Source organism: Populus trichocarpa, chromosome 9 (assembly GCF_000002775.5).
Source record: "Populus trichocarpa isolate Nisqually-1 chromosome 9, P.trichocarpa_v4.1, whole genome shotgun sequence".
NCBI lineage: Eukaryota > Viridiplantae > Streptophyta > Magnoliopsida > Malpighiales > Salicaceae > Populus > Populus trichocarpa.
In genome coordinates this window covers 12,804,944-12,941,238 of record NC_037293.2, presented here as the reverse complement: position 1 = coordinate 12,941,238, position 136,295 = coordinate 12,804,944, and the positions used below count along the sequence as shown (strand labels likewise).

The following is a 136,295-nucleotide window of genomic DNA, read 5'->3' as shown; positions in this document are numbered from 1 at the left end:
TTTTATTTTATTTTATTTTATTTTAAATAATGATTTTTAATTTGAATTTTTTCTAGCGCATTACTAATTTAAACTCATTAGCTTGCAATCTAAATGGGGTTTATCAAGACTTATTGTGATGGGAACAATCAGATTGTCACTAGGTTTATGTGTGCTTCCTACCTTTCAGTGATTCCTCTATATTGAGAAATTTTGTTCTAAGAATTTTTATTTCTCAATGTCATTAATTTATTGATTCATACTATCTATTCTCTCATTTTATTTAGATCACTCATTAATTATAATATTGTTGACTTATTTTATCAAATTTTAATATAATTTAATTTCTTAACTAGAATTATCAATATATAATTAATTAAAAAAATTATTTATGATTTTACAATTCGAATTTATATTATATTTTTTATCTCGTGTAAAAAAAAAAAAAATTTTGACAACCTTGGTCTGGGTAAGAGAAGGGGCATGGGAAATTTCATGACTGGACTTTAGTCCTTGGGAGGCATGGAGCACCTCAAACTGATTCACCAAATTATTTGTCTTTTTATTTAGTCCTTTTGTCCCGTGAATTCAGCACTTTGAAATTCAATAAATTTCTTCAATTTCACCCATTTCAATTTAGTTCAGAATTGTTACAAAAAGGCAATATATGCCAAGGGCACAAATAGCAGTTGGCAAAATGCACGAAATACATGTATATTGTTTGAAGATGGCAATTTACATGTGGCATTTCGCAAAGCAGAGATTTTAAAAAACAATTGTTGATGTTCTCACTGTAATGAAGAGCCAAATCGAAGTCAGAAATCTCCTAACAATTCTTCAAGATGACCTACAGGTACAACTTCTTAAATCCTACCCAATGCCTCCTGAAGTGACTATATCATAATATTATAAGAGAATCTTAGCCAAGCCAATGGAACCACAATAGCCTTTAACATGACAACTGCTGATCAAATACATTCATCAACACATGAGTAGCAAATATCCAGTAACTGAAGAAAGCATAAAATATTTACAAGCATCAGAGATGAGATTCCATTTATGAAGATGACAGTTGAGACAAGTTTGCTGTTAAGCTTAAGAGGGAGCCAAAGAAACAGAGTGGAGGAAGAAAATTAAAAAAATAAAATAAAAAAGAAAAGAAAACTTACGAAGCATCATCAGAGATGTTATTAAAATCATCTGTTTGGGGCTGTGAGGTTGTTGGAGGCGGATGAGATGGTTGGGGACGGCGGGGATTGTTAGCGTTATAGTTAGGTTCTCCTCCTCCTCCTCTTCCACCACCACCTCCTCTATTGCTATAGTTATTATTGAAGTTAGGTCTCTCGCCTCTTAAAGGCCTGTTTGGTATGGGATCCGGTGGTTTCTGATTCTGATTCTGGATCTGCGTCTTCCTTTCTTCTTCATCATTGAAATTGAAACCAGCAGCAGCAGCAACACCAGTAGAAGTAGTAGCTCGTCCTTTAACAGAGCTGCTGAAACGGCGCAGTATTTGAAAAAGCGAGGTAAGCGAGAGAGAATGGAGCTTCAAGATCCGAAATTGAGATGATGATGCCATTGCCACTGCCCGGAGTGATTGACTGATTAAATCAGCATTTGATTTTGAAGAAAGAAAGGGAAAAGGGGGTTTTAGTTTTAGGGTTTTTGAAAAATGAAAACAGATGACACAGGCAAACGGACATTTTCAAAATGAATAGGATAGAGAAAGAAACGCCAAGGAGACGAGGCCAACATGGTCTTTTTGGTTAGAAACAGTAAGGGCAATTGTGGTAAATAATGTCGGCTAGAATGGAATAGAATACAAATACAACAGAACAGTTACAGAAGAAGAAGAAGAAGAAGATAAGGCAAGCGCAAAGTAGCAAACTGAGAGAGAGAGAGAGAGAGAGAGAGAGAGAGAGACGAGATGAATTGAATATAAATTACTCAAATAAAAATCAGTAGTGCTAAGCTTCTCTTCTCATGGTCAGACCTTTCTCTCACTATCTTCTTCTTCTTCTTATAATTCTCTTTATATATATATATATATATATATATATATATATATATATATATATATATATATATATATATATATATATATATATATTGTTCATATGTAGTGCTGCGAGATTCGTTATTATTTATTTATTTCATCATCCTTGCTTGTAATTATTCATATACAAGTTGAAGTTATTTACGGTGATGGTTTCTTCTCCATTACTCGATAGAAAGAGCTGCATGGCATTTATTTATTCTTATGGGTTACTTGCTATTCAAATATGAAGTTATTCCATTACGCTTACATTTACAGCACCATCGCTTTTGACATCCCTTTCTTTTGTTTCAATTCATTTTCAATTGTAATGTAATGGAAAGTAGTTTGTAAAAAGCAAAAGATAGTCTTGCTATACAATCAATACACCATTCTCATATGATTAAAGTCACCAACTAATTACTTACCCTGTTTGTTGCAATGCTTAAAACTCCTAATCCAAAATCTTTAGTCAATCTTCAACCTTCTTCATTAATATCCTTTGCTCATTTCACCAAATGTTATCTTCATTCCTTCATTTTCTATTTCATCTCCCCTTTCCCTCTCTCTTTCGCCCCACTCGTACAACCATTACATTTGCTTCTTTTCTTCTCAGCCCATATGGAAATGGCAAGCACTCAAAAATGGTAATAGCAGCATCCTGTGGTTCTTCAGGGATAGAGGTTTTGATGACAACGCCGTCCATGAAATGTTCCGAAAGTGCAAATGCCTACAAGGCACCCAGGGGGATAGAGCATCTGGAAACTGGGCTTACCTCAAAACCATTGGCATTCAAGAGAGAAAGCTCCCTTCAATTATTTCAAAGTGTCCCAAAGTCCTCACTCTCGGTCTCAATGAGAAGCTCATCCCCATGGTTGAGTGCCTTGCTACCCTTGGTTCTAAACCCCGTGAAATTGCTTCCGCCATAACCAGGTTCCCTCACATACTGTCTCATAGCGTTGAAGAGAAGCTCTGCCCCCTTTTGGCTTTTTTTCAGGCACTTGGGGTCCCTGAAAAGCAACTCGGCAAGATTTTATTGCTCAACCCAAGGCTCATCAGCTACAGCATTGATTCCAAGCTCACACAAATTGTTGACTTTCTTGCTGCTCTTGGCCTTACCAAAGATGGGATGATTGGTAAAGTTTTGGTGAAACACCCCTTTATAATGGGGTATAGCGTTGACAAGAGACTACGCCCCACTTCAGAGTTTCTCAAGTCAGTTGGACTGACAGAGCTGGATCTTCAAACGGTGGTCATGAACTTCCCCGAAGTTCTTTGTAGAGATGTCAACAAGATTCTGAAACCCAATTTTGCATATCTAAGGAGATGTGGATTCAATGATAGACAAATAGCAGCTTTGGTGACTGGTTATCCCCCTATTTTGATCAAGAGTATCAGGAATTCTCTGGAACCTCGGATCAAGTTCTTGGTGGAAGTAATGGGAAGACAAATAGATGAAGTTGTTGATTACCCAAACTTCTTTCAGCATGGTTTGAAGAAGACTTTGGAGTCAAGGCACAAACTTTTGAAACAGAGGAAACTAGATTGTAGCTTGAGTGAGATGCTGGGTTGTAACCAAAAGAAGTTCCTAATGAAGTATGCCTTGCTTAAGGATCCGCCTGAGATATTTGTTCGTTCTTTCATGACTCTAGGTGATCTTTATCTTTATACTGAACTCAACTCGTGTGAGGATGCGATCAATGGGAACTCGAGTTTTGTGATTCCATTTGTTTTGAAATTTACTGAAATGGGGCATAAATTTGTTAATGATCTGATCGATCCAGCATTATCGATGTTGATCAGTTCTGGCACACTGGCTAAAAGATGCTTGCAAAAAGATATGGATGTGATGTACCACAATTTTATTGTTTTCCTTACAATAGTGTTTGAAATGGCGACAATTGAACTAACAAACAAGAAATCCTGGAAATCGTGCACTTAATTACAGTATTTTGATCCCTAATTAGCTTCCGTACAAGTATAGCTCTAGATCTAAAAGTCTGCAGGGGTGGTTGTTAGAAAATGAAGATACAACAAGATGTATGATCTCTACACATGCAGAGTAAGTTTGACAGCATACAAAAACAACGCCATAGAGGAAACTAGAAGGATGACATGCAGAAACTTTGTAGCTTTTCTAGTAACATGGCTCCAAAACTACAGAAGCTCAAGGATGTAAACCGGGAGTCTTGATGGAGTCCTCTGCAATTTTGTTACAATTTGTGTTCTTGCATAATTTTGAGAAGATGATGTTACGCTGGAGAGTGAACCAGTTGTACTGTCAATGGAGCTTATGGAAGGCCACGTGACGACAGACGTAAATGGAGGTACGCGAGGCAGTGGCAAAGTCCGAAAAAAGAAACCCTAAATTCTTTAGGTTCAAGCAATAAAAATTATGATTGAACAAAATTCAATACATAAATAAGATCAAATCAAAATAATATCTAATAAGATTTAATTTATTGATGAAAAAGAAGAAGAATAGAAAGGAAAAAAAATCCTTCGCAACCGTTATTTTACTGGAATAAAAAAGAAGAGTAAAAGGAATTATATGAAAAGAAGAGAAAAGAGGTCAATTAGAATGGTACTTACCCTTGGAGAAAACTAGGGTCTGGCCATGATTTGTTCCAGGCTTCCATCACCTTGGGGCACAAGTGTAACTATGAGACGATATTTTAACCTCTTAACTAGGGTTTTGTTTGGTTTAACTGGAGTAATATTTATATTTCATCAATCTTCCACCATTTCACATCAATTTACTGCCGGGTTGATTATTTATGTAAGCTTCATTTCAGCACACAATTTAATTCAATCTGTAGATCACCCGTGGAAGCAGAAAAACCGAAGAATGATTCTTGTTTGAGGTGCTCGAGGCTTATATAGTCTCATTTAGGGCTCGTTTGGGAACGCGGCTGCGGCTGCGTTCTCAAAAAATTTGAATTTTTTTTTTTGCTAAAATTTAATATGGTTTGTATGTTTTGGATCGTTTTGATTTGCTGATGTCAAAAATGATTTTTAAAAAATGAAAAAACATCATTGACATGTATTTTGACACGAAAAGTTATTTGAAAAGCACCCGCAACCACACTGCCAAACACGCTCTTAATAGAGGCTCTTTCGGCATAGGATTTCTTTTTTTCACCATGTACACCTCCATCACCTTGGAGGTGTTAGTAATATTTAGGATGAAAAGAAATAGGAGTTAGCTTAGAGGTATAAAAATATTATCTTTAAGGTGTTTATTTGTCCCACATAAAATTTCATATTTAAAAATATTAGGAGGGAGTGACTTTTTAATGTAGGATAAACATTTTTTCAATACTTATTTACAAACTACACCATCATCAGAAGGTGCCGTCCGGTGGATCAGGAGAGAGTGTGATATTATATTTGTTAAAAAGAGACATTTTTTGATCGAATTAATGCTGTTGATATTGAACCCGATATGGTTGTCATCTGGATCATCGATGCCATCTTGCTTTTCCGCGTCAAACTCTATAGCCACAAAGTGGTTTGCACTAGTGTTACCATCAGTAGAGGCATTGGTCAGGCCAATCCATTGCCCATAACTTGCTTTGGGTGTGCTAACATTTGGAGCTATAAGAAAATCCAAGCCATGACCAGCCTCCCAATCTTTCTCTCTGTTAATGACAAAAGTGGGGTTGAAGGAGGATAATCTGCCATCTCCATTATCACCTTTGCCATCATCCATCCAGGTACGTGACAGGTTTATGATACATGATGCGGCCAGATGCTTTTTTCTGTTTCGAAGTATGAGCATCATGGGAGTTTCAGGAGCAAGTTAAAGTGCTTATGGATGAATTGCCACTGAGAGTCAGTAACTTCTCGTGATCTTCATCAACAAATCTCTCAAATGTCAATGATACGTCAGTGAAAGCTAGAGATGTGCAAGGTTGAACAGCACAATAACGAGGACGACAGTCATGATCTAATTTGGATTCTGGGCATGCACCTATATGTTTCAGCTGTACGTAGTATTGAGTAGAAAGAAAGACGAGGAGATCATGCAGAATATGGGAGCAGGGGGTTCAAATGAGAGTTTTACTATCTTCTCTCCCTCATATATATATATATATATATATATATATATATATACAAGCCAGATTTAGAAATGAATATAGAGAAAACACTAGGAAATTATGATGGGGAATTTTTTTGCTGTAACTTGTCGTTAAAACCTGGCCTATTACGTGTTTTTTATTTATCTATCTCCCATTTAGGTATAGAGAACCACAATAATAACCTTTTAAAGGTATTCAGTACTTGGAAGAAAAGAAATTTTATTTTTATTATTTGGACCAAGGGCACTGCACTTTTCAAGAGATTTTTTGGTAATAACTTTTCAAGAGATTTCACACACAAAATGAATGGATTTCCCATATCATAAATATCTTTCAAGTAATGACACACACATAATAATACATGTAATTAAGGGTAACAAATCAAACACGGTAAAGTATAAATTATAGTGCTATTATAACAAGGAACATTGATTAATATCAAGTATAAACCACTAGCTAGTCATTAGCAATACTACTTTCATATATATATATATATATATATATATATATATATGGATATCAATTATTACTTGGATATGAAACCCCCAACGACTGCAGCAATTATAGATGTAGGATCTCCCAGGATAGCTGAGACAATAAGGCGAATGGCACCACCAGCCATCTGACAGCACCTCGTAACCTTTCCACCTCTAATTCCCCCGTGATGGTTTGCCAATGTCCCCTTGAGGCTAGGAATCCTGCTCTGCATCTCCCTCACCTTGTTTTCATCCACTTTGAGATACATGGCTTCCCAGCTTTCCACTAATAACTCCTTGACACATGACAAATGAAGATTATACGTTTTGCAGCGAGACCTGTAAGACCAACCGTGTCCTTTCCCCCCACATCGATGACATGCCCCAGAGAGCTTGCGACACAGGTAAAGTTGTGCTCACCATCGTCTAGAACTTGAGGGAGGTTTGCACAACAAGGATGAAGATCAAATCCACATCGCTTGCAGTGGTAGACAAAGCCTAGCTAGAACCGATCATTTCTACATGCATCGCATATCCTCTTCTCTTCACCTGGAGGGTGATGGTGAAATTCGAAATTGCAGTTTCTGTAAAAGGGAATATTGACGATAGGAGGTGGCACAGCACATGCCTTGTGCAGGTCAAACTGACCAGCGCAACATTTCTGGTGGCAACTGTACTTGAGACCTATGCCAGCTTCCTTACAACCATCACAAGCGAATATGGGATCTCAGTGTATTCAAGTTTTATCTTGTGATGTGGGTGGATGGGATGAGTGATTTCTTTGTAACTGATCTTCATGGATTTCTTTATTTAATCTTATGCCCTCTTCTTCATGTTTTCTGTTAGGGAGTAACTTATGACAGTTTGTTTATATATAAAGCTAATTGATTAATTACAAGGGTACAGGCTTCCTTCCTGTTTTCAACTTTAAAAAAGATGATAAAATTGATATCTAGATAGATCACAGGCTGATACTTTGCTTAAGTTTCACAAGTAGAGAATAACTTGGGGTGTAGTTGATACAGCAAATTAAGCTGTTGACGAGGAGGGTTCAAATTAGAGAGAGAGAGAGAGAGAGAGAGAGAGAGAGAGAGAGAGAGATTTGTTTTATAAAATGGTTTTTATTTAGAAATATATTAAAATAATATTTTTTTATCTTTTAAAAATTATTTTTGATATTAACGTATCAAAATGATTTAAAAACACTAAAAATATATTAATTTGAAGCAAATAAAAAAATAAAAAAATTTAATTCTTTTTAAAATATTTTTTAAACACAAAAATAAACAATATTAAATTAAATCGAAGCTAATGCCAAATATTATCTTAAAAAGGGTATGGTTATTTAACGCCTTTTCATATATTGTGGAAAGAAATGAATTTAACATTCTTGGCTGTGAAGTTGTTCAGGATCATTATGCGCATTTGCCAATATTAATAAATTCATAATATTTAATTAACCACGTTTGAATGAATGAAAAATTAGTTCTTGGTGATAAATATGGATTTAAAAGATCTTAACAAATAAATCAATTTGATGAGAAATTCAGAAACGTGATGATCTAATTTAGGACCACTTTCAAAAATTAGTTGTTCCTATGCAAGAAATATTATTTTTTAAAATATGGTATTTCTAATTTTATATATATGTGTGTGTGTTAAAAAATAAATAAATAAAAACATACATATTCAGAATAAAACTTTAAAAAAAAAAGTTCGTACATTTTCTTATATATTTTTCTCAATACTTAAAATACAAGACACATAATATATTTATAAGAGAAGAAAATAAGAACATTAAAGGATACTAGAAAACTTTAGTGTTATGGAAAACCAAGAGACTAAACATTATGAAGTCTAAGAGATTTTAATGAACATTCAATATATATAATTATAGATTTTATAACATTTTTTCTTAAATGACTATGTACTAAAAATGTGTCTCATTAAAACATTGCAAATGAAAACCTAATAGGAAAAAAAAAACCTAAGCAAAGGAAAAAGAGTATAATATTCTTGTGTGATTTCTAAATACTTCAGGATTCAATAAAAGGTTTTATATAGATACTTCAAAATCCATATACTCTAGGATCCATAATTTGCACCGACTTCATCTAAAAAATACATGTTTTATGATAAATCTTTAAGATGATGCATTCCAATATTATGGATAAGGCTTTTGAAAGTTAAGGTCACTACCACAATCTTTAGATTTATAGACGGAATTTTCCGTCGGTATTTGCACTATCATTCCGTTGGTAATTAATTTACCAACGAAATCACAGACGAAAATGATTCGTCGGTGAATCTTGTGTCGGTAATTTTTTGTCCGTCGGTAAGTCTGTTGGTAATAAAAAAATATTATTACCGATGGATTTACTGACGGAAAAAGCGAGCAAAAAAAAATTACCCGCTTCATTCCCTCGGTATTTCCCTCAGCAAAATACCGTATGTACGTAATTCCGTTGGTAATTATTTAAAAATATTAAAAAAAATCTATTTTACAAAACTATAAAATAATTAAATTAATATAAATCAACACACTATAATACTCAAAATGCTTGGAAAAAAGAAGAAGAAAATCAACTCAAACAAATTTGCAACAAATAAATTTAACTAAAAAAATTCATATGAAATTTTTTTAAAAATCCTATAAATAAATCAACTAAAAATTGATCTCATATGAAAAACAAATCCTACAACAACATTCATACAATTATTAAGAACAAAAACAATTAAAAATAAAATAAAAAACAAATATAGTGAAAAAAACACGAAAAAAAAAAGAAAAAAAAATCTTACCTTAATGTAGTTGCAAGTGAAGCTAAGAAGAGAAAAAAAATTCATAAAGTATACTAATTAAAAAAAATTGAGAAGAAAAAAGAAGAAAGGAGAATAAGACATACATGAGCATGGAGGAGAAGAGAAGGAGTTGAGGAGAGGAGAGAAGAAAAAAAAAATGGATATTGATGTTTTTTACATATGGGGGAAAAGAAAAAGAAGAAGAAAGGAGACGGGTCTGTTGTGAAATTAGGGATTCTAGGCTTTTTATTGGAGTGTTTTACAGATAGTTTTACCGATGGATAATTAAATATTGATATTTTTAATCATTCTGTCGGTAATTCCGTTGGTAAAATTATCACGTCATCATTTTTTTACTTTGTTTTAATTATTTTATTTCCTACTATAATTTCCTCGATATATACCGAGAGAATATTGCCGTCGGTAAAATCCATCGGTATATTTTCGACGGAAATCCTTTTGATATTTCCGTATCAATTTTCTAGTAGTGGGTTGTTAAAGACTTTGTAAATAATTCTGTTAAATTATCATTTGACCTGATTTGCTTGATATCAATTTTTTCTTTCTGTTGAAGCTTATGAGTATAAAAAAACTTTGATAAGATATGATTTGTTTTGTATCCTTTTTAATGTGGCCTCCTCTAATTTGAGTGATACAGAAAACATTATCTTCAAACAGTATTATGGGACTATTTTTAATGGTTGATAATCCATATTTTTTTTATGTACTGAATAATTGATCTTAGCCATATACATTCTTGACTTGCTTCATGGATTGCAATAATTTCTGAATGATTTGATGAAGTAGCCACTAATGTTTATTTGACAGATCTTTAAGAAATTACAATACCTCCATATGTAAACATATAACTTGTTTGTGATCTCTCTTTGTGGGGATCAGAGAGATAACCTGAATCTGCATATCCAATTAATTATAAATTTGATCTATTATAAAATAACCTCATTTTAGTTGTTTTGCGGAGATAGCGAAGTATATGTTTGACCACATTCCAACATTTTTTTTATGGGAGTGGAACTATATTTTGCCAATAAATTGACTACAAAAGCTATATCTGGTCTTGTATAATTTGCAAAATACATGAGTGCTCCAATAACACTAAAATATGGTACTTCTTGACCAAGAATCTCTTCTAACAGCCATAAAAAATCTTTATTCACATCAAGTGATCGAACAACCATAGATGTACTCAAAGGATGAACATTGTCCATATTAAAGTGCTTCAAGATCTTTTCTGTATATGTCGATTGATGGATAAATTTTCTAATTGAAATATGTTCAATTTGTAAACCAAGACAAAATTTTGTTTTTTCAAGATCTTTTATCTCAAATTCATCTTTCAAATAGGTTGCAGTTTTTGTGAGCTCTTCATGAGTACCAATAAGATATAAATCATCAACTTATACTATAACAATAACAAATCTAGATATTGTTTTCTTAATAAAAATACATGGGCAAATCTCATTATTCTCAAACTCTTTTTCTAGAAGGTATTCATTAAGATGATTATATCACATTCGACCAGATTACTTTAACCCATATAAAGATTTTTATAGCTTAATAGAATAAACACTTCTGGGTTTATCATAAAAGGCTTCATGCATTTTGAATCATTTAGAGATTTTCATATGGATATCTTTATCTAATGATCCATAGAGATATGTTGTAACTACATTCATTAAACGCATATTTAGAGTTTATGAGACTACTAATCGAATTAAAAATCTAAAAGTGATTGCATCCATAGCTGGAGAATAAGTTTCCTCATAATCAATGCCAGGTCTTTGTGAGAAACCTTGTACAACAAACCGTGCCTTGTATCATACCTCTTGAAATTACATTCTCTATATTGTTGTTACAGGACAAAATTTGAGGCATGAAAAATAGAGGATGTTTTCTCTAACATTTGTTTTCCTGTGGAATTTTCACCATATAATTTCAACTATGATGCAATTTTAAAAAGAGTAGAATTATATTCACTAACTGATTTCAAATCTTGCAACTTCAGGTGCAACCAATTATAACGAGCTTGGAGGATATAATAAATTTTTGGTGGTCATAGCTTTCCTTTATATTTTGCCACAGAACAAGAGGATCTTTTGTTGTGAGATATTCAACTTTTAATTCTTCATGGAGATGGTGGCGAATGAAAATCATTGATTTTGCACAATTCTGCAAAGATGCGTTAGTTTCTTCTTTGATGGTCTCTCTAAGATTCATAGCTTTCAGATAAATCTCAACGTCAAGGATCCATGACAAAAAAGTTATTATCAAATATATCAAGAGCAGTAAATTCAAATGTCGCCAGATTCAACATTATCTATATAAAAAAAGAAAACAACTTATTAAATAAAATCATGAATATAAAAGAAAAAAATCAGTCTTTGAAGACTGTTATTCAATTCTTTAGAAATATTAGTTCTTCGAGAATTATATTTAATTTATTTAATTCTTCAGAAACTTACAATACTAGTTGTTCAAGAACTTTAAATCTTAATGAATAAAAAGGAAAGAAAATTTATCAAAATAAGTTACAAAGCCAAATATATTTAATAAAATATGAACAATAATGAAAAGAGAAAAAATATTGAAATTGATACAAGCCATATAACATAAGAGTTTATGTGTATCAAGATTTCTATATAAATTAAGTTGGGTAATCGTGCTAATAACGTGTTAAAAAATTAAGACCAAGTAAGAATATGTATATTTAGAATAAAATTTAAAAGAGAAGTTTATTTATTTTCTTGTATATTTTTTTTAATATTTATAATACAAGACAAGTAATTTATTTATAAGGGGAAGAAACATTAAAAGATATTAAAAAATTAAATGTTATGAAAAATCTAAACTAAATTAAGAGATTCAAAATATATATATCTTTTTCACGCACAGTACATGAATGGAAAGGAAAAGAAAAAAAGGTTGTCGAAGGTAGATTATATTCCAAGGAAAAGTGTACTTGCTAGTCGGTACCGAGGGCCCCAACCCCAGGAGGAGGAGGAGGAGGAGGAGGAGGGGAGAGGACCACGTAGACAGGATTTCTCCATGACACTTAAATTTCTTTTCCTCTTTTATTTCCCTTTTGACCGTTGAATTGATTGCCTCCTCAAGACATAGATATCAAAAGGAAATTAAACAATCGTAAGTAGCAAGACAGACGAGATCCCTCGAGCATCTTCGCTTTCTAATTCTAATTTCAAGGAGAGGAAGATTTACAAGAAGCCCATGCCCAGCAGAGCCTGTACCTTTAGAAGGCCCAAAGTGATATTTCGCTTTGATCGGCTTACTTCCACTTATATCTGGCTGGAGTGGACTCAACCTCTCAAACTACATCTTGGGCCGGCTCTAATATTTCTAAAGCCCATACTCTCACATGGGCCACCGTTCTGAAGAAGCGAGTGCGACTCTGACCCGCTCTGCTTCTTCTACGTTTGTGTTTGAAAATTGCAGTCTAAGTGAAAATCTATCACTTGCAGGCCGCATCACTCTTTGCAAATCCGTGCTCATGTCTGTTCCACTTTATCCGATGCAATCCATTTTACTGCCAAAATCCATCTTCCATGAGATTGAGAAGATATGTCGTCGATTCATTTGGGCAGATTATGAAGGCAGTAAAAAGGTTCACTTGATTAAGTGGAAGAAAATATGTCAGCCGAGATTGGAGGGGGGGTAGGAATGCGAGATATGCATTGCATGAATAAGGCTTCTGTCATGAAACTAGGGTGGAGCATTATGAATGACATGAATGGTCTTTGGACTTGTGTTCTTCGATGCATGTATGGCTGGTCACAGGAATGTACATCTGATCCCAAGGCTAAGGGCAAAGATTCCCCTTTGTGGAAAGCAATCTATAAGGTCTGGTCGCAGGTGAGGGCAGGAACAATGTGGTCTGTAGGGAATGGAAGGAAAGTCCTCTTTTGGAATTGAAAGACGTGTGGCTTGATGGTTATGGGGCTCTAAGTCATCATACAACTCACGAACTGTCAGAAGCAGAGGGGAATGCGACCGTAGCGGACATGGTAAATGAGAGAAATCATTGGAAGTGGGAGCTTTTTGCTCATCTTCTCCCGGTGCAAGTAGTTTTGGTTTTAGCAAGCCATTCACCTCCTAGTAATGAACTGGAGGGAGATGCATCGTATTGGAGACACTCTTCTAGTGGACAATTCACAACCAAATCTGTTTATTTGTTTCAGGTGAGGGATGCTAACTCCCTATGGAACCGATATGGAGGCTGATTTGGCGTTGGAAAGGGCCTGAGAGAATCAGAAACTTCTTGTGGCTGGTGGCTCATAACAAATTGCTGACTAATGATCAAAGAGTAGCTAGGCATCTGACTGATAATGCTTGCTGCCATCTTTGCCCTTCAGTTAGGGAGGACACCATGCATGTGTTGAGAGATTGCTTTGTAGCACGTAGCACATGGACTTCACTCCTAAAGCCACAGTACAGGAGGGGGTTTTTTTTAATTCAGAGATTGATCTGTTAATTTTTCTGTGATTGTGTATGCATAAAGCAGTATTCCGAAAGAAGCCGGACAGAGTGAACAGGCATGCAGTGTTGTAAATAAAGACACTAAAAACCAATGAACGATGCACTTCAGAGAGGGCAAAGATCGATCCTGCATGTATTTCATGGTGCAGCTGAGAGATACTGGGAAAACAAATTCTCTAAATATATTACACAACTTTTGGCCATGCATCTGCCTAAAATTGAAGAAATCATTGCTTCCTCGTATAGATCTAAAGACAATAAGTGCACTGTACAAGAGAAGATAAATTGAAAGCTTTCACAATCTCTAAAGCACTGGAAAAGGTCAAAATCAACCTCATCCACAGAGCACCATTGAAGTAGTTGGACTTTCAATTGATTGGGAGGAGAAAGAAAAAAAAGGAAGAGATTACAAACGAAACTACATGGTAAAGTTCTATTGCACCTTCAGATGCTGTCTTTCATACTAATCTTTATGCTTTGTACTTTAATTGACAACTGTAGCTTATGATCCTCAATATCTTTTAAAACTGAAAGGAGGTTAGCTCGGTATACCTCACACTTTCGATTTGCATGCTCCAGTTCATCTCTAAGTTCTTGGATTTTCTTGTCCATATCCTTCTGCAAAATAGCAACAATAAGAAGACAGTTGAAAACAGGCCTAAGATCATCATAATACAGATATCTTGTTGCACTGCCATATAAGAAATGCGAGCACTAACTGACATGCAGAGGATCTCAAAAGAAAACCTACAATGCATCTGAAAAACAGTATAAGATTTCACTCTTACAAAAGAAACGAAGAAAACATTCCACGCCCAAATTTGCATAGGACTTGTGCTGGTTAAGAAGCCTTCTTAGTGAAAAGCCAAACTTTCAGGTTGAGTTACAAATTATATGTGCCTTTCTCCTTGTATTTTCCAAAACGTCTACTTATAATTCCATAAAGGGAAGTAATTTTTTTTAGGATTTCATAATGAAGTCACCACAATCAAGAGACTTAGATTTCCCTGACGTATGGATTTGACCTTTGTTTTTCTTTCAGAACATCTACTCAGGGCAATAACTCAATACGGGTCTTCAGGAGGTCATGAGATCTAAAATTCCAAAATTTAGGATGCAATCAGTTAATGATTCTAGTGAAATTTCCATGAATTAAATGACCACGACCATATCTATGTTTTAACATTACTAACATAGAAATATAAAGAATATCAAGGGCTCTTAAGCAACTAACCCTACCAAAAACCACAGATAGGGAAAGAATGCCAGTAGGCCAACATGTTTGCAAGGGTTTCAAAAGCTTGAGTGTACATGCATGGACAAAGGCCTGCGATTATCACTTTTTTAGAGATTGTCATAAGGAGGATGAGGTTCTGAAAGTGGTCATAAACTCAGATGCCATTGGATCGCTAAATAGAAGCTAGTCATGATAATTTTTACATCAAAATTTTGGGTCATCAAGATGGAGAGAAAAGTTCAACATTTAGCAGAAAACCAATTTGATAAGGAGCTAAAAAAACAGAAAATGAACGTAGATTGTAGAAAAATGGTATATACATGTAGGTCTGTGGAGAAATAAAGCAGTAGACAGTAATAAATGAAATCAATTGACATCATGTGATTGCAAGAAAATGGATGAAACATGAAGCGTGGTAAATGGAAAATGATTCTAACCTCCGACAAAATTTGGCCAGAGCTCCCCAGATGATTCCCACTGGTATAATTAGCCCTAATCCCATTGCTTGCCATGTCCCCTCTATTCCGGCTATTCACAACACTAGTTCTCCCCTCATTCTTTGTTGCCAGTGCAACTCTTGTTGTGGCCTCTTGCAGAGCAACCATCGCCACATTGTAAGTGTCTAGGGACTTGGATCCTTCATCTACAAATTTGAAAGCCTCATGGCGTAGGGTGTTATATCGAACAGTATGAGATTCGAGATAGCCATTATATACATCAGAGGGGTGTTCTTCCAATATGACATTGCTCTTGGCATTTCTTGTCCATCGTTTCAAAATGTAATGTGATGGGAGGGTAAGCACATTGGTGACTCTAAAGACTGCCAACACATGTCTGCATAGAAGGCCAGAGAACTCAAACATCTGGCAGCTACATCTCGCCTTCATCTCCAAAACATTGAATTTAACATAGTAAGCTTTATGATCTTCCCCAAACTTGGCAACTTGGTACATAATGCTCTCCCCATCATCTTCTGCTTTGGATGCCATGAAAGTTAGCGTCCCAACTAGCTCCTCTTGAAATCTTGCAAACAATTTTCTAGTGTAATGCCCGGATGCTTGTTTCTCCATTGGAGATGGGGTCTTCAAAACTGGGTTTGTGTTCATCGTATCATAATCTGCTTTTACTTCTTTTTCATTTCGACTCTCTATAGCTTTCTCATACAGCTTAAAGAAATGGCTCAGATTGGTTGAAGCATTCACGTAACCATCAAAGTATGAGTTCATGCTATCACTTCGCTGAGTTATAGACATCTCTGCAAAAAAAGCATCCCGCAGATACACAGGGACCCACTGCCTGCGATCAGAATATATCGTTTGAAGCCACTCATGATGCCGGAGTTCATATCTATCAACAAGCGACAACCAGCAGGATTCAAATTCCTCAATCGACTCGGTGAGGTTAACACATTTATGAAAATCTGCCTCAAAACTTGGATGTTTGAGTAACACATGGGACAACTTCTCCTGGCATTTCTTGAAGATATGCCATTTGCAAAAGCGATGTCGAGTCTTGGGGAAGACCTGCATGATGGCTGAACTTATTACTGCATCATGATCGGTGGTGATCGACACTGGATGATGGCCTGACATTGCCGTGAGCCACGTCTGAAACAGCCAAATAAATGACGCTTCGGTCTCATTCAATAAGAAAGCACAACCAAACAAAACAGGCTGTCCATGATGGTTAACACCAGTTAAGGGCGCAAAGGGCAAGCGATACCTGTTGGACCTGTAGGTGGTGTCAAACGTAACAGTGTCTCCAAAATAACTGTAGTTTGCCCTAGCTCTTGGATCAGACCAGAACACATTGCCCGTGAACTGGTCATCACCCCCCTGGAGAGCATAAAAGAAATTGGGGTTCTCCGTGTGCATTTGCCTCAAATAATCCAAAAGGAGCTGGATGTCTCCTTCCATGCTCTTCTGACGATTGTTCCTCATGTAGTTCCTGCAATCAACCTCTGTAAATCCAACTTTGCTAATTCCACCATACTCCTTAATCAAGGCAGACATAATCCTACGAGGGCCCATTCCCGCAGCCTGCAATGTATCGACCAAAGTCTTAGCAGGGCCAGATATTTGCCTGTGTGAACGGAGGCAATGCACCTGATCAAGAGGGACCAACTCATGATTATGTCCCCTAACAAAACCGGAGACAACCCATTTGCCAGAATCCTGCATTTTGACAGACAAAGAAGCTTTGCAACCAACTCGAGTAATAACACGGGGACGCTTGATCTCTCTATCCTTAGTACGCTTCTCATTCAAATTCCTAAAACCCTCTTTGGCACACACAAATTGTCTCTGAATAATAGCTCCATCACGCCTAGAACGGCGGGACGAGCTGACACGGGTACTAAAGCCAACTCGCCTAGCATAAGAATTGTAAAAGGCCTTGGCAGCCTCTTCAGACTCGAATTCCATGCTCTCATAAGGCTCAAGATCCAAAAGATCACCCTCAGGAAGGTAAATTTGAGTAGGAGGAGTGGAGGTGGAGCTGGGAAGAGGAAGAGGAAGGGGAGGAGTGGAAGGCAAGTCGTCATCAATATCAATGTCAACAGCATCATCATCAGCACCACTTCCTAAACCTATATCGAATTCAAGCACCTCATTTTCCATCTCCAATTCAATTCAATTATTTTTTTAATGTAATAAAAATTAAACTGACATGTACATATATCAGTCTGCTCCACTTAATAAAAAAAGAAATGAAGTAGTGGCAGTAGAATATAAGGAAATCAGAAACAAGTGGTAAAAAAGGAAACAACTGACCCTCACATAGAAACTGCTATTGATACTGATACTGATACTGATACGGATACAGAAACAGAAACAGCTCCAACTTTATTTCTTTTCTTCTGTTTTGAATGGGAAATACAGGGAGGGACGGAGGGAGGGGGAGTTTTCTAGGGTTTCGGAAACCCTAGAAGAAGGAAAGAGTTGTGAACCTTTTTTATTATATTGTTATTGATAATTGGTAATTAGGAAATTGTTATTGCTGTCGTTTAGGGTAAGTATGATGAAAAAAAAAAAAAACAGAGTAGCAGAAGAAAGAAAAGGAGGAGAGAAATGGTGGTTTATTGAGGGATTAATTAATTAGGAGGGAGGGAGGGAGACGGAGGGATGTGCTATTCTACTGCGCTATCCAGTTTTATAGCTTGAACCTTGAACAAGGGCTGTTCGATGATGAGTAGAGATTTATTATTTAGTTTTGATCAAATGCAAGGGTGATGATGGGCCTTTTAATTACTCAGGACGGATGGAATGCGTCTAGGCCTAAACCCTAAACCCAAAAAACAATTATCAAATTAATGGAATGAAATACTCCATAAAATAACTTCACGGGGGCCAGTTTGCCAGACAGTGCCATCAGCCAACGATCTGCGCTGCCTTTTTTTTACCTTAACAAAACAAATTACAAGTCAGTTGAGCAGTCACTCTCCTCCTCTTCTCTTCTCTCCTCCGCTACCGCCACCACCAAAGTCTGGATAGGAGGTGACTTGAGCCATCAGATCAGTAGAATTCGGATTTGCTGTCACTTGAGCACACAGGGAAGAGATTTCCATGTCATCTTGCTCCCAAGATATGAAAGAAAGTTCTTAGGATCATGTCAAAACTCTGATTTTGTAGTGTAATTTGTTAAGTCACATTCACAGTTGCGCTTAGAGATCTAAATGGACAAGTTTATTTACGCTTGCTTTATTCTGCAATTAAGTAGCATAAATCATCACAATTGCATCATGCAAAGGGATGGATTCATTCACATGGGGACAGAGTTATGGAGGATTAGAAAACTACGCTTTTTTTTTCTACTGAATTCTCGCGAAAATATTTCTGGGATTATCATCAATATTTGACCTTAAGTTTACAGATTTTTCAGCATCCATCCATTCCTTCGTTACAGGTTACCTATGACCTTCCTAGTTGACAAGTCTTTTAGGAAATTACATGAAGAAAATACAAAAGGTGCAAAATCTCGTTCTATCTCAAACCTTTTAGTTTCTTGAACCGACTTGGATCTTGCAAGTGGTACAGTTCAGTAATCTAAGATTCTTGCATCTGGTGTTCACTCAACCTGAGGCGCTCAAGGGAACTGAAACCCTCCCCCAACTCCGTCAGCTGTTGCATTTGGCTTTTGTGGGCTAATGGCAATCCATAGCAAAGAGATTATTATGGCAATGAGACCAGACCAAACGAACACAATGGTTGGGGTCTTCCCTCTCCTCCCCATCAAGCCCTTGGCAAAAGGATACAAATGAGCCAACACCCAGAAACTAAAGAAAGCTCCACCAACAAACTTACTCCACTGCGGAACTGTGCTATAAATCGTCCTTATAAAAGCAAAGGCCATGGCAATTATGTTTGTCATGGCAATAACAATGGGCATAATCATCAAAGATGTCCACTTTACAAGATACAAGTCTGCATAGATATCGTCAACTTCATCTCCTGCAGACTTGGAAGTCAATGTGAAAGATATCTCAATTCCTGCAATCACCTTGAGAAGGCCTTGCATGACAGCAGCAAAGTGGGCACTGGTTCCAGAGATAAGCCAGAACTGTTCGTTCCTCCACCACTCTTCCAACTCTATACCAGACCATTTCACCTCTAGAATAGCCAGAACGACGAGGCAAATAGTTATGAGTAGCAAGTAGATTAAAAATGCAACGTCCAGAGTTTGGACAATGAAGTATCCGGAAAAAAGTGAGAGTGCAGGGAGAAAGCAATAGACGATCAAGAAAATCGAGGTGAATGGGTAGATGCCAACATTAAGATAAGCAAAGCGCTGGAGGAGTTTGAGACGCCTACTGGCCAAAAAGGCATTGTTTCTGGAGAAGAAAATCTCAACAGAGCCAGTTGCCCAACGAAGCACCTGGTGAAGACGGTCAGTAAGGTTAATTGGAGCTGAGCCACGAAATGCATCGCGCTTGGTTATGCAATAGACAGAGCGCCAGCCACGGTTGTGCATTCTATAGCCTGTCACAACATCTTCCGTGACTGAACCATAAATCCAACCCACTCTGTCCCCCCATTCAGTCTTGTCCTCATACCTAATATACACCAGCAAATAATAATAAGATAGAAGGTGAATATCTTGTAATCTATATATATCTCTTGTTGTTGAGAACCAAATAAACAGTCACAGGCACAGATAATGTTGTAATCGATAGCTAGAGTTGATTGATCATTGATGAAATGAAAAGTTTATGATACCAGCAAGAAATGACAGACACAGCTTCAGCAACTGTAGTGGCATCAAGTGGTTCACGAGGGACCCTCAAAGCACCAGGAGGACGGCCATACTTGACAGCAGGATGATCAGCTAGCGGCCGGCCTTGGAACTCGGCAATAGGAATAGATTCAGCCAGCAATGTAGAATTCCCAAACCGCTTGGGTAGCAGATTGAAATCAAGATCAGGATCAAATTCGGAAGTTGCTAAGGGAAGCGTCTCTGAATCTTTCTTTTGCTCCGTCTTGTTTGTATTGGGTGGATCAAATCCGTATAAAGCAAATCTTCTAAACATGCAACCCGTTCCAACATAAACCGGGCCCTGTAATGCATAGACTCATGTAAGATCAATCCATCCCTGTTACTATGTGTTTTCTAGTGATTAAAAATGGCAATAATTATATATATTAGTCTTAATTATTTCGTTAATTCTCAAGTACCTGAACACCATCAAGGGCACGCATGTTTCCATCAAAAAACACAGTATTGCGATTAGCATATCTATCATTAGGATCAATGCCTTCAAATCTCTGAGGGAACTGTATATAGCAGATATTTTCACCTCCTCTGTCCATCATGAAGCACATTCCTTCCCTGATTGCTTTGCAGTTGTAGATGTAGTGATCGCAATCTAAGTTGAGAATGAATGGACCATTGGATAGAACGGCAGATGCTCTTACAAGAGCATTCATGGCACCAGCTTTTTTGTTATGGTCATAACCTGGCCTCTTTTCTCGTGAGACGTACACAAACATAGGTAGACGTATATCCACATCTGTGAAGTCTATCATCTTATCATCCGTTCCTCCCATCAGTGGGTCAGGGCTAGGAGGCTTCAACATCACCTGCATCCACATGATCACAAATTAACATTATATACATATATATTATTGTCAAATTATTTAGAAGACAGGTTTTTGATCGAGGAAATACAAAATGATCACGAAGTAGTTTAGTACCTGAAGAATTCCAGCATGGTCACCTTTGGAATGTTCGGCAGCTGGGGACGCCCAAGTTCCAGGCCAATGGGTGCCATCAGCCATCCATGTAGCTTTCGGGACCTTTATTGGCTCCAAAGGATCACCTCCACTCTCCCTTATGTGCTTCAACATCTTCATTTCCTCCCTTGCATTGAAAGCATCCGATCTCCTCCTTATAGAATCTGGAAGCCCATTGATCCTCACCTTGAATTCATCGTACTCCCTTTTCATCTTCCTTCTATCTTTGACAAAATCAGGCCTGCTCTTGTTCTTAGTTGGATCAACTTTTAGGTTGAAGTAGGTTTCAGGATTCCTTGGCTCAATATTATGTTTTCGACAGAATGGAACCCACAAATCAGCAAAGCTTGCTGCCTCGGCCATTGCCTCAAAAGTGAGGAGCGCACCTCCATCATCTGAGATATAGCATGCCACCTTCTCTACAGGATAATCCACAGAGAGAATGGAAAGGATAGTGTTGGCTGTGACAAGTGGTGGCTCTTTATCAGGATCAGCAGTGGACACAAAGAGGTCAACACCAGGGAGATCAGATCGGCCACTGGGATTGGAAGGCGATGGCATGTCAAACTTGTCACGGAGGACCTCAAGATCAGTGGACCGGTTCATAGGATGAAGTTTGGGAATTATATCCAGGATCCACGAGAAAGCAAACCACACTTCACAAACCACTGACATACCCCACAACCATCTTGCATCATCATTTGGATTCACTATTCGCCAATGCAAGAAGAAAGCCAGCACCACCATTCGAATTAAAATCAGCAACCTGCAAATGTATATATATATACATATATATATACATGAGGAGATGTTGTACTAGCCTACCATTTTATCATTTTCATTTGTATTTGTATAATTCAGAAATGTTATGGAAAATGCCAAGATTTATGGATTATTTCCCGTGTGTTTAGTCTAACTACTCCATATCCTAATATATAGTTCTCCAGCTGCCACCACGGATGACAGCTTTATTTGGGCCTCGGAAAGCTGGATGGTACCCTTCGGAAGCAATTTAGTATGGGATCATAACTATGGGATTGCACTTGCATTACAAACTCAGTAAGAAACCACAGAACAGCACTTGCCCCGGCCGTTTCTATAATAACTCCTTTTTATAGCAGTTCATACTAGTTTCCTCTAAATTAACTGGGACATTTTAGTCTTCAATTAATATTGCAATTATTAATTATAAGAGCATGCAGTTTATAGTGAATTTATCCAAAATCAAGACAAAGATAGATGTAAGTTACCTGTAAGGGCTGATAACGGCTTGGGAGATTGGCTGTTCGCGACTGAGGGGCTTCCAAGGCTTATCCATATTTTCTAGGACGCCGCCTGGAAACTCTTCCTCGCCATCATCACCATACATGTCGTCTTGGGGCCAAAAGGCATTCCCATAGCCGTAAGTACCTTGTGTCTCAAACAACCACCTGTTGTGATCGAAATCTCCATTTTGGTTTCTCTTCATCACTGTCATGTTATTGTGATCACCACCTTTACCTGGAGGTGGCAATGGCAGCGCTCCACTGGAAAAATTTGGTATTTCATCATCGTAATCACCCACCTTGTACTGTTCCTTGCAACCTGGACACAAACCGGTTTCTTTTTGGGCGTCCATGTAGCAATCCCTGCAAATTTTGAGCCTGCAAAGCAAAATTAATTAATTAAATATGTTTCTGTAATTATGTCAAAACATGCATGCATGCTTGATGATTAATTATACCTGCATTCACAAGGTATGATATCATTTCCTCTCTCATCCTTCATGATCATGCCATCACAAGCAGGCATTGCACACGAAGAGCCCTTGGATCCAGCCATCTGAGGATGAGACACCTCCGATTCTATCACCTTGTCCATGAGATGGGCACGCGTAACGTTATTGAACCCGCCTGTAAAAAGAGAATTGGAAACGTATTGCTCTTCGGTCTTGACTGCCACGGACGTGTCCATTGGCTGATTGTCGGGTGTGAGAGGAATCTGCACCGTATAGTTCATGTAATCCAAACCGGATAATTCTCCAGAAATATCAATGTCATCTCTTGATAGACTAACATAGCGACCGCTTGAAGTTCGTCTAGCGAACTTGACAGTTTGGCTGTTGGAACCACGATTTCCCTGCTGGGAGCTGCTGTTGTTAGTGCTTACTGGGCTCCGTATGGCCTTCTTAGATGGTTGGGAAGATAGAGATGCCATTAAAACCAATTAAATAATATGAGGCTGCTGCTGCTGCTGCTTGCTTGTTTAATGTTTCTTGACTAATAACCTAATCGATGACACAATAAAAACGCACCAAAACAACATTTGCGCCTCATCATCATCATGAATTTCTTGTATGAATGTACGTAATCATAGAAAAACTCACCAGAGAAATGAAAAGCCAAAGAGAAGAAGAAATTAAACTCTTGGATTGGAGAGAATATATTGGTTTGAAAGAGGATATATACATATTTATATACTTTATAATTGCGTGCTAACAACTTATACGTACCTACTTAATTAGTGTGCGATGAGTTGAAGGGAATTAAGACAGAAAAGAAAGATATGAGATGAGAGTAAAGGAATTGAAGGTGGAATTATTAGGTTGAACAAGGATTAATGCATGGTTAAAGGTGGGTGGGAGGCACGTCGGAGTGATGAATATGCATGATAAGAAAATAATCGGAAGCTAGAGGAGGTGGAGGTGGGATTTATTGTCAGCGACAAAGTCTAAATATTATATTAAAATACTATGGATGAAGGAATAGGAAGCGATAGCAAGCAAGTAGTAGTGCAGGCACGCTTCAGCACACCCCCCCTCCCCTCTCTCCTCCACGTTCATTTATATAATTACTACTACATATGTATTTATTTTATCGTAAATTAGGGTTTTGTTTACAAGGTCATATATGTGTATCATTAATTATGACAAGCCATTTGGTTTGGTGAAGGATTTATTAATTATATGCCTCAGTGATTCATTTTTAATCCAAATTCCAAGAAACAAGCCTATATAAATCTCTCACAAGCACACTCTAGAATTAATTAATTAATTTTCAGTGTCTCGTATACATAGACAAGATTTCCTTTTAAATTTTTATATTTATGTGAATATAAATTTACATACAAATTTTTTCACCTATATAAACAATACAAAGTTCTACGCAGTATAATAACATAACTAGACATAAAAAAAATATTAATCACAACAAAAAAACAAGTTCTGAAAATCCAATAAAAATGACCTATTAACAAGCTATGAGCTTTAAAAAAAATAATGAGATGGTGAATTCAACAACTCAATGACTTGATAACATTCAATATATACACACGAGATAAGACAACAATGAGAAATACACACACACGCACGTACGCACACACGCACAAATATGACTTTAGGTTCTTACATGAAAGTTTCTCAAATAGGTTATAACAAGAATAACATAAGGTATAGGTCATAACAAGAATATCATAAGGTAAGGCTCGTCAAAAAATCAAAATGCAATGAGCATGACGCTCTGTACAATGAGATGATCAGTCATCATAGGTTGGTGACTCCCCCGACCAACTAGGATTCAGATAAAATGTGCACAAAGACTAACATTGCCCTATTAGTATGGGTATTCTGACTGGCATACCATAGATTCATATCATAATCAAACAAACAGATTCATATCTCAATGCTGAACTCATGACATCAATCAAATAAGAAGCAATCAATTCAGAAGTATATAAGGGTTCATATTAAAGATTTAGTTTCAATAAGTGATCATGCTTAATCATAAATAATAAATAAATAACAATATAAGAATTACCAAGAAGCACTATCAATTCCATATTAATAATTCAAGTATTTATATTAATCCTTTAGCAAATAAAAAATTATTCACTCATCTGACTCAAAAGTAGAAATAACACGGAAGCAAATACCGAAGGCAATCCTACTAATGTCTCACATGTAGAATATCAAGATTATTTAAACACAAAATGAGACATACTAAAAATGACTCAAAAATAATATACAATCTATTTAATACACTTAACTTAAGGTCTAACTCATAACTCTATATGTTTATGAACCAAACCGACCATTTTTTCTTAAAAACTCAAAAATCAAACGATTTCCTCGAAATCTAATTCAGAATAAAAAACAATCATAAAACTTGATAATAATTCACCAAATAAATCTCAATTATTCATCAAACCAATCTGAAAAAATAAAATTCCAGGTAGGGACCATTCTGCAATTTTCTCAGATTTTTAGAAGGTAAATTATAATTTTATCAAATTGAAAGACCAAACAGCAAATGTCATAAATTCATAACTATACTGAAATTTTGCCTATTGTTCATCCTCAAATCTGTCCATAATCTTGAATTATGCTCCAAGGATCAATTTGCTATATATCCAAAGCTCAAAGACTAAACTGTAAATTTTTAAAATTGAGGGACCAAACTAAAATTTTATCATCTTCAACCTCAAGACCATACTATCCAGATTTCCAACAAGAATGTTTCATGGTTTCTCAACACTCTTACTCTTACACCCAACACATCAATTAAACCAATTAATCTTAAAATTATTATTCATAACAAAATCATTTAAAATTCAACAATAACAATTAATCCATAACATTTTAATCAACTCATCAATTAAACCCGAAGCATAATCTTTGAAACCCTAATCTTCAACAAATTCAAAATCTTAACTAATAACAACTCTTATGCATATTAAAGCATAAAAATTACATTAACAACTTATTTCTTTTAATTTTATTCTTTTTTATGTTCCTTCTTCTCCTTTATTTTCTCTCCTCCTGGTTCTCTCTTTCTCTCTCTCTCTCTATCTTTAATTTCATATCTCTTTTTCTATTTTTTTTCTATTTATATTTATCAACTCATATGCAATTATCTCAATTCCCCTTATTTTATTATACTTAATAACTATCCCTTTAAGGGCATTGTTACCTTTTCCTATCAATTCTTTCTCTTTTATATTAAAATATTACAATCTCCTCACCTTATAAAAGTTTTATCCTCAAAACTTGACAAAAAGCTAACATTTACCGAGACTATAAAAAAGATGAAGATACTCCTCGCGCATCTTATCCTTGAGCTCTCATGTCACTTCCTCACGTGAATGGCCTTTCCACTTCATCTTCACTGAAGCTATATCCTCCGATCTAAGCTTCCTTACTTGTTGGTCCACTATAGTTTCTAGTTGCACCTCATAGGTCATATCATCTTTAAACTCAATTAGTTGAACCTTTAACACATGAGATGGATCCGACATATACTTCTGTAGCATAGAAATATGAAATATCAGATGTATAGCAGACAAGTTCGGTGGCAGTGCTAACCTATAGGCAACTGTTACAACCCTCTCTAGAATATCATACGGTCCAATAAATCAATGACTTTACTTGTCTTTCTTCCCAAACCTAAACATTTTCTTGGTCAATGATACCTTTAAAAATACACAATCACCCACAGAAAACTCTAAGCCATGCCTCTTCTTATTCGCGTAACTCTTTTGTACTCTAAGCTGTCTGAAGTTTCTTCCTGATCACTTTTATATTCTCTGAAGTAATCTGAATCAATTATGGTCTCATAAGCCTTTTCTCACCAACCTCAAACCAACAGACCGGCAATCTACACTTTCAACCATACAAAGTCTTATAAGGCATCATTTATATCCTAACCTAATAACTATTGTTGTAAGCAAATCTCACTAATGGTAGGAACTTACTTCAAGATTTGAATAGTCCTCTCAGACTGACCATTTGTCTAACGGTGAAAAGTTGTACTCAACTGTACTTTAGTACCCATAGCTTCTTGAAACTTCATCCAAAATCGCAATGTAAACTGCAGACCTCTATCCGAAACTATTGAGATTGGCACTTCATACAATCACACAATCTCGCTAATAAACATTTCGATCAACTTTGCATATTGTAATCTTAACTGGTAGAAAATTGGTTAATTTTGTCAACATGTCGACAATCACTCATATCAAATCAGAACCTTCTGACTCCTAGGCAATCCTATCACAATGCCCATAATGATTCTTACTTTCATTCTGAAATCAATAATAGTTGTAGCTGAGTAAATTATGGTGTACTAGAAATCCAATGAAAAGAGACAATTGGGTTATTTAGGACCCACCGTTAGAGTTGTTTTTTTATCTTATATCATGTTCTTATTGGATCCACTCTTTCTTATTTAATATAGTTTTTTTTTTGTGTTTAGCCTGATTTTTACCCCCAAAAATGAATTTAATTAGTATTGTGTGCAGCAATAATAATACACAAAAATTGAATATACCAGTGCATCCTATTTTCATTGAGTATTTATTATTTTCCCACTTTCTTCAATCTTAATTATACTAAAGATCTCTTTAATTACGCGCGGGATGGAGTTTCTTAATTTCCATGGGTTGTAATAATGGATATATATGAACATAAAAATAATCTTGACCCTTGACCACCATTCTTGTGCATGCATATGTATATATATATATATATATATATCTGTGTTTGTGTGTGTGTGTGTGTGTGTGTGTGTGTGTGTGTGTGGATGATTTAACAAATTATAACCAATATCGATTCTGTTTCGTGAAGCAAATTATATAATGGATCGATTATCAAGAACAGAATTCTGTAGCTGTGTTTGCGTGGATGCAAGTACTTAGGGTTTATTTTATTTGACCATTAAACGTTAAGAGAAGATCAGAATCCGACGTGACACATGAGATCAAAGACTAGAAATCCATGAAGAAGGAGCAGAAGACGACCGAATATATATATATATATCATCATTCCACTCAGTCCACGCACAGGCACAATAATAATAATAATAATAATAGAGATGATGCCTTGCACAATCAAATGAAATGAAATCATAGATGATGGGCTACCACTATCTATACCCAGATATCCCAGAATGTAAAGTAATTGCCTTTTAGAGCTCCTTGATTAATTGATTGCTTAGTGCATCGTTCGTTTGCGTTCTTCTTCGGGTAGACACATACAAGCTGAGGCCCACGAAACGGAGCATGAACTGAGACATTAAAGCCCATCACCAAAGGCCTCACCAATGCAGATAAGGCCCAATTTTATTCGGCTCAAACATAGATTCAAACAAGCGACGTGGAGGCCCTCCACAAGCCCAGCCCAGCAAGATATTTAGATTTAGGGTTTAGAGTATATATATATATATATAGCAGGGAGATGATGATAATCAGGGATCCAATAATAGATTATTCCGCACGAAGTGCCTTTAACTGTCTCTTCTTCTTTCTTGTTTTTACCGGGAAGAATGGCGAGTGGTCCAGGTCAAATGATTCCTCGCTTTTGATCAAGTCAACTTCACAGCCTGCTGCCAAGATTGACAAATATTCTAGCGTCCTGGGATTATATGTTTTTAAAATGTTTTTTTATTTAAAAATATATTAAAATAATATTTTTTATTTTTTAAAAATTATTTTTAGCATTAACACGTATAAAAAATAATCTAATAATACTAAAAAATATTAAAAATTAAATTAAATAAAAATATTTTTAAAACGAAAAAACAAACGAACGGGTATATCTATCTTATCTTTGCTATCGTTGTTTCTGTACTCATTTTTCCAATCCCTTTTCTTTCCTTTATGTTTCCACTCACACACTTATATATTTCTTGTCCTAATTCAATGGTTTTACTGTGTCTTTCCTCTTTGTGTGTGACCTTTTACCAAACTGCTTTGTAGTGTTGTAATAAATTGACTTCAATCATAATGACTCTGACCTCAGCCCCTAACAAGAACAGGGGGATACCCCTCCACTTGCCAAACTTCACGTCATATATAGGAAACCATCTCTATCCTATTATTATATATAAATGTAAATAAGATATCAAAAATATCGAGAATTTTCCATATTCTTATTAAATTAATCTAGGTTAATTTTGAACCGTCTGAGAGCTCGCTTCATTTAAATTAATTTATTTTATAGATTTAAATACAAACTTAATAATCAATAAAGGTATGATTTAGTTTTTAAAAAATTTCAAGATGATAATTTTAAAAAAATATTGAGACAGTGATAGATTTGATCGATGTCGAGCCCCCTCACAACCCGAGTCATAGCTTCTATTAGGTTTAATAACTTTTTTATAAATTTATTTATTTAATTATATGATAAAAACATATACTTACAAAATTAAACACCAACCTAAAATATAGATACTTGTTTGAGACAATTATCCCTAGAAAACAAACAAAAATCAATAAAGCAGTCTATTTCCCAACCAAGTCAATATTAAATAATGAAATTAAAAAAAAAATTTAAAAAAAAAACATATCCTATTGGTGGGTAAACTCATTAAACTTGTGAATTGGATAAGTTAGGCTAGTACGCCTAACCTGTGAACTAAGTTATGGAATTCATTGGGATTATAATTTGTTTCTTTTTTCAAAACTATTTTTTATTTAACTATATGATAAAAAAAATAGATGATTACAAAATCAAACACCAACCTAAAACCGAGATTTTTTTTAGATCACGATAACCTTAAAAAGGCAAAACAAAACCAATTATGAAACTGAATTCTCAATTAACCCAGTATCTTAGGATGAAAAAAAAATAATTTAAAAAAGTTAAACTTGCTAGACCAACAAACCAAGTCAACCACCCAAACATGTGAATAGGTTCAAGGACTTTATAAAATCTAATAACATAACTTTTTTTCTGAAACTATTTTTTTAACTATAAAAGAGAAAAATAAATGATAAAAAAAATTAAATCCAATTAAAATAAACAAACACCCCCACCAAACTCGTAAATCATGGCAACCTGGGTTACCCTGGCAAAATATGCTAGCCTTATAGAAAGGTAAAATAAAAAGAAACAAATTATGAAGTCAAATTCTATACGATCCCAATATTAAAAGATGAAATCAACAAAAAACAATTTGAAAAAACATTCATATCAAAAATTTTAAAACAAAAAAGCAAAAAAGAAAGAAAGCAAAACACTGTTGATTACTATTGTCATTCACAGTACAATGTGTGTGGGTTAACAGTGGTTTCCTCATACCCTTTAATTTTTGTTACTTTATAAAATTTAATAACATGATTTTTTTTCTAAAACTATTTTTTTTAACTATATGAGAAAAAATAGACAATAAAAAGTCAAGTTCGATTAAAAAAAGAAAGACAACCCACCAAACTCGTAAACCAGGACAACTTGGGTTACCTTGGCAAACCCGTAATCCATGTTAACCTTATATAAAGACAAAAAAAAAAAAAAGCAAATTGCGAAGCTAAATTTTCAACAATCTCAATTTTAAAAGATGAAATCGACAAAAATAGATTTGAAAAAAAAATCATAACAAAAATTCAAAAAGAAAAAAAAAGAAAAGAAAAACACCGTGGATTACAAATTTTTGTTGGGTGAATAGTGGTTTTCCCCACTTTCTTTAATTTTTGTTACTTCATAAAGTCTAATAACATGATTTTTCTCTAAAACTATTTTTTTAAAAAAAACCTACCAAATCCATAAATTGAAATAATCTGGGTTACCTCGACAAACCTGCAAACCACGCTAATCTCATTGAAAGAAAAAAAAAATTACAAAGTTAAATTATCAACCATCTCAATATTAAAAAAATAAAATCGATAAAAATAATTTTAAAAAAAATCATAACAAAAAAAAAATAAAAAGGAAAGGAAAAGGAAAGGAAAAAAGTGGTTCAAGAAAAAAAAACAATATAGAAAAATACTCTAACAACCCACAATATTTTATAAGAAAAGATGTAGTGTTTTCCCCACATGTTTTACCTTTTCTTTTATATATATATATATATATATATAGAAGTCATCATTGAAATTGGATAAAAAGTTTAGATAGAGTCAATAAACACTAAAGAACACAATAAAAGGAAAAATTAATTAGACAAAAGGATATAAAATAAAAATTAAAAATTAAAAGAATGAAGATAAAAATTAAAATAAAAAAATAGAACTAAATTGTTTGGATTAGAAGGTTAAATTAAAATGAAAAATAACTCAAACAAAAAAATAAAAAATTTAGGATAAAATTAAAAGAACAACACTCTATAAACTTAGATTATTAAAAATTAATAAAACTTTTATAAAATAGTTAAAGAAAAATCACTTGGTTGTGGGTGGCAGATGCAAACCTAAAAGAAGGTTGTTGTTATGTATTCTGTGATGTGGATATCAAATCACGAAGAATATACAGTGTATGGACAAAAGAAACAGGAGATGAGAATATTCAAGTATTTAACGGGCTGTAGAATCTTTCATGAACAAGAAGAAAATCGCTTTAAATGTTTGGATAATTTTACACAATTTTCAGAACATATTTCTTAAAAGAAAAAAATAACAACAGAAAGAAAGAACGAAAGAGAATACACATTAACATTTTCTATGCTGATATCCATTTATTCTGTTTCCTTTCCTATCCTCTCTCTTTCTCTCTGTCTTCTGAACTGCCTAATCGACAGTTCATCATATGACTCGTCTTATGGATCTCTGCACCGTCCCAGGGCATTCTTGCCTCAATTTTACGAAGAAACCTTGGAAACATCTTTCTTTGACCGGTTAAACTTCATGTGGCTACTGACAAGTTGTCCAGCTGCAATAGCGGACATGAGGGAGAGCTCTGCAGCGAGAACAGAACCAGCTACAATGGAGGCCAGAAGCCTTGCGTTTGCTCCCGGTGTCTCTTTGCTAGCACCCTTCACCCCGAGCAGGTTCAAGCATGCTGACTGGGATGCGAGCTGGGTACCTCCTCCAACTGTACCAACCTGAAATGATACGTTATATAAGCAAATTAGATACCAACCACAACATCCGACAACCATATAACAATTTCAATTGCCATGTCTGATTTAAAGAGCACAAGCGAGTAAGATAGGAATTATCAATGTGAATTACCTCAATGGAAGGCATAGTCACTGAGACATGAAGATCCTCTCCGCCATTAAGAGGTTCCATCATGGTAATGCAGTGAGAACTCTCTACGTTCTGCGCAGGATCTTGGCCAGTGGCAATATAAATAGCAGAGACAATGTTACTAGCTTGAGCGTTGAAGCCGCCGAGAGCTCCAGCCATGGCAGAACCAGTAAGGTTCTTGAGCATATTAAGCTCTACCAAGGCCCCCACGTTAGTCTTCAACACCTTCCTCACTACATCACCCTTGATGATTGCCTCGCACACTACTGACTTGCCTCTTCCTTCAATCCAGTTGACAGCGGAAGGCTTCTTATCAGAACAGTAGTTTCCTGATAAAGAGCATCATATATATATAGACATCAGTTTCAATACAAATAACAACTGAACAAAACATGATCATAGAATCAAGCAAAGAAGCTAGCTTACCAGAGATGCCAAGAACGTCCATATCAGGGAAATCTTTCTGGAGAAAGTCCAAAACATTCTGAACACCTTTAGAAACCATGTTCATGCCCATAGCATCACCAGTGCTGCAGGAGAATCTCATGTAGAGATTCTTGCCAGCAAGAGCACACTTAATGTTCTGAAGTCTACCAAATCTGCTAGATTTGTTAAAAGCCGTGGACACAACCTCAAAATTGGCAGGATCCTCCAAGTAGAACTTCAATTGAGCAGCTCTTTTAGCAGTTCCAAACCTCACAACAGGTGCTCTAGTCATGGCATCTCTCAACAACACACTTGTAGCACCACCAGATAAATGAATCGCTTTACAACCCCTATTCGTACTAGCCACCAAGCAGCCTTCAGTTGTGGCCATTGGAACGGAGTACTCCTTGTCATCAAGCAACAAAGGCCCAGCAATTCCTACAGGAATCTGCACATACCCTACTGGCATCTCACAGCACTGCCCCAAAATAGACTCGTAATCAAAACCCTCCAAGGGCAATCCAGATAAAGACTTGCAAGTAATCCTCTGCAAAGCCTCACGCCTTATTGCTGCAGCACGCTTGCAATCACCCAATTTAGACTCGAGTGAATATGACGGGGTTTTTCCAGCCACCACAGAGTTGATAATCTCCTCATCTTCTTCATTTAAAGTGGTTGGAAATGGGATTTCATCGACAACCTTAGGCTTGAGGGGAGGAGAAGGAACCACGGCGAGTTTTTGTGGTGGTGCAGTGCAATCAAGAGCCTGTCCGCAGCGAACTTTGCGGGCATCTTCTTTGAGAAGATCTTCTTCATCTTCGTCGTCGTCTTCGGCAGCCCAGACATCAGGAGAAGGACGGAGGATAAGGGACTGAACGAAGTCGATGCCGAAGAAACCAAGCATATAAATGAAAGAAGCAACAAAGGCAAAAATAGCAACGATGTCGGAGAGAGTGACAAGATGAAGAGGAGTAGAATTGCGAATCTTCTCACGCCAACGAGTAAGCAAGAAATAAACAACGGAGAAGAAAACGGTGAAGAAGAGAGCGTTGGTTATATATAAAGGAAGGGGTAATGCATCGGATGCTTTTGGGCCAGTCAATGCACTACTTTCATCGTGATCAGTTAATTTACGAAAGGGTTTGGTGGTGGTGGTCGATCGCCGACGAGTCCCCTCCATTATGGCGGCGGCGGTGGTGAATAGAGGAGGGAAGAACCGAGCGGCGGATCGAGAAATGAGAAAGGCAGAGAATAGAGGGAGTTTGTTAGTGTTGTGTGTTGGGTCTGGATGGATGGTGAAGCGATGGAGTAGAAGCGGGCATATATATACAACTACTGGTGGTGACTTTTGGATTAATATCTATCCTAACGCATCACGCTGATAAAAAAAAAGACAACATGCAGTAAAGTAATTAAGAAGGGAATTTGCATGTGGCAAAGGAGGACAAGACAAGGTCCCAATATTCCATTGCATGAGTCAAAGCTAGCTAGCTAACTAGGTAATATCCTAGCTAGCGAAGTGGGTGCTTGTTTCTTGTATGTTTCGCAGCTGCTTCTTGATTTTATGGGACAGTACCGTTTGTGGGCTGCCGTTGCCTTACCAGTTACCACTCTCTTGGACCAAACCTCTCCCTTCTTGTCTTTATTCATCCATCTTCTCTCTATTCATAAATATCGGAGGGGCACTCCACGATATTCTTCAACGCTCGTGTTTTGTTAATTTTAACCATGGATGGATAGAGGGAGGTTGGTGGTACAATTAAAGATGCCAAATTTTGTTTTCTTCCTGGAATCTTTATATATACATATTCATTCAACACACGAAACAGATAATTAAAAGCCGGGTCTAAGTACGTGCGTCCATGCAACGGAATTTTAGAGATCAAATTAGCCCTAGTTAGTTTAATTTGCTGCTGGCTGTTACTTGAGACGTCCTGATATATTACAGCTTGCATTTTATCCAACAAAACAGGACCGATGGGGAGGGATTAAGCATTCTCGCAAAGGATTGGTAATTTCCCATGGAAAAAACATTGAGGAATCATTAAAACGTACGTGCTCCCCTCCGAATGAATGCTTGTTAGTGACCCATCTTTTCTCTGTAGACTATTCTTCAAGGCCACACCATGCATGCTAGCTAGGAAATTAAGGGTGAGCATGTTATGTTGCTCGTGATGTAGTGGTACGTACTGATCCCAAACGGATTCTCTCTATTAATTATTGCCTTCTTATTCGTGATGAGGTAAGTAGTAGGAGAAAGTTCAACGGAGAAAAAACAATTATTTAATGCCTTTAGACTTGGTAGATATTATTATTAAAAACACTAGCTAGATTCATAGACGTCTGGGTGTTAAATTCTAAAATTTAGATCAATTTATTTAATATATTATTATATTGATATCTAAAAATAATATTAATTTAATACTTTGACACACACACCAATTCAGATCACCTAATTCAATGGTGAAAAATAGACATCGTCAAAGCTCTTCGCATCACATTATGCATGTAACTTTTGCTGCTATGATCGTGAGCTCTATCCAGGTTATGATCAGTACTTGCGAGGGTCAATTCGTCTGAGCTCTTACTGGATGCCATAATATTGAGCACTCAATTCTTCATCAATCGGGTACGTGGATCTATATGCTCTGGGGTGTAATTAACAGAGTCTGGTCATTAAGCACAGTGGAAAAACAGGATTGCTTGTTCCTAACAACTAGCAATCAAATGATATTAACCCCAAGACGGCAAATGAGAACAAATCGCAGATTGCAGATTCGATGAGGAATAAAACCCTGAAGAAGTCTGCCACCACCCTACAAATTGCACAACCCCATGTCATGTATTTCGCAAATTAATTAGAGAGGTTGGATCCATGCATGTATCCAAGTTGATTATATTATTACAAAATGCGACCATGACCACTACATTCTAGTGATTAAGCTCTTTCCAGTTGACGGTAATAATCAGTGGTGCTTGATGGAAAATGATCTCTCCTACCGTGATTTCACTCTTGCTCCTTCTTTCCATCACTGGCTGGCTCCTCATGATCGACGACCATAATCCTCCCACAAATTAAGTCCATGATATAGATCATGCATGCATGCCCTTCTCTCTTGTAAAGTCGAAGGAATTAAAACATAAAATGCATGCAATCCCCGCGGCATCCCCAATATCTTAATTCCTATGTATACATCTCTTTCGATTTAATTAAGCATGCTCAAATCCATTGATTGATTAAGATCGATTGTGTAGTATTTCCTCGTATACATGCCACATCCTAGCTAGGTGCTTGATATTCTGCATGCTCTTATAATAACTAAGCATATGGGAGGCGCCATGTTAATTGATTGTTCTGTAAGTCTTCTCATCATCCGTTTTCTTGCCGTGAGACTTGGATATGGGAGGCGGTTGATGCATGCATTGCACGCAGCGCTATCCCATGGACTCGGTACGTATTTGTTTTTTCATGGTCTTGGATACCGGAAGTATACGATCTTTTTTAGAATAAATAAATAAATCCAAATGACAAGATGGAGGAATTGTTCCGTTGTTTATATATATAGAAAAAAAAGGGTGGACAAATGCGTATAGTACTGCAGTGGAGGATGAAGACCGGCATTTCAGTGGCGATGAGATAACTACGGATAATCGTGTTAAATAATGGCGGCCATTGATTTGTTCGATAGTCATAGTAGTTACATCCATACATACTGCACCGATAAAATTAATAATATCAATTTGACATGCCAGGAACAAAACATGTCTAAACCATGAATGAATAAATAAAAGTAAAAACAGGACCTAAACTATTTGATACTGTTAATAATTAGAAAAGAGCAGTTGGTTTTTTAATTTGCAACTCTGGTCTGGTACATGAGATTGGGAATGAAGATGGTAGAACTCCGTGTTTGAATCTGACCTAGCTAGCTTGCTGCATACATGATCCACGGTTAAAATGTCCATTATTTTTTTGATTGATATGGGTGTTTAGACCGGCTTATGTATACCTCGACTAATTTTACGGGTCCTAAAAGTAACGATCATGTAAGTCTCCAGTGGTCCTGAGATCTATAAGACTCGAACTAGTGATTTCTAAAGAACAAATTTAAAACCTGACCAATTAAATTATAATCGTATTAATTTCTCCATGTATATATATTACCACGTCTAGCTAGACGCGTTGTTCTCTTCTTGTAGCACTTACTATACAATAAGAAAGTAAGTAGGTCAATAATGACTTGAATATATATATTATATACATGGAGACCAATGACCATCGATTAAAGTTCCTGCTAGCTTTTCTAGTCAATTTGTTTGAATACCAAATTAAAGCCATTCCCACCACCTCAACTCAAGCAGGCAGGCAATTACTCGTTAACTACTGACTTGACCCTCCCCGCTTCATTCTTCGACCACTTCTAAGTTCTATCGTCCTCACATCACGTGTTTCGGAATAGTGTGTTAATTTCCTATTCTTCTTCTAGGGTTTTTCATTTATTTATCTTGCTTCAAAAGACATTAAAACATTATTTATTTATTAATCACTCCTTACATCATCATTACAAAAATGAATCTTGATCAAGATTGCAATCCCAAAAATAGCTAGATTACAGGGCCCACAGTGATCACATTTTTCATTCCCTAATTCTATTTATTTATTTATTTTGGAACTCGGACGTCGATCTGGACAATAATAATAATAATTTAATCCGCTCGCCGAATCTGTCAAACCACCCTTGCACTTGTTGTATTCAGTGACACCAGAGCATTCAAACACGCAAGAGAAGCGCACAGTAAGGATTGTGGGGCTGGGAAAATAGAGGAACAAGATCTTATGAGCAACTTGTTAAGCCGATCGGGTTGACAATGCCCGTTTTCTGTCCTTCAGTTATTTTTAAAATAATTCTTTAAGAAAAATACAACAGCTCATCAAATCCTCCATGCAACACTAAAAAAAAATTAATTTAATATTAATCCACTAAAACCAGAACAAAAAAATTATATATAGAAGAAAAAAAAAAGAATATCATTATAGATTTGTTAGAGAGATCAAAACTGTGATTTGATGACGACGGCATACATCAGCGTGCAAGCACCATAATGATTCGTCATCACATTATAATGGTGCCTATACATGATAGGAAAATATTGCTTAGAATACGCTGAACTTCTCCTGAGTTATGCTCACACCGTACAAGATCTACCAACAAAGGAAAGAATTGTCGGGCATGGCCCCTAAAGGAATCCCTTTCTAAATCATTCAGTACCCGCAAAGCTGACAAAAGCAAACTCGTCCTTGCTGCCACCTCTTCCTTCTTGGCCGAACCTAAAGGAAGATTCCAGTGCATCACCGTCTTGTTTTGCTGCACAGCCTCCGACCCAGCAGTACAGTTCAGATAAATCTGCAATATCTCTTCACACACCGCTGCGAGTTGCTCTTCTATGCTCAACGCCTCGGACATGGATGGATTATCCTTGAGCAAATCTTGGAGGAAGTCAAGGTAATTCTCGTAGGACTCATTCTCAAAATGCACCATTGGAGGATCAGAGATCCCCGCTATAGAGCATCCTTTCTGCAGTTTCTTCAGCAGGTTTGTCTCGGAATTCAGTTGGTGGGCATGTGATGCTATTGAGGTAAATATATCAACAAGGATTCTGACATTGGCTGCTGACAAGAATTGCCGGTTCGCTTTGTATAAATCACTTACAACCTGATATGATAAAAAATAAAAATAAAATTAATATAACCGATGGTCTATTGTGATCTTTGTGCATGAAAAACAGTCCACGGGTCAGGCTACCAGTCTACCACACTGTTGGTGAAATCTAAATGGCAGTGACTGCGAAGGGCTGTTTGCAAAATAATGGCAAGTAAAATGCCACCAAAGCAAAAAAAATAATAAATGTCAGACAATACTGAGTTTTAGAAAGAAGACAGGATACAATAGGGAATCTTGTGAAGAAGTTGTAAAATTCCCATCTTTCGGTACTTCTACAAGATATGATATAGCTAGGGGTGTTCAAAAAAACTAACCAAGAAAACCGGGAAAAAATAACCGAAAAAACCAAACCAAAATAAAAAACCAAAGAAACCAATTTAAAAACAGAAAAAATCACTCGGTCCGGTTCAGTTTTGGTTTCACAAAGCTGAAACCAATTGAACGGGTTCAACCGAATTTGACCCAACTAAAAATAAAAGGGGTATAAATAGAAACTTAACTGAACCTAAGACACTTTTTTTTCCTTTTTTAATTTTTGTTTCAGCCGCCACCCCCTACCCTCTTTCTCTCTCTCTCTCTCTCTCCCCTTCCTGTGATTTACCTAATTATTTCATGTAAGGCTCAACCAATGGGGGAAGAGAAGATGACCGGAAGTCCAAGAGGGGTGAGTCAACTTGGTTCGGTTTGAACCGGTTTTCAGTTTGGTATGGGGTGTAATTTTTCAAAAATAACAACTACCGGTTCAGTTGGTTTTTTGGGCCAAAACCGGACCATGAACATCCCTAGTTAAGCCCTGGACGAACAAAGCATGCAGTTTATACCAAAACATCTAAAATAATAACATTAACAGAAAAAAGAGAAAAAAAAGTAAACAAAATGGAAATTTCTACCAGAGCCAGTAAAATTCATGAAGATTAAAGTTGCATGCTGATCATTGGCATCTTTCAGAAAATTGGGTAACTACGTCTCTCTTTCCACACACACACACACACACACACACACACACACAAAAATATGCATCGTGTATTTTTAACCTTTTGACGTGAGATATATATTTTTTGCAATGCGTACATGGATGCATGGACATCAAATGTAGAGTGCAAAAGCATAATTTGTACGCAGGCAAGTTTTTTGTCTGTGTGTGTAAGAGAGCGAGAGTGAGAGAGAGAGAGAACCTGCACAATAAGTAGCTGCACAGCAATATGACTCTTCACTCTTGAGATCACATATGCTGCAGTTTGCAGATTGTCATCCGGAAGATCATCATTTGTGAAGCCATGATCAGAAGGCGCATCCACATCCGCATAAAGGTTAGGGCTTTCGGGCATCTCAATGTCATCCATGATTCTTAAGACCTTCATGAAACCTGGTAACAATGATGCAGCAGCCTCTTTCAGCGCTAGAAAAATCTCTCTCCATTCATCTTCTGAAATCCTGCTGCCCAGTTCACCTGCTAAACGCAACAGTGAAGCAACCCCAGTGCTAGCAGGACCCTTAACAGGACTCCTAACAAATCCCATCAATATAGATACTATGCTTTGTAGTTGAGACCTAATCACATTGAAAAAGCTGACAAATAGGTCTACCAGACACTGGACAGCAACAGCAGAAGTTTCAGAATCCCATGTACTTCTTTCTGTATGAGGCGATGCTGAAGTTGACGAATCCTGATCTTTAACATCTTTCTTGTCACTGACACCACTGAATATGGGGAAAATAACAGAATTGAAAACAGTGATCCAAAATGAGCGTGAAAAAAGATGGCCGTGGTCATTGAGAATGTTAAATAAGACTTCTAGAGCACTCTTTCGAACAGCTGATCTGGGATCAGATGCTAATTTTGATAACCCTGCAACCGTAATGACGAGACATTTAGAACTTACAACAGAAGAGGCCTGCAATTCTTCATAAAATGAGTTATGCGTCCAAACAACAGATTCATGTATCTATTCATGCACAAACAAGATAGCTGCCCTCCCATCTTCTGCTTGATGGTTATAAATAAGATCAGCTTATTCCCATTTCCCTACATGTAATGAGGAGCAATTGAAAGGGTATGTCGCATAATTCATTTTCATATGATCTGTACCTAGGGTGCTTAAAAACTTATCAATACATGCATGAATTGTCACATGGGGTTGAAAGAACACAACACAATGGCAGGAAAAAAAATAAAGAATACAATTCCTGGATGTACATCCAACAACAGTAACTTCTAAATTTCATGGATGCTTTTTTTGTTGTGGTGGTGGGGGTGGGATAACTTCAAAGCATAATAAGGTGCAGGTGTTCTGTGAACATGGCTGGCTATATAATATAATTTAATTATACGCATGGGAGCCAAAAATGAATGTTGAGCTCAGCCATTCACATTTTCATGACATTATTGGCATGCAGAAGTGTCAAGCAGCATATGGCAAGTCTTTCCTTGAAAGAAGGTTACCTGTTAGCAAAGGAATCCAAAAGGACGCGTGATCATCTTTGTTGCTATGATTTTCTACATCTAAAGCAACCTCATCTACTATTGGGATGGATAGATCATCAACCCTGCTCTTTACATTGCAAATAAGTCCTCCATCTGCAAGTTTCAGAGCACAGAATCGGAGAAATGCAATTGCATTGAGGCTCACATCACTATTAAACCTGCTATTTGTGAAGGTGGTGAGGCATCTAACACAGTCAGTGAAAGTTGTCCTCTCTGTCTCAGTTATATAAGGAAAATATTCCCGGACTATTTTTTCCATTGTCTCAAAAGCCAACAGGACAACATTCTTACGCTCGTCAGATGCAGCAACAGTAAAAACCTGAGAAAAGAATATCATGGCATCAATGGAACAATTAGAAAAAAGAATTGCCCTCCGATCAAGCATTTTAAAAGTTAAAAGAATTAGACAATTTAGAAAATAAAAACAAATGCTACCATACCATAAAAACACTTTTCCACCCAGATTTCACATTACTGACACGACTAAGGACCATCTGCGAAATACACCTAACTATTAATTCCCTGATCTCTGTAGAGCTGCTTTTCTGCATAACAATCACAAATGGCCTCAAAAATTCATTCTGGAAGTTGTAATTTGCCAACTCCTCACGCTCTAAAAATTTCATAGCAAGTTGTCTAAGAGAATCCATCACAAAAATTGCAACAGAGAGATTTTCTGACAAGCCAACTGATACAAAAAAATCAGAAAGAACATTCCATATGCGGGACCAAACTAATCTGATGCGGTTCATATTATAATGCCTGCAAAAGGAAAAAAACATAATGTCTTTCATACAGATCCTCATGGAACTTCACGTGGCAATAAAATACTCAAAAGGAAAGGGAGAAAGTTCTTACGCAATTTCTACGATTTTTGTGAGGCTAAACACACGAGGATCTGTTGGAGACTGCAACTCAGATATTGAAACTTTGCAAAGAGCTTTCACAAAAGCTACTATTGCTTCACTGTTCAACCTTTGGCTATTAGCAAACACATGGTTCAATTCAAAATTCCCAATCTGGTCGAGCAAATTCAAATTTGAAATGAGGTTAATAATTTGCCCTGGAGTTACAAGTCCTGGAGAATTGGCTCCAACAGTGGTGCTATCATATGAACCCCCTCTAACAACAGCCATTACGGCTGGATTCTGGAGAGTTCCCTTTTTCTTTAGAGAAGGATAACCCATTGACTTCAGTGCTTTTTCATCTGTTTCACCATTAGATGGAGTCAAATAAGAGGCATCAGGTGGTGCACCTTCTCCAAGCAGTTGCAGATGCTCAACACGGGAGAGGCAAGTTAAGATATGCTCCCAAGCATCCTGAAGATTGTTGCCATCTTCAATGGCAATTGATATTATTGCCTGCATGCAATAAAAGATAATGCATAAAAAAGTAGAAAATGTAAATGACTTCATACAGAAATTGACATCAAATACATGAAGCCTGATGAATATACAGCGCAGCTTTTTGACTTGTACTGAAGTAACTAGATCAATCCAATCCATTTAAGGCATCACTCTTTCTGTATGACCAGTTATATGCAGTTATGAAAAAAATTTCTTCAGGGTTGTGCGTGTGTGTGGTGGTGGTTCTGGTTCGGGAATCCAGCTCTTGATAATGATCTGGAGATCACATTAAAAATGCTCACCTTCACAGCATCTACATTTTTTAGCTTCATATCTGCAGCACAGTGGAGGTAGGTAAACTTCGCCACAGATGTAACAAAAGCATCTCTCTGGGTCTGCATACCCATGACTGCAGTAACATGCACAGCACATTGAAACCCCTGTAAGCACTGAGAAGTAGCAAGCCTATCATCACTCTGATCAAGAGTCACGCTAAATGCAGCAAGCATGGGACCCCAGCAGACCTCAACCATAAACCTCAGAATTGCTGCATCTGTTACAACATGATAAATAGACCTGCAACATGAGAATCAAACTATTATTTTTTTATACAAGGACTGCAATGTAACTAACATGTCTTTTATAATTTGTGACAGCTCAGGTAAGATTGACACAGCCCAAATTGGAAAAAAGAACGCAGCCAGATGAAGAAAACTGTCCCTTCAGAGTAAGGTATATGATAATCATTCTCTGTTTATTACCATATCATAGATATTAGTTTACATAAGAAATTTACCGTGCCCTCTGTTGGCTAATTCCATCACAGTTAACTAATTTACCCAAGATTTAGCAAGCGCAAGCACGAGAGAAGGAGAAGGTCAAAATTATCCAAATCAGGCAAAGATTAAACCATCCTCCAGTCCCACAAACCCCTCACCATAATTCGAGCCTGGTTAATGGATCCTCTGCATTACTACTAGCCGCCATTACCCTTCAAACCGTTTGTCTCCCATTGAGAGTAAAAACACTTTGGTTTTCTTGAAAACCCCACTATCTTGTTTTTTCTCTAAGATTTTAGATTGCCAAGTGGCCCATCGGGGATTAAAAAATAACAAGAGATGTTTTAATGAAACAAAGGTCACCAAGAGTCATGGGACTAAGGTATAGGTTTTCAAACATTAAGTATTAGCCTATAATCACATTCAAAAACCCCAGGAATAAGTAATTTACTCTAGAAACAATCAACCATGAAACACGTTGTAACATAGCTTACCCTGATTTTCCTGACTTTGCTTTAAACTGCTCTTGGATACGCCTGATAAGAAGCCCATTTGCACCCAATGCCTTTTCCTCAGTCTGCTTCCCAGTAACTAGATTGAGTATACCATCCAAACCTAATAGCTTATTTAAGCTGTTTGCCTGCTTGCTTTGAGGAACTGAAGAATCAGCACTCATCTTAATTTCATTTTTCACAATTTGATCATAGAGAGTGCCCAGATACTCTTCAGGCAAATCCTTGCCATCATCAATTCCTCTGTTGTTCCGAATAAAATCAGCCTTGCTCATCTGGATGGCACCAGTTTCAGAACAGAAGTTAGAAGATAGTCAAAATCAAATCTACATTCATTTATGCATAATTGACAATACAATGCCCTGCTGTAGACAATTTTTTAACATGTGCTTTATATTTTACTAGAATTTGTTATTATGTGCTTTATATTTCTCCATTTGCATTTTTAATAATTTTCAAAGTCACAAAAAAATGACAAGGAAATTAACTGTGAAGATGATTTACCATTACAAAAAAGGTAATGTTATTACACACATCCTGAATTATTTATCATCAAGTCTAATCTACTGATTCAACAAACCAAAACGTTGAAAATTGTCTGAAAATCATCCTGGAGTGTGGAATAACTATCAGGACCGAAGCCAAAGCACAACTTTTATCAACTTATCATAAAAAGGAGGTTGAAAAGCAAAATTCACTAGTCATGACAGTGGCCAGAGATAAAAGGGAAGGGGTTTTGCAAGCAAACCTTATCCTTCACCATGCTGTTATGTGCATCAGTGTTGAGCATTATCACAGAGTACGCAAGAACATAAGCAGTATCTGCACTGGTAAATGAATTTGGATTGCATTTACAATAGCGCTCAGCAAACTTTTCCATGATACGATCAATCTTCTGTGCCTCTCCAGGTAACCTGAAGCCCCGTAAGAAAAACCTTATTGCTTCACCAAAATCCATTTCTTTAAAGTTGAATGAGTCTACATAAGCATGCATAACTCTCAAACAAAACTCATCCCTCTCGCCCAAATAGTCACCAATCACAGTTTCATTCAAGCCAGTAGTGTTTTTCAGGAAGGTGGCAACTTCTTCAGGAGAACCGCCAACTTTTTTGGCATTTATCAGAAACTCGATGCCCTTGGAAGGTTTCCTATTGAATATGGAGATACCTTTCTGCATTTAACACGGTAAATTTGTCACCAAAGGGTTAGGCAGGCCCATTTCTTATAAAGTGTGACAAGGCAGGAAAAAAAATGGTGGCACAAGAAGTATACCTATATGATACTAATAAAAGAGCAACCAGTTAAATATCAGTACCCTATACCACATATGGCCATCCCTTGCAAAAGGATAAAAAAATGCCAACCTGGAGTTCAATTTTATATGCCCGTCGTTGTTCAAGGGTAGCAGCATCAGACATTTCAGAGTTCACTTCTGAATGCAAATCATAATCAGAGGCACCTGCATCTTCTCCATTCAGAGTTGAATGATTCTCGGTTGAAGTAGAACTTTCAGAGCTCTTAGGCAGATAAGAATCTCCAGTTCTCAACTTTTGATCCATCCAAGCACCCATTGACCTGATGATGCTAACCAAGCATTTCACAGATTCATGCCTAAAAGTAATATCCTGAACCGAGGACAAAGTTGTTGTTGAACCAGGAGGTGGTCCTAGAGCAGTTTTCAGAAGACCATTGACAATCCTGTAAATATCTGATGGAATTATAAGTGTTTTAATACATTTTTTAAGAATACATGACATAAAGAAATGACAATAGAGATAATAGCCAAAATAAAAGACATGGTTTGTCTACAAACAAGAGAGAGAATCCACCAAATGAGGCTTTCCAATATCAATTAAAGAGATCTCATAAAATTATAGGCCCATCATAGCATAAGATGACTGATTCATATACAAACTACACTATCCTTGTCTTCTGAAAATTTACAAGCATTTAACCATTCAAGTTTCACAACTACCTGAACAGATGCATATAAATTGCAACTAAGACATGAGTAATAACAGATGCATATGTAATACCTTTCGTATAGGTTTGGAGCATCCACATCGCAGTCATAGTTTATGAAAATATCAACAATGATCTGGGAATCCTGGCTGATTTTGTCCACAAAATTCAGGACAGTCATTTTCTGTAAGAAGCTAGGCTGGTTAACATTCTCAAGTACTCGAAGGACAAGCATGGGAAAGAATATCCCAATTTCTTCCTTCAATCCAGATCTGAATTTAACTAACAACATCATAAAAATGGAGCACTGAAGCTGGAAAATAGCCATAACTGACAATGCAGTGTTCTTTATTAGTGACAAGCATAGGAATTGCTTAATAGTGTTGAGAAACCTGTACCAAATAGAAGAAAATGTTATACTCTTCACCAAAGAAAAAAGAACATGAAAATGGTGCCAAAAAATAGTTCATTTACAGCTCATGATGGAAAAATCGGAGCAATATATTCAAAATATTCATAGAAAAACCATATAGAATTTGTAAGACAGGAATTAAAAATTAAAATAAAATGAACCAAAATAGAAAACAGCAAGGGCTTTCTACATTGAAATAAAATTTCATAGCTATCAGTAGACAATAATGATATATGCGTTATGGCTGGAGTTCAAAAAACTGTGAAAGAATGTATTCGTGACTTGCCTTTCATTACTTCGCCAAATTGGACCTCCATTGTCCATGATCACCTTAAGCAACTCAAGAGATAAAATCTTCCCTCTCAAAAGAATTTGATCATCTGGGGTCTCCTGAGATGAGAACTTCATTGACAATTTGCAAATATTCCTAAAGAGAAGAAACCCATCTTCCCTAATCTTACTCCCCCCAACTTCACCACCGCCACTAACACCCACACCAATATCCGTATCAGCTTCACCGTTTGCTTCCTTAATGCTTAATTCACTTTTATGATCCCCTTCAGCTATTTTATCATCATCATCGCCAGCACCGGCACTACCATTTCGGAGTTCATCAGACGGTTGATTGTGCAGCAACAACTTATCATCAGGAACCCCTTCACTCGCTGCCATGACCTCATTAACAAAATTCTGACAGAAATGAATAGAACTCCCTTCATTCAAATTCTTATCAGTAAACTGTAACAATTCACCAACAGAAACCGTTTTAACATTAACATCCATAGAATCCTCCTCCACTCTAGTAAAAACAACAAGCAAAATCTGTGCAAGTACCGATTTGGCACAGATCTGATTGGTCCCATTCAACCCACCAAGATAAACATTATAACAAGTTCTAACAATATGCACTAAACATTCACCGCGAATCAAAACACAAGGAGATCGAACAGCAGCTAGCAAAACTCTGAGCACAGAAAGCTCAACAGCTTCGTCGCCAATACCACAAACCTTACAAACACTCTCAATTATCTTCAAAATGATGAGACTCGAGGGGGTATGATTGATCTCACCTCGGATAAGGCCAGAGGAAAACAATTTGAAAAGGCATTCGAGTGCGGGATCGACGACCTTGGGGTAAGCAGAGTCTAAGGCTAGAAGAATGGGATTGAGAACGAGATTGGCATCGGAAGGGGAGAGGGAGAAGAGAGGAGAGTGTGAACTAGAAATAGAAATAGAAATAGAATCGGCGGGGAGTGATTCGAGCTTGTCGAGGACAGATTTGCAGGAGGAAACGAGGTGGGAGTGCTTCCTCCAGGCGGCGTTTTTAACGATCTTGTCGAGACAAGGGCCCAAGGCACGACCGCAGCTAGAAGGACCGCCTAGGTTTTGTGAAGCTGACATTTTGGTGATAAAAAGTGATGACGAAGTGCTTTATTTATTCATTTGAGAGATGCAGATCTAGAAGTAATACTACTACCACTACATGTTTTCGTTGTAGGGAGAGAGATATTTGAATTGAAATGAATTTGGGTGAAGAAGAGAAGACGGTGGGATGGAGGAGGAGGAGGAGGAGGAGCTGATTGATTAATTACGGATTTGATGAAGGGCCGAGCCGAGAAATTGGGAAATTAAAATCTGTCTATAAATTAAAATCGTATTCATAAAAACACGTGTGACGTGCCCACTAAGTTAAATATTTGTTGTTGTGGGTTTATCACGTGCCCACGAAGTTAAATATAGTAAGCATTCGTCGCTGTTGTTTATTAGAAGAGGGAACCACCGAAGTAATCCATGGCATGCCAATCATTTTTCCTTCCATCATTTTGTCATCAAGTAGCCTCTCTCCAATGCATGCTGACGACAAGTGCACGGTGCTTGTCGTGACTGGTGCAGGGACACCCGGAACTACTGCCCTCCTCCTACCTTCGTATCAAAATTACACGTTTATGCACCCTGCTTACTTCTTATTGATATTGAGCTCGGTAACTGCGTGTCCATCCTCCTCTGTTCATCAGCATTCCTTTACCGCCAACTGGGATTCCACAGACCTGGATTCGGACACCTTGACTGAGGATTACTATTACTCCTGGCAGTCATAGGTGGTGCTGCTGCAGCTATTGTTGGCAGATTGTGCATTAGCGAGCACATCTTTTCGTAATCATGGCAAAAGAATTGGGATCTCTAATGAATGAACGCTCGTGAGCATTATTGGATCATTAAGGCCCTGTTTGTTTCTGCGTTTCAAAAGCGCTTTTGACAAAATTTGAAAATTTTTTATTTTTTTATTAACTTGAAATTAATATGTTTTTAGTGTTTTCAAATCATTTTGATGTGCTGATGTCAAAAATGATTTTTAAAAAATAAAAAAAATCATTGACATGCATTTTGGCACGAAAAGTTATTTGAAAAGCAACCGCAACCACACTGCCAAACAAACCCTAACAAATGGATGTTCGTTTCTCAATTAAACACACAGATTTCTTCTCGTCGCACTCATTTTCAATACACATCGTTCACTCAAACATGGTAAGGTTTTTAAGCATCTAAAGAATTGAGTTCAAAATTCGCAGATCAAAACTGGGGATTCTCAATTTGCTGCTATAGCTGCGGGTTCCAAAGGAGGTTGATCCTTGTTCAGTGCTTCCCAGTCTATTTCCCTCAGTACTCCAAACCTCTCCTTCAATGTCACAAACTCAGCTTGGGAAGAAACCATATCCCCAGTTCCAGCTTGATGGAGCAGGATTATGCTAGAGCCCATGTCAGGACCGTGGAGTTTTCCAGTTAGCAACACTCGGAGAGGCATGAAAAGAGATTTCCCCTAACATAAAGATGGGAAACAAATAGTGTTTATCTTCAGAGACATAATTACATAAAATAACAGGTAAGATGAAAGCTGAATATTCAATTAGAGCACACCTTCAGCTTCATTGTTTTTCCAAAATTCTTTACCCACTTCTGCCAACCAGAATGGCCTTCTTCCAGGGCATTAAGGAGTTCGCCACTGTCATATGCAGCTAACAACCCGGATGAGACCTCAGAAAGCTTATTTTGTATCATAACTTTACCTTCAGGACTGCAGACAACGCAAATAAAGTTAGTTAACTATTACTACAATGATACCATATAAGAAATCAACGCCAGCTAATAATCCCATGATGAACTTGATGAAATCATCAACCAAAAAACTTATCAACCAACTCCTGTTCCACACTTGGATGCAACTCAAAAGCTACCATGATGGATTTTAGGACATTCATCCTTACCTCGAGTGAGCCCAGACATGAGTGCAACCAAATTTTTTTAAAAGCTTTTGTTGAAACATACAAATAATCCTGTCCCGATTTACTTATGAGATACCATCAATCTACAGGTCACCACATATGTTCATGAACACCTTTCATGAACTTACAGAGCAACAAAGAGTTACTTAGCCCAGTTGCCCAAATATAATACAATCTCAAAAGCCTTTTCAAGACCTACAGTTGACAATATCTCCAGTCTCTGTCCTTCGGGAGAATGATGATGCATAAAAGTAAGTTGATGAGACCAGCAAGCCACGCGCCCAATTACAAAAAAAATTCAGACCAGAAAGTTATGACTATTGGCAAATAGAATGATAAATGTGTAATGTTTAAGAGTGGGAAGTTCGAGAATCACCTTGATAAAGTAGCATGTAAGGGATATGATAGCAAATTTGAGAGCACTTTGTCTGAATCAGTTACCAGCTCAATCCCATCCTTGAGAAGCAGAACTGCCTCCTGCATGCACAAAATTATGCCATTACTATCATACACTTTCCTATACATGACTAAAATGCAGAGTCGTCATAAGGGGAAGTTCATGTGAGGAGTGGGAAACTTGAGCATGGCGAAACAGCTCTACAGATTTAGAAAAATAGTATCCCGTTCATATCTCATTTTATAACATACTTAATTTGTGACAGCATCTTTCATTTGTATGGCAATTCAGCTAATACATTTTGCTTAAATTCCATGCTGTGACTGCAACAATTGATCAATGACAGATATTTCCAGGTAACACTGAAGTTGAAGAGAAGTGCCACTTAAACCAATCTTCATAAGACCAGCATTCAGCTAACACAGGCTATAAATGTTTATGGGAATTTATTTATAGCAGTAGAACGCATGTCTTACTTCTATAAATGGTCCTTCTGACTCTACGAGAATGCCACTGCTTTTCCAGCGTTCACCAACAAGTTTGTTCAGTTTATCTGATGGAAGTGCTCTTAAATGCTGGCCATTCATCCACCTTTAGTTTATAGAGATATACAGGGTTAGCTTGCTTGCTTAACATTTCACTGCTTCACAAAAGGGCTATATTTCTAACTGCTCTGCAATTCATCAATCTTCCCAGGGGGGAAAAAAAGACATGGAACAGACAGTATCCAAAGTGAAACCTGGAAATCAAAATTATTCCAGAATCCAAAGGGAAATACAACAACATGCACGCAATTTAGAAGCCACTTCCAAGGGCATGCAACATAATCAGGGCATCCTAGCCAAAGTAGAGAAGTACATGCTCTAGTTTTATAGCAACTGAAGTGACATGCTTACCTCAACTTGGTAGAATCAAAAACAGCGCCGCTTTTGTTAACACGACCAATTGAGAATTTTTCAACTGTTAATTGAAGTTCAAGTAAGATACTGTTATGAAATACACCAAAAAAAACTACATGCAAGACAGTTTCATAGAATGATATGTGATGAAATCACTGACCAAGTTGCTCAAGGGTAAAAAATTCATTTTCTGTTCCATCACCCCAACCTAAAAGTGCCAAGTAATTCACCATTGCCCGGGGCAGATAACCCATCTCCCTATACTGTTAAAGGTAATTGTTTCAGATAAACAAAAAAAAAAAAAAAAACAATGAGCCCATGAGATCGAAGAATTAATGTCCACATATTATACCCAAGCAATAACCAAAGAAACGAAGATAAGCAGCAGTGACCAATAGATACCTGACCCACTGAAGTTGCACCATGTCGTTTTGATAATTTACTTCTATCAGGTGCAAGAATTAAAGAAACATGTGCAAAGTGAGGCATGGGGAATCCAAGGGCCTGTGACAAAATTCAATAGATAGGCCCCACATTATTCAAAGAAGATGGGTTGCCTTAAGGCAATGAAAGAATCATTTCTGTACATTCAAGATGGTACACAATGATACCTTGTATATTAGTGCTTGCCTGAGAGTATTTGGTAAATGCTCTTCAGCTCTGAAATTCAAGAGTTAACAGTAAGATGACAAAATATGCCAGACAGAACCCACAAACAAAACATTGGGGCCCGGAATGCAGTAAGCTAGACAAATATAAGCACATATATAATTATATTATCTTCAAAAATTTTGATCAGCTAAAATAATCACCTGATAACATGTGAGATAGCCATGGTAGCATCATCAACAGTGACACAAAAGTTGTACACAGGTTGTCCATTGCTCCTCATGATCACAAAATCTCCAAGTGTGTCATAATTCCAACTAACCTTCAAGACACTATCAAATAAAGTTAGAAGCCCATAAAACTAAGAATTTCATTAAAAAAAGGAATTGGCAATCTTGAATGATGCTAGGCATGCCCAATTTGTCAATCCAGCAATAAAAACTCGAGTGGTAACCTCAACCTTCCACCCCTTTCTCTTTATTGCTAAGTCATGCAGACACAAAAATGCAATTATAATCATTCTCAGGTACATATATAAATTAGATGGCAATGGTAAGACCATCAAAATAGAAGATTGATTAAACTTACCTCGCCCCGAATAAGATCATTAATTGTCAAACGCCCTTCCTTAGGCACACGAAATCTATAAGTGTATGGAGTTCCCTTTGCCAGCTCTTCCTGTACTTCATCATCCATTGCATTAGCCCACTTTCCTGTGTATACTGGAGGCAGTTGCTTCAATTTTGCAATCTCCTTCATTTGCTCAAGTTCCTGGCGAGAAATTATAGCACAAATCTATTAGTTGAGCACATATTGTGTCAAACCATCAAAAGATCATAGCTTTTTGTCTTTGGCCTTACTATTTTTTAATCACCATCCCAAGAACAGATCAGATGAGACTTAATTGCATCAGATCTCTAACTTTTTATTAAAGTTTATTACACGAGATCTTTCCATTCCATGCTCCATTTTATGAGCAAATAGTAATACTCGAGACTAGATAAGCATTGACAAGGAGAAAAGCACTACAAAATACAGATTCTCACAGATAAGGAACAATAGCTACCTCATTAGAGCAGAAGCAGCGATAAACATGACCAGATTCTACAAGTTTCTCAGCATGCTGCTTATAGAGAGAATTCCTCTCTGATTGCCGATATGGACCATAGTCTCCACCAACCCCAGGACCTATGAAACAATTACAGGATAAGAGTTCTGAGAATTTAATCAGATGTTCCACAATTGACAGGTGCCATAGAATGAAAAAGAAAAACACAAGTGGCAACGTAAGACTACCAATTAAAACATGGATGCTTAGGCAAATGAGATTCATTTGAAAAAAAAAAACCACAGTTACAGGTATAATTGCATCAATTACCTTCATCCCAGTCAAGACCAAGCCAAGAAAGATCCCGAAGCACTGCCTCCTCGGATTCTTTAGTCGACCTCTCCAAGTCAGTATCCTCAATCCTCAACACAAATTTCCCACCTTTAGACCTAAAACCAAAAAAAAAAAGTGATAACCCATTTCATCCACTCAACTTGCAAACAAACAAATAATTAAATTAAATAAAAAAGAAGAAAAGGGAAGGAAGCCAGTTCACCTAGCAAAGAGATAATTAAAGAGAGCAGTTCTAGCACCACCAACATGGAGGTTTCCAGTAGGCGAGGGAGCAAAACGGACTCTAACCTGTTCTTTTTCAGTACTAGCAATGGCAGAGACTGAAAATCGTCTTCTAGTTGGAAAAAGGAAAGAGACTTTGTGGTTGTAAAGGGAGGATGAAGAACGTAGAATGGGAAACGAAATTTCAGGGATAACCCTGATTCTCATCCATGGCGTCCCTGCTATGATACTATTCGCCATTACTTTTTAGTCCTTCTGCTGATGATGGATTGATGATCCACGGAACACGAGATAACAGAGAGGACATCTCCTTCCGGCTGCTTATGTACCGCTTTTACCCTCAGCTATTTCTTTTTTCTTGTTATTATTAATTTGTTTTTAGAATAATGATATTTTTATTATTATTATTAACATATGCTAAAACAACTGTCACTTAAAAAATTTCAGGAGATAAAATTTGTTTACCCTCAGCTATTTTTTATGTACCACTTTTACCCTCAGCTATTTCTTCTTTTTTTTATATATGACAAAGAAAAATTAAATTAATGAATTTTGACAATAATTTTTTTTATTTGAAGTTAGATTGAATTGATTTTTTTTTTTTCTTAGTATTGAGTCTTGTTGTCACCAGGACCTAAAGGCATTGAGTTAGACCCAAATGCTATTGGGTTTGGCTGCAAAGCTAGACCGCAGCAATATTTTATACCTAAAAAATAGCAAAGGCAACGCCTTCTAATACTACAATGTTGTCCATAATACAATAATCTATGTTTATAGTAAATACATAGTGTTTTTCCTACACCTTTTAAAGTATAGTATAATATTTAATATAATTATAGAAAACTCTAAAAGTCTTTTGAATTGCCGTAGAGAATTGTATCATAGCCTCTCACATTTTACAGTGGATCAATTTTATTTTATTTTCATTGTAATTCTCAATTTTTTTTTTCTTATGGGTTCACTATCTTGTGGCTAAATTAAAGGACAATTACTTTAAATTTATTGAGAAATAACAAGATTAAAAAAATCAAAGTGAAAAAAACATGGAAATATAGGTGATGGTTTTAAAATTGGGTAAAAAAAACACATTAATATTAATTCTTTTGATATTATAAATTTTATCTCGACTACGAAAATATCGATTTTAATGTTAATGGATTTCATTCGATGATAATTTTTTTATGTGTTCTTTGCCTCACACCCTTCATGATATAACATTTATGAGCTTGATAAATGTTTTTGTTCTGGGTTAATTTTGGTTTATTTGATGGATTTATGGGCTATTTAAGCTTATATAAAAATTTATCAAGATATTTAGGATATTTTTACAAGTATTTGGTGTAAAAAATGAATTGAAATATTCTATGTAAAAAAACCACCGACGTTGATTTTTTAACCACTACCATAAACAAAATATAGGGAAAAGCTAGTGAGGCGTCACCTGACATTATTTTTCTTTCAAATTTTTTATGGAGCAGACAACATTACAAGGTTAAAAAAACAAAGGCCCTCTCAAATGAACATGTCTTTATAGATCAACGCGCTTATACTTTCTAAATTGGTCAAACATGCTGGCCTGATTTGCTAGCCTCATCAAAACTTAATCTTTTTTTATTTTAATTTTTATGCATATTTTTAATATGTATTTTTTTAAATGATTTTTTTTATTTTCTATTTAAATCAATACTCATCCTCTCTCTATTTTGTTTTATAGATTGTTCATCTAGCATCTTTCTAATAGTGATTATTTTTTAATTATTATATATATATAATTATTTTCTTGAATAAATTATTATAATTCAATTTTTTTATGTTTTATATAAATAAACTTTATTTTTAAAAATAAAAATATTTATCTTTGGATAATATTTTTAAAATGTGCAATCTTGCATAATATTTTTTTTATTTTTTATTTTATTCAATTAATTTAACGTGTGTGTTTATTTTTATTATCATATAATTAAATAAAAATTAATTTTAATAAATAATATCATTAAATATAACCAGGTAAATTGTCTTTATTGTGAGATCAAATATCTTGATTTAAATCAATCTCTTGATTTATTTAGTTTTGTCTTTAGTTATCGTTAATTTTTTTCATCAATTGATATGGTTACTTATTGATTTATTTAATTAAATGCATGTATAAAATTTTCTATTTACGCTTATGATTTTTTTATATTAAAAAACACGTTGAAAAAATATTTATATTTTTTTATTAAAAAATATAAAATCCTATATCAAATAACTAGTATAACTTGAGTAGTCTTAAACATTTATTTTATTACATGCTGTTTCGGATTTTTCGAATAAAATTCAATACTTCTTATTTTTAAAGATTACTTTTAAAATATTTTAGGCACCCCCTCACCATTCTCAAAAAAGAAGAGAAAAGAAAGAAGTGAAGCCGAAACGACGACGTTCAATCTTGAAATACTAGCAGCATTCATACCAAGGTTGTTAATTCCATTCTGTTTCGTCCGGAATGACTGAAACATTCCATACCAATTCAAAAAACAGAACAAAACGGAACAAATTTCATCTCATTTTAAATCTCGGTCCGTTCCGGATTTTTCGGCTAAATTCCGCCCGGAACGTTTCGGTTTCATTCCACATGTTCCGTTCCATTCTTGAAAAGCCATTGAATCAAATTGAACCTTGTTCAATTTAATTAATTAAACCATCCAATTATAAAAAAAAACTCTTTTTCATTACTATTTTCAATAACAATGATATTAATTTTTTAAAATTAGATTTATCACTAATATATATGGTTTATATTCATGTTGTTTTTTTCATGTTTATACTTTGTAGGAATTTGAGTAAAACAAGGAATGCTTTAGATTCTATTAGCCTTGATAACATTAACCTAACTTTATATTTAAAATATTTGTGTTAAAACATTTTATTTTCATAATATTTTGATATTTTATTTAAGTTAAATTACTTTAAGTTAAAAACCTATTTAATCTTGACTATTTATGAATATTTTAAAATTTAAAATTATATTTATTTGGCATTATGTTTGTATTGTATAATTTATAATTAATTTATCTTAAATTTAAATTATATTTATTTTATATATATATATATATATATATATATATATATATATATATATATATATATATATATAAACAGTATAATCTCGAAACAGTATGTAAAAACAATTCAAAACTAAAACATTTTATTGCAATTGAAAAACAGAACACTTATCAAAAACGAAAATGATAACCTTATTCATACACCATTCCGATGGAGTAGCGAATAATTAATTACTCTCATCATCATCATCTTCGTGCAGGAAGAGGAAGAGGATTAACTCGAAAGACGGCGATGACGACGACGACACAAACTATTAGTAGTTTCCATTTCCTTAAAAACCCATGGACACCAACAACAACACAAACAATTCTTCGTCCAATGAATAGAACAATAAGAGCTGCTGCTAGTGTTAGAAGCCTAAATCGAAAGCCGCTCCAGAAAGGTAGAAACCTCAGCATCGAAGCCATCCAAACAATACAAGCCTTAAAACTAGCTTACAACAACGACAAGTCGCTGCTTGACCAAGTCTTCCGTTCTAAATTCAGCCGATTGTTGAAGTTCGACATGACTGCAGTTCTTCGCGAACTCCTCCGCCAGAACCACTGCCTCTTGGCTCTCAAGGTCAAATATCACAATTATTAGTTTTATTTACAATATAATTATATCCTGATTTTATTTTATTTATTTTATTTCAGGTTTTTGAGGATATTCGAGTGGAGCACTGGTACAAGCCAAAGGTGTTGTTGTATAATGACATGATTCAAGTAATGGCTAGCAATGGATTCATTGAAGAGGTTCAACTTCTTTTTAGGTACCTGGAGAGTGAAATTACAGGTGATTTACAGTTTAAAACAGATGAATTTAATCAACTGTTGGCAACTCTGATCAGTTTTAAGCTGGGTGGACTTGTTATGGAGTGCTATGAATGGATGAAGTCTGTTGTAGTAGGGTGTGAACCTGATAGGTCCACGTTTAAATTACTTGTGAAAGGTTTAGAGTCGATTGGCGAATTCGAGCTTTCGGTTGTTGTAAGGCAGGATGCTTACAAGTTTTATGGTGAATCCCTCGATTTTGAGGCGGAGGAGGAAGGGATAGCAAGTTGAGATAGATCAAACATTCAGGTTTTGAACTGGTTGATTCATCAGCAGTACAGTACCCTGGAATGGAATGCGTGTTCAACTTCATTTTGCTAACACCAGTTTTGCCATGCCAACTGCCAAGATGGTATATTGTTTCTTCATTTAATACATCTTAATGATCCATCCCTTCTCTCATTACCAATAGCTTGTGTTTTTCTTTTGCTGCTTTGTTTAATTTTGTCGGTCCTGTTGTAGTTGTATTATATATGCAGTAGAAACTAGAACAAGCCATTTCCTTTACTCTCCTTTTACTTTAGTATGAAAGTTGATGTGGTTGATTTTCTTTCTTTTGTTATCTATGTTGTCTCCTTTTCTATGATTACCCTTACAAAAACAAACCATTTAACTAACTGGAAATGTGAAGAGCACGATTCAGTGGACACATGTTTCTATTTTCTCCTAAATGGATTGAAGGTGGAAATGTATTTAGCTGGTAGCTCACTTGCTCAGAAGGGTTCAGCAACTTGTTCTAGCCATGTCATATTTGCAACAGCATAAATTCACCATCTTTGGTTATGCTTTACTTAGCTCAGTTTTCAATATTGAGCCTCTGTAGTTTTGGACATGAAACAAATGTTTCTCTCTGATTTCCCCTGCATTACATACTAGCAGTCGCATTTGATGAGAAAGCTTCCATCATTGTTGAATTTCACAGCTGTGCTTAATTGATAATCATTCTTGTAGAATCAAAGTAGCAAATCTCAAAGCACAGCTTAGTTCATAAAGCAAGGATTGCCTGGTAGAGAAGTCATGGTAAGAGATACATATCTTAACCTTTTCTTTTGACTTTTGAAGTGAACATAAACCTTAACGTTTCAGTAATTACACATTTCACGAGTTGTTAACTTTCTACTCAATAAAAGCAGGTAAAGAGACATAACTGGGACCTTGTATTCCTATTTTTCCCAACTTTCCTCTCCGACTTTCTTACCTCCGTTTGACCAAGTACCTACTTCTTCGCATAGCTTGGAGAAAGCAAATGGAAGCGTGAACCTATGCCCGACTCTAAAAGCCTCTCATACTAGAATTGCTTGCCTTCAAATATCTGGCCAAATTGCCAGTTTGCTGGTGCAACATTGTAAGATGTGAGTGTTCTTCTGCTGCTGGTAGTCACCTCGAAAGATAGAGGCTGTCCAATAAGGTTGATATTGGATTGCCAGTTTTGTCCCCAGTTTCTTGCCATAGGTATCCACGCTGTTCTTGATCCCTTCACTTTCACAGCAATCACCTCACCATCCAATCCCACATTGCTGATGAGTACTTGATAAAAGTGAAAATTTCCACTCATTGTGAATCTTAGCCCACCCCTTCTATCACACTTCACCCTACAAAAATTGGCATAAACAATGTTCGCCCAGCCAAGGAGTTAGGAAATAGAGAGGCCTATACTCATTTGACTCATGTGACCAAGTAATTGTACATTGATTGGTGATACCTTCTGTGTTGAACTGGCACAACATCAGCCTTTTTCTCTGCGATTTCAGCAAATGCCGCTTCTGACATGTCAAAGTGTTCTTTGGGGAAATTACACCAGCCACCATAATCCGATGAAAGCCCGTAATTTGGAGGGCAGAAATCTGTTGCAGTGAGAATGACGGAGGGGCTACCCTGCAGGCACCATAAGATGTGGTCTACACATCTGACCTCGAAGCAAGCCCCACAGGTACTCCCTCTGTTGAACAGCATGCTACTTAGTCCAGCACTGTATTTTCCATAGGTGGCCCTGTGAAGGTCCCCATACCCACAAGCACCTTCTGCAACATTAAACAATGGTAGTTTACTCTTTGCAATCAAAACTGAATCTTTTGTGAAATATGAAGCACCATTATGAGTTGAAACAGAAAGTTTCAGATTTAGTCGGAACAGTTGCCAGAAAATTACCTACAATGATGGATCCACTTGTCTCCTTAACGTATGTTGCAGTAGCAGACTTCCATTCCTCATCATCAGCTGTGATCTTCCATGTTTGGTGTATAATCAAGTAGAGAAGAATGGCTTTTAGAGCACCCATTTGATATAAAAACGACTATGAGAAGTCTGGTTTGTACTTGACGAGGTTCTTTTCTTTTATTTTGTTCCCTCCCTTTTCTTCTACCCTGTGAAATTATGGCCTTGAGTGTAGAGAAAGGCCACCTTTTCTCTGGGAAATGACCTGAATCTCCTTGCTGAAATGAAGCTAGCTTTGTTGGTTAGATGGGCACCCCATAGTAGATACTGTGAAACTTTGACAAAAAAGCCAGCCATGGATACCTTAGTTCAAGATGTGGGGGCATGCAGCAAGCCCGAGACGAAGCGTAGCTTTCTTCTAGTATGGACAAAAGTGATGCCTTCTTTTCTTCGAGTGTTTTTCGAGCTGGGAATGGGAACTCAAAAAAGGGTTTTAGGGATTGCATCTGGAGGGTGAAGGGTTAAATGCTTTGTGGATGTGGCAGACACGGAGAGCGGAAAGCCTTGGAATAAGAAAGAAGAATCCAAAGAGTTCTTTAAGTAGGGTCTGGACCTCCTGCTATTTTCTTGCACACATCTGGTGTGGTGTTATTTACTTAATTTGGCTCGTCTTTTGAGAAGAAACCAAAGGGGAAAGGGAAGCGTGATTGATTGACTAACAATGAACTATTTGGAGATTATTGGCTTTACGAGCGAAAGATGGAGAACCACCACGAAGTATGAGCACGCAGGTGCCTGTACGACCGACCGGTGCCATACTATAGGGCCGGTCCTCCTTTCTTTCTCGAGGGAGGGACCGGGGACATCGTTAATGGGCCAGAATTTAGATTTTATAAGTTAGAGCATCGCAGGCATTGATACGAGCCCCAACAAGAAGGATCCAGCATTCAAGTGTGACTTCGTGGGCAGGAGGCCCTGAACGGACAACAAACCCACAGATGGAGGCTGGACCGAAGACGAAGTTGGAAAGGCTCATGTTACACTTCAAATGGTAGGGGACGGGAACGTTAAAAAAACAAATCAGTAGAAGGAAGGATGTGAGATCATCTTCTTTCATGGACTTATGTAATGTACAGATCTGTCCTGAGCCAAGGAAAGGATAGAACTTTTACAATGGAAAGAAGATCATCTAGTTTGTTGTGAACGGAAGAACAAAACAATTAAGTTTAGGGGTTTAGTCACTTCAAAGAATGCTACTGAAAACAACCAGTGATTGGAATCATGCTACTATGATGTCCTTCAGGGGGACAATGCAGGTGATAGGAGCACTCTTGCCCTTGACACGAATAAGCACAGAATCATCTTCATTGCCCGACTTGTCGGCATGATAAAGATGGTATGTTGTTTGCTCAAGAGTCCCCTCTCTGTAAACAAACACACTCTCGTCGTCCTCCATTCGACGCCACTTTCTACTTCTGTCCACATTCCGATAAAGCGGCATCCCCCTGTACAATCAAAAAATATGGAGTCCTGTTATTATAGCGACACTGGTTATTGTCATGCTATTATCAAGACCAATAATTTAAAACTTGTACTGAAATTGTGAGTGTCTTACGGACTTGCGTGAAGTTATTTTTAAAAAAAAAAAATTATTTAGAAATTAAAAATATATAAAAATAATATATTTTTAAAATTTTACTTTTAAATCACTGTATTTATTCAAATTATATGAAAACATCAAAAAAATATTAATTTAAAACACATAAAAAAATAAATTCTTTTTAAAAATACTTTTAAAATATAAAAACAAACATGTGTTTTAGAGCTTAGATTACTTTAAAAATACATTTTAAGAATACATTTTACTTAAGAAAATATTAAATAATGTGTTGACGCAAAGAAAATATTTTCAAAAAACATAATCCAAAACACACACGCACACCGTTACATTGAATAGTTCACTGGAAATTATAATAAAGCTACCAAACAGTCGGTGCGTGATTTAACTGATCAAATTCCATTTGTTTCGCATGACAAGTAAAATCTCTGAGAAATCCAAAGGGGAACAACAACAACAACGCGCCTCCGTATAATTTGCACCGAATCTCAATGCCGAACGTAGTTATGGTAGACATTGACCAGAAAAAAGAAAGAAATAAAATACATGGAAAGAAAGCGTGCGGTTCTGTGCATACATAAATCAAATAATAGAATAAAAAAGGGGGATAAAGAAATATTGAGAATTACCTATCAAATTAAATTAAGAATAGATATAAATTGATATTTTTACCTAATGTGGAAGAGGTCGGAGATATCAGACATCTCGAGGTAGAAGTTAACGGCGTCGATGAAAGCCTGGTAAGTGTATAGGTGGAGGCCATCTATCTTAGGGTAAGGCAGCTTGGGCCGCAGCGGAGCTACAGACTGCTCCTCCGCTTGGTCGTAGTGGTACTTGTAATTAGGCGGCTTAGCCATGTAAGCGTACACCTTCCACGAGGAAGACGCGGAGGGGGAGGAAGGGGGGAGGCCCACGAAGCCCATGGTGATCATGATGGGCTCAAGCTCTTCGTGAGTCATAACGGGACTGAATGTTCGAGTGTGCCATAGAGCTAGCTTTCTCATGCACTCCTCCATTGGAGAGAGAGGGAGCACTGCTGCTTTGCTTTTTATTGCTCTGTTTTTTGTTTTAATATAAATAAAAAGATTGGCTTGCGATCTTGGGGAGGGAGCAGATTAGTGTTTAGAGGGAGTCTCCTCTAGTGGTTAAGGAGTGAAAGGCTTGAAAGAAGGGATTTTTGTTGTTGTTGAGGTCTTCTATGGTGGGGTTTGAAAGGGAGGCTCTCTTCTTCTGGCTCTGTGTTTGAGTTTTTTAATATGATTGCTCTAACCTAGTTTGTAATACACTACAAGTACTAGGAAAGGGAAGGGAAACGAAGGATGTGAGCCACCGGCGTGTTAATTTATGTCAGGAAAGGAGAGGAGGAAATGGAGTGAGTGAACGACAATTGGGTTTGGGCATGCAATCTGGACCTGACCTTTTCCTTCCTCTTACGACCTTAATTTACCATTCTCGAGGAGTTTGGTGTGCTGAAGGGGTGGCATCTCACATGACTGCTGACTCCTTCAATTCGATTTCTTTCTTTATCAAATCTGTATTCATTATATTTGCTTTAATTTCTCGAGTATTTTTGTCAATCCGTTCAGTTATGTTTTGTATATATACTAAGTAGATGAACGCGAGATATCGCGGGTCAATTTTTTTTATATAAAAAAATATAAAAAAACATTAAGATCTAAAAATATTAGATTTTTCTACAAAACTATACCCAGGAGTCTTGGGTTTGGCTACAACGCCTGACCTAAGAGTAATATTTATAATATTAATAATAATATTAAACTTGCATGACCCAAGTTTAAGTGGGTGTGGCTGCAATACCAGACATAATAGCCTTGGATATAGGTCTGGCTGCAAGGTCGTATCATAAAAATGTGATAATTAAATAGAAAAAAAAACCAACAGAAAGAAAAAAAAAACTAATGAAGAAAAAGAAAAAAATATGAATTAACTAGGTTAATCCTTCAAAACAGGTTAACCCATCAAACTTTTAATTCGTGTCGTGAAAGTTTGATAACTAAATAGATAAAAAAAATTACGGGTTACCCGTTACCCAAAATTAATTAGGTTAACCCGTCAAACCAAGTTAACCCGTCAAACCCGAAATCCGTATCATGAAAGTTTGATAACTAAATAGAAAAAAATTGAACATTAACAACCTAAATTAAACAAAAAAAATAATTAAAAACAAAAAAAAAACCAAAACAAACAAAAGGCATCAGCCTTTTCACTGTGGATTGTATTGTGCAGTCCACAGTCAAAGGCATAAAAACAGCAAAAAAGCAAAAAGAAAATTTTTTTTTCTCTAATTAGCCAAACCTAAGATAACTAAATAGAAAAAAGGCATCAACCAATAACTAAATAGAAAAAAATTTCATATTAATGAACTAAATTAAATAAAAAATTATTAATTCAAAAGAAAAAATAACAGAAAAAAAACTTATAAGAAGAAAAAAACTAATGAAGAAAAAGAAAAAAAAATCTAAATTAACTGGGTTAACCTGTCAAACCTAAGATCAGTGTCATGAAAGTTTGATAACTAAATAGAAAAACATTTAATATCAACAAACTAAGTAAAAAAATTAATTAAAATAAAAAAAAACAGCAGTCTTTTCACCGTGGACTGCACTGTGCAGTTCACAGTGAAAGATATAAAAAGAAAAAAAAGGCAAAAAAAAACTAAAGGCATCAATCTTTTTACCGTGGACTGCATACAATATTAAAAAATAAAATCGGAAGAAAAAACTAATGAGAAAAAAGAAAAAAAATCTGAATCAACTGGGCTAAACCGTCAAAGTAGGTTAACTCATCAAACCTTGGATTCGTGTCGTGAAAGTTTGATAACTAAATAGAAAAAAAAAATTGACGAGTTACCTAGAATTAATTGGGCTAACTCGTCAAACCCGGAATCTGTATCATAAAAATTTAATAACTAAATAGAAAAAAATTAAACATTAACAAACTAAAATAAAAAAAATCATTAAATTTTTTTTTTAAAAAAAGCTTTTTAGTATATGTTATAATATAATATAATAATAATAATAATATAATATATTAATAATAGGAAAAGTTTAAAAGGCTTGGAAAAGCTACAGTATTTTTTTCAACTTTTAGAGTATTGTTAATTATACTATTGTTTCTTGTGCTAAAAATACTAAACTTGCCTCGCCTCATTATGATGACATGTTTCTTATACTGTGTACCAAAATGAAAAACCATAATTTTCTTTCTTTTTTTTCTTTACTTGATTGTGTTTTCCGTGATTTTAATTCTCTATAATGTCTCAAATCTTTTTATTTGTTTGCTTTTACATTTTAAAAATATTTTTAAAAAAATTATATTTTTTATTTACTTTAAATTAATAATTTTTTTAATATATTTAGATCATTTTAAGGATAAATATTAAAAATAAAATTTTAAAAATAAAAAAGTATTATCTTAATACAATTCTAGATAAAACACACTATAAGTAACCATCACACTCCCAATTGAAACATTTTCGGAACTTATTCTTATTATTATTGCGGCTCATATATTATATAATTAAACTCGAGACTTTCTCAAGGAACTGCTGCCCTGTAAGAAAAGGTCAGCCCAACGACAGTAGAGATTATCTTGCGATTGCGACATGTACATACCTCGTGTCGTCTTCCGGGCATTCCTTTCCAAGTTCCTATAATATTATAATATGGAGCCGAAGTGCCGAACAGTCATGGTATTGGACTGCCTCTGCCCGTGAGTGGCTGGAGTTAATTTCGTTACTGCTTAGTTTATCAGCAAAGAGGGACAGAGGTTGAAATGGAGACACCCTTCAAAAACCATCATCTCCTCCTCCTCTCCGTGCTTCTACTAATCCTTATAAATCATCCATCGGAAGGGGAAGCCGAAGATGCAGCAATCATATCAAGATTCCAACAATACCTTCAGATCAACACTGCACAACCCACCCCTCAATACCAACAATCAGCTGACTTTCTCATCTCCCAAGCCAAATTCATCGGCCTCGAATCCCAATCTATCGAATTTGTCCAAAACAAGCCACTCATCCTCCTCAAATGGCCTGGATCTGACCCGACTCTCCCTTCGATCCTTCTCAACTCACACACAGATGTCGTCCCAGTGGAACACCACAAGTGGACTCATCATCCTTTTGGCGCCCATGTTGATTCTCATGGTAATATCTTTGCTAGAGGGTCTCAGGACATGAAGTGCGTTGGTATGCAGTACTTGGAAGCTATTCGTCGCTTGAAGTCTTCTGGGTTTGTCCCACTTCGTTCTGTTTACTTATCCTTTGTCCCTGATGAAGAAATCGGTGGCCATGATGGTGCTGCGAAGTTTGCCGACTCTGATATCTTTAACAGTATGAATGTTGGCATAGTACTTGATGAAGGTAAAATATGCTACTACTGCTAGTCCTTCTTTTTGTATATAATTTTTTTTTTTATTAGTTGCAAGTTTTTTTATTTGGAAATTACAGGGTTGGCATCACCGGACGAGAATTACAGGACATTTTATGCGGAGAGGTGTCCTTGGTGGATGGTGATTAAGGCTACTGGGGCACCAGGACATGGAGCTAAATTGTATGATAATAGTGCTATGGAGAATCTTTTGAAAAGTATTGAGAGTGTGAGGAGGTTTAGAGCTTCTCAGTTTGATTTGGTGAAGGCTGGCTTGAAAGCTGAAGGAGAGGTCATATCTGTGAACATGGTCTTTCTTAAGGCTGGCACTCCTTCTCCTACTGTAAGTTGGTATAAATTTTAACTTGTCGAGTTTAGACAGTCCTTGTCTAGTATCGGTAGGCTGTAGTTGTTGCAAGAATGCTCCAACTCATAAACATGGGGCCCAAAGCAGGGATTTGTTTTTGCACTTCACATGAAGACCTCAGGCCAAAAGTAAAAAGCTTTGTCAAATAAACATCTTGTTTCAAAACCCATAAAATCTCTGTTTCAAACAATTTGTTGATTGGGTGATTTTTTGAAAATGTAGTATCTTTATGTCTTATCAAAGATGAGAGCATTGCGAGTTTACAAACTTACGTGTTGTTGATTACATAGACCGATCTGCTTCCTTTTCTTCCAGGGATTTGTCATGAATTTGCAGCCATCTGAAGCAGAAGCAGGTTTTGATATTCGAGTCCCACCAACTGCAGATCCAGAATCTTTGGAGAGACGAATTGCAGAAGAGTGGGCTCCTGTTTCACGTAATATGACATTCCAGGTACTGATGCATTGTTGGGAGTCTTGAGACTCGTATTTTTTTTCCTAGCTGTATCTGAATAAAACGTGAAAATCACAGTTGCCTTGCTTTTATCTGGTAACCAATGATATTCTTGGATTAAAAGAGGGAAAGGTGATTATTGTGCTGGTGTCCTTTGTTAGTTTTTTTTTTCATGCTATAATCAGTACTTGTCATTCAAAATAGAAGTTTTCTCATATGCTATGAAGCCTAAAGTGTTAAGAATTATTCCAACCAAATAATTTAAGTTGTTATATTATTTTTTGATACATTCTTTCAAGTAAAAGCCTTTTAAACTTGAAACTTTCACAAATCTGCATTACCTTATGCTCAAATAGAATAAGGGTGATGAGATTCGAACTTGTGATAAATAAAAAATAATAAGAAAATTCCCTTCAATTACAGAGAGAAAAAAAGATTTTTAACCTGAAAAAAAAAGTTGCTTTCACAAGAGGAAGAAACAACAAACCCAAACCCTAATATCAATTACAAAACACCACCAACACCAACACCCTTAAACATAAAAACTAGAATTGTTTAGCTGTTGTCAAAAAACTATCTCAACCTAATAGCTTAAACTATTAGGTGAAATTTTAAGATATGATTTATATTATTATCTAATATAAAAGGCATCTCTTGCCATGATGGTTTGCATTTATAAAATCTCCACACTTGGGCATTAATAAACTTAGAAGGAAAGGGAAGGAAAAAGATTATTGCATTTTGATCATGTAGCTTAGGAAATGTGATTTGACTTTATAACCCTTTCATATGCCCTATTCAGGGCCCTGTCTTGGTAAAGCTAGCACCGACCAATGGCCTTATCTTGCTAGGATATCAAGTAATAAGATCCTTGAAAGGACATCACATGAATCATGCTGTAAATATTTTGACCTACCCTGTGAATGAGGCAGGAGATACATATTCTAATAAGAGAATTTTGGTAATATAGGCTTAAAAGAGACCTTGTTTAACTAATACAAGTTTAAACTATATTTGTTGCATTTGATATCGCGGTGACCTTTTAAAAGAAAGAATAAAACAAATATCTAGTATTATATTTTTTGAGGGAAAAAGTCTTGTTTATGGAGTCGCCACCTAATATTAAGGTCACTAGAAATCCTAACTGGTCTTTAGAGATTCTATGACAAGAGACTGATTACGCTAGAGGGAAGATACTACCATCCCTAAAACATCTTATTTTAGATAGGTTGCATTGCTAGTTTTGTCTTAAATCGTTATAGGCTATTGTGCTATATTATCAATGGTTTGTTTATAATGGGTATTAAAAGGGTTACCTGGAAATATTCTGATGGTCTTTTTAAATGGAAGACCAGGAGAAAAAGAGCAAAAACACATTATAGTCCCTAGTTTTTCCACAAGTTGACAAATCACACTCCTAATCAAAATTAATCCTTATCTCTTAATCTCTAATTTTAATCTCCTTAAAAATTAGATTAAAGCCAATAGGGTCAAAATTAAGTTATAAGAATATGTACACACTTGTGATACAGGTACAGCAAATCCAAGAAACATATGATCTGGAGGAATGTTTGTGATTTGATTACTCGTTGGAAAAAAAACTGCTCTTTTTGATCATGGCATGCTAACACGCAATTAATAACAACCTTTTCAAGTGTCCCCCTTTTCATTTTCAAATCCAGTTCTAATTGTGTTTGTTGCTTTGGCAGTTTAAGCAGCAAGTTTCAATACATGATAAGTCTGTGAGGCCAGTAGTTACGAAGACTGACAGTTCTAATCCATGGTGGAGCCTGCTTGAGGAAGCTGTCAGAAAAGCTAATGGAAAACTTGGTAAGCCAGAGATCTTTCCTGCGTCAACTGACGCTCGCTACTTTCGGCAACTAGGCCTGCCAGCAATTGGCTTCTCTCCGATGGCCAACACACCTATACTACTGCATGACCACAATGAGGTAAATGTTTAACTCAATGCTTCCCTTTTCAGGCTAATAATCAAAGGCTTTTTTTCTCGTGCATGTTGTCAATCTTTGTGTGCTAAACGTTTAATTCAGTGCTTCCATTTAAATTTCTGCATTTTTTTCATACATATTGACAATATTTGCATGGTAGTCTGTGTGTGTGAGTGAGAGTGCATGCGCCTGTGTTCTTGACAGAATCATTGCACTTAATTGGAATTGATATAATCCATACTAAACCATCATCATGTCTACATTGTTGCAGTTCCTGAACCAAGACGAATACCTGAAAGGCATCCATATTTATGAGGCAATAATTAAAGCTTATGCATCTTACATCGAGCACACAAGCGATGGAAGCACAAGAGATGAGTTGTGAGGGAGCTAATGAGCATCATCTTATGTTGAGATACAAGCAACGGAGGCTTCATGTAGAGTTGTAAGCGAGCAGCATCACTCGTCACCATATATGTTCTATGAGTTTCTTGTAGTGAGGATTTGGCATTAGCAAAATTCTCAGTGATGTATCAATAAACGGGTGGAAGTGAACTTCGGTCTTTGTAAAATACGTACTCAATTCCTCGTCACTTTGAACCTGCCTAAAACGGTCACTTGTTCATGATCTTGCAAAATCTTTATATCTGATTAGTGATCGATCAATGTTGCGCATACAAATATCATATAGATTTTCAAGGAACAAAAAATTGAAGTCTGAATGTTCTAAATTCTAGATCTCTATGTTTTTTTTTTATATATATATTAATAAAAGCATTTATAATTCATGCCGTAATTGTTCTCTTTGTTGTGTAAATTCTTAATCATATTTTTTTAAAAAAAATGTGCATTCGAAAGGATTAAAAATGAAAAGATTGCGGTTTATTTTTTTCAATTTTATTTTCATTCTATTTTAATTTTAATTTTATTTATTTTAGTTTTATTGCTTTTTTAAATTAATACTTCACATAATTTAATTTTAATTTTAAAATTGAAATAGACAAAAAATTAAGTTTATAAATTTAAAATTAACATGTTAAACTAGGTTTAATAATAGTGGCTAAATAATTCTTTTTTATTTAGAAATTTTTTGTTATATTTTAAAAAAATTGATCTCACCTGCATGACTCTATATATATAAACTAGTATGAATTTATTTGCAAAATAAATGTGTATATAGTTTAAATGAACTGTGTTGTGATTTTTTAATTTAATTATTGCTCAAAATATTATTTATTAGAGCAATGCTATTTTATTTTATCTGTTTGTTTATAGCTAATGAAATAGAAGTATTTACTCTTTTCTCTAGTTAAAAAAGAAGAAGAAGAACGAAGGAGACAAAAGAGTGAAAAACTTAAATAGATGAAACGGTATCGTTTGCAATGGTGGGGGAAGGGAAGAAAAGAAGAGGCCTGAAATTGAAATGGGATTTGGTCCGTCCGTCTGGAGGGGTATTTAAATAATATTTATTTTTCTGCTTCTCCAAAAACCCTTTCTTTTCTCTGTTTTTTTTTTTTGTCTTTCATCGCTGCTTCTGCTTCCTTCCTTCCTTCCTTTTTAATTATTCGTTACTTACCAAAAACAAAAAAACCAAGAATCCAAATATATATATATATATATATATATATATATAGAGAGAGAGAGAGAGAGGGGAGGGGTTGTTCCAATTAGAAAAAGAAGAAGAAGAGGAGGAGGAGGATGTCAATGAGAATAAAGGCGGTGGTGGACAAGTTCGTGCAGGAGCTGAAAGAAGCGTTGGATGCAGATATACAGGACAGAATTATGAAAGAAAGAGAGATGCAGAGTTACATCGAAGAACGTGAACGCGAAGTCGCCGAGCGTGAAGCTGCTTGGAAGGCTGAGCTCTCTCGCCGCGAGGTTTTCTTCTTCTTCTTCTCTGGAATTTTTTTAATTAATTGATTGATTGATTCCTAATAATGTTATTATGCAACCAAGTAATACTCACTGTCATAAATAACAACAACGACAATAATAATAACAATAAAGGGGATCAATTGAATTTGCCATTCCCAAACTTAGTGATTACTTACAATTGAATTTGCCATTTCCAAACTTACTAGTTAAATTAGTAGCATGATTTTGATTGAACAGATCCTACCCTGTAATAAGTAGTAACTATAATATCTGTTTGTCTCTCTGCTCCTCTTCTGTTGCTAAATTCTGTTTCTGTATGTCTTTGTCTGTCTGTCTCCTCCCAGGCAGAGATTGCTCGCCAGGAAGCAAGGCTGAAGATGGAGAAAGAAAATCTCGAGAAAGAGAAAAGTGTTCTCATGGGAACCGCCTCCAATCAGGATAATCAAGATGGAGCTCTGGAAATCACTGTTAGTGGCGAGAAGTATCGATGCCTCAGATTCTCGAAGGCAAAGAAATGAGGGGCTTTATATAAGAAAATGTGTGAACAAGGGCCTCACCTTCATCCATTCCTCCCCATATTGTTAGCATAGCTACCCTCTGAGAAAAGAGAAAGAAAGCAGAGGACCCATCATAGATCGTGACTCTAATATGCAGTATTCTTTCCTTGCTCACTTGCTATCTGAGGAATGAATTTGGTTCTTTTCAAATCCATTAATTATGTATATCTGTACTACTTGAAGTGACAATGCTTCTTCTAGGCATGTGATTTAATTCAATATTCAAAGGTAGTATGTGATTGATTGAAATCCGGAACTAAAGAGTTGCTACAGGTTTCTCTGCTAAACTAAAATTTCAGGACCATCTCTTAATTAATCTATTAGCACCAGGTTTCTAAAATGAATGTCTGCTGCAGTCGCAAATGGAACTATCCATGGATGTATGACTCTTAACATGCTGTTCTTGTTATAAACTATCAATCAAAATTAGCAGCATCACCGAGTTCGGCTGTTGGTCTCCTTCTGTTGGAAATGTTATCACCATCATGTTGTTTTTCTGAATACATGGAATACCTACAGATAGTTAATGATAAATTGTGTCCTAATTACTTGGTAATTGCAGTGATCATATTATAACCAATGAAGGTGCTTTCATGTTGCAAGTAAAAGGAACAGAAGGAGACGGATCACCATGGCTATAATGATGGATGTGTTCTTGTCTTAGTGGCATGCTGATTGAGGAGGAGTTGGGTTCGTTCCAAAATATTAACCCATTGATTAACCATGTTCGTATGTATATTCAATTCCCCACTCGAGTTGGTAGCAATTGTTGATGATCCAGAGTGCAGATTAACGTCAAGACCAATAATTAAGGTGATTATCTTGTAGAACGTGGACTGGAATCTGGGGAAGCTGGCCGAGTCACGAGAAATCATGGAAGCAATTAGCACGTATAATCACCAACGTGATTTTTCAGCTTGCATTTTCAAAACGTGATTTTGAGGTCAGGGTAGATTTGATTTTGTTTTTAAGAAAATCAAAATAAAAATGAATAGAGTGAGAGGTCTGGGAAGGCTGTGGCAGTGAGACGGTTAATAGCAGTGATGTAGTGGGGAGGGAAGTTGATGGCAGTTTTTGTATTGGGTCTTAACCCAAAAGCAAAAGCCCGCCCTTTCTTGTGAATTCAAACCCTGCTTTAATTCTTCTGCTGAAAAAACGACCCTTCCTTTAATCAATCAAAAAGAAACCAACCTCCTTAATTAGTCATAATCTCACAACAAGGATAGCCAATGTACAGCAACAACATGACGAGCCTTGGAAGTGGTACCTGGATGCTGTTGCTGTTGTTGTCCTTCTTTTGTTTCAATGCTGTTGTTTTCACAGGTGCAGATGGACAAGGCCTTGAAGTTGAAGCAAGAAGACCAATCTCGCACCACAAGGGAAACAGCTCTCTCCTCTTTGACGTCAAGAGATTCGGTGCTCGAGCTGATGGCAGAACTGATGACAGCAAGGTTTGTTTTCTTTATATGATCTCAAGTTACAAAAATTTAAACAAGGAAACTTTTGCTAGTTTGGAATTCCCCATCTGCCTCAATTTTCATTCCTGAGTTGGCAGACTTGGCTTTTTAACAACTCAACTTTACCTGCTTAAGCTTGTGAGAGTAGTGCAGGATAAAGAATTAGCTTTTTATCTCCTTTTAGAATGAATTATACAATTTAATTTTGTGATTCCAGGCCTTCATAGCAGCATGGAAGGAGGCGTGTAGAGCAACAGGAAAGGTTGAACTTCTGATACCAAAAGGAACGTACTTGATTGGCCCTGTTAAATTTGCAGGCCCTTGCAAAAATGTATCGTCTCTTACTGTCTACATGAAGGCAAGATCTCATCTTTCTGGACAACCCATTCTCATTCTTTCTGTTTCCAATCATCTTTAAACTCTTGAATCATGGTTGATGGTTCTAACTTAGAAATGAACTTTCAGGGTTATTTAAAGGCTACAGCAAAGTTGTCTAGGTATGGATCTGGAACTGGTTGGGTTGAATTTGGATGGCTGGAGAGGCTAACTTTGACCGGAGGTGGAACCTTTGATGGCCAAGGTGCCAAAGCCTGGCCTTACAATAACTGCACCAATGACTCAAAGTGTAAACTTCTTCCAACTGTATGTTCTAACCTTTATCACACTTCCTGATTCTATCTCTAGGCTGTGAGAATCGAGTTAAGGCATAAAATGCATATTAGATTGGTGAAATAAATCTAATAGGAATATATGTATGTATGTATTTTCCTTGTGTTTTCAGAATGTAAAATTTGTGGCAATGAACCAGACTGTAGTCCAAGGCATAACTTCACTGAATAGCAAGTTCTTTCATATAGCTCTTGTCGAATGCAAGAACTTCAAAGGTACTAAAATCAAGATTTCTGCACCAGCAGACAGCCCCAACACTGACGGTATCCACGTGGAGCGAAGCTCTAGCGTCTATATCTCTCAATCGCTTATTGGTACCGGTGATGACTGCATTTCTATTGGACAAGGAAATTCTCAGGTTACCATCACAAGAATCAGATGTGGACCTGGTCATGGAATCAGGTGCTCTTGAATTTTCTTCTAGTTCAAGTGGTATATATACCTCCTCCTATTTAATTTCGTAGAGCTGATTAATAAATAGGGTAAATGTTCCTTGGTCTAATAGTGTTGGAAGCTTGGGAAGATATGAGGACGAAGGGGATGTAAGTGGACTAGTTGTTAGAGATTGTGCCATATCAGGAACCATGAATGGCATCAGGATAAAAACTTGGGCCAACTCTCCAGGTAGCAGCGCAGCAACCAATATGACATTTGAGAACATTGTGATGAACAATGTGACCAATCCAATAATAATTGATCAGTCATATTGCCCATTCAGTTCTTGCATCTCCACAGTAAGTCAATGGTTTCCATTATTTGAGGCTAGCTTTGAAAGTGTTGGTACGTTCGTAGGATTAGAGGCATAAGTTGAAGGCAGCAATGTTTAAATAATGAAATATGTTGGTGTTGAGCAGGAACCATCTAAGGTGAAGCTAAGTGATATATATTTCAAGCAGATAAGAGGGACCTCATCATCTGCGGTGGCAGTAGCGCTAGAATGTAGCAAGGGGATACCGTGCCAGAACATATACCTTGAGAATGTTCACTTGGAATTGTCATCAGGGGAGAAACAAGCCACTTCATCATGTAAAAATGTTAGAGCTAGGTACATTGGCGAACAAATCCCGCCACCATGTGCCTAGTAGTGTGTTAAAGGTGAAGGACTTTATTTATTATTATTATTTTTTTTAAAAAAAGAGTCATGCTGCCTGCCTATTCAATTGAACGGATGATTTTTTGATTGTGAGAGATCATGCCATGCAAGCGTTTTACAAAATGAAAATGGTGAAGGGGCGCAGGCTTCCACTCTCAATCATCGGCCTCTGCAGCGTGGAAAGGCATAAGTAATCGTGATGGGCGTGGTTGGGGATGGCAAGAGGTTGGGTTTCTTTCTGGACAGATATAGATGGAGTGGTGATTTTGATCCTCTTTCTGGACATGCTCTTAATTAATCATATTAGAGAGAGGGGGAAAAGGATTCATTGGCTTTATGCTCACTTGCTGGGCGAGGCTTGATGCGCAAGGAATGAAGAGTCCAGTTAAGGGGGTTAATATCATTGGCCAGAATATTGTTCAGATTAATTGAAGTATCACACAGACACAGCGTCTTGGAGATTGCAGGTTGGCTTTTGACAAGTCTTTTGTCTGAGAGCAACGCTTGCAAACAGCCCGCCCATCTTAATTACAATTTACAAGCCTAGTGAATATATATATGGTTTTATCAAGGTAGTGAGAATTAATGTATACCGATGGAAGGTGGAAGCTGTACTGGAAACCGGGATATATATTACGCGACAACAATTAATGGTGTTTGGACTGTGGGTTTCGAAGGATACCTCCTAGGTTTTCAATGATCTTAGTCGCTGTGAGCATCCATGTGTTTTTGTCCAGGGAGATGGTAGCTAGATCACCGGACCGCCTTCCACCCCCTGCAATATTTGGCAATGATATATCAGCCTAGCCACCACCAGAAAAATATACAAGGATGGATCAACGACGATAAACACATAAAATTAATACAGGCGATGAGCAACTCACACACACACACACACACTTGGACATTAATAATAGAATAACTTCACAAAAACCATCCATTTTCACATGAGCACGGTGTAATTCGATGCATGCGCTTGTTTATCGGTCAAAATAATAAATTAATTAACATTGCAAGTATAAGGGTAAAAATAAGAACCAGGTGGATCCTGAGGGTTTATAAGATTTAAAACAAATATTAATACGGTTTTAGGCATTTTGTTTTCAAAATAAATTAATTATTATAAATCCGATAACATTTAATCTCTACCAGTAATTTTCTTAATTACAAAGAGTGTCCTATGCTTTTTTTTTTTCTTTTCTTTTTAATTCGCGTAAAATTATTGACCTTAAAAAACGTACAAGTTCTTATTGACGGTATGCTCCGCAACCTATATCTCTCTTTAAACTAAAGGTATCGACAATATTCGAATCATCGTTTTAAGCCCTGGTAACCATTCTCGAGTACAAAGAGGAAAGATCTCTATCAAGTGGCCAAAGGGGATTTCTTTCTCTCTTTAGCCCAAACCTATCTATCATCCAATTACATATTTGCACACATATCAACTGTAGCATCAGGCTGAGTGGAGGGGAAAAATCGATGGAGAGCGAATCAGAGATGGTAGCCTTCCCGTTGCTATTGACGCCGATCGAATCCAATTACAGAGCTTGCACCATTCCTTACCGCTTCCCCTCAGACAATCCTAAGAAACCAACCCCTACCGAGCTCCAATGGATCGACCTCTTTCTCAATTCCATTCCCTCCTTCAAGTAATTCTTTTCTATTCAATCGCTCTCTCTCTCTCTCTCTCTCTATATATATATATATATATATATATTATTACAATTATTATTTGTTTCTCACTCAACTAATATTTTGTTTTTTGGGTGCAGGAAGCGTGCTGAAAGTGATCCTACTGTTCCTGATGCCCCTGTCAGAGCTGAAAAATTTGCTCAGAGGTACCCTTTTTTGGCACTATTTCTTCTTATTATTTATGTATCTATTCCACTTTATTTATTTATTGTTTAATGATGTGAGCTTTTTTTTTAAAATAGATATGGTGATGTACTGGAGGACTTTAAGAAAGATCCGGAAAGCCATGGTGGCCCTCCTGATTGCATTGTAACTTCCCTGAACTTCCTCTTCTTTTCTACACCCCCCCCCCCCCTTTTTTTTTTAAGTTATCAATTGTTTTCTTTCTCGCCCTGGTAGCTTCTCTGCAGACTGCGGGAGATAATCCTTAGAGAGTTGGGATTTATAGACATATTCAAGAAAGTCAAGGTCAGTCACTCTCAAATCATGTCTTTTTACTTTCAATAAAGCTGAATTATAAATGAAGTATCTCCTTGCAGTCGATAACAGCTTGCATCGTGGTTTAATGGGCTCTTTTTGCTATTAACGTTCACCGTGTGTTAATTATAGCGCCTGTCAATGGTGAAAGATTGAGATTTTTTTCTTTTCCATGTTTGTGTGTGTGTGTGTGTTGGGGACATTTTTTTTTTCCTTGCAATATTATCCCCTTTTGCCTATACACTTGAAAAGCGCACCCCTTTTTGGTGATGCAATAGGATGAAGAGAATGCAAAGGCTATATCACTATTTAAGGATGTAGTTCAGCTTAATGATGCTATTGAAGATGAGCCCAAGCGCCTAGAAAATCTTGTCAGAGGAATATTTGCTGGGAATATCTTCGACCTCGGTTCTGCAGAGGTTAGTTAATGTTTATTCGAGATAATCTTGTAACAAGTTATGAACTTGTTTGTGAATGGAATTTGAATCCAAATTACATGGATTCTAGGGTTATTTATTTTGATCACTCGCTTTCTCTCTATGTGGGGTCTTGCTCTTCTCCCTTCATTCCCTGAACTTGCCATCAGCATTCCTTTTCTATGACCCCTTCATTTTAGATCATCCTCTGGATTACTGTTGCATTAATGTTTTCTGCTCGTAACTCGACCATATTTCATTTTTTTGTTTTATTTAAATTTTATTTCTTCTCTTGAGGATATAGATTCTGTTTTGGTTGTGCAATTTGAATACTTCTTGATTGATGTCTATCCTCTCTTTTTTTCCACTTCATGCAGCTTGCTGAGGTTTTCTCAAAGGATGGAATGTCCTTTTTAGCTAGTTGTCAAAATCTTGTCCCTCGACCCTGGGTCATTGATGACTTGGACGCCTTTAAAGTGAAATGGAGCAAGAAATCATGGAAAAAGGTGAATTACAAGACTGAATTCTTTTACATGAGGTTTCAGTCCTGTTAGTGAATTACAAGTACATCTGTAAAAGATGTTGATGATTCCATTTGTACTAGGAAAAAAGAAAAAAAAATCTTACCAGCTTCCTCGTTGTTCGTGACAGGTTGTCATCTTTGTTGATAATTCCGGTGCAGATATAATTTTGGGTATTTTGCCCTTTGCAAGAGAGCTACTGCGGCATGGAACTCAGGTTTTCATTTACATTTGAATTACAATCTGTGACATTTATTTTTTATATCACAAGCCCAAAAGTTTGCTTCAAATATGAAGTCAGGTTGTTCACTTTCACTTTGTAAAGAATCAATTGAAGGCGTCAATTTAGCTTGATAACTAGTTTGTCAGTACACTGTCGGTATTCAATATGTAAGAAACACTGACCAATAGTATTTTGATTTTGAAACTGATCCTGTGGTTTTGAGCACTCTTCTTTTCATATTTCTATACTGGTCTTCAAAGTTGAGGTGCTTTTCATTTAATTAAGTCGTGCTCAAATTTCAGGATGGGTCCTGGAAATACTTTTTTTTTTTAATAGTTTTAAAGCATTTATACAAGATGCTATAATAACTACTGTTTAAATGCTTTCTTCCTGAGCATATTTGGGCTCTCTCTGTCTGCAGGTTGTGTTGGCTGCCAATGACATGCCTTCCATCAATGATGTCACTTACACTGAACTGATAGAGATTATAGCAAAGGTGATAGGAAGAACTTGTAGAACTATTATACTGCTTGATTCTTGGTTGTGTCTGACAAGATCTGATTTTCCAGTTGAAGGATGAAAACGGACAGCTTATGGGTGTCAACACGTCAAATCTTTTGATAGCCAATTCTGGAAATGATTTGCCGGTAAGAATTAAAGTGTTACATTATTTACTTGTATTTCATGTTGAATGGTTCTGTCTTTTTCTGAAGGGCACTCTTGGCTGTATAGTAATAGCCCTTTTACTTTTCCATTCCTTGCAGGTTATTGATCTTTCAAGAGTATCCCAAGTGCTAGCCTATCTAGCAAGTGATGCAGACCTAGTAGTATTGGAAGGAATGGTAAGTTCTTTCTAAAATAAAGTTAGTGTTTAAAGAAACAATTGCAAATGGCCAACTGGATATAGATGTATGATTAGGTATAGTGACTTTATTTTTATGCATATCTGGCTTTCATTGATTGTTCTAGGTCAAAAAGAAAAAAAATAGTGTGCTAAAAATGGATAAAGATGGAGTTTGATTGTTGTTTCTAGTCTAGGAATGACAAAGGCTGGACATGTTTCGAGTGTTGTTGGATCTTTTGACTGACCAAGAACAATGGAAAGAAAAGATAGCCACATTAAGGAGCTGGGCTAGCATGTTCTAATTCATTGTTATAAGTGAATTCAATAGTTTGAAGAAATGCATGACTCTCCAATGTGTGCACTTATAACCTTTACTGCTTTTGGCAGGGCCGTGGGATAGAGACAAATCTTTATGCTCAGTTTAAATGCGACTCTCTCAAGATTGGGATGGTAATTATTTGAATTGTATTTGTTTATTTTTGAGGATTTCAATTCATGTGCGTTGTTTTATATAGTCTTGCCAAACTTGTAACCAATTTTTGTTTTCTTTTTAAACAGGTGAAACATCCAGAGGTTGCTCAGTTCCTTGGGGGACGGCTTTATGATTGTGTTTTCAAGTACAATGAAGTCGTGAGTTAAAATTTTGATTCTTGTCTATACTACAACCCAATTTATCCCGAGTCAACCGTTCAATATACATGTATTTTAGGCCTCATCGCCTAGAACATATCCATGAACTATAGAATTCAGTTTTTTAAATCAATAAAGAAGCACAAAACTGATTACATGCATTTTTTTTTTTCATTTTGCTATAAATGTATGTGAGGTGTGGTATCTTTTGTATGTGAGTTTCTGTTGCTCAGGCTTGGTAGTCTTGGTTTCTTCTGTGTTTACGAACTGTGTGACATGGTAGTCTTGGTTTCTATATGAACTTTCATCTCATTTTATTGATGGACAAGGGTAAAATAAACCAATTTCACCAATCAAGGAACTGCCAGAAAGAACAGAAAAACACGAAAGTATATTGATGTCACTTCTCTTTAGTGGGATATGAAGCCATTTTGTTGATCCCACATAGCCCTTCAGGTTTGTCTGTGTTTCTCTTCATCCTTATGTAGCCTCTTTCACCCCATTTGGGTCCCCAGGAATTTTTCATAATGATATAATCTAATCCCCTTTGATGAACCGTATCCAACTGCTGCTGCTGCTCCATGACCCAGACTTGCTCCACAAGATCCGCTGAACACCCCCTTTAAGAGGCTTTGCTCGTCATCTTGTGGCACATCATGGTAACCAGTAATAGGTACCGCCTCCATTTCTTCCTGAAGACAACAAACAAATTGGTAGTAAACAAATTCTATCCGTCGTATTCAACAATTGAATGCATTATTAGTTACTCCTCAGCATCTACCTTCTTTACGTCACAAGTGCCTTCCTCCATGAGATATGGGTAGTCTTCCTCTTTGTGGAGTCCACCATTGCTGACTATGAACTCAAAAGCATAATCCATGAGGCCTCCATTGCAGCCATTATTAAAACTTGTGTCGCAATCGACCAGCTGCTGCTCAGACAAAGAAGTTAGATTTCCCGTGACAATCTGGTTTATGCTTTCAACAGCTGCAACTGTTGAGAATGCCCAACAACTGTCACAGGAACCTTGGTTCTTCACAGAAGTAATTAACAGGTCCTTACTTTCTCCAGTCAACAGATATGGGCAAGTCCACAGCATCTCTGTAACTGAAGTCTTGAGAGCTTTTCTTCCTAGGAAACTCATGATACAATCCAAAGTACTTGCTCTTGAACTCCCATGGCTCAGGTCTGCAAGCTCATTCAACCCAAGCCAGTAGCTAGTAATCTCCTTGTTTCTTTGGTCAATGTGCTTCAAGTTGTCTTTGAACACCTCGAACCCATGCAGCTTCTCATCGACACTATTGTAAGCCTTTCCATGTCTAGAAACCCATAATTCAAATAGCTCAACAAGTATAAACAGAAGTCAAGTGTTCTGGTGAGTAACCCACAGTTGAAAAATCACGGGCTAGAACCGAACATCCAAAAAGCGACGCCAAGAAGGTGAGGTGAGAAAAAATAAATCTCTAAAACTGAGAGATCCATTGAGATAGAGAAATATGATAGTAAAATGAGAGACGAGAACTGAGAAGAAGAGATGGGTGAAGATTAGGGAGGGGGTGGGGGTGTTATATATAGCTTTGGTTTTCAAGTGCTACTTCCTTGTGAAGTATTTGGAATAATAATTTTCAAATCAGTCTCAGCATTCTCATTTATTTTTTTCAGTATCAAATGAGAATATTGTAATGTCTGTCCAATTTTTTGTTTCTTTTTAAGATGTTGAAACATCAGGGACGGCTTTACGATTTTGTTTTCAAGCACAATGAAGCTGTGAGTTGAAGATGCTGATTCTTGTTTGCACTGATTTCTTCGGAGCCAATTCAACTGCATGCCTGCCTTGATATTTCCATGAACTTATAAATATATAACACCCGGTGCTTAATTTGAATTAAGAAAGAAGCATGAATCTGATTATGAGCCAGCATGCATTCTCTTTTCAATTTTGCTGTACATATGTTTCTGAGCTGTGGTGGGAGCTCTTCTCTTGGACGCATCACGTTTGTAAACGTGTAGTCCGTGGAGCTTTTCGTTCTTAGTTTTTGTTCCAGTACTCTCTCTCTCTCTAGTTGTGGCAAGGAGGAATTATATATTTCTACATGAACTTTCATCTCATTTCACTCACCGAACAAACCGATTGCATTTTCATCAATCAAGAGACTCTTGGATGAAGAATCAAATTAGGAAAGCACTTGGATGTTCTTTGGTGGAATATGAAGCCAGTTAATTAGTTTGTTTGTTGATCCCACGGAGCCCTTCAGGTTTGCCCGTCTGTAGCCATGAACTCTTCACAAAGATGTAGTCTATCCCCTCCGACGAACCATACATCCAGCTGCTGCTGCTGCTGCAGCTGCATGATTTAGATGTTCTCCACCACAAGGTCCCCGCGAACATCGAAAGCCGACCTCAAATACGGCTTCTTACAGATGTGAAAGAATTCTCAATATTCTTACGTACCCCCCTAATATATAGAACTTTAAATCCCTAGCAGAAGACTCAATATATAGATGATGATGCACTGAGAGGCTGGTGAGCTAGTGCCTCCATCTTGAAGAGGTTTTGTTCTTCTTTTTTCTGCACATGCATGACGGTACTAACCACTAATATATAGCTAGTTACTACCTCCCTCCTTTTCTTCCTCAAGACAACGAACAAAGAGGTTTTAGACATAAACGATCCATCATTCCATTGTATACATACAGCAATGGAAATGCAATTCATGTTACATAAAAGATTTTCATCGCAAGTGCCTTCTTCCATGCATGCGATATGGGCAGTCAATTCCTCTCTGTGGAGTCCGTTGTAGAGCATGAACTCAAAGGCATGATCAATGTTGCCTCCTCCGTTGCAGCCATTATTGAAATTCATGGCGCGATCGATCAGCTGTTGCTCAGACAATGAAGTTAAATTCCCTGTGACAATCTGATTTATGCCTTTAACAGCTGCAACTGCTGAGAATGCCAAGCAACCACCTTGACCGGAGTAATAAAAAAAACAACCAAACCAGAACACAGCTCTCCTCCTCTACTATGTGGGAACCATGATTATTTAATTAATCCATCCGAACAAAAATTAATAAGAAATTGAAGGACTAAGTTATAATTAATTTCAAAATGGAATCCGTCATCACATCCTTTCGTCAATTGGTGTTTATCAATAAAATTAAAAAGATTGCCACGTCATATCTTTTCATCATAAAATTTCTGTTGATATATATATATATATATATGTATATATTCTGATTCTTGGAAAAAACTCACCTTGATCGATCCCTGTATTTGATTTTTTCTTACAAAGAGGTTATTCATTGAAAGTCTCTGTACTATCGTAATTTTCCAACAAATAAAACGGGAGGTTAGAGCTGAGAAGAAGAGGTGGATGAAAGATTAATTATCCTTGTTTATTATTTATTTTATAATTGGACAATGATAAAGATATTTGAAGAATTCCATATTAATTAAGTGATATGGCATTATATATATATAAATGGTGTTTCATCAATCATTTTTTTAATTTTATATCTATGTTTATAATTAATTATTATCTTATGTTTTATTATTTGAATTCTTATTATTATTATTATTATTAATAGCAGGTGTCATCTCAATTAATTATCCTTTTAGTTTAGTTTAACAGTCACTCAAGGAAGGCAGTATTCCTCAGAAGGCAGCAAGGACACAGCTCTCCTACACAAACAAGAGGAGGATTTTAAAACGAAAGACTATTATATATATATATATATATATATATATATATATATATATATATATATATATATATATATATATATATATAAGAACCATTAATTGCATGGACCCCACCATGCGCCCAATCAGCATCCACCCATCCTTCCCACGACAACGAATAAACCAGCCTGTGCTCTAGCTGTTAACACTTTGTAATCTTTCACATCCCTCTCCCTAACTTTCTTCTCCATTGCTCTCTACTCTTTCTACCTAATCCCCCTCCTTCCTTCCATCACCACTGGCTACCTCTACTGCTATCCCAACTCTTTAATCCTCCTCCTCCTCCTCCTCTTCCTGTAATATTAATAACAATGAGCTCCATTGTTCAGAGCTTTCAAAAGAGAAACAATTCTGCTGCTCTCCCAGTCTCACAAACTCACTCCTCTAAAGACCAGGCTGTAGCCGGTCTACGTAGAAGACTCTCCTCTCTTTCCCTCAAGATCCAGCCCATCTCTTCCCCTGCTACTCAATGGGCATTTCAAAGATCCAAATCTGTGTCGGCCATGGGGGAATACGCTGGCAGCTCCGTTAAGAAATGGTGGGACTGGGGCTGGTCTTGGATCCTTTCAAGAAAGCCCGTTTTTGCTCAAGATCTTGAAATGAATGAAGAAGAGACCAGGGTTCTCGGTTGTCACAGCAAGGGGAGCTGGAGACATGTGTTCTATAAGTTCAGGTCCGAGGTAATAAAGCTTGCGAGGTCTGGAGATAAAGCTGTCCTTCCTCAAACTTGCAGGACGTCTGATCATTCCTTCAGTTACTCCAAGAATCTTGATGCTGGCCATTGAGAAAGCAGCAATCTCGCGATCTTCAACATTTGGAGGTGTTCGAAGGAAGCTGATGAAGCCTTGGATAATTTGTTCAATAAGATCAGAATTCAAGAAATAGGATTCTTTTTTTGTATGTTTCTTTTCTTTAATTTTTTCTTGTCAATGTTTGTCCATGGGAGTTACTGGTGGCTGCAAGTAATTACATACCTAGAAGAGTATAATACTTCTGGCCGGTATTGATACAAGTGATATTGGTTTAGAGAGATCAATCGATTCATCCATAATCAAATTCATTGGCAAGCTAGGTAGCTAGCTAGGAAGAGGAATGAGTCAACGTGTCTTTCAAGATTAAGGAGCCACCAGTTCCGATTGCTCATTGCCAGCCAAAGATTGTTCTTGCTGCTTACTTTGTTAAGCCATGTCGCACTCTACTGTTGTATATGGGTATTTTTATTTTTTTATTTATTTATTTATACTCTTGAAGCTTCTATTGTAAGGAAGTATTGATAGATGTGTTGTTGTTGTTGTTCAATGGATTTCTTGTTCAAGCAATATTATATTACCCTATTTATTTATAATTCTTTCTGCACAAGGAAGCCAGCAAGATTGATTTCCCTCCTCACCGGACACTTGGGGGCCCGAAACCCATCACAAAATGATTTCAGTCCACAGAAGAATTGTTGAGTGACGTTGATGTACGTATCAATTAATTATGTGTACGTATTTTCATATATAGTTTTTGCCGTATAACATTAATGCTTTTCTCTTAATTTTGTGGCATTTTTATGCTACTAATTAATTAATTATTGAAGTTAATGTGGCATGTTGAAACCTATGATCTTATTAATTAAACGCATGCATGGTTGATAATGATGCTGTGAACCATGCACCCTCCATCCATGCATGCATGCATGCATGGCGTGGTAAATTTAATAATTATCTGTGTATTGAAAATTAATATTATTTACTTTCGATCGAGAGACTCCATTTTCATTTATTTACTTTACACCACCAATTACAACTGCCCTATGGCTACGTACGTACGGGGTTAAATATTAAGCTTGCTACTATCCATTAATCCTCCTTTTATTTATTTATTTATAAACAAAGAGAATTAAGACCTGGTTATTCGTAAATATTGTATATAAGAACTCAAACTATTTTAAAGTTCTTGATTCACTATTAATTGTATTTCTAACACTATATATTTTAACACTATATATATATATATATATATATATATATATATATATATTAATACTATATTTAATATACTTATAAGTAAATCAACTCTCTTTTTTAATGCCATATATTATTTAGTAGTTATTATTTTAAATATTTTTATATATATTAACTATCAATTATTTTGAAATAACACTCAATTTATACCCCTAATATTTTACCTAATCTCAATTAAAATTATACTCTATATATATGGTTTAAAAACTAAGAAAATTAATTTAATTATAATTATCAAGATCTAAATAAAATTATTTTAAATCCAAACATGTTTATTCGAGGAGCATTCAAGGTTATTGATTTATAAATAATTATAAACATTATGTTTGAAATAAAAATAAAAATAAAAATACTATAGATTAAATAAATAATATGTGGAAAGTTTTTAAAGTAGCATGGACCAGAATCCACACGTGGGCCTGTTTGTTTTTGCATTTCAAAAGTGTTTTTGAAAAAAAAAAAAATTTTTTGCTTTAAATTAATATTTTTTTGATGTTTTCAGATCATTTTGATGTGCTAATGTCAAAAATAATTTTTAAAAAATAAAAACTATATTATTTTGATGTATTTCCGAGTGAAAAATACTTTGAAAAACAACCACAACCACACTCCAAGTTTCCTGATTTTGATTGCTAAAATCATAATTTACAATAATAATTGGGTTGGGCATCCAAACAAACTCAATCAAGTTAGGTAGAAAATTAGGTAAAGTAAAGAAGAAAAAAAAGATCAGAAGAAGGTTAAAGAATATTCTTTCCTTTTAATCTCTTTCGATGGAGGTGGGAATACTCCGATGGTAAATTCAGTAATTTTGTTGCGAGAGAAAATACAATGATATTTTATAGAGATAGACTGAAAATATGTATGCTAAAAATGTTGAGAATGAAGAGATTGTGAATCTTTTTTCTAAAGGTCTCATGGTGTATTTATAGCTCATGAATCTTGTCCTTTTATGAAAAAGAGGGTCTGGAGTGTAATTTTACCCTCGTAATATTTTGAATTGTATTCTACTTAAAATTATATGTATTGGATCAGTATAAAATATGAAGAAACCCGCATGGTGTCATGAAAAACTTCCCTGATGAGTGTTGGGCTTAGGCAAGGTGCCCGAGCCCATCACATGTGAAAGTGGGTCCGGGCGCGTTGCCTGGACCCAAACATGTTGGGCTCAGGCATTACAACCCGAGCCCACAAGAGGTGAAAGTGGGTACAGGCACACTGCCTGAACTCAAACACGCTGGGCTTGGGCATGACAACCCGAGCTCATAAAGGGTGAAAGTAAGTCCAGACGCACTGCCTGGATCCAAACACGATGTACTCAACCATGTAGCCCATAGAGGGTGAAAGTGGATCTAGGCGCGCTGCCTGGACCTAAATACAGTAGGCTCGGGCGTGCATCATGAGCACATGAGGGGTGAAAGTGGGTCTAGGGGCGCTGGCTAGACACAAACAAGTTGGGATCGGGCGTGCCAGCCGAGCCCACGAGAGGTGAAAGTGGGTCCGGGCGTGTTGTTTGAACCCAAACATGATGGGCTCGGGCATATTAGAAGTGAGATATGGATTCAAGCGCGTTGTTTGGATTCAAGTATATGGGGCGTGTACCCAAGCTCGAGCCCACGATGGTGCTGGGATGTACACCCATGCTGGCCCTACACCCTACACGGCTGAGTGTAGTGTCCTTGGCTCCCTTGTTGTACTTTGGGTTCGGGATACCATGCACAGCCCCAATAAATGTTCAAATTGAACATATTTTGAGAGAATTTTTTATTCCATTTAAAAGGGTTTTTTAGACCATTTTATCATCACTAAGCAATATTCTTGTATTAATAATCCACACCACTGTCTCTTCCAATCCAAACTTCCAACTGCTACGTTATCTAATTGTGTGATGAAGGCCAGCAGCACTCCTGTCTCGGCTGCTCAAGTCCAGCAAACCATCAATCCCACCACCTCCACTACTAATAAGTTCTTTCTTCTTCAGATTTCAATTTTTTTAATGAACCGATTAATTAATTAATTAGTTCACACCGAGAGATCAATGAATTGAATAAAGCAAACAACATGGGTCATCAAAGGAGATGGCTTTATGGCTCTGCCCCTCTATCCTTTTGCTATCTAGGATTCAAGGGAAACTAATTGTGAAATAAGAATAATGTTATATATCATTTGCCAAGATGGAACTTGTTTATTTCTGATTTTTAAACTATTCCATCCATAAGGATTGGATTAATTCTTTTAGACCAGCTTTCTTTTTTCCTTCCTCATTTTTGCTTTCCGAGTAATGTAGAGTTCATGCCTGCATCAGCCTTGCGCTCATGCACTGAAAGTGTGAGACAGGTTTTGTCTTGGTGAATTCAAAGTTTTTGATGTGTGTTGGTTGTAGAATTATGCTAGTTTTAGCACTCAAAAAATGTATTAAAACAAATCCTACTCCATGCCCTGAATAAATACAGTCAACTAATTTTTAATTAATCCAGGTCTTGATTCAAGAACTAATCGATGACAAGGTGTGGAAGACAGTTAGAGACGAACATGATCTCATTTCGCTTCCCATGCAATTGTGGAGTTCACTAGAAGGAAACAAAGGTGGTGTGAGGTATATGGCTGTTTGATCATGGGTACGCTGTTACATCAAGATGCATCTTCTCAAGCGATGTGAAGTTGAAGGCAAGTTGCTGCAGACTGATCGTTACTATTATTTGATTCCACTATAGTCAAATTTTCACATGTTTTTCAGTTTCACATCTAGAAATCATTGGTTTGAAATTACTTGAGTTAGATGGTAAGTGCATCCATTGATGGATCTTTTTTTCTTTCTTTTAACAACGAGGCTAACCTGTAGGTTCATGAAAAAATCTCATCGACCTATTTGAGGTCAAAAGAACTCTTGCATGATCGCATCTATTTACGTCAAGCTGAGAAATCTATTCAACCAGTATTCTTATTTTTCTGGAATTATGTTTGTGCGCATTCATCATTATCTTCTTATTTTTATGTCGAATAAACAAATCTGAAGCTGGGGCAGATGGGTTTTTGACTGTTTGTTGACATGGACATACTACATGGAGGTTCGTGCTTTTCTTGACATCAACCTTTGTTTCTTTTGCAGGAAATTTTGATAGCACATGAAAGTGCAATGTCAGAGGGTGTCTAGCCTGAGATGACCATTCATACCAGCTCAATTTATTTGCAATGCACAGAAAGTATGCTGCTATTTTGTATGTACACTGTTTTCAAGACAAATTAATAACAAAGATGGGGTTTTGTAGTGTAGATATATTCTATTGGTTTTGGCTAAATAGGAGATGGAGGATAGAACGAGACAGTATATGCTGTGTTCAGTCTCTCCAAATTCCTTATAGCACAAATACAGATTAAAAGGAACATGTAGCATTGGAAGATTTTCGTTGTTGATCAATTTTGACAATTACTTTCAAGTACAAGGACCAATTTCTGCTTTTCAATCCATCATGCAAGACTCTATAATTGGCACAGATGGGGTTAACCCCAAGTCATTAGCATGCTGTGATAGTGTGATGTTTTTCAACCTGGGGTTCAGCAATGCCTGGAGTATGAAAATGAAACTTAAGATCCTCGTTCTTCAAAAATCAACAAACAGAGTGCTTAAATAAAAGCACAACAAATTAACTTATCAACATGAACAGCTATAATAACACTTCACACTAAAGTTTACAAAGCTTACGATCACTTTCCCCAGTCACACAGCAATATAAATGCAAGTGGACAAATGTTCAAGCACAGAAACTTCCAAAAATCTAAATCCTCTGTTACTCGGAAGGAATTGTAATCATTTCTCAAACTACTGTTACCAATCATCCTCATCTTCCAGCTTTGCTGTGCGGCCTGCCAATGTGGGTGTAGTTCAAAATACAGGACTATGATTGGTAATCATAAATTACTACGCAATTGTATCTAAAATCGCCATCCAAAAATATCTCGATAGTACTTTAGTTTTAGTTCTATATCCTTTAAGACTGTACTAATTGTGCACAATAATTAATACTAGTTAGTTACTGTTTTTTAATGCTTAATTGCAAGGTATAAAAGCATTATGAAAATCGAAAACAACTTTACAATCGTTAGATTTTCGCTTTGGAATCATCTTTTAAATCTTCCCAGGTTATCATGAGAATATTATGATTGGCAAGTCTTAAAACATTAGTACCAGAAACCATTTTGTCAAGAACATTAGTTCCAGAAACAATGATTTGATAATTGCTGATTAAAGGCTTCTTTCTTTCAAACATCTACCGTCACCAATTATGAAATGTGCATTAGAAATTCCCAGCAAAGTGACAGTTCCAGCAATAAGTAAAATGTAAGAAGTGGAAAATGGGAATCATCTGAAAACAAAAGGCTATAAGGTACCTGTACATCACATATTCCCAAGATATAGTGCACCTGGTGCATCTCTCATGCTCATATTCAGACTGTTTCGCATAGTTCGTCTACCAATTCCTGCATTGCCTTTTTGCATCATGGCAACAAATTCACCATAGTCAATTCTTCCATCCTGAAACAACACGTACCACCAAATCAATGAAGTTTGGTAGCAAGCAAACAGGTGAGGGAATTCAAATAACTGAATCTCTTTGCCAACCCCCACTGTATATAAATGTAGATGACTTACATTATCTTGATCAACTTCTTTGATTATGTCTTCAAGTAAAACATCAGTCATGTTATGCTCAGCACAAGCTTGTTGAAGCTCATCGACTGTAATATAACCGCTTCCATCCTTGTCAAAATATTGGAATGCTGCAACAAGATGTTCCTCACGCTCTAATTTGTTAAGATGAACTGTAGCAGCTACAAATTCCTTATAGTCAATTGTTCCACTGTTGTCCACATCAGCCTGAAATTGACAAAAATAACTAATTAGAAGATAACCACTAAGATTTAACATAATAAATATGAAAAGCATATGCATAAAATGAGGAAAAAATAAGAGTATGAAAATGGAGAAAAGGAGATGTGACTGGGAAAAACAATGGAATAGAGAAGTAAAAAAATGTACAGAAACAACCAGATATGCAGATATCTGCTTTGACACAAACATCTTACCGCATCCATAAGATCACGTATCTCTGTATCCTTCAAGGTAGAGCCATATCTTCGCAAACCAGCTTTGAGTTCATCAAATGTGATTGCACCACTGTTATCAGTGTCCATAGCCATGAACATTTCTTTCAAACCAGCAATTTCCTCCTCAGAAAGGCTTTCAGCTATTACCTGATAATGTGAAACAAGTACAAGTCATCAGAATGTATATGGTATAAAGAGCTGAATCCAAGACATGACAAACTGTCAATCAATCCTCTAGCTTCAGAAGTAGCAAAGTAAGCAACGTCAAGTGAGTATGCTTTCCAGTTAAAATGATAGACTGCCCATAGGTGCGAGAGAGTAACTGGGAAACAAGCAAAAACTATACGAGGACTAGTGACATGGGTGTGTAACCAGTGCCTTCATCTGTATTTTCCAAGTGATTAAGTATTCTCCATGAAGTGCGCCCACTATTATCTAGAATGCTAAAAAATATGTTGCATATGAACATGCGCATGCCCTTACCCGTAAAGCCATCTTCTTTAATTTATTCATTGCAGAGAACTGCTTGAGACGAGAAAGTATAGCGGGATCCAGCGCTCTATCAGGAGCAACTCCATTTTCACATATCCAAGGATGACCTGGTAAAGCAAATATATGTCAGTTTGACCTAGAAGTTAGCTGAAAATCAAATAATGTACGAATACAGCAAGCTATGCATATAAGGTATTCCCACAATAGCATAACGATTTTGGATCCAAATCCAAAAATTGCAGACTCTACATAATTAAGTTTACTAGCAAGCCTACTTCAGGGCAGTGAGTTCCAAAGCAACAGTGAATTGAAGATCAGCAATGCACATACTAATGTGGTAATTCAAGGACAACATGATGTTTTACATTCAGGCATCGTGCAGCCTAAATTGATTGACCCAAGGGGAACACAAAAAGGAAGTCATAAGTTTTTTTAGCACTGTAAACACAGCAACGGATATGTAGACTACACATCCTGCTATCTGGTATTTGGGTTGCTTTACCAAAAAACACAGAAAGCAAAATCCAAATTGATATAGCAGCCTACCCAATTATCATTCATATAACTCAAGAAACTACTGAAAGGTCAGACATACACAGCACTTCATGAGCTGTCAAACGCTCTGAAGGTGAAGAGCAAAGCATCTTCCGGATGAGATCTTTGGCACTGTCTGATATTAGGGGCCATGGGTCTGAGTCAAAGTCGATGTAACCCTTCAACACAGCATCAAATATTCCTTGTTGTGTTTCTGAAATCCAAAACAGAAGAACTTTTCAGTAAATTGCACAAAGAATAAAAAAGCTTAAGCTTTTATAGCAGTATTCCAAAGAACACCAACCTGCCCAAAATGGTGGCACTCCACTTAGCAATATATACAATATGACCCCAGCTGTCCACACATCTGCTTCTGGCCCGTAGTGCTTGAGGAGCACCTCTGGAGCAACATAATATGGGCTTCCAACCACATCAGTGAAAATTTGACCTGTAATAGCCAACCACATATAAGCATCAATACTCAAGATTACATTGTTATACCATGTATTGAAAGGCTTCGTGAATGCTACACATTACTGTATCTCCAGAGTTTGATTTGAGGTCTTTAGAGAAGAAAAGTGTTTCATAAGTTCGCTATACTATTCAAGCAATTATAGGTATGCATACAAAAAGCTTTAATTATTTAAATTCATTCTAACAAAATGAATACCATCAAGCACAAGAGAAGGTACAGAATTTTAGATGTGAAGAGTTATTAATCAGTAAAACATGTAATCTAATTGGTAAAAACATTTCATAAAAAAATAGATGGATGAAGTAACATTCATATTTTAATATCTTGATGTTTTTTTTTTTACAAACATCTTTAGTATCTTGATATGCTGATAATTCAACAAAATGCAAACGATGTGTTGTATACCTGGTTTGAAGAACACAGAGAGTCCAAAATCAATAGCTTTAAGCGAGAAATCATCATCCTTATTCACTAACAAGAAGTTCTCTGGCTTTAAATCTCTATGCATAACCCCTAGCGAGTGACACGCCTCCACAACCCCTACAATAATCTTAGTCAACTCGGCTGCCTTCCTCTCGCTGTAATGCCCCCTTTGGATGATCCTATCAAACAACTCTCCTCCTGAGCAAAGCTCCATTACAATATGAACATACAATGGATCCTCGTAGGCACCCTTAATGGTCACAATATTCTTGTGACCTGCCAAGTGGTGCATTATCTGAATCTCTCTCCTAACGTCCTCAACATCCTCCTTGGAAATTAACTTTCTTTTGCATATAGACTTGCAAGCATACTCCATCCCCGTAAGAATCTCAGTGCATAAATAAGTAGTGCCAAATTGTCCTTGTCCTAATTTACGACCTAAAGTGTAAAGATCACGAATGTTTGGAGTTTTATGGCCTAAAACATAATAAGCCTGGTTATCGACACTGCGCCTCATTATTGTATCTTTCTTGGTAGGGCTAATGAGAGGTAAATTGCTGTCCTTTTTGGGGGTGAGTTCTTGGGAGGTAAGACTTGAAAAGGAATGCTCAGAGTTGGAGTGATCAGAGGAGGCGTGGCGCTTGGAATTGGAGGCAGTGACGGTCGATTGCTCGTCGGGCTGATTGTAGCCCTGATGAAGTATTCCTTTGAAAGATCCACGGCATGTATTGCCCATGGAACAACCACAATTCCCTTTAATCACTTCACCACCTTGTCCTCATCTAATGAAGTCTCATCAATTACACTGCAAGAACGAAATTTACATCATAATTAAAAACAAAAATCCAAATTTGGAAACTTGTGCACATAATCTATACATGCGTTTTTATGTGCATACACAAGCAGACAAATCTAATTCAAGATTAGAAAGCATTTAACATCAGATAAAGCCTCCTGTGCAGTTTGTTTCGTCCGAAAATGAATACCCTCTTCATTTTCCGATGAAGGGAGCGAAAAAAAGTACACAAAACGAAAGCTTTTGCATCAAAATACATGAAAAAAAAAAGGGGGATGATAACTTACCGGTCAAAACCCAACAAGAACAGGTCTTTACAACAGAATACCATCACAAATTACAAAAGTAGAAAAACCCAACAAGGAAAATAAGCCATTTAAAGAAAGTGACAGGATTCAAGCACAAGGAAAGACATGATAACTTAAGTACTTACCTATATAATGTCTTGAATTATACAAGGGAAAGAAAGGATGGATCTGAAGTGTAGGTAGGAGAAGGAAAAATGGAAGAAAAGAGGAGAAACCAAGTTTTAAAACATAACACGACTGTGAAGTTGTTTGTTTATTAATATGATGTTGTGAATATTAAATGGGGTCTGCTGTTGTTGCTGAGAAACATCGGATTGGAGAGTGCTGACCAGCTAACATTTTTTTTTCCCCCTCTTATTTATTTATTTGTTTTTGTGGAAGAAAGGGTACGCGGCTTTACATGTTTCCTTTGCCATTGTTTTCCTTCTTTTTAACCTTTCCATCAATCACTTCTACAAAACAACAGTTTTCTTTAATTTCCTCCATTTTTGTTTTTGTTTTTTTTTGTTTTTTATAAGAGTAATTGTTATTTGCTACCTCTCTCTCTCTCTCCCCCCCGTCTCCCTCTCTCCCTCCCTTCCTTTTATTACACGGTTTTCTTCCAAGAAATGCTAACCAAGCAAAAAAAGGTTCCATCTTTGACCTCAGACATGACAATTCCAAGGTGGGTTGTGTTTGAAGAGTAAATTTCGCTGGCTCGCTGAATACGCTTGATTGGTTCGTCATCATCACGCGCTGTTAGAGATAGTCGGTCTCTCTGACAACATGGATTTTTCTTGTTTCGATGGCAAAATATCGCAGCAACTATTAGTTTGAGAAGGATAAATTTAGCTCTGTAAGATCTAATTTGAGACACCCTCCTCGTGTTTCCTCTCAATTTTTCTGTTATAACTTTCAAGCTACCATTTATGGCAATGGTGAATGGTGAATGGTGAATGGTGAATGGCACATTGCATCAGAGGTGGCTGAGCTGATTACATCAATCAAACAATCTTGACTGTCTGATCCTCTCTGGGTAGGGCCCATCTGGTGCAAGCAAGGAAACCAGCCCTAAACCCCAAAGCTAGAGGCATTCACGATCATCATTATTATGACATCATCATCCATCATCCAAATGCTCAATTGGACTTTGCACATGAGCTGAATTTGGATGTTTGTTTGTCGGTTGCTGTGGTTTTTTTTTAAAATTATATTTTATTTAAAAATATATTGAAATAATATTTTTTTATTTTTAAAAAATTATTTTTAATATTAATATATTAAAATAATCTAAAAATACTAAAAAAATATTATTTTAAAATAAAAATAATTTAAATTTTTTCAAAAATAATTTTTTTAAAAAAAACATGATCTCATTTAAATAAAATAGATTTGTGTAGATGGTAGGGAAGTGAGGTTAGTTCGGATTTTTTTTCTTTTAAGTCACAACTCATTCAAATAAAATCTACACCTCCCTCCTGAATATATATCCGGTTATCGCATAACGAGCTTTGTTAGAAATTATTTTTAAAATGTATATTTATTTAAAAATATATTAAAATAAGAATTTTTTTAATATCAGAAAATAAAAAGATATAAAAATACAAAAAAAGATAATTAATTTAAAACTAAAAAAATAATTTTTTATTTTTTCAAAAAGACGGTAAAATAGTTTCCCCAAACCCTCGATTAAGACCACTACTTTGTTCATTGAAAGTTATAATTGTGAAAAAAGGAAAGGATGAGGGATTTTCGTTTCAAAGCTACAAGTATTCGTCGAGTAATCATTGCATAGAAAAATATGCAGTTCACCAGTCGAGTATTCATTCACACTGCTATAAAAACCAAAACGAGAAAAACAAAAAACTAATTAATCAGGTCGGAAAAACAACATCGCTTTCCTCCATCCTTGAAAAAACACTAAAAGTATGTTTGATATTGTTGTAGTTGTTATAGTTGTGGTTTAAAAAAATTGTTTTATAAAAAGTATTTTTAATTGAAGTTGGTTTGAAAAAATAGGTATTTGGTTAAAACTGTGGTTGAAATTGAGGTTGAATAAAAAATAGTTTAATGTGTTTGGTTAAGAATGCTTTTGAAATTAAAGTTATAAAATAATTTTAAAAATATATATATTAAAATTGATGATTTTTAATTTAAATGTTGTAGATTTAACTATTGCTATTACTTCATGAAATAAATAATACTTTATATAAAATATTTTTTATTATATCATTAAACCATCTACAATTCCATTACGTTCAAAATTCATTCGACAAGAACTACAGTTTCTATAATTTTTTGAGCGTGCAATAAAATTAGATAAAATATTATCAGGAATAAAATTAATTTGATATTACAGTGCGAGTGAATTTAATTCGCTCTATACTAGTTTTTCAGGAAAAAAAATATTGTTTACATGAAAATGCAAAACTAGTTTTTTTTAAAAAAAAATATACAAAAACTATACACACTCAAAAAAAAAAAAAAAAGAAGTTCACTTGCACTGTTTGCGTGCACAGTGCAAGTGAATTGCACTGTGCACGCGAACACAAATTTGAAAAAGCAGCCAGGAGCTGCTTCGCCAATTTTGCGTTCAAAACGTGAATTGGCATGGACCCCACCGGTCATTAAATAGCGTTTTTAATATTACCAAACATCATGTTTGCTGTGGTTGCTTCAAACGCAGAAGCAACCACGCAAACAAACGGCCTCTAAAACCAAATGACATGGCAATTTTCGTACCATGTTTTTTCTTGAAAAAAACCCCAACACTCTCTTACCTCTCTAGTATTCCCTGAACTTCCTCTCTCTGGGCACAAAGAAGCAAGACAAAAATCAAAAGCAGAGGGGGCAACGAAGATGAAGGGGTCTTTTTTTGAGAGGGGGTGGATAGGGTGGCTAGATCCGGGGACGTGGAAACAGGAAGGTAGGGACTGCTTTTTGATGGGGGAGTTAAGGGGGTGTAGGGGAGTCGATGAAAAAGAAGGAGTTGTTTCTGAGACGAGGGTTGACAGATTCGGGAACGATGAAAAGGGAGGACGTACAAGCTGTTGAGAGCATACAAGAAAAAGGGCCAGTGATGTGGGTTCTCTTGGCTGCTCTTGTTTGCTGCTGCTTTTTAATTATGGCTTGCTTGATGAATTTATTCTAAGATTTATCGAGTTTTTCATTATTATTGTAGAGTATGAGGTAAGATGAAGAAGGAAAATGTGTCAAGGTCAGACGAGGCTATCAATAGTCAAGTGGATAGTATCCCAATTGAGAATCACTTGATCAAATACTCATAGATTTCTCCATAGAGATGATGTCAATGAGGATTGCATGGTAAGCTTCCTCATTTCTTTAGCATAAATGTGTCAATGCTATCTTCCATTACATATTTGAGTTTGTTTGGTTAGCTCTCTCATTTTTTTTGGTTTTTTTCTCCCCCTGGATTTAGATGACTATGAGGATTGCATGGTACGATTCTAAATATCCGTCAAAGGTTGTCTTGGAAAAAACTATGAACAGAAAAGTCAATTGCAATTGTCGTTGTCTCAAAGTTAAAAAAAAAATGCACGTTGAAACTTTGTGTCTGAACTGAAAGCATTTTACTAATAGGATGAGAAGTTTGGATGGGGGCTTTTGTTGTGCATCTTTGGATTTTTTCTTTTTAAACTTATCGGCGGAGGCTTGGTTCGACCAAGCCGCGGAGTATTGGAAAACACTTTCATCGTGTAGATTCTATAGTTTTCTCATAAAAAAAGGCTTTCTTTCCTCTCTCTTTTTTTTTTTTAATTCAAGCATTGCTTAAACAGAGGGCTTATGATGTTTTTGCTTTTGACTTCCCCCCCTAGATTCCTGTTATCGCATGCCTTTGTTTTTCTCTTTGGATGTTTTCTTTTGTTAACAAATCGTTATCTTCTCTTGGTTTTTTGGGATCAAACAGGTCTTTTTGAATCGTTAAGAAAAATCTGTTTGATGAACCAAAACGAATCGACCAAAAAAGGAGAGGAAGTTTTTAGTCTAGAAATGCACGTTTAATCCTCGCGTGCTTTATCCACCAAGAAAACTTGGAAATCAAAAAATATTTGCGGGTTACTTTGCATTTATTGTCAAGGCTTTCCTTCTAATGTTACTCTTGCTTTCTAGGACATTTGTAGCTGTAGCAGGTTCTGGTTATTTCCAAGAATTTATAGGTGCGGACCTCTCAACTTTTTTTTTTTTTCCGCCTTCAATCTTTTGTATTCCGATCAACAGCTCCCTTGATAGACATGGACATTAGTTTTTCCATCCAGTTGATATACACTTTTTTAGTCTCGACTTTTATGGTTTTTGGATAGCTAGACTTACACTTTTTTACACTGTTCTTGGTCATCAGAACTAATGGTCTCTGTGCATTGCAGGATGAATTAGTCTTCATGGCGGCTGCCTGTGGTTGCCAAGGAATTTTGTTGCTTCTTAGACTCTGAACTTTATAGATTTTTTTTTGCAATGTTTTTTTTTTTGTTAGAAACCAAGCTTTATTAAGTCTGTCTAGCATCAATTCTAGTTCTTGGTTTGTTACAACTTTTTATGCTTGCACGTGCCTATCCATAGTATGTAAAACTGCCATTCCATAGAAATAGACGAATCTTAAATTATTTTCAATTTGATAAACTAGGATTCATCGTAGATACAACAAACCCAGCCCACTGCAGAGCGCAAAGCAGCGAACCTAGTGAAATACTAGTTTACTCTATTGCGCATTGAGATCATCCAAGACAAAAACCAGCCAATATGTTCTTTGGAAACCAAATTGGCCTTTCAACTTTTATGCTGGGATTAAGAAAAGGAGACATCATCTGGGTGCATCTCCATCGGCAAATGCTGACAATTTAAGTACCCAAACCATCAAATACCACAAGTTGGGATGATATATCTTTCACATCTGGGAAAAATGATTCAATGGAACTTCAGTTTCAGACTCTCCTGACTTCAAGATAACAGGGTGGTGTCTTCCTGGTGTTTGGCAGGCCCTCCACCGGTAGGCCTGAAGTATTTTCAAGTATATGTCAGCTAGAATGAACAGTAGGAAAAATGTACGGGTGACAAGTGCGGGAATCATTCAAGAATACGAATCATCAACAAGCAGCCCGTATCCCAAACACTTGGCTGTTTAGAGCATGAGCTATTGCATATTGTAACAGGATATGTTGCAGAATGCAAAATGCTCTATTATGTCAGCTACTTTTGAAAAGGCCATTCAAGGTTATATTCTTCTTTGAGAAGAATATAAATAAATAAGCAAAAGTTGTTGCAGAATTGATTAGAGGTCTATGACGAGGAGTGAATAAGGTTTCAGAATCAGAATCCTAAATGAAACATGGGCAAAATATCAACACATAATCGGCAGACAACATACAAGGGACGAAATATAGGAATTAAATAATGAATGATTAAGAAATGGAAACCAAAGTGATTAAGCATGAATAGGTAAGCATACCCGTTAGGCCACCATAAAATCCTTGAGAACATGATCAGGAAGAGTTCCTCTATGCCGGTATGCGCTAAATGGAAAATCCTAATAAGAGCTAGCAATACAAGCTCCATACTCCCCCTTTTCCAGAATGAAAAGCCTAATCGATTTCAGTTAAACGAATGAACTAAACCCCACCAAAACCCTGTGATAGTCGAACCTTCAATACCCCCATCATGCTGTACAATCACTAAAACACAGGAGGAAAGAAAAAAGGCTAACAAAGCGTTGATGATCAAAGACAAGTTACAAAGAAAAGAAAGAAGACATTTAGGTAGAAAGAAAAGGAAAAATACACAACTAATTACCTGCATATTGACTTTAAAAACATCATGAGTGATGGCAAGGGGAGTAGTACCAGCACTGATGATTCCTCCAACAGTGCAGAGTCCATAAAAGGCCGGTGAGAACTCGTCCACGAGACTACTCCGCCCTTTCATTTCCTTCATTCCTCTCTTTGATCAGATTATTCTTTGGTTCTCTTTACTTATTTATTGAAAAAGAAGAGAAGAGAAGAGAAGAGAAGCCACATTTCTCTTCAAATTCAAAACTTTAAACCAAAAGGCAAAGACCCTTTTTATTGGTTTCTTGGATTGGAACCAAATGTCCCGTGAACTGTAGAAGAGCATAAACGAGACTTTTATTAGGTGGTTTCTTACACGTACGCAGTTCCCAACATAGGGTTCACGGCACAAAAAAAACTTTTTATGTTGTTTCTATTCTGCAGCCACCGATACCATTCCAGATTTGTGCCTTTTATTTTAAAAAAATTATATTTTTTTATTTTTAAATTATTTTAATATGTTAATATCAAAAATAATTTTTAAAAATAAAAAAATATTATTTTTATGCATTTAATAAAAAAAAATAAAAACAATCATTATCACGCTTTTAAATACTCGTCATGAGTCTTTGTATTTTATTGTATTGGCTTATGTCTTCTTTTTTACTAGAACTAAACTCCATAAGCCCCCTAAGAACACTAAAATCCATTGGAGAGAGAAGCTCTAGCAATAATTGTTATTAAAATTTTGTTTATTTTTGTGTTTTAAAAGTATTTTTTTTATAATTGTTTTTATTTTAAATTAATTTTTTTTGATATTTTTAGATCGTTTTGATAAGATAATATTAAAAATAATTTATTTTAAAAAAATATTATTTCAATATATTTTTAAATTAAAATTATTTTAAAAAATAATTATTAATACTCTCCTTGCTATTTTTTTTATGATTTTCTCTCCTATTTCTCAGGAGAGGATGAAAAGTAACATAAATGGAGTTCAAGGGTCAAAGCATAATACTCTAAAATCACATGGACCAATCCGTAGCAAAACAAAAACCTCAAGGACCAAAGTGAACTTTTGGTAATCACCGTTATGGCGGCATGAACAACGCTTTCGTCTCTATGTATACAGTAAAGCCCTGCTGTTAATTGGTATATTTTAGATAGATAACTATGATTATATATAGGGAGATGATGCTATAGACTGATTATATCAAGCTTCGAATTGGGCTATCAAAATAAAAAATGTCATGAATTCCTAGTTCGGACATGAACGATTGAGGAGGATAACTTGAGAATGTAATCTGATTGATTCCTTGAATCGGGGTTTCAAACAGCCTAGATTTCTGCCTCTCTCTCTCTCTCTTTTTGTGTGTGTGTGTGTGTGTGTGTGTGTGTGTAATTTGTTTTCAATTGGAGTGGAGACGTGGGTTTGTTAAAAAAATGAAAGAAAAAAAAGAAAAGGAGTTGACAATACGTGTGAGTGATGATTGCTAGATTCGGCTGCCAATACAGTGTACCAATGAGAAATGTGATTTTTTCAAGGGGAGAGAGGGAGAGAGAGAGGGAGGAGTGGAAAACAATTAACGCTGTTGAATACTTGTTTCGTGATTGGTTGGATGCATGAACTCCTTGGTCCATTGCTGATCGGATCAAGACAGATAATGAAATCCTCCGTGATTCTCATCATCTTTTTTTTATTATTATTAAAAAAATATATATATTTTTAGTATTTTTATATTATCTTAATATTAAAAATAATTTTTTAAAAATAAAAATAATATTATTTTAATTCATTTCGAGTGAAAAATACTTTAAAAAACAATAGCAATCACACTCTCGAACACACTCTTCTTATTTGTAAGAAGAATAATTATGAAGTATTATATATATGAAAAGAAATACTACATTAAATTATCGATTCTTGATAATAATTTATTTATATCACAAGGAAATATATTCATTTTTTAATAAAAAAACAAGGGATAATGATATGACCAGCTATGTTATGTGTAGACCACTGTGATTTATTCAAGATCTAATCATCATAATATTGGATATTAATTGGCGTTTATTCAAGATCAGATCTACTAATGAGTGGGAAAAAACACTGACCTGACTTCTCCCTCCCTCCCTCCCTCCCTCCTCCACTGTCCGTCGTATGCTACGCGCGGCTCTTCATTATTCTCTCCAATTAATTGCTGTCCCCTCCTTCCATTCCTTTGCAGCGTCTTCTCAAGATTCGATTTTATTTTTCATTCACAATTATTAATTGCACCACTATTAAGGATAAACTGGTTGTTTTGATTAATAATTACGATTCCATGCTTTCCTCTTTTCCTCCTGGGCTATGGGACACCGTTTGTTTTTTCTTCGATGTTTGTAGCTCTTACAATCATCTCCTGTACGCTCTATGCCCCACCCGCCTTGAGCATATTATTTCCCCCTAATTATTCTTTGCAGCTTAATTAACGAGCTAATATGCCCCTTCTTTTCAGCTCTCTCTATATTTGTTATTCCATTTTATTTAGTCTGTGCTTGCTTCTATATATATATATATATATATATATATATATACAGAGTCTTATTATTATTATTATTATTTAAGAGATTAATAATATAAGATCGATATTCTTTTAATTCCAACTCTCAAGATTTATTTCTCCCTTTTCTTTGTTCTCGAGTCGACTACGTGCACTCCTCAGCACTTCCATTTCTTTCTCTCTCTTTTTTTTTTTTTTTATATTCAAATAAATTAACAAAGAATGAACTACCCAAGAAAGTTAACTACGTTCTTCTCCACAATCCCTTTCTCATCTCAGATTTTAGATTTAACAGATCTTGAAGATATTGTTCATGAGAACACCATTTAATAATAATAAAAAAAATAGCTAGAGAATTGTTTAAATGGATGGAGAAGGAGGGTTTGCACGATTATATATATATATATATATATATATATATATAAATATATATATACTTTCAAGTGCGTGTTATGAGATGTCCCACTACTTTGAACTAGCTAGTGATTCTACTCGATTACATGGATAATTTATCATTTACACTCAATAAATTAATAATCTTGATCTTTAAAGTCGTAATAATATGTTGATCAAATAATATTTTTTAATGATTTTAAATATATAATTTAGAGAAATTAAACTGTAATTCAAGAAAAATCCTAGAATTCACAAACATACGGAATCTTTGACAGCAAAAGGAGGATAATGGAAACGGTTGATGATGTACCTCATCATGGCCACACAGGGTCCACATCATCTAAAGGTTTTACCCTTCTATCTTGCTAGGCTTCATGTTGTTTTCACAGTTTTTTTAAAAAGTTTATTTTTTTAGTTTTAAATTGATTTTTTTATATTTTTAAATTATTTTGACATTAAAAATAAATTTTTTAAAAAATAAATAATATTATTATAATATATTTCCAAACAAAAAATAATTTAAAAAACCATCTCTATCACATTTTTTTGTTTTCAAGGGATATTGAACATCAATTGACTATTCCTCATCCGAGAAAGGGAGTTAGAACAACAATGGACCATTCCCTAGCTGTTGTTGAGGATCGGTAGCTATCAATTAGCAACGGAGATTGACCGGTGAGCAATTTTTTTTTAGTTTAACGTGGGTGTTCGGGTCAGCTTACGTGCATCTCGACTAATCCTACGGGTCCTGAAGTTAATGACCATGTAAGCCTCCAGTGACCATCATATAAGCAACCACAGGGCTCGAACCTGAGACCACAAAGGGAGCAAACCTCTTGATTCCAAGCTCTTACCATTGGGCCACCACCTAGATAGTTCCAGTGAGCAATTGATTGCATCATAAGTTGTGCGAGAATTGGACTCGCGGGCCATTGGCTTCTCATTTATTTTTTTCCACCAATAAAAACTATTCTTGCATACATCAATCAATAACAAAACCTTTTATTATAAAATTTATAAATCAACTTATATATCAATTGAGATTAAATTTATTTTTTCAAACAATTTTAAAGTACTTTTATATTTCAAAATACATTAAAATAATATTTTTATATTTTTTAAATTTTATTTTTAATATTAAAATGATAAAAAAACAATAAAAATAAAAAAAGGCAGCACAACTGGCGTGGCAAACATGAACATTCAGCAAATGGTTAAATTTGATCGCACGTCAGAAGCTAATAAATCACACCCAACTCCACTTTAATCATGCATGTAAAGGTGGCGGGTCCCATGCACAAATAATTGATAACACATGGCACAAAAATTGTTGGTGCATAAATGATTTGTTTTTATATTTTAAAAATATTTTTGAAAAATATTTTAAAATATTTTATTTTTTTTATTTTAAATTAATATTGTTTTAATATTTTTAAATTATTTTAATGTGTTGATATTAAAAATATTTTTTAAAAATTAAAAAAAATATTATTTTAATATATTTCTAAATAAAAAACAATTTAAAAACTTTAAAAACCAATAATAACACCAATATTAGAATACGCTCGTATGCTCTCGTACGCTATCACGAGGCTCCCACGGTGCACCGAGGAGCGAGAACTGATACGCTCGTAATAACTAGTCCGCATCTTGTGCTTTTCCTTCCTGCTTTCCCTATCTTTTACGGACCGTGACCGTGACCGGGGCATTCATCCTTACCTCTCGTTCTTAGTTATTACAATCACAACCAAAGACGAGCAAAAGGGCACTCGAAATAATCTCTCATATCTTTAAATAATCCGGGTTTCCCAGCTGGATGTTTTTGTTAAGATTACTGGATAAAAAAGGATGAAATTTGACAGCGAGAATTGCTTGTGGGAGTAGGGCATGCCGAGGTATTTTTCAGTCTTGCAAGGCCAGGCCACCATTTCGATTTTCCACCTGTCCAGGTATTATATTATGTCATTGTAAACTTTCCTCAAGAATATATTTCTTAAAGAAATGGACAGCTCCAGCTCTGATTCAATAGCTCTTGTCTCTTTGGGAAGACAGAGGGTGCTGCAACCCTTAATTGCTAATGTCACATGGTTAACCAAGGAAAGGAAATTTGACACAATCCGTGTCTTTGCTTGCTTAAATTACTGGTTAGACACCAAGTTGTTTGTCAGGACACACCACAAGATTCCAATCTCCACAGTCCAGACTTGCATATTGGATCTTGGACTGATCCTTTTTAGCCCCCTCTACTCTCTCTCTCTCTCTCTCTCTACAGTCATCTTTCAGGAGAATCTTCTCAAATGGTGATTTCCCTTCATAAAGTCTGGAACTTTATTTTTTCTTGATTCTTTGTAGAATATAAAAATAGGTACCCTTCTTTTGCTGAGGTGACGCAAATAAGGGTTTGGTAGCGAGGGGCACATATATAGTAAGTTGGTAACAGCAATCCGAGGAAGGTGGTGACGTGCAGGGCAAATAGAGGCGCATAAGGGGCAGGTGTCCTAGCTCAAAAGGCCTTTGCTGTGCTTCTCTTTCGCCGGAATTCTTCTCTTTTTTTACTTCCCCATCTGCCACCTAAAGAAAGATATTTCCTTTTTCTCTATTCGCACTTCATTGTCCTGAATTAGAATAATAATAAAAAACCCTCATCACCAAGGACAACTCTCTTGACGCCAAGACATTGCAATTTGCAGAGATTATGATGGCCTTTTCTGCATCCGGCGATACCTGAAAGGACCCATCTAACGGTTCTGCTTCTTTTGCTTCGTCACCTAGGTAATTTTTTTTAAAAATCACTTGTTTTGTTTTCGTGTTAGATTTGGACATCTGCGTTTTCATTGTTTTCTGTTTTTCTTTTTTTATATATACAATCTTCTGTTTTGTTCCATATTGTTCATCGGTTGGTTAGGTTGATAGTGTTGATCCATTGGTCTGTTTCTCTACCCAATATAGATCTGCGTACCTCATAAGAGAATCGAACTCTTGTAATAATATTTATTTTTTTCGAATTGGGAGAGCGATAAAGTTTTCCACCATTTGATCTGTGATTTTTGGGATCTTCTCTATCAGAGTGTACGGTTTGTGGTTAGAGTTTAGAAGAAATCTTGGCTTCAGGAAAGATGAATGGAGCTGTGCTTGTAGCTGTTGCTGCTGCTATTGGCAACTTATTGCAAGGATGGGATAATGCAACCATCGCAGGTACTTTTCCCGTTTGATAATTTATTTCCTAGTCTTACTGTCAAGGCCTGAAATGCTTCAAGGTTTCTTCACCTTTTAAAGGTGATTCTTTGCACAATAAACGATCACTTTCATGCATTAAGTTGTTTTTGTGATCGACTTATAGTAACTGAGATTTGCCTCATTCAGTAGTTGATAATTGTACCTTGCTTGAATTGACTAACACACAGTGCTTTCTGTATTAGAACCATGTTTTTTTTGGCTATCGATTCTAAGCGAATTTTTTTTTGCCGATGCAGGGGCTGTTTTATACATAAAAAGGGAATTTCATTTGGAAAGTGAACCTACTATTGAAGGATTAATCGTGGCTACATCACTTGTTGGAGCCACTTTAATTACTACGTGTTCTGGACCCATATCTGATTGTCTAGGCCGCCGTCCTTTGTTGATAATCTCATCAATACTTTATTTTGTTAGTGGTCTTGTAATGTTATGGTCTCCCAATGTTTACGTTCTGCTTTTGGCAAGGCTTTTGGATGGATTTGGCATTGGTTTGGCAGTAACTCTTGTTCCAGTTTATATATCTGAGACAGCACCACCTGAAATAAGGGGGTTGTTGAATACCCTTCCTCAGTTCACTGGATCTGGTGGAATGTTTCTGTCATATTGCATGGTGTTCGGAATGTCCTTGATGGAGGCTCCAAGTTGGAGAGTGATGCTTGGAGTTCTTTTTATTCCCTCAATCATCTATTTTCTATTGACTGTATTTTTCTTGCCTGAGTCTCCAAGGTGGCTTGTAAGTAAAGGACGGATGCTTGAGGCCAAGAAGGTTCTGCAGAGGCTCCGTGGCAGAGAAGATGTTTCTGGTTAGCCCTTCTGCTTTGCCTCTTTGAAAGTTATCTGTTCCTTTTGTCTGGTGATTCAAAATGTGATCTGCGTGAATTTTGAGTTTAGTATAATACTTTTTTTTTTTTAATAGCAATATTGTTTTGATATGCCTAGTGATGGGTGATACACAAGGTAAAAGCTTTCTGGAAGACAAAAGTATAGTTTTGGAAGTTTAGTTCATGCAGAAATTCTCCCAGCAAAATAAAAAAGATTAAAAAACATTTTGTGTATGAAAAGGTGCATGCATAGAATTTTTAATATGAAAGTTTGCTGTTTGATGTGGGGTGATTTTAGTTCTGAAATTTATGAATTTCCCTTCTGTCATGTACTTATGCTTCATGTTGAGGCAACCATTCTGTATTTGAATCATCACTCTCTTTGGCAGTTTGGGCTTCATATGTTTTGCTCTTACTAATGCTCAGTTGTTAGACTACTACTAACCACAATGTATATATGTGTTAATTTATTCAATTTGTTTTTGCTTCATCTCACTTCTTATCTCTTCACCACTACCTTGCAATATAATGAAACTTGCTTATTCTTGTCCTCGATTAATGATATTCCTGAAATACAGGCCATATCATAAATTGAAAGAGGGGTCATGATTAAGTAAGCTTTCAGAGGCTCTCATTTGATTTCATTAACTGTACAACAATTTGGCAAATGGCAGTGAGATTTCAGCTGAGAATTACATTTGTTACCTCCAGAGGGAAACTTTTATGCTTTCGGTATTCTATTGACCATAATTCAAGGGTGTGCCAATTCAACGTATCATATAGAAACCTTGATAATCATTTTCAGGAAGTTTGTACAAAACTGCTTGGCCGTGATCTGTTCTATTCTCTCTACCATGTTTATTTTACAAAATATCAGTGTCTTCAAGTATAAAGTATTCAGTATCGAGTGAGCGGCATTCGATTTCATGGATCACATACCTGTACTTTGGCCATATTGTAGCTGTTTATATAGAATTCTCTAGCTCCATATTCTTTCATAACTAATCATGTGTTAGTTATAGCTCTTAGGGTACATGAACACACCATGCATCCTCTTATGTTATGCACCTTACAAAATGCTGAATGGTGTAAACTCTACTCTGTCTCGCCACTTGTGGTGGGGGAATGCTCTTCCTATCTCTTTGTTGAGTCTTCCTCTCCCTTTCACTAAAGCAGAGAACCATGTGTTTGAATTTACAGCAACCTAAATAGATGGTTTGGTGACTATAGTCAATTTAGTTCTTAGTAATTGTTTTCTCTTTGTTTCTTATGCAGTGATAATATTGCAGTGTTTCCTCTTACTTCTCTACTGTTCCTGCATAGAAGTTTGAGTATTCTGTCATGTTTGGTGGAAATGGTGTAAAATCACTCACTACATGACTTTAGGATGTTTATTTTCACAATTTGGAAGTAATGAATTATCATGTTCATGACTAATCTTGTTTAGATGAACAGGTGAGCTGGCTTTACTGGTTGAGGGACTTGGAGTTGGGACTGACATATCAATAGAGGAGTACATAATTGGCCCTGCCAACGATTTCACCGATGACCATGATATAGCTGCCGACAAAGATCATATCAAGTTATATGGGCCTGAACAAGGTCACTCCTGGGTTGCCAGACCTGTCAGTGGGCAGAGTGCTATTGGTCTTGCGTCTAGGCATGGAAGCATGGCAAACCAGAGTCTAGCTCTCATGGATCCTCTTGTCACCCTCTTTGGTAGCGTCCATGAGAAGCTCCCTGAACAAGGAAGCATGAGAAGCATGCTTTTCCCTCACTTTGGAAGCATGTTCAGTGTAGGAGGGAATCATCCTAGAAATGAAGATTGGGATGAGGAGAGCCAAGCCAGAGATGGTGAGGATTATGCATCTGATGGTGCTGCTGGTGATTCTGATGACAATTTGCAGAGTCCATTGATCTCACGTCAGGCAACAAGCATGGACAAGGACATGGTCCCGCCTGCCCATGGAAGCATGTCAAGCATGAGACATGGGAGTCTGATTACAGGAAATGCTGGAGATCCAGTTGGTAACACAGGGATTGGTGGTGGTTGGCAGCTGGCATGGAAATGGTCCGAGAGAGAAGGTCAAGATGGAAAGAAGGAAGGGGGCTTTAAGAGAATTTATTTGCATCAAGAGGGAGCCCCTGGTTCTCGCCGTGGATCTCTGGTTTCTCTGACTGGTGCTGATGCCCATGCAGACAGTGAATACATCCAGGCTGCTGCTCTGGTGAGTCAATCAGCTCTTTATCCCAAGGAGCTTGTGAATGAGAATCCAGCTGGACCAGCTATGGTCCACCCATCTGAAACTGTAGCTAAAGGACCAAGCTGGAGAGATCTTTTTGAACCAGGAGTCAAGCATGCCTTGGCTGTTGGTGTGGGAATTCAAATACTTCAGCAGGTAAGAAATGGAGTCTACTGAGCTACTTGGTTTTTTTGTGATGAAGTTTATTTAGTGGCCTTCATTAGGTAGCACATTGATCTTGGCACGTGTTCTGTTTTCTTCAAGAGGGACACTTTCTAAACTTTAATAGCAGAAATTGTTTTAAACAGATGGATACACTCCCATTGCATCATTTTCTTCTTTTCCTTTTGACAGCTACGCCTTAAAGTTTGAAGCATAGTGGATTTGTTAATGGAGACATTATACTGCTTTGAAGTTTTGTTTCACTTTTGTGTAAGTTGCTCCTGAATGTGTGCATATGCAGTTCGCTGGCATAAATGGGGTTCTCTACTATACTCCTCAAATTCTTGAGCAGGCAGGAGTTGGAGTTCTTCTTTCAAACTTGGGCCTCAGTTCAGCTTCTACATCTCTGCTTATCAGCGCCCTTACAACATTGTTGATGCTCCCTTGTATAGCTGTTGCCATGAGGCTCATGGATATCTCTGGGAGAAGGTAATTCCATTTCTTCATTTCCTCCCTGACTGTTTTCTGCCCAATCGTCACTATATTCGTTTAAAATCCCCAAAATGTTTGTTGCAGTGAGGATTACTGATGTACAATGATGTGTCCATGGCTAGGCCCATAAAGTAATCTTTTCTTGATCTAACATGTTTTGATCGAATAATGTTTAGGGGCTCAGGAAATGGGGGAAAATACAAGGTCTAATCATTGTTCGAATTCAATTTTGTGCCTTTTAAATGAATAAAACTGTAACATACTAATGAAATTAAAAGAAGAAGAAGCAATGATTCATGTGCATTTTCCCCGCGTTGTCCCTTGTTTTTCCCCGCAATCCTTAGTGCTATTGTGTTTTGCAGGACTTTGCTGCTCACCACCATCCCCGTGTTGATCATATCCCTCATTTTGTTAGTCCTTGGAAGCTTGGTGGATATGGGCAGTGTTGTTAATGCATCAATCTCAACTGTTAGCGTTGTGCTCTACTTCTGTTTTTTCGTCATGGGTTTTGGGCCAATTCCCAACATATTATGTGCAGAGATCTTCCCTACTCGTGTTCGTGGCCTTTGCATAGCCATATGCGCCCTTACTTTCTGGATTTGCGACATCATTGTGACGTATACGCTCCCAGTTATGCTTAAATCTATCGGCCTTGCTGGTGTTTTTGGCTTATATGCAATCGTGTGCGTCATATCATTTGTGTTTGTCTACTTGAAAGTTCCAGAGACCAAGGGCATGCCTCTGGAAGTGATTTCCGAGTTCTTTGCCGTTGGTGCAAAGCAGGCTGCAGCTGCTAAGGAAAACTGAATCCAAGCACCTATGGATAGAAAAAGTTTTGACAGTTGCTGTATTTGTTCTGTTATTTTTGTAGAAAAAGCACATCATCCATTTTCCCCTTCCTTTTGTGATTTTATTTTACATTACTGTAAAAGTTCTTTTTCCTACTCTATGCTGAAATGTTTGAATACACCTCATGTCATGTTAGCTAAGAGTGGGGATGATCAATGATGTATGAGAAAATACAAGGAATAATTTTGGATTTGAAAGAGTGAAGCAAGGTCTTCTTATGCTTGGAGCATAAATAAACACAGCAACTGCATTTATACCAGACTGACTGAAATTCTGTGTTCCAGAGAGAGAGCTTTGAAATAACCCCCAATATTCAGGCCATATATAGGAGAGCTCGTACTTCCAAATGCATTACCAAAACACTTGAAATGCAGGCACGAAGGAATCATACTGAGAGTAAATGACAGACAAGAACCCAAAGTTACACGAGACCCAAAAGAAACCAAAAACATTCCAAGTTCACTTGCATTAATACAGGAGTAAAACAAAAGCCCTTTCCTCTACTTGCTTGCTTGGTGAGTTGATATTTGCTGCTTTTCAGACTTGTTATTTCACACCATATCAAATCAAATCAAATCAAAACCACCATTATTACATGATCAATCATCATCATCTAGGAACACTACCAACAAGTCTAGCACCAACTCTATCCAACCTCTTAACCGAAGCAACAGCCTTCAGTTTGCCTTCTTTCCAAAAAGTCTCCACCATTCTCTCCCCAATCTCCACTCCTCTCTCCTCGCTGTCCACCACTGCCACCGCTGTTGGCCCCGCCCCACTAATTGTACATCCAAAAGCTCCTGCCTCTAGAGCCGCCTTCTTAACCCCTTCCATCCCAGGAATCAAGGGAGCCCTTTTAGGCTCCACAATTTTATCACTTGACAATGCCTTCCCCAGTCCCACCAAATCCCCTTGCAACACTGAAGCCACAAAAGCCCCAGCTTGACTACAATTCCACACATGGTGTGGCATCCCTATTTCAGCAGGCAATGCGGCCCTCATTTTCTTAGTTGGTGCTTCAAAATCAGGACTAACAAGCACAAAGATCAAATCTTTTTCAACTGGGAATTGTAAACTCATTAACTCTAGCGGATCATAACTTCTAATCAAAACAAAACCACCCATTATTGCTGGCGCTATATTATCAGCATGGTAACCTGAAACTTTAGCTTCTGATTCCAATCCAGCCAAGACTAAATCTTTCACCTCCAATTTTCTTCCAAACAGCTCATTCACAGCCACAGCCGCCGCCGCAGCACTGGCAGCGCTGGACCCGAGTCCGGATCCTAAAGGAAGGCCCTTTTCGAGGGAAAGAGAGAGACCCACAGAGCGAATGTTGAGCATTTTCATGGTGGCGATAGCAGCGATGCCAGCACAGTTATAGAGTGGGTTTTTGGAGAGCTTTTTGGGGCCCGAAATATCGGAGATGGAGAGCTCGCCGGGGTGGACAGAGGGGTCGACACGGAGAGAGACGAAGTCGCCGAGGCCATCGACGGCGCATCCAAGGAAATCAAAGCCAGGGCCAAGGTTGGCGACTGTAGCAGGTGCGAAGGATCTGACGGATGTGAAAACGGGCTCGGGTTCGGTGGTTGTGATGGTGGGCAGAGAGAAGTTACAGCGAAGGATGTCTGGTCTTTTGGGTTTAAGATTTGTTAATGGAGTTGCTGGGGTCATAGGTTTCAAAGGAGATGGAAAACAACATATTGCCATTTTTTGGTTGTAGAGGGAGAAAGGGAGGCTTTTTTCACTTTTTAGCGAGTAAAAAACGCAAGGGTTTTGGATTCCAGTCGTTTTTAAAGGAAGAGGGGTGAATTATTCATGTAGTTCTCCATGTTTTTAAGGCTGTTCATATTAGTTCCTCAACCTTAAATTCAAGCATACCAATCACGAGGAATACAGAGGAGAAGAATGCTGCTGGTTTCAGCATTTTCCATGCATGTATCACTAGCATCATCATAAGAGTATTTCCATTCTTTCATATAACACAAGCTGCCTGCTCTTGTATTGATTATATATACAGACAATTGATTGGCAAGTTGAAATAACTGCAAGCTATAATCTATCTCATGTGAGAGAGTATGTAGTAACAAGTAGCTCCTTGACAAAACTATGGAGGATTAAGTGGCTACCTAGATATAGATGGTCATGTAAATAAATTATCATATGACCAATTAATGCAGCCAAGTATCACCATTTTCTCTTTCCTGAGAAATGTCCCTTTGGATTCTTTCAGATCTATTAACTGACATGCTTCCCTCCCCACTCCGATTTGATAATTCATCTTCTCTTTTTCTCTTGGACTTGCTCTTCTTCCATTGTTCCACCTTGTCATCAGCAAATGATAAGAATGTTTGAAGACGTTTGGAGCGAGAGCGACTTTGGACAGAAGAATCGGATTCTTCGGGGAAGTGCCGGCTGAATTGGCGAAATGTGGTGCAAAAGTAGATCAAGAGAGCAAGCAAACATGCAATCCCGCAAATGAGGAAAAGCCCCCAGAAGCTTTGTAACTGTAGCTGATCTGCACTCGACCCAATGTCCTGGGAACTGCAGAGCTTTCTTTGCAACCACTTGTTATGGATGTTCTGAAGTTCGCCATTCTCAGATAGTTGGAGAATGGCAGTAGACATATCAATGGCCAAGGGTGAATCTCTTGGAAATGCCTAAAAGAAACACAAAAATCATTAAGAAAGAAATGACCAGACCAAACAATTTCTTAAGAGGATTTTATACAATCATTTCTTTTCTACAGGCCTGGGCTGACACTATCTGAAGTTCCCTGATTTGTGTTTTTTCTTTTCTGTACAAATTTATGTAACACCTTACACACTCTGATCGCTATCCTATCAGACATTTGTTGCCTCTGGGGGGTGGAGGAGAGGGGTATGCCTCCGAAATTCTACTCATTCAGGCCTCTGTTTTTTTCCCCTTGTGTTTCTTCTCAAGCTACTTAATTCTGACGACTTCCGAGCTATTAGTTTCGATAAGAATAACTTAAGAGCAAATCAACTTCATTTAGTAAATAAAGCAGAAAAAAGGAGTTGGATTAAGTATCTCCAAGTTAAGATACTCACAAATCCCCAACCACTTCTGGTGAACTCTTGACCTATTATTGAGAACTCACAGTGCTCTGAGAGAAAGAGGTCTACATAAGGTCGCTCATCAACCACGGCAGCAACAGTACCATTTTTTAGGGCATCCGCATATTCTTCTGGTGAACCAAGAGGAACAAGTCTAGTTTTAGCAATGCTGAGTTCTTCATTTAGATAATTTTCAGCAAAGGATCCTACTTGGAATCCAATTTGAGCATTGCTAGTTATCAAGGAATCAATTCCTTTAATGGTGGAGGATAACTGTTGCACTGTGAGAATTGATGTCAGACTTGCAGTATAGCTTGAGTTGATTATCAAAACTACAAAAAGCCAGATTATCAGCACAAGGCGACCAAGTGTGCTCACAGTATTTTCTCCTGAAAATTCAAGAAAATTTGGAGTAGAATTATTGGCTAAGCTAGAAATAAAATTTTCAGGGCAAATAATCCAGTACATCCTTGTATAAAGGGTAGGTTTCCAATCCATATTTAAACGAGCTAATTTTATCCTTTCTAATTTATCATTTTATTAACCTTTTCTATTAAAATTAACATAATTAATAACATCTCAATACTAAACATGCATTTGATATTATATAAAAATAAGAAGAAGAATAGGGAGGAGAAAGAGGTTTCAAAGAGAGAGGTCCATTCCCGTGTGAGTTTTTTTTTTTAAGGTTCTCTTTGTCATGTGCTTTCAACATCACTAACCATGTCCATGGGATTCATGAACATTTTTCAGTATAATATTAAGCCATATACATAATTGATTCAGTTAATTTAGAGAAGAAAAATCAACACAAAAACTCATAATTGTTATATATATATTTGGATAAGGTGGATATAAGAAGATATTAAAAACTCGTATAAATACAAACAGATCTAGCCATTCCCCACAATTCTTGACATGAAGAGAGAAGAGAGAAGTTAATTGATGACAAGTAGGGAAATAGAAAATGAACTTACTGTGGGAGAAAAACAAAGTGGAGAAGCTAAACCTGCAAGTAAAAAAAAGAACACGGAATTACAAAAAGGGCAGAATGTACAAGTTCGGAAGAACGAAGTGCAAAACATTCTCCACATTAATCGAAATATGATGTGAACTACAAGTGCACAGCAATTAAGTATCCATCATTTAGTACGTGGCCTGTGGGCCATGAACAAAAATCTTCGAAAGATGTCCGGCATGTTCCCTGATCAGATAAGTTCATTGTAACCTGTGGAGTTCATCTACTTTCAGTTCTCAAATTAATCAAACATTAAAGAGAAAAAAGACCTTAATCCTCCATAGCCTCTATAACATGTTCTGCAACCCTTAGAATTGAACCTAGGATCTCTAACCTCCACAATCTGACGAAAGATATTACTTGGCCTGTCGGCCATCTGATTTAGACTATTTTCAAATAAAAACTGAACTTCCCTACTTGTCAATAGAGACAGTATATAAGTGTGAAACTGTGTGGTGTGTTGGCGAAAGGAAATGGGAGTTGAAGGGGGCAAGGGATCAGTAACATCTGGTGAAAGTTAAAGACTTCTGGCAGTCCTTAAAGCAGTAAAAAAAAGGAATTAATCCATGTCTAACATGGCATCTACTCACCAGAGAATTGTGACAAGCTGTTTCCTAGGTGGCCCTCGGAATTCATCATTAATTCTATGCTCAAGGATCCATACAACAGCTCCCACAATAAGGAAAAACATTGCCGTGACAGCCCACATCAATGGACTAAAAGGCCGCAAGAATGCCCAAGCATTTGAATTTCGCTTCTTGACCGGAGCCACCACAACTAGCCCTGACTCTATGTATGGCTGAGTGAAATCGACAATCTTTGTCCGGTTGGTGACAATAGCAACATCACCGATAACAGCATCAAAGACCTGTGACAAACATTTTCATAGGATCAGTATAAGCTACATCATCTGATTTTTTTCTGAGGGGCTGTATATTTACTCACCCTGGTTGTGATCTTGTAAACAAGATCGTAGTATGTCGGATTCTTATGACCATCTCCAAATGGAATGAACTTGTGTGGAACAGCGTATGGAAGCAATTTAATGGCAGCAAGAAATACATCTATGCAATATCCTTGGACCATGTCGGTGCCATTCACTTTTGAGACAAAATCCCGATAACTAACTCGGTTTGGGATTCCAATTTGTAATTCCTTTCCATTGTTTGGAAACACCCAGCCCCGTGGCCTAGCTGTTGTCCCCCCAGGCCATACCACACTCTGTAAATGTTGGCTTGAACTAGAACGGTTAGCTGCCTTTCCATAAAGTGTCTCTGGGGGCACAACAGATAGCCCAGAATAGTTTGACCAGTATCCAACCTGCTGATACCCAGTTTCTAATACATTAATGATATCATAAGAGGGATGTAAAATGGACCTGTCTGGATTAAATCGAAAAGGTCCTGTCAGACCTGTCATACTTGTTTGCAATATATTTTTAAGCAATTGGCTTCCTCCATCAAATATGCTCAATGCACCAAGGTTCAAATATCCCCCTCCTATTCCACCTAATCTCGAATCATTGGTAAAAGAAATGGTGTTTCCCTGATCGAAAAACGATTTCAATGCGCGTGCAAGTAACCAAACAGTATCATAGGCATATAGACCATAAGGATTTAGCCCAATAGAGCCATTACTCAGCTGTTTCCACCGTGAGATGAAATCCCTTTTTCTTTTTGAATCTGGTGTATGTGGACGGAGTGCTAAAACTCCCTGGATTGAGTTGGCAGTAGTAGGAAGAGGTGAAGCTGAATCTATAACAGTAGACAGCCAACTGGTAACTATCCAAACAAACCCATTCTCCATCATCCCAAGTGCCTTTGCAACATCAAAAACTAAGAGACCTGTTTTGCTGAAGGTATTCAACACAATTACTCGAGATTCCATCCCCAGAATCTTAGCTAACTCATCTTGAATATTGCTTCGGGTGGCTTTTGGTTCTGGAGGAAGTGCTGCTTTATAGGAAATTTTGCAACGCCTTTCCGCAAGTTTATCACCTAGTACAGTTATACCATTTCGGTTCTGATCATCATCATTGAAAACTGCAGTAACCTCAGACCAACCATAATAACTAACTATGTCTGCAATGGCAGTCATTTGAAACAAATCGTTGGGAGCTGTTTGAATAAAGTATGGGAATTGGAGAGGTGAAAGAGTGGGATCTAGAGCTGTGAAAGACAAGAAAGGAACTTGGAGCTCATTAGCAAGATGTGAGAGTACATGAGCCATCACAGCAGTTTGTGGACCAATAACAGCTACAGTATCAGTCTCCAGGAATTGCAAAGCTGCGATGGATGAAGAAAAACAATTCCTAAGTACTCGTATTTCACAAAGAAAACTAAACTTGCTAGAATTAAGAGAGAATTAAAGTGACACACTCAGCACGAACTAAAGAAAAACAAAATTAAGAACACAGAAATGAAGAATACCTCCAATGATTCCCAGAAATCCACTGAAGTTGGAATCATGCATATTTATAGACAACTTCCTTCCTCCAAGAAGGCTTGGATCAGAATTGATATCATCCTCAGCTGCCTCCATGGCAATCTTTGCGACTCTTCCATTGATGGAGCTAAATGTAAAAATAGCTCCAACATTCACAGTACCACCAGGGCTTAAAGCCCCTTGTGAAAAAGAACTGGTACAGAGAATCCAGAAGGACAAAAGCCAGGCCAGATTCATGGTGATGCTAAAAGATGAATCGAACACCTAGCTTCCAAAACGTAACATAATGAATTGTACACACCAAATCAAATTTATCAGGAATTAGAATTGCAAGAAACTTAAATCTACAATTGTAGTATCTTCAGTGGGAAGACACAGGGAACCAAGATTGAGCATAGCCAACCAAAATTCTATTTTATCAACAACAGGGAATTATAAGATGAAGAGGAATAAGGTCCTTGTCCAAGACAAGTGGTTTTACCCTGATAAAAAAACAAAAAGAAAGTATTTTCTCAAAAGCAAAGGGACCCATAAGCATTAAAAAAACACTTTCATGGTGTTGCTAAGTGCGAATCATGTATCCAAAAGCACAAGAAAAACAGCAACCCATTTGAGATCTCAAGAAGAGGAATCAAAGAGCAGTTAAACAACTTATAAAACCATGTAGTCCTTTTCCCCCTATAGGAAAACAAAATGTGTCCTGGTGCTGAAACAACAAACAGATACTTACTACAGCCCACCCTAGCCGTCCTTGCTGAAACAACTGGCCTCCGTCCTTGCTTACCAAGAGAGAGCCGGCATAAAGCAAAGAAAATATCTCTTATGATTTCAGGCCCTATTGATCACCATGAACATATCACACCTCTAGCTCAAACCAAAACCACTTTTCACAAAACATCATCAGTAGCTAAAGATGAAGAATAAATTTACGGAAAAAAAACCCCAATTTGGCAAAGAAGAAAGTCTCGTTAATACATCAAAGAACTAAACATGTACAAAAACTGGAAGGAAAAAGGGAAAATTATAAGGTACTACAGTAGTAGAAGAGGCCTCACAAGTTAAAAGCAACGTGGGTCCGTCGAGAAAGAGGAGCCACTTGCTGACAATGGTGGGTACCGGTACTTGCCTTTAAAATAAAAAAAATTTAAAACAGGGGAATACTTGATGATGGGGAAAGGGAACAACGTGGTACGTTGGGATAGCACTGCACGGTGTGGGAGTGCAAGTTGAGAATATTTTTTCTTGAATTGTTTTTTATATATATAATTAAAATAATATTTTTTTTTTTATAGTTTTGACTTTTGACATGAATTTCTTTGCCTTTTTCTTGGTGACAAGTGACAACCACTCTTTTACTATGGAGATAACGGAGGAGACTATCATCACCGACTCGAGGAAGAAGAAGACATTGTGGTACTCAATGGGGGAAGCAATGATGGTGTTTTTCAACCATTGAAGTCGAATATTCTTCCACAATTCTGATTGGCTTTACCTCTACCTCTACCTGTGCGATGGCAGTTTGGATAGTCCCTCTTGTCGTTGCATGCTTCTAAATTCTTGGCTAGTTGGGCTATTTTTGTGTTTAAAACTAAATATGCCATATTTTTCACGAGGACCACATTACATTATTTCAGTGGTGGTGCACAAATTAACATTATAATAAAACGAATTGCTCTTTTACTATGATGTCATCTATGGATGTAAAGATATTTTAACAGTAAATTATGGCAGTGTGCTGCCAGTTTTGCCCTTGATAAATTCGATAGCTTGATGTTGTTGGGTAGGGATTGTCTAGGTTTTTCATTGCATTCTTTCTTGGAAGCATGGTTAGACAAGGAAGCATGGGCAAACAATCTTTCCTGCTGTGAATCAGGGCTTCCTGTGGGCATGTAAGGTTGGTATTCGAGCCTCTTCGTCTCCTGGACTGTGAATGGCTTTCATATGGGCATGCAAGGTTGGTATTCGCACCTCTTCGAGCCTCTTCGTCTCCTTGGCTGTGAATGGCTTTGTTTTTGCTAGGGTGGGGTTTGTGTTTGTTGATCTTATCCGTAATGGTTTGCTTTAATAGTTGGTTGGCTGAGAGAGCTGTACTATATAATAAAAGGCGTTGCTCTTTTACTATGCTGTCAACTATGGATGTAGAGACATTTTAACTGTGGGTTGTGGCAGTGTATTATCGGTTTTGTCCTTGATGAGTTCAATGGCTTGGTGTTGTTAGGCAGGGACTGTCTGAGTTTTTCGTCGCATTCTTTCTTAGAAGCATGGTTAGGCAGGGAAGCATGGGCAGACAATCTTTCCTACTGTGAATCAGGGCTTCTTGTGGGCATGCAAGGTTGGTATTCACGCCTTTTCAAGCCTCTTCTTCTCTTAATTTGGCTATGATTGCACATTAAATGCAAGGCGCAATTGTCTAATTCGTCATTCGTAGGGGACTGTTAATTGCTCTGTTAGATTGGACATCGTTCTTCAACATCAGCAACTATCTAAGTTGGTCAATCTTCCCTTTCTGGATGCTGTCAATACATGTGCCGCCCACCAACCATCAAGATTTTAACATGCGCAGCGCAAGGCTAACGACATGTTTATTTAGTGTTTCAGAAGCATTATTGAAAAAAATTATTGTTTTTTATTTCAAATTAAATTTTATTTTATTCTTACATCGTTTTAATGTGCTGATGTCAAAAATAAATTTAAAAAATAAAAAAATATCATTTTGATATATTTTTTCCAAGCAAAAAACATTTTGATAAACAATCGTTATCATAACATCAGAGGAGCTTTAAATTACTAAAACATCAATTGTACTTCATGGACCATGATCCCATCAACTTCATGCTTCCTAAGAATATCATCTTTCTTATAGGAATATGATGTTTCTTATCCATTTTCAATTACACGTGCAGTCTCCAGTCTAGTCATTTAAAAAAAAAAAACTAAACATGCTCATCCTTTTCATGTGGAGCAAAACTCAATGCATTGTGGATTGTTATAGTACATTGATGATTTTTCCCTTCACAATTATAAGGAAATTGCAGAGTTTTGGAGGGTAAAATGGTTTTTTTTGCGTGGTTCAATTGGCATTACTAATTTGTTTAAGGTAGATTAGTTTCTCCATATTTTTATTACACAGTAGAATTACTAATATATCTTTTTAAAACAAAAATTATAACCTAAGGTAAGGGGCTTTTTTGGTTTTTTATTTTTTAATATTGTAATTACTTAATTACCCTTTCAATTTTATTTTCTCGAACTTGGATCCAAGGGTGTTTTTGTCATTTCACTTTGTATTTTATGTAATTGTCAATTAGAGTTAGGAGCAATTGGGTACATAAAATACAAAGTGAAATGACAAAAACACCATTGGATCCAAGTTCAAGAATATATATATATATATAAAGTTGTTGGCAAGTGTATCGCACGCACTAGCGAGTGAGAGGAATTTACACCTTTTGTGAGGTGTAAGCAAGCTCTTCTAGCCATCAAGTACTACCTTCCATGACATCATTTAAAGCGGTGCACCAAGAGCTTTTCAATGGTGGTGCACATGACGACAAAGGACAGATGATATAGCTCTAATAGATTTTTTTCTCCTCTTTCTTTGGAAAAGTACACAAGCTTCCTTTCATTTGTTTTTAATATATAATGCGATCCTCATTCTTTTGATTTTCATCTATTTTGTTTTTTATTTTATTATTTGTAAGTTATTTTTTCCAATTTCATCTCTATCATTTGATTTTATTTAGTTTTTATTTCAGATTTGGTCATCATTCTTTTAATTTTTATCTTTAGTATGCTTTTTTTTTTTATCAATTTCATCCATCGTCATTTTATTTTATGTTTTTGAAATTTAGTCTTTATTCTTTTAATTGTTATTTATTTCATTTTTATCCTTTTCCTAATTTAATTTTGTTTTCAGTTTCATCCCTCAATATTAGAGATTGCAATTGAATCTAAACCCGATGGGTATCGTGATGTAAACCTCATGATCACGTGGTCACGCAATCCACAACAAAGATGATAAATTCCCCAAGTAAGTTGAATAATCATATTTGGTTGAACATTGACTCATAGTTAACATGCAAGTAAGAACCAAAGGTATTGGATGATTGCGAATAATGCCACAAGGTCAGTTATACCTTGATAAGTCAAATTTACTCTTTGTTCCAACAAAGAATAATAAGTTTGCTCAAGCAAAACTGAATTTCTTTAATGTCTAAAGGCTCCCCAAAGTTGCAGCAAAACAAAACACAATATAGTTATAAGATAATAACCATAATGGTCTCATATTGGGTTGCAAACTAATGAGCTTTAACTAAAACTCAACCAAGCACAAGTCTAATGTCTAAAACAAGCCTAAACATTGATTTTGTGCCAAAACAAACCAAAAAAAAAAAAGCTCAAAAATTGAAATATAATTATCCCAAATATTAACTAAAATAATAAATAAACTTAAGAAATATTCAGATTAATACAAGTTATCAAAATAGCTCCAAAATCATATCTCTTTACATTGGATCCCTAGTACCTGAATCTAAAACTTATAAATGAAAGTGTATCTTTTTTTATCGTCAATTAATCATTTCTTCTTGCTTGAAAGATATTGTTTTAAATGCTGAAGTTCATTCCCTTTTTTAGTTGAAAGTATGCCTTAAAAAATAGGAAGGAAAATGGCTAGAATATCTCTTTTAAATAGCCTAATATAATCTCCTTCTTGGATAAAAAAAAAAACCATGTAAAACAAATTAACAACAAAAGAATCTCAAAGCCTTCTTGCCATCACATACATTCCATAATATATGCGTGTGTGTGTGTGGAATTTTTACAAATTATGGATAATAGTTGCTTCCATAAATGTCTCATTGTTTGATATAGAGTCCTTATAGAATAGGTAAGCCAATAGCTGACACACATGCTTCTAAGAGTATTAAGAAACCTTTGTACTGATTGGAATCCATGATACACAAGGAAACAATGTTTTTCCAATTTTCGTACATTCCTAGCATATTTCAGTTCTAACTTCAAACATGTTATTCTTCCTTGTTCAGATGAATTAATAGGCCTACCATATATCGCATAAAATGTATGAATATCTACTTTCCAACCTAATTAGAATCTTATAAAAATTCCTTCTATAAATCCAAATATATTCCAAACAGTAGATGAAAGACATATAGATTTGACATGATTCATCCAATACTTCGAACCTTTTAAATAATCTCTTACCAAACTCTGATTTACCTGAAATTTTAGTCAAATGTATAACAACATGTCTAGAAGCTCTTGTAAAACTTCCAACCTGATTTAATAGTCGAATTGAAAATTATGATTGATAACGTAAAACTAGACAATAAGAGATTTTACACCAAAATTTGAATATGACCTTACATGTATTGTATCATGTCGTCTCAACCAGACCCGACCCATCCTTAATGGGTTAGTGTTTTTTGGATGGATAACTTTCACAATGAGTAGTGAATAGGGTATGGATATTATCAAAATATACTTAAAACTCGCCTGAACCTAACCTAAAATGTATATTTATATTATACAAATATATTTGTAGAACATTTAGATTTTGTTAATACAATATGATACATGCATATCTTAATATTGACATAAAACACATGTATATGTATAATATTTATTATTTTATGGTTTGATAATTTGATACACACACTTTAATTTTATATATTACTTATTTTTTTTATTTAATAATAAGTAGTTGTTAGATAATAGATATATAATTTTATCCCTCAACATTAGGGACGACAATTTATCAGAACTCAATGGACACCAACCCAAACAAGTCAATATTTATTTTATGGTTGCCTTACCCGATAAGTAATGGATAGTATATGAATATTATCAAAACCGACTCAAAACCCACCCAAACTTGACATGAAATGCATATTTATATTATATAAAAATATATTTATTGAACAATTTCAATTTTCAATGCAATATATATATATATATATATATATATATATATATTATTTTTTATTGAATAATAAATAATAATTAGATGATTGATTGTTATATGGAGATCTTAATTTCTTACCCGGTGGGTGATGGGTAGGATATGGATATCAAGAAATCCAACATGCATGCACTCATTGCCATCAATACTCAATATTTGATTTTGATTTATTTTTGTGTCAAATTTTATCCATTTTTTATTGTCTTTTTTTTTTGTTTTTTTTTAAATTAATCTCTCAACTGTTTTGTGTTTGAGATTTTTAATTTGTTATTTTTTTTGTTTATCTGTAATGAGATTAGTTCTAAACTCATGACTAGGATCGTGAGTTTTAAATATTAACACAAATTGACCAAAATTTTATTTATAGGTTTTTCATTGATTTTTTTTTTAATTTTATCATTTAAAATTTGATTTTTTGATAATTGATCTTCATCTTTTTCTTTTTCTTTTGTTTGATTATTATTTTTTAATTATTTTTTTTCTTCATTTTATCCTTTAATATTAAATTATTTAATAATTAAAATTTTAATTTATTTTCTATCATCCTGTTCTCAGGATTAGGTCATAGATTTTGTCTACTACCCTGGATAAATTCGAGACAGTTTTTTAACCCTTTTCTTTTGACATTATTTATTTATACTATCAAAATTACACGGGATTATTGACTCATGTCAGCAGTTTCGGTTTTTTTCTTTCCTTCTTAGCTTCCTTTTTAAGAATAGGAAAAAAAAAAACTTAGATAGCGCCGGACACCCACTTAGGAAACACTAGAGGCAAAATCTTAGCACTAGAAAAGTATTAGAAGAGGCATGAATTAAAATGCATCACGCAATCTCTTTCAAACAAACACGTCGAAACCACATGTACAGTTGTTGATCACGTTACTTCGAAGAACCAAATGATTCACGAATTGTTCATTGATATTTCAAGCAGACATTCTATAAAAATCAAGGGAATCTCTCAATCTTCAAGGAGAACAAAAGGTCTTATTATAGCATCTAGGATACAACGTTCATTCATGCCTAGCAAGGTAATAAACATGTCTCTTCATTAAATTACACAGCTTCGCAACAGTACAGTACCATTGTTGACTTGCGAAGAGCCAAATTATGTACCGCCTCTCAAAGGAAGTGACAAGACTTTCCATAAAAAAATTAATACTGCTCTAGCATGGTGTTTTAGAAAAATGGGCATATGAGCCTCTAGCAATTCACTCTGACTAATCAAAAAAATGGATTCCTTAAAGCTGTCCACTCTATATCGACAACTCTAGATGTTCACTAATACACACCCTTCCAGAGAGGTGGTATGTTGGAACAGGAGGCAGAGGGCCTCAAGAAGACATTTATATGTTCAGTTCTCTATTAGATGACCATATTCCAAGCAATGCGCGGCTTACCTCAGTCAAAAATCCTCTCTCCAGTTGAAAACAACAAAAACACGAAAGTACTAAAAATGCAGAGCAAACCAGGTATGACAAATACAGATCTCCAGCTTTCTGGACTAGAAAGATCTGAGTACGTGGTGGTAGCAGCTTCGAGAATTTTGCCAGTTAGATCAACCCCAATAATTCCAGCTAGAGTGCCAGCTGTGTTAGAAACCCCCATTACTATTCCTGCATATCTTGGAGCAATATCCATATGATTCACTGCAAACCCAGCTCTTCCCAGTGCCAAAAAGCCAAGCGCCACAGAAGAGCAGAAGACAGCCCCACTGGAAGTTCTAAAGATAGGAAGTGCTATCAAAGCAAGAGAAGCAACTAAAAACCCTACAGTGTTCAAGAGCTTCCGGGTTCTCGTCACAGACAAAATTCTCTTTGTGATCAAGTGGTCAGCAACCACTCCGCCTATATTTGAGAATATGAACATGTTGAAGTAAGGCATCATCTTTGAAGAACCCATTTCCTGAAGACTCAGCTGGAGGCCCTGCTCAAAGTATGTTGGCAGCCAGTTCATCAGCACATACAAAGCATAATGGAACGTAAAATTATTCACCACAATTGCCCAAATTGGTAAGCTGACAAAAATTCTCTTCCATGGAATTCTGGCTGTTCTAACAGCAGTTCCTCCATTCTCCATTTTTGCCTTTTGACTAGCTTTGAGTGGCAGTAAAGATTCCCCAAAACCAGCAGCAGTGGCCTTTGGATGCTCAGAACGAGGAGGGTCACTTGCAAATCGAAGCCAAAGCACAGACCATGAAAGGCCTAATATTGCTTCAGCGAGAAAAACAGATTGAGGGCCCTTAAATTTCACCAGACTCGGAAGCACGAGCATCCCCATAGCTGCACCTAGGTACATTCCAGAAGTTGTAAGCGACACGGATCTAGACCTTTCATGGGGAGGAACCCATTGTGCCAGGACAGTGTGGATGGAGGGAAAGATGAACCCTTGTGCAACACCAACAAGCAAGCGGGCCACCACCAAGAGGACAACTCGATTAGGATCGAGCGGTATCAAAAAACAAGTGGATGACCACAAAAGAAAAGAGAGAAGGAGAACCTTCCTTCCCCCAAATTTCTGAGCAGCCCAGCCTCCAGGGACCTGAGAACAAGCATAACCATAATAGAAAGTAGAAAGTATAGTGCCTTTACTGGATTGGTTCACTCCAGCTGCATCCGCTGCAATAGTATACGCAATGGAGAAACCCACTCGTTCTATATAACAAACACAAGTGCAAACGAAAGTCAAGATGACAATCCAATAACGTCTAGGGATGTTCCACCCCCTCATACTTCACCTTCAGTCTCTACCCAGCACAACGCTATTTAAGAATCCTAGCGGCAAGAAACATGGACAAAGATTGGCCCCAGTTGCACAAGTCTCGCAACCTGGAGCAAAACCATTGGAAAATGTCAGGAAAAGAAACGCAATAAAGAAGAAGAAGAAGACCAGATCAACTTGCAGAAGAGATTGTTAATGTCAAGAGGAAAGTGATTTGTATAAGAATAGTGGGAAATAATATAAAGAGAGGGGAGCATTATTCATTGTATGAAGAAATGAAGCAGATGGGAAGAGAGCATTGGGGGGGGGGGGGATCCACTATGATTCAAACACCCAAAATACAAATCTAATCAAAGCCCGATTCATATCCAGAGAGCAATAAAGCAATTGCAAAAGAAAAGGAAAGGAAAGGTAATATAATCCTTATTCACATCTAAGAAATTCAATGGCGAAGTAGTTGAGATTGGGAATCCAAAGGGGGAGGGAATGAGAGAGAAATGGATCTCTCAAAGAAAGAGATGGATGGGTTAAAACCATGGTCAAGAACCCTAAAAAAGAAAGGGGATTTAGATTTCTTACCTTGAGAGTAAGATTGGCAGCGAGCGAGGGGGGGGTGAATGGTATGATATGACTGGAGCCAAAAACATCAAATGATGGGTGGGTGATGTGCAGCAAAAGCCACCCAATAATGGCAATCGATAAGAAAAAGGGGAGATGGAAATGTATGTAGAAGAAGCACCCGCACCCAAATTTTATTTATATGTGATTGATCTTTTCCCTAAACCCTGAATACAACCTGGCCTGCCCTGCGTCTTTTCTTTCCCTTGAGATTGATCATGAAACAAACACACAGTTTGACAGTCTGACTCTGGCTTTGTAATCTAAATCTGTTGCTTCCCCCTTTTCTTTTTCTTTTTTCTTTTGTTTTTTAACTCCTCCCACCAACTACACGAACCCTCTCTCTCTCTCTCTATTAGTTGACTTTTCTCTTCTAAGAAACCCACCGATCCAGCACCGGTTCCACACCCCCTGTCCAAAACCTGACTAGATTCCTTGGAATTATTGGCACCAAGTCCAAATAGCATCAACGGTTTTGATTAGACGAGCTTGTCTAGACTCTAGCCTTGCCTGCCGTCTATTTCCATTCTTTACCCACCCTTCCAAATATTACTACAACTACACTACCTTTTTTTCTTTTTTCTTTTTATTATTATTATTATATAAATAGAGGCTAACTCTCAGAAATGATCGTGAGGGTATCTTTGGCATATAGTTAATAAAAAAAACCATTGTTAGTGGAAAAGTACATTCTACCATCATAAACAAAGTGACTATCTTTCTTCTTTCTTCAACAAAACCAGATACGCATCTTTTTCCATTTATTTTTATTTTTTTTTTAGAAAGGAAGAAATTCGCAAAAGCACATGGTGAGAAAAATACATTGACCCTCCAAGGATGCCAGCCATTCTTCTCCTCAACTTGTTGTCATTGCGCAATGTATGGCTAATGGCTACAGCCTCGGTACAATTATAGCTCGTACTCCTAAAATAAACTCTTCTCATTTTAATATCTTAACAGATCCACCGCACTTGGTTTTCCACGCTCTCCTCATTCATGTCCCTACCATCTACTTAGCACTCTACCCGCTGTCGTTTTGTGCAACATCCATCCTTGTCTCCCGATGAGTTTAAGATACCGTTTTCAGATTTCTTTCCCTTGCTTTCCTCCTCCTCTTTAAAGCTCCATCCACTAAAATCAGTCTCCGAAAACAAAGAGGTTGGAATTGCTTTGTAGAACGCCACTGGCACCTGTTTCACCCTTCGTCTAATCTGCAATGTAGGTTCGCCAGGCCAGACACGAATATGAGCATCAATTATCAAATACAAAGGAGCAAGAGAAAGAGTCCTTCCTATACATCAAGTGACATGCATGGAGATCAATCAACCTATTACAAGGAACAAGAGATAAAAAGCCCATCCCAAATTACCAATGACCTAATGGAGTCAATAAATCAGCAAACACTGTCCCAAGTTACATAACAAGAAGAAACCACGGAACAAATTTGAAAGCAATCAGAATTTGCTGCTTGCATTCAGGGATGAAATAGCTGTGTAAAACACATGATCCACTACCCCCTCGCCAACATGAGAGAAATTCCCGTTATTGTTGTTACTGTCCCAAAGAGATGCAATGAAGCGAGGCTAAGATGGTTACTCTTCCTCCATAACATAAAGATATCTAATCTAAAATACTTGGATGTTAAGAACATTCACCACAACATATTTCTAATGATAAACTGAGCCAAATGAGTCAAAATTGATCCCATTATTTGTTTGGAACTAAAATTACACAACACTGGTTATTTCATTTGCAGTCAAATCATACATCAATCGTAATAAATTTATGCTAATTAGAGGATAACTCAAAACATTACCTCCTCTCCAAATATGGTCGCATATGAGCCAGAACTAAAATCCTCAACATTAACTTCAGTGGTTTTGGCCCTGACTGTCAAGTCATTCTCAAGTGACTGGACAAACCTAATCATGCAACAAATCAGACATCAGGAGGCATAAAAGTACAGCACACTTGATGAACAAGCATCCAAGATGTATGCACACCTTGAAACAGGAGGGCAGTAGTGGTGACGAAGGCTATCAATTTCCCATAGAGAGCTTCCTGTTTGAAAATTATTATTGTCAATACAAGGACAAAGTTATGTCCACCTTCAAAAGCATACATGTGCAACACTTACCCAAGGCATGGGACTTTAAGGGGTTGCTTTCCTCATTGTCAAAATGATCGATGCCAGCTTTTCTGGCTGCAATATTTGTGCTAGCCCCAAATTCATTTTCATTATCTCCCCCTTCTGCTTCGGAATTGTTGTCTGTAGTATCATTACAGTCTTCCTGAAAAAAATACCATAAATACACATGACATGCTTGACAATTCTTCTCCAATAAAACCATACAGAGACATCATCTCTTACAGTAAATGAAGAAAAGGTAGAGACATCTTTCTATGCTCTCCACAATCACTCTGATAAAGTGATAATGAAGGTAGATTCCAGACAATTTCTAATAAAAAAAATTATGAGGTGCATACAACTGTTAATCGAATGCAGAATACATGCCATCCCGCTCAAACAAATAACTGATAAATCAGCTAAGACAGTCTTCAAGAAAATATTAGAATGTATGGGTACCTGGTGCACCAAACAGTTGATTGAAGGATGTCTCCTGAGGAGGTTGTGAATCAATGCAATAATAACCAATGCTCCAGAAGGAGGGACTACAAGTGCCAGTCTACTCAATTTCTTAGCAAAAGCAGCAGCCAGATATGCTGGGAGAAGTGGTGACTTTAGACAAGAATCAAGAAGCTACAGCAAGATAAATGCACATCATCAGATTGTATTAAAAAAGATCGACAGTCTTATTTTGTGACATCTTGGGCTGATTTCATAAATCTTGTTTATAGGGGGTGGGGTGTTTATCAAATTCAAGGCCATTGAGCGTAACATATACTTAATGTTTTCGTTTGAACTTTCAAAAATTATATGATCATCAAATCACCTTAAATAAACCCAAACATAAAGCATGGTATTACCAATCAGCGTATGTAAAGATGAATACAAGCTGTCATCAATCCATAGCATGTAGGTATCACATGCAACTATCTTAACAGCTAGTTTTGATTTCACTTAATATGCTGTCACTCGAAATAATTCCACAGATCACATTGATTTATGTTCATATGGACATTACCTGAAAGAATTTTGCCCTGTGTTTCGCCATAAAGATGGAAGGTAAGAGGAGCACATACAGTTTTTCGTAGAAGTTGGGATATTCTAAACCATGCTTAGTCATGAGGATGAAGAGACTGCTAAGGGCCATGACACTGACAACACCTCCAATATCATATGATCTTGTCAAAAAGTCACTGCGCAATTAAGTGCAAATCAGCAATTCAGTTACAAGTAGGACGAGGTATTCATATCCATGAGGTAAAAATATCCACTGTAATGCTATACCATAACATTATTGGATTAGACAGGTGAGGGATGACTGCTTGATGGAGATTGGAGAGAACCTGTGCATCAAAGACAAGCATATCAAAACAGATGGTGGGGGGGGGGGGAAGAGTATGCAAAGGCCAGTGTTCAAATAAACCACTGCCACATCAAAAAAAGGAAATCCAAACTCAATATCAGCCTTGAAACTAAACATAAGTGCACCAATACATGTGTGGGGCCAAGAGCCTTACCTCCTTGTACACATCAATTGGAAGTGGTAGCCTAAGAAATGAAATCCAAGCCTTGGTAAACTTTAATTTCATCTTTTTGGCATAATTACCAGCAGATAAAACCTGAATGGACCACAAAACATAAAGCTCTATACAGAGTATAATGGAGTATTATACAAGATCAGAGACTACCTAGGATAAGATATGAAAAAAAAATTGCATGAAAAACTCAGCAACAACATATCATTGATGACTCACGTCATTATCATGCTTCTCAGATTTAAGGTCTTTGTCTTCTGTTTTCAGGTGTTGAGAAGGCCCTTTCGATTCACCTTTTTTAACAGAGAATCCTGATTTGTATAGAAATGATTAAACTCAAAATTCATCAACCCACCAAAGTAGCAAGCTTGTAAAATAAAAATACTAAGGGCAGAAAAGTAGCTAAACTTTTAAAATTATCTGCCACTTTTGATGCCTTGCATTGAATTGTCTGAAATAGTGTGTGCCCATGTGTGTTTGTTAGGAAGGAGCTGTATACATGCATAAAGCAGCTCTCAAGTGATCATACACTGATATTTGTACTAGCAAACTATTACCTGAACCACCCCACAGCTCATAATCAGAATTCTGTTTTGGGTCTTCTAGAGGAGGGATATTTGATATTATATAATGAATCTTGTAAATAGAAAGCTCCAGGCTGAAATAATAGAGGAATAAATAAATTTCCACATCTCTATAACACCAACAGAACAGAACATTTTCTTTCAAAAACCAAATTACCAGATGTGACAATCATAAACAACACTAACCTTTCCCTTGAATCACTCTCACCAACTTTGTCACCACTCTCAGTTTTTCCATCTAGTAGAAAGAAACAAATCAAATAAACAAACATCTGGCAAAAAAAACACAAATTTTCGAAATGACTAATCTATACCATTACCAGAAATATCTTTCAACTCCAAATTCTTAGCAAATTTTTCAATGTTGATGTAAGTAAAATAACTGTACCGCAAACCCAAAAAAGAAAAAAACCAAAAATCAAACTATTATTCATAAACCAGCAAAATCATAAAATTAATAATCAGCACTTCCACATTCTAAAAAGATAAAGCGAAAGAAAGACTTACCGGATATCAATGTACTTGAAATACTTTGATGCCAGCAACTCTAACACAAAATCCAAAGATTCTGTAGATTGCACCTGCAAGTAAAAATGAATACAGGCAGCTATTCAGCATTACAATTAACACTAATTTGACATGCATAGATGAAACATAAGTAATTAACACAGATATTTAACAGTATATTTACACTAATTTATCATGATTAGCAGTAACAGAATAATTACACAAATTTCACATAATTATATGAACAAAAATATTAACAGCCAATCTGCGCTACAAAATCCGAAAGCAAATAGTTTTGACCATAATTAGATGAAATAGAAGTAATTAACAGCATAGATACGCTAATCTCACAAAATTAACAGGACAAAACTTACAATATTAACAAGAAATCTGTGATAAATAGCCGAATTGAACCTCCCTCCATTTCCAGTCTTGACGAATTCCATTAGTGTATCCAACACAACTTCCTACAAAAATCAAACACGCAGAAATCATTAAAAAAAATACGGATTTTACAGAAGTTAAAATAAATAATTGAAAGTACAGACCTTTAAAGCATCTTCAGCTTTCGGCGATACAGCAACATCAACGAGAGATTTAACAAACTCATCGAACTTAGAGCGAAGCCAGGTTTTATAGATAACGTCAGCGTCCGGCTCGTCGTTGTCTTTGTTGTGGGTGGAGCTTCGGGAGGACGAAGGTAGGTCGGGGAGGATAGGAGAGAAGAAGGAGTGGAGAGAGAGGAGAGATTCGAGGACATGCTGAGGAGGAAAGTTAGGGGATATGTAAGTGAGAAGGAGAGGGAGGTTGTTTATGTGTGTTCTTGAAGAGAGAAGTTGGTGACCTAGGGTTTTGAGGTCTTTTAGACTGTGTTTTTTAGGGTTTCTTGGCTTGTTGATTGGATTTGGAGGAGGAGGAGCAGCCATGGTTACTTCTTTGCTTCGCTTCGCTATTGGAGGGAAAGCAGAGAGAGAGAGGGGAAGGAAACAGAAAGCAGTTTTTAGGTTTTTTAGGGGTTGGGTTGGGTTGGGTGGAGAGTCGTTTAGAGATGTTAATATGTAAAATGCCAGCATTCCTTGGCCCAGAAGAGAGGCCCATGGATCCATCCAAAAATTGAATTTCTTTATCTTTTTTTTTAATTAATTCTTTTTTTTTAGGAAAACACAAAAGAAAAATAGCTACATTAAGTGCTAATTATCTTATAATGTGAAAATTGGAACGCAAAATAAATTATTATTAGTTTTAAAAAGCCTTAATTTTTAATACAACTCTTAAAGATTTCTATAATTGTTTTTTCTACGAACACAGTAACAAATGTATGACATATCCTTAATAAATGTTGTAAATTATCTTGTCCACTAGCACATTATATTATATTTTAAAAACATGTGGAAAAAATATTATAAAGGTATTATGAACATAGATTTATTATACCATGGATTACATCATTGATATAAAATATTTATACTATAAACGACATTGCAGCATCTAAAATGTGTTGTTTTTTTTTATTTATTAGTCAAAAAGTATTGTTAGATCTAACTCTATAATCTAATTCAAGGCATTTAAAATCACGTTTTATATTTTGTTTTTTACATTTTAAAAAAATATTATTAATCCTACATAGTGTGGGCAATGTGCTATGAACATAACATAATATAAATGTTTATTTTGAATATATATATATATATATATATATATATATATATATATATATATATATATATATATATTAGTTTATTATCTCAAATAGAAAAAGAAATGACATATCTTCTCATATTTTATGATTTAAAAACAAAAAAAAATCAGATTAAAAAAACTGAAAACATTTAATTTATGTCTTCATTTTATTTTCTACAACAAAAACACGTTTTTATTCTCTTTTATCCCAAAAAAATACGTTGCCGTATATTTCCAACTCTGTAATGCTTGTTGTATCTGAAGCTCGGTTTTTTATACATATAAAAAAATATATTACCATGCATCAAGAAACAGTCACAAGTCGATGATCACTTGGCATGTAATGGTTAAGAAAAACATTAGTAAGAACAACGTCGTCGATGAATGCTATATCCAATAACAAGACACGCATGCTAACTCCACTCGAGGAGCATAAGAATCAGGCATCTCATACAGTGATCAGATGTAAATATGACCCCAAAAAGGCTCAAGAAAAGCCCTATCTGAAATAGAAGCTGATTCCACTATGTCGTTCAGGATCAACTATGCTTGTGTCTGGCTGTGTGTAGCCATATCTCTTCGCCTGACTGCCTCTCTAACGACTCAAATATACACGCATTTCCTTCTTTGAGTTCTGCTAATTTAAAGATAGACAAGAACTTACTCTACTTCGGTATCTGATGGTGTCCCCCTTCCTCGTGCTCGTCAGCAATGCTACAAGATAAAAACCAAACTCTATGGAACTAACAGCGCATGATCTCTCATTTCATATGTTTCGAGCATCCTTGATCCCAAGTTGCCTAAGAGAATCTGGGCCGACAAGGAATACACGTCTTGTTGTTCGGTATCTGAAAACAACTACTCCTTTAAATGATGTCCTTGGTATTCCATCCTAGAAATGAAAAGGGAAAAAATCAAGTGGAGACACAATTGTTTTCAAAATGATGAAAAAAATTCAGATTCTGAATAAAGAAAATTAGATCCAATAAGAGTGGACATGCATAACCATGACACTGTGCCCCTCAGAGAAGGGATTTTTAACTGTAACATTGAAAATTTGGATAGTGAAATGTCCCGCGAAATCTGAAGTGACATGACAGGAACTACTCAATCCAAATTATATACCCAAGAGCATATGATAAAGTCAATAATTCTCTCATCTCATTCCATATTGCACAACTTTATCCAAGTTAGAGCAGAGATACCTTCCACTCTTGGAAAATACCAAGCTGGCGTGCAATCCTTTCAAAGTCTGGTTGGTCCTTGTACTGGATACGTACATCACCCTCTATATTAGAGGCCTTAAGAACAGCATCAGTTCCTTGGATAGGTTTAGCTTTTCTCACAATGTCAGCAAAATGCTTTGTATACTTGTCCTGAGAAGAGCAGCATTACATAATTTATTGACTGGAATTAGATTTTAGGTCTCCTTCACTTTACATGAATTAAAAGAGTCCGTTACCTTCATCAGGTAGCTTAAATCCCTCGACTTCCAATCAACCTTTTGAAGAAGAGGCAAAAGTGAAATTCATTATTATAATTTAACGATATGCATTATACATGCAGAAACTTCAACTAGGGGAAAGATGTGGAATACGTAATACCTTTACATCGTTCAGCTTAATAGGCTGGAGATATTGTTGGAAAAACTGCCCCATACTAGAGCCCTGTGATCATACATCCACAGTCAATTAGTGGGTATAGACAACTGGCCTGTGATATTTGGTGCCATTTCATTGCATCAACCATGTGATTTTTGATATTATGAAAGTAAACTTTCTTTCACTTAATCCCCTACATGTTTTCCAATGAATGATTAACTGATTTGTAAGCTTCTGCCTAAGCAGTCCTTGATGCATTTATATTAATCAACACTTGCTTAATATGTATGCCTGACGCGGAGATGCATCCAAACAACTAAAAAGAAACCAACAAGTGCAGTAGTATATAGATAGTCATACATACATGTTCGCCAAAGTTATATGTTCTGCACACTTCTGGACGAATGAACTGTCGACCTTTATGATTCTCCTTCAATCGCAACCAATCATCCCAGTAAGTGGGTTTTTGTCAAGGAAATGTTAGTAAAATGCCTCAGCTCACACTATAAAAGCCTGACTTCAAAACAATATATACAATTGAAAAAGGATATGCTTTTGGCCATTTAGGGGATAGTTCGTCCCAAATTGATTTAGTCAGCATCCACCCAAGTCCAGGAAAGAAATCTGACCGATAAAGTTCATCTGCAGAATACATTAAATAGCAGATCAGAAAAAACTAGGTAGTTCACAAGGTTCTTGCTTTAGCTCATTGAAAGTTAAATTGATCATCACATGGATACATTTTAGAGTGAGAGGTGGTAGTATACGGGAAGTAAATAAGAAATGAACTTACAAGGATCATGCACAAACTGCTTTTGTCCATTGTCATTCCATGAGGAAACGGCCATAATGGACCTAACATGTTGGAAACCAAATGAGAATGAAACTAGCTTGCCAAAAGCCTAAGATCCCCTGCTTTTTTATATTAGAATTTAATGTGCAGGAACTAGAAAGAAAGAAAAAAAACATACTTATCCTTGTCAAGAAGAGCTGCTGCAGCCTCAAAGTAATCAAAAAAATCAGGAGCGATTTCCATATCATCTGTTTGAGAAGCAATACTTTAGCATTTTATTTCTCACACACACACCCAAGTGAATATGGAGGGGAGAAAAGAAGTCCACCTTCAAGTATAATTACTCGGCTGAAATTATGCTTGTAAAATAATTGATCCATTGCCCATTTGTAATGCCCTATGGAAGAGATATCTATAGGTTAGTATCTTTCAGAAGAAAGCTATTACACAAGTAATCATTACTTGCAATCTTGTAATATGCAATCAATTCCCCAGGCCTTTCTGTATGTACTGGTTCGGAATCCAAGTGCTGCAAATGAACAAAAAAGAAGCCAATGAAATCAAGCATTACAAGTGGAATGTGAAAAGTCCTCAAAGCATGGCTTGACATACCACAAATTTACAAACATTATACATGCACCAAGGTTATCATAGCAGATGATAACCTTACATGCATACACAAAAATACATAGATTACAGTTTACCTGAATGTACATTAGCTGATCATAACTCATAGCCTTGCTTCTAACATTTGGGTCTGTTCCATCCTGAAAATTTGGAGAGAAAATTATTACTAAAAGAAAATCGGAATAGCTATACGGTTTCTTACGCAACATATCTATTGGACAATAGGTGCGCAAGCCATGCTCACAACCAAACCTAATTTGCATTTCAACAAAGGAGGGAGGAAAAAAAACTAATGCCAGTACCTGAGATACAAAAAGTGGATACTTTGAAGCAACGGAGCTTTGATACCTGTAAACTTATAAAACCATTCAGCTAGTGTGTAGGATTGAGTTCAATGCAGTAGAAAACAAACTACATGAACATAAAACATACTTCAAAACAGACTCAATTGTCCGTTCTAGATAATCAGCACGATTGCATGCCATGATCACAACTGCTGCCACTGGTACCTGCAAGAAGAGGTGGAAATAGGTTCTATAATTTGAAGCAATGACTTCGGGGGTGTTTAGGATTGTGGTAACGGTTGCTTTTCAAAGTGTCTTTTTTTACATGAAAATACATCAAAATAATATTTTTTTATTTTTAAAAAATTATTTTTTACATTAGCACATCAAAATGATGTGAAAATACCAAAAAAATATTGATTTTAAATAAATAAATAAATAATCTAATTTTTTTCCAAAAATATTTTTGAAACGCAAAAACAAACAGCCCAGCTAAACAGGTGCAAGAAGAAAAAACAAAAACAAAGAAAAGAGGAAAACTCAGAAATTATCCACGGTTCAAGAACTGTACCTTATCAACCAGTTTTTTAAGGCCTTTTCCTGCAACATTAGCATAAAGAACATTCTAAGTTTCTGATAATGTTTCCGTTAATACTGAAAAAAATTAACCGTTAACAGCAAATGTAAACTGCCCGAAAGAAAACCTAGATAGACAGTAACTGACAGAAATCAATGCTGATATCAAGGAAAGGAGAACAAAAGGTAAAACATCATCAAAATTAACCTTCAACTCGGCAAAACAATTTGGTTCTTTAATACCCACACACAACAAAGAACTTGCACATATTTCAAATTTCTCGCTTCCCCTTTTCCACAGGAACAAAATTCTTAAGGTGGTCTGGGTTCGCATTTTGCAACCTAAGACCAAATTTCTATGTACTAAAATAAAATAAAAGTTGGCAGGCACCATTAGTAGCAAACTGAAGAGCGAAACCGAAAGAGTGAAGAGTGAATGAAGAGAGCTTGCGTAGAAGTTCCAGTAAGTAATAAAAAACATACTTTCAAGATCTTCAAGAAGCGCCTTGAGCTGCCTACACTCTTCGCTTTGTCGTTTATTTTGTTCTGAAATTATTTCCATAAAATAAATAAATAATAAATAGCTCCAATCCAATTCAATAATTGTCGAGAGAGAGATGAGCAGCAGCACCTTGAAGAGAAACGATAGTGCCTTGCTGGATACTAATCTGATCAATAAGCAAACGTGATTGACTTGTACAATGATTCTCTGATTCAATGGCAGCAGCAAGCCGATCCTCGTACTTTGATTGCGTAACAAATAACCGCATCTGAAAATTACACAAAAGTTCCAATTGTTTTCATTGGATCTGCGAGAGAGGATAAGAAGACTGCCAGTGAGTGGCCTACCTGGATATAGAAGAATGCGAGTGCGGCTGGTATCAGAAGGCATCGATAATCGCATCCCACTCTCCTCATTTCAATCCTTTTCTTCTTCTTCTTTTATTAATTAATTCTTCACCATTCTCTCTGCTCTCTGTTGCTCAATAAGAGGGTTTGATTTTCTTTTAACTCGCAGTAGTCTCCTAGCAATTTCCGTTTTCGAATATTCCGGTGGACCCAAATCAACCACCCAATAAGCCATTGCCACGTTTTCCAACGTTGATTAAAACGCCAACGTCTGTTTCGACTTGTAAACAAATATAAGTCAGTCACGAAGACGTCAGTCACGAAGACTAACTGAGCTTCTATTTTTTTTTAAAAAAAAAAAAAGGGCTTTCGAGATGGCATTATCATAGCCAAGTCCGGGCCTTTATCCTCTCAATCCAACCCTTTTGCAAATGCCTTCATTGCTATTATCGGTGCAGGGGTGTTCTTGGTCTACCTTGTTCTTTTAAACGCACTGGATGGCTTATCGGCTGTTACTGGTTTAACTAATTATAGTATGATGTTGCTAGTTCACACTCGTAGAAAGCTTCCATCTTTGTTTCTCTGGTAAATTCTCAAGGATCAACACTCCCATGGCAGCAACACCGACGACATCAGCTAAAATACTCGAACGAGCCAAACGGGTCAGTGTTGCAATGGAATTTAACCCCTATTAAAAGGAAAACAAGTGACAACCCCATACGCACCAGCTCTTAGCTGACATTGAAAAGGCAATAACTTGAGAAGTCAAGCTAATGGGGTAGATTGATGTTCGTTTCTATAATGACCTTGAATGTGTGGAATTGATACAAGCCACAAGGGCATGGCTT

General features: G+C 36.4%; 22 protein-coding genes, 2 long non-coding RNA genes and 1 pseudogene across 41 annotated transcripts; 9 read left to right on the top strand and 16 right to left on the bottom strand.

The window, feature by feature from the left end:
* Positions 1-668: 668 nt before the first annotated feature.
* Positions 669-1,555, bottom strand: LOC7481677 (uncharacterized). Of its 3 annotated transcripts, none has more exons than XM_052455670.1 (2): positions 1,149-1,555; positions 669-989 (listed from the first exon to the last, which is right to left on the bottom strand). In XM_052455670.1, the coding sequence occupies exons 1-2, from the start codon at positions 1,553-1,555 to the stop codon at positions 929-931; spliced, it is 468 nt and encodes a 155-aa protein (XP_052311630.1). In that variant the 3' UTR covers positions 669-928. The 3 variants fall into 3 exon arrangements, with proteins under 3 accessions (XP_052311630.1, XP_052311631.1, XP_052311632.1); XM_052455671.1 differs by having other exon boundaries at positions 669-943; XM_052455672.1 differs by having other exon boundaries at positions 669-940.
* Positions 1,556-1,838: 283 nt separating this feature from the next.
* LOC7463348 (transcription termination factor MTERF6, chloroplastic/mitochondrial) lies at positions 1,839-3,953 on the top strand. The gene is made up of 2 exons (XM_052455839.1): positions 1,839-1,962; positions 2,628-3,953. Exons 1-2 carry the CDS (start codon positions 1,960-1,962, stop codon positions 3,951-3,953), a joined length of 1,329 nt encoding a protein of 442 aa, XP_052311799.1. The 5' UTR covers positions 1,839-1,959.
* A 10,034-nt stretch (positions 3,954-13,987) lies between these two features.
* On the bottom strand, positions 13,988-18,361 carry LOC7463350 (protein FAR1-RELATED SEQUENCE 5). The gene is made up of 2 exons (XM_024608962.2): positions 15,558-18,361; positions 13,988-14,501 (listed from the first exon to the last, which is right to left on the bottom strand). The coding sequence occupies exons 1-2, from the start codon at positions 17,736-17,738 to the stop codon at positions 14,328-14,330; spliced, it is 2,355 nt and encodes a 784-aa protein (XP_024464730.1). The 5' UTR covers positions 17,739-18,361; the 3' UTR covers positions 13,988-14,327.
* A 420-nt stretch (positions 18,362-18,781) lies between these two features.
* LOC7463351 (cellulose synthase-like protein D4) lies at positions 18,782-23,775 on the bottom strand. The gene is made up of 6 exons (XM_024608961.2): positions 23,071-23,775; positions 22,598-22,990; positions 21,309-22,113; positions 20,790-21,194; positions 20,334-20,671; positions 18,782-20,170 (listed from the first exon to the last, which is right to left on the bottom strand). Exons 1-6 carry the CDS (start codon positions 23,541-23,543, stop codon positions 19,204-19,206), a joined length of 3,381 nt encoding a protein of 1,126 aa, XP_024464729.1. The 5' UTR covers positions 23,544-23,775; the 3' UTR covers positions 18,782-19,203.
* A 7,853-nt stretch (positions 23,776-31,628) lies between these two features.
* Positions 31,629-34,018, bottom strand: LOC7463352 (3-hydroxy-3-methylglutaryl-coenzyme A reductase 1). Its single transcript, XM_024607975.2, has 3 exons — positions 32,712-34,018; positions 32,268-32,614; positions 31,629-32,137 (listed from the first exon to the last, which is right to left on the bottom strand). The coding sequence occupies exons 1-3, from the start codon at positions 33,889-33,891 to the stop codon at positions 31,895-31,897; spliced, it is 1,770 nt and encodes a 589-aa protein (XP_024463743.1). The 5' UTR covers positions 33,892-34,018; the 3' UTR covers positions 31,629-31,894.
* A 3,675-nt stretch (positions 34,019-37,693) lies between these two features.
* On the bottom strand, positions 37,694-47,579 carry LOC7463353 (brefeldin A-inhibited guanine nucleotide-exchange protein 1). Of its 3 annotated transcripts, XM_024608679.2 has the most exons (11): positions 46,217-47,564; positions 45,593-45,910; positions 44,921-45,254; positions 44,305-44,727; positions 43,539-43,831; positions 42,568-42,841; positions 41,778-42,280; positions 41,360-41,681; positions 40,878-41,238; positions 39,610-40,283; positions 37,694-38,425 (listed from the first exon to the last, which is right to left on the bottom strand). In XM_024608679.2, the coding sequence occupies exons 1-11, from the start codon at positions 47,329-47,331 to the stop codon at positions 37,826-37,828; spliced, it is 5,217 nt and encodes a 1,738-aa protein (XP_024464447.2). In that variant the 5' UTR covers positions 47,332-47,564; the 3' UTR covers positions 37,694-37,825. The 3 variants fall into 3 exon arrangements, with proteins under 3 accessions (XP_024464447.2, XP_024464448.2, XP_052311942.1); XM_024608680.2 differs by lacking the exon at positions 46,217-47,564 and having other exon boundaries at positions 44,921-45,264; positions 45,593-45,774; XM_052455982.1 differs by lacking the exons at positions 37,694-38,425; positions 39,610-40,283 and adding an exon at positions 40,301-40,460 and having other exon boundaries at positions 46,217-47,579.
* Positions 47,580-48,369: 790 nt separating this feature from the next.
* Positions 48,370-53,057, bottom strand: LOC7463354 (glutamate--tRNA ligase, chloroplastic/mitochondrial). 3 transcript variants are annotated; one of them, XM_024608681.2, is made up of 14 exons: positions 52,721-53,055; positions 52,495-52,613; positions 52,183-52,304; positions 51,705-51,887; positions 51,320-51,438; positions 51,119-51,167; positions 50,910-51,011; positions 50,668-50,770; positions 50,505-50,568; positions 50,085-50,199; positions 49,588-49,688; positions 49,411-49,431; positions 48,847-49,003; positions 48,370-48,748 (listed from the first exon to the last, which is right to left on the bottom strand). In XM_024608681.2, exons 1-14 carry the CDS (start codon positions 52,978-52,980, stop codon positions 48,518-48,520), a joined length of 1,746 nt encoding a protein of 581 aa, XP_024464449.2. In that variant the 5' UTR covers positions 52,981-53,055; the 3' UTR covers positions 48,370-48,517. The 3 variants fall into 3 exon arrangements, 2 of the variants coding, with proteins under 2 accessions (XP_024464449.2, XP_002313571.4); XR_008060177.1 differs by having other exon boundaries at positions 48,600-48,748; positions 49,411-49,436; positions 52,721-53,057; XM_002313535.4 differs by lacking the exon at positions 49,411-49,431 and having other exon boundaries at positions 52,721-53,052.
* A 2,890-nt stretch (positions 53,058-55,947) lies between these two features.
* On the top strand, positions 55,948-59,116 carry LOC7463355 (protein THYLAKOID ASSEMBLY 8, chloroplastic). Of its 3 annotated transcripts, XR_002983804.2 has the most exons (4): positions 55,948-56,406; positions 56,481-57,009; positions 57,609-57,677; positions 57,791-59,116. XR_002983804.2 is itself a non-coding variant. In XM_002312756.4 (2 exons), exons 1-2 carry the CDS (start codon positions 56,077-56,079, stop codon positions 56,886-56,888), a joined length of 738 nt encoding a protein of 245 aa, XP_002312792.3. In that variant the 5' UTR covers positions 55,948-56,076; the 3' UTR covers positions 56,889-57,207. The 3 variants fall into 3 exon arrangements, 1 of the variants encoding a protein (XP_002312792.3); XR_002983803.2 differs by having other exon boundaries at positions 57,609-59,116; XM_002312756.4 differs by lacking the exons at positions 57,609-57,677; positions 57,791-59,116 and having other exon boundaries at positions 56,481-57,207.
* LOC7481679 (expansin-A20) lies at positions 57,679-58,946 on the bottom strand. Its single transcript, XM_002313536.4, has 3 exons — positions 58,806-58,946; positions 58,360-58,678; positions 57,679-58,249 (listed from the first exon to the last, which is right to left on the bottom strand). The coding sequence occupies exons 1-3, from the start codon at positions 58,933-58,935 to the stop codon at positions 57,946-57,948; spliced, it is 753 nt and encodes a 250-aa protein (XP_002313572.1). The 5' UTR covers positions 58,936-58,946; the 3' UTR covers positions 57,679-57,945.
* Positions 59,117-59,895: 779 nt separating the features above from the next.
* LOC7463356 (uncharacterized) lies at positions 59,896-61,955 on the bottom strand. The gene is made up of 2 exons (XM_002313537.4): positions 61,102-61,955; positions 59,896-60,316 (listed from the first exon to the last, which is right to left on the bottom strand). Exons 1-2 carry the CDS (start codon positions 61,443-61,445, stop codon positions 60,091-60,093), a joined length of 570 nt encoding a protein of 189 aa, XP_002313573.2. The 5' UTR covers positions 61,446-61,955; the 3' UTR covers positions 59,896-60,090.
* Positions 61,956-63,939: 1,984 nt separating this feature from the next.
* On the top strand, positions 63,940-68,270 carry LOC7463357 (uncharacterized). Its single transcript, XM_002312757.4, has 5 exons — positions 63,940-64,816; positions 64,904-65,166; positions 65,506-65,643; positions 67,353-67,592; positions 67,861-68,270. The coding sequence occupies exons 1-5, from the start codon at positions 64,225-64,227 to the stop codon at positions 67,972-67,974; spliced, it is 1,347 nt and encodes a 448-aa protein (XP_002312793.2). The 5' UTR covers positions 63,940-64,224; the 3' UTR covers positions 67,975-68,270.
* An 821-nt stretch (positions 68,271-69,091) lies between these two features.
* On the top strand, positions 69,092-70,270 carry LOC7481680 (uncharacterized). The gene is made up of 2 exons (XM_002312758.4): positions 69,092-69,467; positions 69,809-70,270. The coding sequence occupies exons 1-2, from the start codon at positions 69,288-69,290 to the stop codon at positions 69,980-69,982; spliced, it is 354 nt and encodes a 117-aa protein (XP_002312794.1). The 5' UTR covers positions 69,092-69,287; the 3' UTR covers positions 69,983-70,270.
* On the top strand, positions 70,264-73,333 carry LOC7481681 (exopolygalacturonase). 2 transcript variants are annotated; one of them, XM_052455820.1, is made up of 7 exons: positions 70,264-70,401; positions 70,584-71,472; positions 71,696-71,836; positions 71,944-72,120; positions 72,260-72,549; positions 72,653-72,881; positions 73,002-73,333. In XM_052455820.1, the coding sequence occupies exons 2-7, from the start codon at positions 71,251-71,253 to the stop codon at positions 73,227-73,229; spliced, it is 1,287 nt and encodes a 428-aa protein (XP_052311780.1). In that variant the 5' UTR covers positions 70,264-70,401; positions 70,584-71,250; the 3' UTR covers positions 73,230-73,333. The 2 variants fall into 2 exon arrangements, with proteins under 2 accessions (XP_052311780.1, XP_024464097.2); XM_024608329.2 differs by lacking the exon at positions 70,264-70,401 and having other exon boundaries at positions 70,408-71,472.
* Positions 73,334-74,477: 1,144 nt separating this feature from the next.
* On the top strand, positions 74,478-78,204 carry LOC7481682 (damage-control phosphatase At2g17340). The gene is made up of 12 exons (XM_052455821.1): positions 74,478-74,889; positions 75,013-75,078; positions 75,175-75,241; positions 75,332-75,400; positions 75,688-75,828; positions 76,203-76,331; positions 76,477-76,563; positions 76,991-77,065; positions 77,139-77,216; positions 77,334-77,411; positions 77,801-77,863; positions 77,972-78,204. The coding sequence occupies exons 1-12, from the start codon at positions 74,720-74,722 to the stop codon at positions 78,050-78,052; spliced, it is 1,104 nt and encodes a 367-aa protein (XP_052311781.1). The 5' UTR covers positions 74,478-74,719; the 3' UTR covers positions 78,053-78,204.
* Positions 78,205-78,332: 128 nt separating this feature from the next.
* On the bottom strand, positions 78,333-81,974 carry LOC112328683 (cysteine protease XCP1-like; annotated as a pseudogene).
* LOC7463358 (uncharacterized) lies at positions 81,931-83,128 on the top strand. Its single transcript, XM_002312761.4, has one exon. The coding sequence runs from the start codon at positions 82,095-82,097 to the stop codon at positions 82,566-82,568; it is 474 nt and encodes a 157-aa protein (XP_002312797.3). The 5' UTR covers positions 81,931-82,094; the 3' UTR covers positions 82,569-83,128.
* Positions 83,129-87,360: 4,232 nt separating this feature from the next.
* Positions 87,361-92,410, bottom strand: LOC7481684 (calcium-dependent protein kinase 26). 2 transcript variants are annotated; one of them, XM_052455771.1, is made up of 10 exons: positions 92,049-92,410; positions 91,903-91,927; positions 90,802-91,624; positions 90,226-90,369; positions 89,983-90,135; positions 89,379-89,494; positions 88,875-89,042; positions 88,441-88,665; positions 88,179-88,323; positions 87,361-87,653 (listed from the first exon to the last, which is right to left on the bottom strand). In XM_052455771.1, the coding sequence occupies exons 3-9, from the start codon at positions 91,553-91,555 to the stop codon at positions 88,186-88,188; spliced, it is 1,698 nt and encodes a 565-aa protein (XP_052311731.1). In that variant the 5' UTR covers positions 91,556-91,624; positions 91,903-91,927; positions 92,049-92,410; the 3' UTR covers positions 87,361-87,653; positions 88,179-88,185. The 2 variants fall into 2 exon arrangements, with proteins under 2 accessions (XP_052311731.1, XP_024464517.2); XM_024608749.2 differs by lacking the exon at positions 91,903-91,927 and having other exon boundaries at positions 92,049-92,409.
* Positions 92,411-94,619: 2,209 nt separating this feature from the next.
* On the top strand, positions 94,620-96,531 carry LOC18108886 (uncharacterized). 2 transcript variants are annotated; one of them, XR_002983719.2, is made up of 4 exons: positions 94,620-94,983; positions 95,084-95,226; positions 96,034-96,080; positions 96,288-96,531. It is a non-coding gene; the product is annotated as an uncharacterized LOC18108886 (long non-coding RNA). The 2 variants fall into 2 exon arrangements; XR_002983718.2 differs by lacking the exon at positions 96,034-96,080.
* LOC112328645 (uncharacterized) lies at positions 96,496-97,997 on the bottom strand. Its single transcript, XR_002983720.2, has 3 exons — positions 97,708-97,997; positions 97,367-97,589; positions 96,496-96,913 (listed from the first exon to the last, which is right to left on the bottom strand). It is a non-coding gene; the product is annotated as an uncharacterized LOC112328645 (long non-coding RNA).
* Positions 97,998-102,304: 4,307 nt separating this feature from the next.
* Positions 102,305-108,684, top strand: LOC7463359 (monosaccharide-sensing protein 2). 5 transcript variants are annotated; one of them, XM_052455900.1, is made up of 8 exons: positions 102,357-102,570; positions 102,987-103,203; positions 103,313-103,393; positions 103,690-103,816; positions 104,095-104,661; positions 106,135-107,078; positions 107,386-107,573; positions 107,939-108,684. In XM_052455900.1, exons 4-8 carry the CDS (start codon positions 103,738-103,740, stop codon positions 108,381-108,383), a joined length of 2,223 nt encoding a protein of 740 aa, XP_052311860.1. In that variant the 5' UTR covers positions 102,357-102,570; positions 102,987-103,203; positions 103,313-103,393; positions 103,690-103,737; the 3' UTR covers positions 108,384-108,684. The 5 variants fall into 5 exon arrangements, with proteins under 5 accessions (XP_024464014.1, XP_052311860.1, XP_024464015.1 ...); XM_024608246.2 differs by lacking the exon at positions 102,987-103,203 and having other exon boundaries at positions 102,305-102,570; positions 103,312-103,393; positions 103,688-103,816; XM_024608247.2 differs by having other exon boundaries at positions 102,987-103,393; positions 103,708-103,816.
* On the bottom strand, positions 108,655-110,327 carry LOC112328620 (homoserine kinase). Its single transcript, XM_024608248.2, has one exon. The coding sequence runs from the start codon at positions 110,133-110,135 to the stop codon at positions 109,035-109,037; it is 1,101 nt and encodes a 366-aa protein (XP_024464016.2). The 5' UTR covers positions 110,136-110,327; the 3' UTR covers positions 108,655-109,034.
* Positions 110,328-110,381: 54 nt separating this feature from the next.
* On the bottom strand, positions 110,382-116,031 carry LOC7481685 (glutamate receptor 3.2). 3 transcript variants are annotated; one of them, XM_024608239.2, is made up of 7 exons: positions 115,696-116,031; positions 114,950-115,229; positions 113,466-114,805; positions 113,111-113,388; positions 112,480-112,511; positions 111,497-111,891; positions 110,382-111,085 (listed from the first exon to the last, which is right to left on the bottom strand). In XM_024608239.2, exons 2-7 carry the CDS (start codon positions 115,200-115,202, stop codon positions 110,597-110,599), a joined length of 2,787 nt encoding a protein of 928 aa, XP_024464007.2. In that variant the 5' UTR covers positions 115,203-115,229; positions 115,696-116,031; the 3' UTR covers positions 110,382-110,596. The 3 variants fall into 3 exon arrangements, with proteins under 3 accessions (XP_024464007.2, XP_024464009.2, XP_024464006.2); XM_024608241.2 differs by lacking the exon at positions 115,696-116,031 and having other exon boundaries at positions 111,497-111,783; positions 114,950-115,684; XM_024608238.2 differs by lacking the exon at positions 115,696-116,031 and having other exon boundaries at positions 114,950-115,683.
* Positions 116,032-121,911: 5,880 nt separating this feature from the next.
* Positions 121,912-124,759, bottom strand: LOC7463360 (probable anion transporter 5). The gene is made up of 2 exons (XM_002313540.4): positions 124,245-124,759; positions 121,912-123,772 (listed from the first exon to the last, which is right to left on the bottom strand). The coding sequence occupies exon 2, from the start codon at positions 123,672-123,674 to the stop codon at positions 122,346-122,348; it is 1,329 nt and encodes a 442-aa protein (XP_002313576.1). The 5' UTR covers positions 123,675-123,772; positions 124,245-124,759; the 3' UTR covers positions 121,912-122,345.
* A 151-nt stretch (positions 124,760-124,910) lies between these two features.
* Positions 124,911-130,063, bottom strand: LOC7463361 (protein NUCLEOLAR COMPLEX ASSOCIATED 4). Its single transcript, XM_024608533.2, has 15 exons — positions 129,586-130,063; positions 129,412-129,504; positions 129,038-129,111; positions 128,851-128,912; positions 128,717-128,768; positions 128,504-128,604; positions 128,166-128,257; positions 127,929-128,030; positions 127,696-127,754; positions 127,430-127,604; positions 126,871-127,044; positions 126,421-126,574; positions 126,287-126,344; positions 126,100-126,205; positions 124,911-125,494 (listed from the first exon to the last, which is right to left on the bottom strand). Exons 1-15 carry the CDS (start codon positions 129,961-129,963, stop codon positions 125,297-125,299), a joined length of 1,878 nt encoding a protein of 625 aa, XP_024464301.2. The 5' UTR covers positions 129,964-130,063; the 3' UTR covers positions 124,911-125,296.
* Positions 130,064-131,027: 964 nt separating this feature from the next.
* LOC7474891 (alpha-1,3-mannosyl-glycoprotein 2-beta-N-acetylglucosaminyltransferase) lies at positions 131,028-135,658 on the bottom strand. Its single transcript, XM_052455760.1, has 17 exons — positions 135,448-135,658; positions 135,230-135,368; positions 135,082-135,144; positions 134,594-134,622; positions 134,171-134,247; positions 134,041-134,086; positions 133,816-133,878; positions 133,574-133,640; positions 133,440-133,508; positions 133,290-133,359; positions 133,112-133,173; positions 132,871-132,960; positions 132,683-132,777; positions 132,322-132,384; positions 132,180-132,218; positions 131,923-132,093; positions 131,028-131,609 (listed from the first exon to the last, which is right to left on the bottom strand). The coding sequence occupies exons 1-17, from the start codon at positions 135,514-135,516 to the stop codon at positions 131,484-131,486; spliced, it is 1,338 nt and encodes a 445-aa protein (XP_052311720.1). The 5' UTR covers positions 135,517-135,658; the 3' UTR covers positions 131,028-131,483.
* Between the last annotated feature and the right edge of the window lie 637 nt (positions 135,659-136,295).

Coding starts and splice junctions, on each gene's coding strand:
- LOC7481677 (XM_052455670.1), bottom strand. CDS start 1,555: ATGGCATCATCATCTCAATTTCGGATCTTGAAGCTCCATTCTCTCTCG. Junction 990..1,148: donor AACATCTCTGATGATGCTTC/GTAAGTTTTCTT, acceptor TGCTTTCTTCAG/TTACTGGATATTTGCTACTC.
- LOC7463350 (XM_024608962.2), bottom strand. CDS start 17,738: ATGGAAAATGAGGTGCTTGAATTCGATATAGGTTTAGGAAGTGGTGCT. Junction 14,502..15,557: donor CTGGCCAAATTTTGTCGGAG/GTTAGAATCATT, acceptor GCTATTTTGCAG/AAGGATATGGACAAGAAAAT.
- LOC7463351 (XM_024608961.2), bottom strand. CDS start 23,543: ATGGCATCTCTATCTTCCCAACCATCTAAGAAGGCCATACGGAGCCCA. Junction 22,114..22,597: donor GCCGTTATCAGCCCTTACAG/GTAACTTACATC, acceptor ATACATTTGCAG/GTTGCTGATTTTAATTCGAA. Junction 20,171..20,333: donor GTGTCTGTCATTTCTTGCTG/GTATCATAAACT, acceptor GGTGTATATTAG/GTATGAGGACAAGACTGAAT.
- LOC7463352 (XM_024607975.2), bottom strand. CDS start 33,891: ATGGAGGGGACTCGTCGGCGATCGACCACCACCACCAAACCCTTTCGT. Junction 32,615..32,711: donor GGACGTTCTTGGCATCTCTG/GTAAGCTAGCTT, acceptor GCTCTTTATCAG/GAAACTACTGTTCTGATAAG. Junction 32,138..32,267: donor TGACTATGCCTTCCATTGAG/GTAATTCACATT, acceptor GTATCATTTCAG/GTTGGTACAGTTGGAGGAGG.
- LOC7463353 (XM_024608679.2), bottom strand. CDS start 47,331: ATGTCAGCTTCACAAAACCTAGGCGGTCCTTCTAGCTGCGGTCGTGCC. Junction 45,911..46,216: donor ATTTGGCGAAGTAATGAAAG/GCAAGTCACGAA, acceptor TATTTGGTACAG/GTTTCTCAACACTATTAAGC. Junction 42,281..42,567: donor AAAATGTAGATGCTGTGAAG/GTGAGCATTTTT, acceptor TATTGCATGCAG/GCAATAATATCAATTGCCAT.
- LOC7463354 (XM_024608681.2), bottom strand. CDS start 52,980: ATGGCGAATAGTATCATAGCAGGGACGCCATGGATGAGAATCAGGGTT. Junction 52,305..52,494: donor TGGTCTTGACTGGGATGAAG/GTAATTGATGCA, acceptor ATTGTTTCATAG/GTCCTGGGGTTGGTGGAGAC. Junction 50,200..50,504: donor TTTGATTCTACCAAGTTGAG/GTAAGCATGTCA, acceptor TATAAACTAAAG/GTGGATGAATGGCCAGCATT.
- LOC7463355 (XM_002312756.4), top strand. CDS start 56,077: ATGACGACGACGACACAAACTATTAGTAGTTTCCATTTCCTTAAAAAC. Junction 56,407..56,480: donor ACTGCCTCTTGGCTCTCAAG/GTCAAATATCAC, acceptor ATTTTATTTCAG/GTTTTTGAGGATATTCGAGT.
- LOC7481679 (XM_002313536.4), bottom strand. CDS start 58,935: ATGGGTGCTCTAAAAGCCATTCTTCTCTACTTGATTATACACCAAACA. Junction 58,679..58,805: donor AAGTGGATCCATCATTGTAG/GTAATTTTCTGG, acceptor TTAATGTTGCAG/AAGGTGCTTGTGGGTATGGG. Junction 58,250..58,359: donor GTGCCAGTTCAACACAGAAG/GTATCACCAATC, acceptor CAATTTTTGTAG/GGTGAAGTGTGATAGAAGGG.
- LOC7463356 (XM_002313537.4), bottom strand. CDS start 61,445: ATGGAGGAGTGCATGAGAAAGCTAGCTCTATGGCACACTCGAACATTC. Junction 60,317..61,101: donor TCCGACCTCTTCCACATTAG/GTAAAAATATCA, acceptor TTGATTGTACAG/GGGGATGCCGCTTTATCGGA.
- LOC7463357 (XM_002312757.4), top strand. CDS start 64,225: ATGGAGACACCCTTCAAAAACCATCATCTCCTCCTCCTCTCCGTGCTT. Junction 65,167..65,505: donor CTGGCACTCCTTCTCCTACT/GTAAGTTGGTAT, acceptor CTTTTCTTCCAG/GGATTTGTCATGAATTTGCA. Junction 65,644..67,352: donor CACGTAATATGACATTCCAG/GTACTGATGCAT, acceptor TTGCTTTGGCAG/TTTAAGCAGCAAGTTTCAAT.
- LOC7481680 (XM_002312758.4), top strand. CDS start 69,288: ATGTCAATGAGAATAAAGGCGGTGGTGGACAAGTTCGTGCAGGAGCTG. Junction 69,468..69,808: donor CTGAGCTCTCTCGCCGCGAG/GTTTTCTTCTTC, acceptor GTCTCCTCCCAG/GCAGAGATTGCTCGCCAGGA.
- LOC7481681 (XM_052455820.1), top strand. CDS start 71,251: ATGTACAGCAACAACATGACGAGCCTTGGAAGTGGTACCTGGATGCTG. Junction 71,837..71,943: donor CTCTTACTGTCTACATGAAG/GCAAGATCTCAT, acceptor ATGAACTTTCAG/GGTTATTTAAAGGCTACAGC. Junction 72,550..72,652: donor GGACCTGGTCATGGAATCAG/GTGCTCTTGAAT, acceptor TTGGTCTAATAG/TGTTGGAAGCTTGGGAAGAT.
- LOC7481682 (XM_052455821.1), top strand. CDS start 74,720: ATGGAGAGCGAATCAGAGATGGTAGCCTTCCCGTTGCTATTGACGCCG. Junction 75,401..75,687: donor ACATATTCAAGAAAGTCAAG/GTCAGTCACTCT, acceptor GTGATGCAATAG/GATGAAGAGAATGCAAAGGC. Junction 76,564..76,990: donor TACTGCGGCATGGAACTCAG/GTTTTCATTTAC, acceptor CTCTGTCTGCAG/GTTGTGTTGGCTGCCAATGA.
- LOC7463358 (XM_002312761.4), top strand. CDS start 82,095: ATGAGCTCCATTGTTCAGAGCTTTCAAAAGAGAAACAATTCTGCTGCT.
- LOC7481684 (XM_052455771.1), bottom strand. CDS start 91,555: ATGGGCAATACATGCCGTGGATCTTTCAAAGGAATACTTCATCAGGGC. Junction 89,495..89,982: donor GACAGCTCATGAAGTGCTGT/GTATGTCTGACC, acceptor TTGCTTTACCAG/GTCATCCTTGGATATGTGAA. Junction 88,666..88,874: donor TACGTGATCTTATGGATGCG/GTAAGATGTTTG, acceptor TGTCAATTTCAG/GCTGATGTGGACAACAGTGG.
- LOC7463359 (XM_024608246.2), top strand. CDS start 103,738: ATGAATGGAGCTGTGCTTGTAGCTGTTGCTGCTGCTATTGGCAACTTA. Junction 107,079..107,385: donor GAATTCAAATACTTCAGCAG/GTAAGAAATGGA, acceptor GTGCATATGCAG/TTCGCTGGCATAAATGGGGT. Junction 107,574..107,938: donor ATGGATATCTCTGGGAGAAG/GTAATTCCATTT, acceptor TGTGTTTTGCAG/GACTTTGCTGCTCACCACCA.
- LOC112328620 (XM_024608248.2), bottom strand. CDS start 110,135: ATGGCAATATGTTGTTTTCCATCTCCTTTGAAACCTATGACCCCAGCA.
- LOC7481685 (XM_024608239.2), bottom strand. CDS start 115,202: ATGAATCTGGCCTGGCTTTTGTCCTTCTGGATTCTCTGTACCAGTTCT. Junction 111,892..112,479: donor CACTTTGTTTTTCTCCCACA/GTAAGTTCATTT, acceptor TTGAATTTTCAG/GAGAAAATACTGTGAGCACA. Junction 111,086..111,496: donor CCAGAAGTGGTTGGGGATTT/GTGAGTATCTTA, acceptor TGTTTCTTTTAG/GCATTTCCAAGAGATTCACC.
- LOC7463360 (XM_002313540.4), bottom strand. CDS start 123,674: ATGAGGGGGTGGAACATCCCTAGACGTTATTGGATTGTCATCTTGACT.
- LOC7463361 (XM_024608533.2), bottom strand. CDS start 129,963: ATGGCTGCTCCTCCTCCTCCAAATCCAATCAACAAGCCAAGAAACCCT. Junction 127,045..127,429: donor ACAGGGCAAAATTCTTTCAG/GTAATGTCCATA, acceptor ATCTTGCTGTAG/CTTCTTGATTCTTGTCTAAA. Junction 126,575..126,870: donor TCAACTGTTTGGTGCACCAG/GTACCCATACAT, acceptor TATTTTTTTCAG/GAAGACTGTAATGATACTAC.
- LOC7474891 (XM_052455760.1), bottom strand. CDS start 135,516: ATGAGGAGAGTGGGATGCGATTATCGATGCCTTCTGATACCAGCCGCA. Junction 132,961..133,111: donor GCAGTTTGTGCATGATCCTT/GTAAGTTCATTT, acceptor TGTATTCTGCAG/ATGAACTTTATCGGTCAGAT. Junction 132,778..132,870: donor ATCCCCTAAATGGCCAAAAG/CATATCCTTTTT, acceptor GACAAAAACCCA/CTTACTGGGATGATTGGTTG.